Source organism: Electrophorus electricus, chromosome 15 (genome assembly GCF_013358815.1).
Source record: "Electrophorus electricus isolate fEleEle1 chromosome 15, fEleEle1.pri, whole genome shotgun sequence".
Lineage (NCBI taxonomy): Eukaryota > Metazoa > Chordata > Actinopteri > Gymnotiformes > Gymnotidae > Electrophorus > Electrophorus electricus.
In genome coordinates, this window is record NC_049549.1 from 7,298,229 (window position 1) to 7,442,407 (window position 144,179).

At 38.9% G+C, this 144,179-nt stretch overlaps 5 protein-coding genes and 3 non-coding genes across 12 annotated transcripts; 4 read left to right on the forward strand and 4 right to left on the reverse strand.

The window, feature by feature from the left end:
* Nucleotides 1–6,963: 6,963 nt before the first annotated feature.
* On the reverse strand, nt 6,964–59,103 carry LOC113585450 (mitogen-activated protein kinase kinase kinase kinase 5-like). 2 transcript variants are annotated; one of them, XM_027022950.2, is made up of 32 exons: nt 58,875–59,103; nt 49,958–50,015; nt 49,580–49,670; nt 48,859–48,923; nt 48,278–48,333; nt 48,012–48,059; nt 47,570–47,612; nt 47,247–47,319; nt 46,420–46,551; nt 45,482–45,544; nt 37,316–37,397; nt 37,079–37,195; nt 36,675–36,756; nt 36,486–36,544; nt 31,959–32,023; nt 31,612–31,656; nt 24,226–24,243; nt 23,989–24,034; nt 23,577–23,739; nt 22,960–23,039; nt 22,263–22,304; nt 21,967–22,045; nt 21,535–21,611; nt 21,093–21,153; nt 20,436–20,538; nt 19,969–20,027; nt 18,998–19,101; nt 16,145–16,322; nt 15,656–15,724; nt 15,327–15,419; nt 9,263–9,386; nt 6,964–8,199 (listed from the first exon to the last, which is right to left on the reverse strand). In XM_027022950.2, the coding sequence occupies exons 1-32, from the start codon at nt 58,971–58,973 to the stop codon at nt 8,103–8,105; spliced, it is 2,571 nt and encodes an 856-aa protein (XP_026878751.2). In that variant the 5' UTR covers nt 58,974–59,103; the 3' UTR covers nt 6,964–8,102. The 2 variants fall into 2 exon arrangements, with proteins under 2 accessions (XP_026878751.2, XP_026878750.2); XM_027022949.2 differs by having other exon boundaries at nt 22,960–23,057.
* An 18,947-nt stretch (nt 59,104–78,050) lies between these two features.
* otx5 (orthodenticle homolog 5) lies at nt 78,051–80,311 on the forward strand. 2 transcript variants are annotated; one of them, XM_027022947.2, is made up of 3 exons: nt 78,051–78,154; nt 79,395–79,572; nt 79,676–80,311. In XM_027022947.2, exons 1-3 carry the CDS (start codon nt 78,051–78,053, stop codon nt 80,309–80,311), a joined length of 918 nt encoding a protein of 305 aa, XP_026878748.2. The 2 variants fall into 2 exon arrangements, with proteins under 2 accessions (XP_026878748.2, XP_026878749.2); XM_027022948.2 differs by having other exon boundaries at nt 78,051–78,147; nt 79,421–79,572.
* A 15,034-nt stretch (nt 80,312–95,345) lies between these two features.
* psma6l (proteasome 20S subunit alpha 6, like) lies at nt 95,346–99,519 on the reverse strand. Its single transcript, XM_027022919.2, has 7 exons — nt 99,293–99,519; nt 98,619–98,713; nt 97,744–97,825; nt 97,349–97,504; nt 96,911–97,089; nt 96,080–96,174; nt 95,346–95,737 (listed from the first exon to the last, which is right to left on the reverse strand). The coding sequence occupies exons 1-7, from the start codon at nt 99,366–99,368 to the stop codon at nt 95,680–95,682; spliced, it is 741 nt and encodes a 246-aa protein (XP_026878720.1). The 5' UTR covers nt 99,369–99,519; the 3' UTR covers nt 95,346–95,679.
* A 4,518-nt stretch (nt 99,520–104,037) lies between these two features.
* On the forward strand, nt 104,038–117,628 carry zmp:0000000529 (WD repeat-containing protein 20). 2 transcript variants are annotated; one of them, XM_027022939.2, is made up of 4 exons: nt 104,038–104,427; nt 111,411–111,593; nt 113,812–115,161; nt 115,324–117,628. In XM_027022939.2, the coding sequence occupies exons 1-4, from the start codon at nt 104,047–104,049 to the stop codon at nt 115,381–115,383; spliced, it is 1,974 nt and encodes a 657-aa protein (XP_026878740.2). In that variant the 5' UTR covers nt 104,038–104,046; the 3' UTR covers nt 115,384–117,628. The 2 variants fall into 2 exon arrangements, with proteins under 2 accessions (XP_026878740.2, XP_026878739.2); XM_027022938.2 differs by having other exon boundaries at nt 104,047–104,155.
* A 293-nt stretch (nt 117,629–117,921) lies between these two features.
* Nucleotides 117,922–117,993, reverse strand: trnaw-cca. The gene has a single exon. It is a non-coding gene; the product is annotated as a tRNA-Trp (tRNA).
* A 67-nt stretch (nt 117,994–118,060) lies between these two features.
* trnaw-cca lies at nt 118,061–118,132 on the forward strand. Its single transcript has one exon. It is a non-coding gene; the product is annotated as a tRNA-Trp (tRNA).
* Nucleotides 118,133–118,413: 281 nt separating this feature from the next.
* Nucleotides 118,414–118,485, reverse strand: trnap-agg. The gene has a single exon. It is a non-coding gene; the product is annotated as a tRNA-Pro (tRNA).
* Nucleotides 118,486–119,859: 1,374 nt separating this feature from the next.
* Nucleotides 119,860–139,819, forward strand: efhd1 (EF-hand domain family, member D1). 2 transcript variants are annotated; one of them, XM_027022942.2, is made up of 5 exons: nt 120,182–120,270; nt 123,871–124,066; nt 124,728–124,875; nt 138,644–138,775; nt 139,031–139,819. In XM_027022942.2, the coding sequence occupies exons 2-5, from the start codon at nt 123,888–123,890 to the stop codon at nt 139,163–139,165; spliced, it is 594 nt and encodes a 197-aa protein (XP_026878743.2). In that variant the 5' UTR covers nt 120,182–120,270; nt 123,871–123,887; the 3' UTR covers nt 139,166–139,819. The 2 variants fall into 2 exon arrangements, with proteins under 2 accessions (XP_026878741.2, XP_026878743.2); XM_027022940.2 differs by lacking the exon at nt 123,871–124,066 and having other exon boundaries at nt 119,860–120,270.
* Nucleotides 139,820–144,179: the final 4,360 nt, after the last annotated feature.

The window sequence follows — 144,179 nt, forward strand, 5'->3', positions numbered from 1 at the left end:
AACAGTGAATAAGTCAATTAGAATGCTTTATCTTCATAGGCAGAGATAAAAGAACAGAGTTTCAAATACAGGCAATGTGCCCGTTGCAAACGGATTGTTCTCAGATGGATAAACTCTTTTCACTTGAAATGTATGTTTTCTTTTCATATTGTAAGTTATACAGTTTGCTTAAAAACAAATTGTCTTGCATTGAAACAGTGAATAAGTCAATTAGAATGCTTTATCTTCATAGGCAGTTATGAAACAACAGTTTCAAATACATGCAATGTGCCCTTTGGAAACAGATTGTTCCTCAGTTGGATAAACTGTTTTCACTTGAACTATGTCTTTTCTTATCATATTGTAAGTTATACAGTTGGCTTAAAAACAACTTGTCTTGCCATGAAACAGTGAATAGGTCAATTCGAATGCTTTTTCTTAATCGGCAGAGGTGAAAGAACAGAGTTTAAAATACATGCAATGTGGCCTTTGGAAACAGATTGTTCTTCAGTTGGATAAAGTCTTTTCACTTGAAATGTATGTTTTCTTTTCATATTGTAAGTTATAAAGTTTTGCTTAAAAACATTATTTACTGCACTGAAACAGTGTATAAGTCCTTTAGAATGCTTTGTAATGCTTTTTCATAATTGACAGAAGTGAAAGAACTGAGTTTCAAATACATGCAATGTGCCCGTTGCAAACAGATTGTTCTCAGATGGATAAACTGTTTGCACTTGAACTATGTCTTTTCTTATCATATTGTAAGTTATACAGTTGGCTTAAAAACAACTTGTCTGGCATTGAAACAGTGAATAAGTCAATTAGAATGCTTTATATTCATCGGCAAAGGTGAAAGAACAGAGTTTGAAATACATGCAATGTGCCATTTGGAAACAGATTGTTCCTCAGTTGGATAAACTCTTTTCACTTGAACTATGTCTTTTCTTATCATATTGTAAGTTATACAGTTTTGCTTAAAAACATTATTTACTGCACTGAAACAGTGTATAAGTCCTTTAGAATGGTTTGTAATGCTTTTTCATAATCTTCAGATGTGAAAGAACTGAGTTTCAAATACATGCAATGTGCCCTTTGCAAACAGATTGCTCTCAGATGGATAAACTGTTTTCACTTGAACTATGTCTTTACTTATCATATTGTAAGTATACCGTTGGCTTAAAAACAACTTGTCTTGCCATGAAAAGGTGAATGCGTCAATTAGAATGATTTATCTTCATCGGCAATGGTGAAAGAACTGAATTTCAAATAATGCAATGTGCCCTTTTCAAACAGATTGTTTTCAGATGGATAAACTGTTTTCACTTGAAATATGTCTTTCCTGTACATATGGTAAGTTATACAGTTTGGTTAAAAACATTATGTCTTGCACTGAAACAGTGTATAAGTCCTTTAGAATGCTTTTTAATGCTTTTTCCTAATCGGCAGAGGTGAAAGAACAAAGTTTCAAATACATGCAATGTGCCCTTTGCAAATTTATTAAAACAGATTGTTTTCAGATGAATAAACTATTTTGACTTGAAATGTATGTCTTTTCTTTACACATTTTAAGTTATACAGTTTGGTTAAAAACAGTATGTCTTGCCATGAAACGGTGTATAAGATCGTTCGAATGCTTAAAATCGCTTTTTCATAATGGCCAGTTTCATTTACATGCAATGTGCCCTTTGCACACATGATAAACAGATTATTTTCTCTTCCAGTCATCAATGTTACTTTAAATATGTCATAAAACTTGTTTTCCTATCATACATTACGTTTTGCTTACAAACACAATGTCTTACACTGAAACAGTGTTTAAATGTGATTACAATGCTTTTTCGCTGTGAGCAAAATTGAAAGAACAGAGTTGCAATTACTTGCAATGGTCAAATTACAAACATGTTAAAACAACTTGGAAAAACTTTTTTCACTTGAAACACGTGTTACAAGGTGTTCTCATTATGGTTTACATTTTGCTTAAAAACAGTATTTCTTGCACTGACCCAGTGTCTAATTCCTTTAGAATGCTTAGAAATGCTTTTTCATAATGGGCAGAGGTGAAAGAGCATAGTTTCAAATACATGCATTATGTCTCTACCTCATCATCCCGAAATGTTGTTACCAAACTTACCTGCTGGCTGACGTCAAATCCATGTGCCACCAGTGTAGCGGATACAGAAGTAGTGGGTGATCTTAGCAGGTGTGCTTTTGGTCCCGGGGTACTGCCGTTAGCCGAGCCATCTGGCTTAGGGGAGGAGAACTTCAGGGACAAGGAATAGGACCCTCTGCAACCCCTGCTCTGCCTCTGGATCGCTGCCTCCTTATCTGCGTTTTGAACCTCAAGCTGTAAAGCCTGCACCCTCAGTAGCTCTGTCTCATGCTCCTGTCTCTTGATTTCTAGTTCCACTTCCTTTAGTCTCAAAGCCAGCATCGTGTCACCAGCAGGAAACTGGATGACCTGAGGCTCTATGTGTGAGCGGACCAGAGAATCATCTCTGGATTTCACCATTGACATGTCCTTTGTCAGGTTCACTGCAGCACCAACAGGACCACCATGTTCTGGCAAAATGCCCCCTTTTACCAAACAGGCCTCTAAGACTTCCTTGATCTCCTGTTTTGTGGCTGAACGGGTCACCACAACATCAAAGAAATCTGCTAGTATCAACGGGTCTGCCTTTCTACACAGGTCAAACTGCTCCAGGGTAGGACAAAGAGTAAAGCCAGACAAATCAAAACTTGCCATCCTAACAAATGCTCCCAACACACTATGGAAAAACCCAAACTGCACACAACACACACAACCACCCCACCCACAAGAGAAAACCACCTCCCAGCACAGGAAAAAAATAAAAACAAAAACGGCAAAGAAAAAAAGAACAAAGGACGAGCCCCCTATTACATTACGACCCTGTCTAGGCTGAGAGATCGTAACATGGGGTTTAGAGTAGTACAACAGTAGAAATGAGTAATGGGATGAATAACCAGATAAAGTTGACAGAAAACTTATATCTACAAGTTTTTGGTGTTTAAAGTCAATAAACTGGTGCAATCGAGTCACGAGTGACCAAGGCCAACAAAAGCTAACAAAAAACACTAACAAAAAGAAACTTACAATGACTACACTGACTGCACTGTTAGAACAAAGATAAACCCACACCCAAACAAAATGGTAGCCACTCTCTACCACCATTGTGAAACTATATACAGGACAATATACATACAAGATACAAGAAACATATATTATCCAGAAATCAATCAAAGGGGCAAAAATATATATATAAATCAAGGGGCAAATCCAAAGTCATACACAAAGTCTAGCAAACAAACTCAAAATGTAGCAACAAGTCAAAACCACAAACTCTTCTCTAATGAGCTCTCAAGTCAAATCCTTTGTCTCTTCCTCTTCATTTTATTTTGTTCCTCTGCTCACTGGAAAACCTGGTGTGGATCAGAATGGGGACACCAGAGAGGAAGAGGCAAAACCTGGAACACAGAATGCAGATATACAGGCAGACATAACAATATCCTTTCCCCTGTCTCTCCTTTCCCTGTTGTGATACTGTTTCAGACTGTGTACTAACAAAAAAAAACTGAGTTGCAAGAAATTGTATTGCAAACACTGCAAACGTGTTAAAATGTGTTTTCACATGGAAACACTGTTTTCACTTGAAATATGTATTAGAAAGTGTTTTCCTTTCATGCTTTACATGTTACTCGAAAACTCTATATTTTACACTGAATTTTTTTTAGGCAATTGGAATGCTTAGAAATGATGTTTCTGAGTGTGTACTAGCAGTAGAATAGAGTTGCCAGCAACTGTAATGTACACATTGCAAACATGTTAAATTAAGATGTTTTCACTTGAAATAATTCTTTGATAATGTTCTCGTATCATTATGGTTGAAAACAGTATTTTTTTGTACTGAACAGTGTTTCACATGCTTAGAATGCTTGAAAATGCTGTTTCAGAGCGTGCAGAAGGAAAAGAACAGAGATGTATGCTATAAAATTGTACAAATTGCAAATGTGTTAAAACAGGTTCTTTTCACTCGAAAGTATTGTTTTTACTTGAAATATGGCTTAGAAAGTGTTCTCATCATTATGTATATTGTTGTTGAAAATGGTATGTTTTGCACTGAACAGTGTTTCAGCTGCTTAGAATGCCTGGAAACACCGTTTCAGCGCATGCAGAAGTAAAAGAACAAAGTTGCAAGCAACTGTATTGCACCCAGTGCAAAAGTGTTAAAACAACTTTTCACTTGGAAATACTGTTTTCAGTTAAAATATGCCTATGAAAGTGTTTTCTTAATATTCTGTATATGATGTTTGGAAACCTTATGTTGTGCACGGAAACATTATGTTGTGTTTTAGGTGATTATTGGAAAGCTGTTTCTGAGCATGTACTAGCAATAGAACAGATTTGCAAGCAACTGTATACTCAGTGCAAATGTGCTAAAACAACTTGTTTTCACTTGGAAACACTGTTTTCACTTCAAATATGTCTTAGAGGGTGTTTTCTTATCATTCTGTATATGTTGTTTGAAAACCATGTGTTGGGCATGAAAACTGTTTTAGGCGATTACAATGCTTGGAATGTTGTTTCTAAGCGTATACTATCAAAAAAACAGTTGTAAGCAACTATATTGTACACATTTCAAATGTGTTAAAACAACTTGAAAACTGTTTTCACTTGAAATATGTTTTAGAAAGTGTTATCTTATCATTATGTACATATTGCTAATAATTAGATAATTTGCACTAGAGAGTGTTTTCTGGATATTCTGTATATGTTGTTCAAAAACCCTATGTTGTGTTGTATTTTAGGTGCTTAGAATGCTCGGAAACACTGTTTCAGAGCGTGTAGAAGTTGTAGAAGCAAAAGAGCAGAGCTGCAAGTATCTGTATTGCACACATTGCAAACATGTTAAAACAACTTGTTTTCACTTAAAATACATTTTAGAAAGTATTTACTAAATGCTCTATACATGTTGGTTAAAAATGGTATGTTTTGCGCTCAAACTGTTTCTGCGGCTTAGAATGCTTGGAAACGCTCTTTCAGAGCATGCAGAAACAAAAGTACAGAGTTGCAAGTATCAGTGTTGTAAACATTGCTAACATGTTAAAACAGCTTCTTTTCACTTGTAAACGGCTTGTTTTCACTTGAAGCACATCTTAGAAAGTATCTCACCATTAAAACAGTATTTTAGGCACTTAGAATGCCTGGAAACACGGTTTCACTAAAGATCTTATTGGCTGATAAACCAGTGCTCAAGTTTGTTTATTTTTGTTATTCACATATGTTAATTCACTCTATAATTTGTTTATTCATACAGTTCTGAGCTAGCTACTCCACTGTGCTAGGGACTGATTTGGTCTGACCTTGTTTGTGAGCAATTAGGCAAAGAAAGTTCAAGTCTACTGGCTGTCAAAAACTAGTAGGAAGACCTCATTATCTTATTATTAAGTGGTGCTTTAAATGCCATTGAAGGGATATGAAAGTGGTGTAAAAATGTAGTTTTAGACCCCAGTGGTGTTTTTTACAAAATTTTAAATGGACATATAAACACCTTAAAATACAGAATTTTGTATATTCTTTGCGGCATATTTTACGGTATAGTGAACAATAACTGTAATGATCAGTCCCTCCCATGTTCCGTGTTCCGTGTTTTTTAGTTCCGTTCCTTAGTTTCGTTTTGTCCACCCCTCGTTTGATTGCTTGCACCTGTCCGTTGTTTCTACCTTTTGGTTCTTGTATTTAAACCCTGTCTTGATCCCTCTGCTTTTGCTGTTCATTTGAATGTGTTTGTATGGTTGTGTTGGTTTGTACTCCATGGATCCTAGCCTTCGTGTTTCTTAGTTCTGAGTTTTCCCTAGTCTTTGTTATAGACTGCTTCCCCTGTTTGCCTCTGTGTGTTTGTTTTGTTTATCAGGTATCATCCGACTCTCTGTATTGGTACTAGTACCCCGGACTATGACTTCGACTCTGATTCTGGATTTGCCCTGAATAAATCTCGCTCTTCTCCGCACATGCGTCCGCCTCCTTACCACGCACCATTACAATAACAACATATTTTGTGGCATAAAAATGTCAAAAACTCCGCTTTTTCCACTGTTTTACAAATAACATGCTTGAGGTGAATTTTGACTACTTGGGTTTTCCATAGTGCAAGCATGTGCACACCTATACATGCACATCTGCTCTCTTCACCAGCTAAATAACCAATTAAAAAAATTTATTCACTAATTGTTGATGCTTATTGTTTGTGACTTAGAGTAATTGGGTTAATAAATGTATCCTTTATTGTCACCAAGTTGTATATCTTGATATCAGATAATGGTTGTTGCCAATATCTTCAGAGATCAAATCATTAATGTTACTTTCTTTAATTAAAAATTAAGGATTGTGATTCTGATTTGATTTCAATGTGAGACTGATAAATTGACTGATATAATGAAATTGATGAATAATTGATGCAAAGTAAATCATACTTTGTAAATCAGATTAGTAGGTTAAACCCCTACACAGTCATAACAAGTGGACCTGTTGATACTGAATATCAGAGGTTATAATACAATTTAAAAACACGTAATATATGCTAATTAAATGTAATAAAAATCTGCTATCAAAATTGTTCCTCTTTCATTTGTTATCGCACCTGTGTTCAGGTAATTCCACAAGGAAAGACTGCTAAAGCCTGCATCCCAAGTGGACTCTCTGAAATTGTGCACTACTTCTGTTATGGCTTTGATGACAGGCAGAATTAGATAGCCCTCTGGCTCTCTGCACTCACTTAGGAATGCACAAGTTCAGAAAAGACAGGATTTGGATATGGCTTTTACTCATGTATAAATGAATGCCATGCACAAAATAGCAGTAGCAAGATAACAGACTGTTTTGGTTAGTTGGTTATACAAAGCATTTGCATATCATTGAAGCTATGTATAAAATATTCAATATTATTCAAGCTCGTGACACAACAAAGCTGTTAAGAAAGCGTATAAGTTTATTGTCATTACATCCAATAACCCAGATCTACATCTCAGGAAATTTGAGACTGGCATTGATTACCAGTACCCTGGTTTAACATAACATGGGATAGGTTTTAAAGTTTCCATTGTTCTGTCAGAGGTTTGCATGGGGTTTTTCACCATGGAGATTAGAGACATTAATGTAGAGCAGCTTATTCATTGTGGATAGGTGCAATTTTCAAATCAGAATCAACAATTAAGTTGTTCATGGGGAGATCTGCAGTGTTATGTCAGATTTGTACATGGGGTTGTACAAGGGGTGATGATCTGATCAGCTGATGGTATTTCTTTGGGAAGACTAGATACAAACAAGACCAAGCTGATAATTCTCAGGGATAGGCAATCCTATCCACAGATAGTCTGGTGTAGCTACATATACTTGTTCCAACCAAGCAGGAGCACCCATTGAATTCAGTCACTTTTAGTCACTTGTTGAAGACTAAGGCCAACTGAATAAACAAATATAAGCAAATGTCCTGCTGCTTTGTTGGAATAAAAACTTGCGCTTTGCAGATACAATTGCCTGTTCTTCTCTAGGGCTTCACAGTTCCGGTCTGTCAAGATTGCGAATGAAGGAGTAAAAAGGAGAAAAGCAAAATACACACATATTTCCCCTTTCTGTAACCATCATTTATCCATTAGGTACACAACGCCAATTTCCTATAAACGCTATTTGGATATGTAGAAGGCTGACTCAATAGTGCGGATACAGTGTGTATGATCTAATGAATGATCATAGAGTGCATGCTGGGAGGAAGGGGCCTTAGATTATTTTATATAATGTGTTTGCCATCTAGAATCTTCTCTCATGTGTGCACATGCTGACTTCTGCCTTACACTAAGCCATTCAGGAATACAGGATCTAACTCAGAACTGAAGCAGGCATTAAGGGTTAAATTTTTGGAATGTTAATCCATATTTAATTGACAAGGAGAGGGTCTTGTTTTGGTTGCTCACACACCAGTTAGGGTGCAGAAGGGGGTTTGTGCTTGTATTGCACACATAGCAATCAACTTGTGATGTCAGTGTTCACAGTTTTATATGCAAAGAATGGAGGGGCAGGACAGGAATTTGGCATTCATGCATCTGTGTGCTCATGGCATAGGTACAAGTTGCTCAGCAATCTCCAAAATATACAGATTGCAGAATCCTGATTGTTCTTCACACTGTCGTGTCTCCATGACAACCATCCTATCAAAACAAAAGTTTAAAAAAAAATTAATTATCTGTATGCTTACTTGTATGTAGATCTTGGTATTTCTGTATATTTTAAAGTTTTAACAACTGCAAGAACCATTTTTCAATTCCAAGTTCACTGTTTCAAAATTCTTCACAGTTAACATTTCCACTTTGTAGATACAATTGTTTTTTTTTAACTTACTTTGACACAATGCATTCAATGAACACAATTAAAAAATTATTACAATAATTTCATACTAAAGAAACAAAACTTAATTAAAAAGCATAGAAAATATAGTGCATTTAAAGGCAAACGTTGAAATGTTGATTGTTTAAAAATTACATAGTAGAGCTCTAATATATATATATATATATATATATATATATATATATACACACACACACACACACACACACACACACACTGATTGTATGGGATTATGTAGTATTTCACTAGTAATGTGCAAAAAGCAGTTTGCAAGGGTGGACAAAAGGTTATGATAATCATCTAAATGATCAGTTTCCTGTGGATGCAATATCTTTTCATTTAACCAGTGAGCTACAACTGCCCTTGTATACAAGATACCTGCACGTACGAATATAAATAATAACATAATGAATCTAAAAATTGCCAGATCTCAACCCAATTGAATACCTATGGAAGACTTTAGACACCAATTTAAAAAAATATATTTTTTAAGTTTATATAACAGGAAAGGCAATTACTACTTAAAAGATTCACATAATCCTTGCATATACTATGAGTTTCTTACATCAATATTCATTTTAGAAGAAATCTTGTATTTGGTGTTTTGAATAATTGTACTTTGAAACGTTTGCAATGTTTTTGTATCTTTGGCTCATGTGCTCACTGTTGTGCAAAGCTGTGTTTTTGTTCAGAAAAAAAGGAACTAGGTACTGCAAAAATGCTTGCTATCAGTTAGCAGTGTTTGTTATTAAAAACATTGTAATCTGTGTGTGTGTGTGTGTGTGTGTGTGTGTGTGTGTGTGTGTGTGTGTACACATAAAAAGTATGGTGTGGGAGTGTGTCTGTCAATGGTTTGTATGGGTGTACCTGTCTGACCCAACAAGGCGGAAGATTTTCTTATCAGTCTTCTCCTGTAGAATTTCTGAGAATATTTCTCCTCTCCTCTGCCAGCCATGTTTCCATATTGCCAACAATGTGTCCTCAAAATATACTACACACACAGAGTATTTATCACATGGGTTTTAATAAACAAAACAGTCAAAACTGCACTACATCATTTCTGTGATCCTTATGCCAGGATCAGAGAACACAAATTCACCTTGAAACAGTTTTGTCTTAGCTGATAAACTTTCAGCATTGGGCCCAGTTATGGGCATTAGGAATGGGGAATGGGTCTTGTAATGTGACACAATTTAAGAATAGCGATGTGGCATCTGGGACACCCCATTACACCTCTAGAAAAAGTCTAGCATTTCATAATTTTATTTTAATTTTATGCTGCCATTAATTTCAGCTGCTGCTGATGTATCTTCATTTATGTATCTTCATTCAGTGTATACAATTCCCAAAACCCAATCATTTCTACTTTGAGACCTTCTGTTTACTCACGTTGAACATGGTACCTAGCTACACATGTCAACATGTGTTATCTTAAAGGTGTCACAAAATAGAAAACCTGTATATACTTGACATAGATGAATAAGGAGAGTACATGATACTGATATACCCTGAACTTCAAACTCTGTTGTCAGCTCCTTCAAATGTAAATCCACACAAGCAAAACAGTTTCCAAACAGTGACCAACTCCAAAAATCCTAGACTATTACATAGCAGTCTTATCAAAGATGCATCTTTGTTAATTCCTTTGTCAGGCAAATTTTTAATTTATAGACAACACATCAATAAGACATAAACATTAACTCAGAAACTAGTTAGCTAGCTTTGACTGAAACATCCCCAATGCCTCCTCAGACATACACATTTATTGACACTTTTATGCAAATCAACTTACAACTTTGACTGAATACAAGTTGAGCAATTGAGGGACTTGCTCAAGGGCCCAACTATGGCAACGTGGCAGTAGTGGGGCTGAAACTAGCAACCTTCTGCTTACTAGTTGAGTACCTTTATCGCTGAGCTACCACTTCCAGGAATAAACAGTTGGATGCATAAATGCACCATGGTTTTAGAAATATACTTCTCAAAAAAATTAAGGGAACATTAATCATCACAGTGCACCTGTAACGGTACAGCCCCTCCCCCCGAACGTCTCCTCATGTGTGTGTGTGTGTTCATCAATGGGGCCACGCCCTCTCTGTGTCTCACACCAGCTCCTCATTGTGTCGTTATCATATATGTATAAAAGTCTATCATTTACGCGTTTGTGCTGTCGGTGTTTGATTCAATTAGTGGATGTGTTGAGAGGTGAACGTTATATGTACAATAAAAGGTATGTTTATGTTCCACGCGACTCGTCCCCTCATACTACTTGAACCTCCAGTGTTACAGAAACACCAACCGATGAAGGATGCCTGGGAAGCAAAAAAAGGAAGGGGAAGAAAGGAACAAATGCCCTTCCACAACCCACGCAGTGAGACCCTCCGTCATTCAGGCTCACTACATACTCCCACTACAGGGGAGGAGACCACGGGACGATTTTGGGGTTCGGCCCTGAGTATGGTCTAGGGTCAGACTCTGCGGAGTCCTACAGACCTCTGCCGGACTACAAGGATCAGAACTCGAAAGTGGACTCCACTGGGTCCTACGATTCCTACATGGACATCCATGAGGGTTAGGCAGATTATGGAGATTTGGGGAGTGCAGCAAAGTTATTCTGAGGTCGGACTTGGAATTCGACTATGTGGAGGATCCATCTATGGAGGTGGAGGAAGTCCTCTAGGGGGATCCTCACAATGTCAGTGACGTAGAGTCTGCAGACTCCAAGAGCGGCAAGCCTCCAGCACTTAAGATACCGCCCAAAGCTCCAACTAGGAGGTGCTGTTCGGGAGCGAGCAAACCATCCTATGAGGCACAAAGAGAGGGGACTGCATTCGAGGAGGAAACTTCTTCCACTAGGGCATACAGCCCCGGAACTCATGCGCCTGTACCTAAGCCTCGTAGAGGCAAGGGGGAGGCGACACCAGTGCACACCCCAGAGACAGGCAAAGCAACTGGTGCACCACCTGTAACGGGTGCACGGAAGTCACCAACCCCCAAATTGGCGAAGGGTGATCCTCCACAGGCAGGTAGGACCCAAGCCCAGCCGACAACTGGGGGACAGCCCAGGGTTCCTGTCAGCCTTTCCAGACTCTTTACCAGTCCTTTTGTGTAATTTTGTACCCGTCCCTGTCACTTTGTCCGTCCCCATCACATAGTCTGTCTCAGTTGTTTTGTCTCCCTTTGTATGTGTGCCTGTGCCTGTCAGTGTGTCTGTGTGTCCCTGGCCTCACCATTTTGCGCTGTTCTTGGGGCCACAGCCCGATAAGCTGGCGCGCCGTTGAGGAAGGGCTCTGTCATGGCCCCTCCCCCCAAATGTCTCCTCATGTGTGTGTGTGTTCCTCAATGTGGCCATGCCCTCCCTATGTCTCATACCTGCTCCTCATTGTGTCGTTATCATATATGTATAAAAGTCTGTCATTTATATGTTTTTTATGTCGTACAATATGGTGTATGTTTATGTTCCACGTGACTCATCCCCGCATCCTGCTTGAACCTCCTGCATTACAATACCAAGTCAGTTAAACTTCAGCCATTCCAATTTATCCTGTTAGGAAGCATAAGCGATTGTGAATCAATTTTGCCTGCTTTGGCACAAATGAAAGTGACAACAGGTGCACTGGAGTGGCAACAGTATGACAACCCCCAAAAAGGGAATGGTTATGCAGGTGGTAGTTGCAGACATTTACTCTCTCCTTATCCTTCCTGATTGATTCTTCTCTACAGTACTTTTTGATTATCTACTGTACTTGTCCTTGTCACTACTGGTTGCTACTGGTTGATGTAGTACCTGCAGCCCTTTCAGGATGCGCAGGAAGTCCAGCTCATCCAGGATGGCACATCAATATGTGCCATTATAAGAAGGTTTACTGTGTCTCCCAGCACAGTCTCAAGAACAGGGAGGATATACCAGTACACAGATCATTACACAAGGAGAGCAGGACAGGGCTATAGGATGGCAACAACCCAACAGCAGGATCTGCTCCTTTGTGTAAGGAGGAACAGGAGGAGCACTGCCAGATGTCCAGTGGGGGTTACTGGTGTGCATGTTTCTAAACAAACTGTCAGAAACAGACTCCATGAGGGTGCCTGACATCATCTAGTGGGACCTTTGCTCACAGCCCAGCACTGTGCAGCTCTATTTGCATTCACCAGAGAACACTGAAATTTCTCCTCACAGATAAGAGCAGATTCACACTGAGAATCTGGTACCTAGCTACACGTCAACATGTGTTATGTGTTATACTGGCTTCTGCCAAGTAGTGTCTCAGACTGCCCAGGAGATCACTGATGCCCTAAAACAGGTTGGGGAAGAGATCCCCTAGGATGCTATCCATGACTAATTAGAAGCATGACCAGAAGTTGTCAGAAGGACATACAGGCATGTGGGGGCCATACACATACATTATGAGTTGCTGTGATGAAATTCACACAAACTGGATCAGCCTGTGATTTCATTGTTTACTTCGATTTTTGGAGTAATTTTGAATTCAGTCCTCATTGAGTACTTCATTATTGTGTACATTAAAAACAAAATTTATATCAATAAAGATTTTTAACTTGAATCTTTTGTTCATCAAGAGCAGATGTGTGATGTAAGTAACCTCTTAATTGTTTGTGCAGTGTACTTTGTGTTGTCAAGATCAAAAGCAAGTACCTAGGTAGTATACTAATGTTAGCTATGAACAAGCTCCAACTAATTAGCTAGCAAGAAAATGTAATTAAATAGTCAGAAAGGGAAGGCTTTCAGCCTGGTTATATTGTAAGAAACTGAGATCATAAATTCCATTATTTACCTGGAAATTCATTTTATTTTCCAGTATCATTCAAAGAAATAGCCCATAATGTCATATAAACCTACAATATGAGATGTGTCTTTGTCAATCCCTTTGGCAGGTAATATTCTAATTTATATTTCATCAAGACATAACTCAGAAGCTAACTGGTTCAGTTGCTTAGAGATACCAAACATTGGCCTTTAATTAGCTAGCTAACTTGCTCCTTATAGTTAGCGTTCGCTTCTCTACCAATGAAGTGGAAATGACTGTCATTTGGCAAGACATCTAGTCAGTCTGTTAATCAGTTTTGTTTGAGAACTGATATCCTCTGATGCAGGTTTAAACATATTTGGCTGGATGCCTAAAGCCTCCATGGTTTACAGTTTTGACCTCTTGATTCCGTGTAAACTATCTTGGTGCCTTGCTGTAAACCAGCCAATTAGTGCAGAGCACTAATTGTGAGCCCACTAAAAAAAAGGTTGTAAAAAAAAATGTAAATAGCTTGTTTCAGGGCCAAATCATTGGGTTGTGAATAGGCATGTATAACCACATCTGGGCATTTTTGCCCTCACCAAAGTCAGCTACCTTCTACCTTAAATTACAAATTATTAGCCTGATGAAACTCTAATCTGGTCAGAAGGGGGCTCTATTCCATCCCTGGGCCACAAACCAGACCTAGGACACTTTGGTGACTCGAGGCTGAGCACCAAAGCCATAAATGGCCTAGCTATCAAGACCTGGCTTCTGACCCTCAACCCCCTCTCCTTAGGGGCCATAAACCGATGGATGGGAAGGTGAAAAGCTTACCAGCCTGGGTATATTGTAAGAAACTGAGATCATAAATTCCATTAGAATCAAATTCCTATCAGGGCAAGTCAGTTTTCTCATCCCCCAAATTCTCATAGTAACAACTTTCCTTTTAATCTACTAAGATGTAAGGTGATTTTAATATAATCTCCAAATTGTTGTTTGTTCCTGTTGTTTTATAAGTACAAGGTGATAATATCTCGCTAAGCAGCTAGAAATACTGAAATTCAGGTTGTCTTAGTTTACCATATTTTAATTTTGATGTCTTAATTTCTTTTGTTTCATTATCTCACCTGTGACACAGCCTCATCATTCCTAATTAGTTCCCCACTTCACTCTTCACAATGGCTTTCTCAACTCATCCTCCTATTAGTTATTCATTATGAAATTGTTTTGTTTAATATATAGGCCTTAATCTACAAGAAGATTACCCATTTGGTTACTCCCCTAGGTTGTGCAAACCTTCAATCTATTTACTATGTTTCTCTACTTTTTTATTAGCTTAGCTAGCAACCTGTGTCCACCATGAATTGTTTGTGTTCAATTTAGCTTGTTTACATTGTTAAGTTTGTGATTATAATAATTCTACTGAACTAGACACTCCTGGTCATTAATAGAATCTTAAATAATGATTATTGTGCATGTTTTTCTTATCTTTGCTTATTCAATAAATATACCTTGGTTAATATGTCTGTGAATCCAGAGTTATAATGTAATATTAGGTAGACAGTATAATAATCATGTATCGAATTTATTGACTTTCATGAGCTGAGACTGAATTCATTAATTAACATTCATTAACATTAATTAAATAACATTAATTTCCATATTAATCAGGGTGGTTCCCCAATTAAATTTATCAACTGTAACTGACAGTTCATTAAAAGTATTAAAATCACTACAATAGCCATCAGAGAACAACTTAAACATACTTAATAATGTATTCTATGGCACCTTTAAGTTCTCAGAACAGATAGTTCATACTGTCTGCTTTGTGACACCCAGGAATGGGTCCACTGTGTGTTCTTTCTTGTCTTTTTCTTATTCAAACAGAAATCTGCCCACATCAGACATAGGGCTTCTGTAGCCATGACTGACAATTTCTTGACCCTCCTCTTCTATGAACTTGCACAAAGACATTATAATTGGTCCCCATTTTATTGCAGTGTCACAAACAACTCACAGCAAGAAAGTATGCCACTATAATGGCCTAATCTGAAATATAGTGACCATCGTGAAAGACAAAAATTTTGTGCATTCTGATACCGGCATTGCAATGCTAAGCAGGATCCTTTATTAATAAGTGCAGGAACAGCTATAGCCATGTAGCCCTCACTGTAGTCTCTTACCTATCGTTTCTACTTGTAGAGAAAAGCTGATTTCTGCCTGTGACCTTCTTTGACTTCTGAGTGCCCCCTCTAGGTTCACCATATATACCGTATCTGTTGAAATAAGGTTCACAAATAATTTGTTATAATAGTCAGAGCAAAGTCAGTATGTATTAAATTATGACAATTGCACTGACCACACCAAAGCAAGCATTTAGCATGCTACTAAATTTTATTTATATTAGTTTCTTTTTACTAGTTTTGGCTGAGGTAATGGTCAAATCTTCCAAAAAAAAAAACTCAGAGTAACAGATATTTATCTTATAAAAACCTATAGAAAGTCCACTTACTCTCAATGAGAACAAGGAGTGTGTTACTATCCAACTGATTCACCTGAACTCTCTCTGTACTTCGGTTCTCTGATATGCAGACAAGCAGGCACACACATACAAGCAATAAACTACATGTTGTCCTGTGTAAGGCTGGCTGTGTGTGACAACTTTTATTTTATTTAATTTTGACACAGCTATTTATATTTACAGCTAATACACTAATCAAAACATGGTTTTGTATACTATATTCAATTTCTGCTAAAAGAGTCCCCATGAGCTTACATACAGTGGCTCATTGAGCATAATATAGCAGATATCATCTAGTCTATCAACAAGTGCAACATGTCTTCAAATAATTTTGGGGTTGACAGAAGAAAAATGTAAAAATCTCACCTAACAAAAAGAAAATCACAAACTTCTGCTGCACTGTTTATATTCTATATTTACTTGCAGATATAAAAGATACTGCTAATAATCATTATGAGGATTATTGTTGTTGTTACTTACCCAGTCCAGTACTGGTAAACCAGGAAGTATTGGAGTTTAGGTTGATGTTTTCTAGGAGAACAGGGTGCAAGGAGTTTGGACCCCGGCTAACTCCAATACACACTAATGGATACTCCTGTTCTGGCACTACTAGCATCTCAAACACACGCAGAGGACTTGGCAGTGGGAAGTCGAAGTTCTACAGGGGACACAACAAGGGAGAGCATGTCAGTGCAGCAGCAGTTTAGCATGCTAACAACTTAACCCTCATACTAAGTGAGCTTCACCATGATTTATTTATGTGCACTGTTTAAAATGAATAGCTATAAACAGCTACACAAAGTTCTGTATGGCAGCAGTATCAATCTCTAACTGACTTGATTAGACTTATGATTCTTTTAACAATTAATTCAGTTCATTAATGGCTCTTCACAGTATTTTCCCTCCTTACTCAAAATGTTAGCTATATTAGCAAGAAGTAGTGATTATCTTCATACTTCTGCTTCAGTTCAACATTTATCAACTGACCCTCCCACACTTCACACTGCATTGCTCTACTCGAGTAACAGAGATTGCATGCGCATACAAATGTTGTTTTTGGATGCAAGTGTGAGAAATGTTTCTATTTACATTTTATTCCATAAAATGTGACCAAATCAAAATGGCTCAGATTTCTTTTTGGGGTTGAAGTTACACCAAATACAAGAATTTGTAGTAGGCATTTTATTGCAAATTTTGGGTTGTATTGAAAATTGGGCTCAATACAGCTCCAAATTTGCCAGCCCACTAAATCTTAAAGCAACAGTTTTGCTGGTACTTACAGGAGGCAATGTGGATGATAAGTTGGTAAGTCTATTTTTAATTAAGTCTTTTTTTTTCATTTGACATTTTATTGAATAATGTAGCAAGCAACGAGAATATACCAAAATGGCACAGGCTAACATTTGCAAATTTTATGTAATTTAGCTCAGCTACAAATATATTTTTATATGATACATTTTATTTGATTACATTTTTGAAATTGGCAAGTTATTGACTTTGGTCACTAACAAACCTTTCAGACCTGGTTAAACAAATATAAGCTATCTAAGATTAGCTAATAGCATTAAACATCTAATAAATGCACAGATGATAAAAATCTAAATATGTTCTTAAAATATGAACTGTGGTGCCTTCTAATTTAACCACAGAATTTGAATAACCTCCATTTAAACACAAATAATTTAGAGGATTCTGCTGTTGACCCCTAACAGTCTTTTACCTCTTTAGGTTCAGAAAAGTAAAGCCACATTGAACCAATTCCCAGCCTATGCCATACTGACTAAGGTGGTTACGTTACACTAAGGCTGTCAGTCAGTCCATTGTGGTCCATGCCCACACAGTAGAATGGTAAAAGGCAACAGAGAAAAAACAAAACTAAAAATATTCCTTTTGATGTCATTTTAAGGAGAAAAGTTGGAAGGCAACTGGAATATATAACATTCTTTGCAGAAATATTTACATGTTTTAAAAACAACTGTGTGGGCCTTTAAATTAATTTGGGTTACTGACACACTGTGGGGCTAATACAGAACTTAATGTTTACATTTTGCAGTCCTAAATTTTAAAAACAATACAATGTGGAAAATGTTTGGGAGGATATGAAAGTATTTTGCAGTGTACTAGTGACCTTACACACCATCAGAAACAAGGCCAATGCTAAAAAGAAATAGATCAGCCATTATATTTTTTGAGGAGTATATAATTCTTCGGGGCTATTTGTTGACTGCATAACATAGTTAAAAATAACTGTGTAACCAAACAATGTGTACCTACATGGATGATTACATGGACAATTAAGAGTTTACAGATTTTATCATGATAATTGCTGGCCAATAGCTTTTATAGCTAATTGTTTTTAGTATTCATGTTTGGTGCCCTACTGATTCATCACACTTTTGAAGTTTCTATGTTCTGAATCATCCCTTAACAGGTATTGTTCAATGGGGCGGGTGGGGGGGGGGTGTCTCCGTACCCCTTTATCCAAGTAACTCTTTCTTCCTTGGTGGATTCTCAGTCCTTTTCACTGTCAATTTGTCTGACTACATATACAGACCTTCCAGGTTTGTCCCCATACTCATTGTCAAAGCCATTCCAAGGCCAAAAATTGTACCATTCACTAGTGAGTCTTCTTCCACCCCTAACTAACTTAGTCAATACAATTATACACACTACAATGTTTCTTATATGTGCCAAGATATTACAGATTACATAAAGGTCATATGAGGGTGGACAGAATAAAATATATAAGTCGCCAGGGCTACCTTTGTGGTAAGAGTGGTGTTAAGTGTGCACATCAGGTTAAAGTGGGCACAAAGAGTCACGTCAGTCATATCAGTCACATCTGACATTTTCAGCTGCATGAAGCCACAATTAAGGGCTAAACTGATTTGTTTATCTTGCTCATATTGCAATATTTATTTTTTATACCTTGGGAACATGGTTAAAGAAAAAATCATGTTACAATTAATTATGAGACTATAAATAATTTATAACTATTGTCTAGTCAATACAGCCATACTGCTGTCATTTGTGGCATCAGGAAGCATATAAATGGTCTTAGGTCAATAATATCATGCACCATCTAATGTAAAACTGAACCAAGGTATTCTGGTTTAACAGCAAAGCACTGTATATTTTATTATAATTATAATCTAATACATTAGACTTATATTTCAACACAGCCTGTTTAAGTGATTGGTTGACGCTAACATGACTAGTTGTGTGTCTTAAGACATTAGAAGCAATGACAACATTACATTACATTACAAACAAGCAAACTTGGGAAACCAAAGTAACAGCCAGTGGCTCCCTAAGTGCTTACAAGTCACTGACCTTTATGAGCATGAACTTGTGCATTGGCTCATACCACTGCAGGAGGAACACACTAGACTCCAATGCACCGCACAGAAACACACAGTCTCGCTGTGTATTATGGGCTAGGGTTAGAGGAGTGTCAAAGAAAGAAAGACTGCATTACAAGGCATTTCTCTTCATGTTTTTTAATTTTTTTCAATGTCTTTTTATGTGAATGATCTCTGAGGGAGTAGCCTAGATTTGAGTTTGATGGCTTTAGAGTAATGTGGATTTAGGACATTAGAGCAGATTTATTTAGTTATATGCCAGTTATAAAAGTAGTCAAAATGTTTCAAACAGGGATTACACTGCTGATGAAGGACCTCTGACTGACATGTCCTGTTTCTCTATAAGCCTTCTGTTCTTCACTGCAATTTTGATTACCTTTACATCTTTTACCACATTACACTGCAGTTACTCCCTTGAATTATCTTCATATATACATACATATACATACATACATACATACATACATACATACATACACACTCATATATAAATGTGTGTGTGTGTGTGTGTGTGTGTGTGTGTGTGTGTGTGTGTGTGTGTGTGTGTGTGTGTGTGTGTGTATATATATATTCAAAATTGTAGTAAAGTACAGAGTTTCCAGAGAAACAGAACATTTTGGACAGAGGTCCTTCATCAATTTTGCAAGTAAAGTGCTTCTGAATTTGCAGTAGGAGCCTGTTTACATATGAAAAAGTAGACGTTCAAATCATAACATTCATTCCATGGGGTTCTAACATTCGAAGAGTGTGGGTGAGTTCTTTTAATTATATAGAGTATTTGAAATATTTCTTTTTTGCAATTTCTATTGAACTAACCCCTTGCCCTCTTGCCACTCTTTTGTGCACCCCACAGTTTAAATACCTCTGATTGAGCATAATGTGGATTTGAATTCTCTCAGCAGTGAAAACAATTATCTTTCATTTTAGACTGGTTTGTCTTACCAACTGTGCAGGCTCTGCATCCCTTGGTGTCTGGAATCTTGGTTGTGATTGAAAGCTTTCTGTTGACAAAGACAGTTAAGTGAATTAAATATGTTTGTGTGGTTATGGTATGGTGGGTGGGTTAGTGGGAATGCAGTAGTGCGTGCATGACTGCGTGCATGTGTGTATGTACACACGTGCATGCATAAGTACAAAACACTGTGGGTAACTGTGCAAGTTTGCAAGACATAAAATGTTTTTTTTGTAGGTCAACTCAGTGCAAGTTGAATGCTAGAGTTCTACTGACAGTCCTGGAGACTGTGGTTTCTCCATTTGCAGCCTCAGCAGCGCAATGGCTATGATGCTAACCTAACTGCTTGTTCTGTTCTACTTGTGCGCTGGAGCCACTTTCAGTATACAAAGTAAGCTTTTTCAGAAAAAAAATGAAATCATGTGTATTAGAATGTGTGTGCGTTTGCAGTAGTCACCTGGGCAACAACCTGTGAGTTGGCAGAGCTACCATACGATGCTCTTTTCGTGCCTGTTCATACAGTTCCTTTAAAGAATGTGAATGCAGCTGGGAGGACTTGCCTGAAAAATACACAAACAATGTGATCAGTTAGTGTGCTTGTATTGCATTTACATAGGAATGATCCAGGCCTTTTATGCCTTGTACTTATGTGCGTCGGCTTACCAGGTAAACATATTTTGAACATAAAGTTCTTACCCAGCTACTTCAGTGTAGGAGTATTTTAATCAGTTTCTAGGTCTTTTTTTCTGAAACATTTTAGCATTTATTTTCTAAAAAAGACACAGGTCTAGTCAACCTGTCTTGGGCACTATTGCTCTGCCAGCCTGGCTCTACAACTACAGTTACCACTAGGGCTTGGCCATCTCATGCCTCAGTCCCTCTGGCTCTACCACAAGCATCTGTCACCCGTGCTTAGCCACCATGGCTCTGAGGCTGTTATCCATTTTAGTTAATCCTGTCAAGATAATTTTCACATTTACTCTTTCAGCAGTGAAAAGATCCCTCATTACCTCCACACACAGTTCTTTTAGAAATCCATATAATAGATGTTTTACTATTCTATTTTTGAAATTTTTATTGCAACACATCTATTTTTATAGTAGTTTTGCTGTACCTGATATAGACATTAAGACGTTATTGATGGTATGCACCCATATGCACTTCCCTGGAAAAAGCTTAAGTAAACAAAAAGAGAATCCACAGCAGTGAGAGAGAGAGAGAGAGAGAGAGAGAGAGAGAGAGAAAGAGAGAGAGAGAGAGAAAGAGAGAGAAGCAGAGAGTGTATGTGAGATAGAGAAATCTTAGATCATGAACTACTGAAGCTATGATCTTCACCTACTGAAACAATTTTTAAGATTAAAAAAAAAAAAAAAAAATATATATATATATATATATATATATATATATATATATATATATATATATATATATATATATATATATATATATATATTATGTAGATAAACATTTTCATGTTTCATATTATCACAAAACGTTGTGGGCCAAATTGGCAACTAAATCAGAAATAGTTACAGCAGCATGTCTGAGTCTCTCACCAACTCCATAGTAGGTTCAGAGCTGTTCAGATTCAATGTAAAAATCCCTTCATCAGAACCCACAATCAAGTGGTGGTCTGGAGACAAAAAGATAAAGAGAGATTGAAAAAAAAGGAAGATAAAAAGAAAGAGTTTTAGGAGAATGAGACAGAGACAGTAAGTCAAAGGTAGATACAGAGAGAGTGTGTTAGACTTTTTATTAATAATTTTTTTTAATTCATTCATTTTTTGTTTTGTTTTGTAATTGCTTCACTGTTAACACTTATTTCACCCATCTACAAAAATTAGAGTAAATAGAGCAGTAGAGCATGTTGCTAGTAACACGAAGGTCACGGATTCAGTTCCTAGACAATACATGCTATGGCACATTCATATATATATATTTAAGTTGCTCTAGATAAGAGCAAATGCTGTAAAAAATATATATTTTACCTTTGGTGTTGGGGTGATCCCACACTGTAGAACAGTTGACTTTTAAAGGACAGCCATGAAAGACCTTTTTAAATATGATCTGATGAGAAAGGGGGTAGGGCATCTGTTATTATTATCTGTTATTATCTATTATTATACTGTTATTATTAACTGGCATCTGTTATTATAAACAGAATTTGAGAATGTTTGCTATCCTATGTAGGGTTTATATTCACCTAATTTTATACAGTAAGATGAGGAAATATTCTAAAAATGTACATATACATCTTATAATTCAGGGAACTTATAGTTCATACCGGAGGCTTCCTCTGCATTGGACTGATACATTCGGGTGGGTCCTGTTGGGAAAAAAAGAGTTCAACCCTGAGCCAAACTTAACATTAAAGCAAATGGTCTTTTTTTGTCACAGATATGTCAATCCATCATGAATTGGTGAGAGCAGGGGATTGTGAATAGCCTCCAAAATAAGAGACTAGAAAACAGCCCCCAGAATTAGAGAATAGAGAACAGCCCACAGAATGGTTCGAGCATCTGGGCTGAAAGAACACAGCTTGGTTCCAACTATGTGCAGGAAAGCCATGTGGACACTAGAAATAAAGGCCTGCTTATAGCATCCCAAATGAGTTGCGCAATGTAAGACTGTCACAGATTCCAGTTAGGGGAAATATATTCTCAGTATGTGTATTACAGCCCACTACCATGCATTTTACAGTAATGTCTGAATTGGGATTTTTCTTCAGGACCAAGTATTCTACATCAAGAAAGAGGGTGTCTCTCACTTTATTGCACTGATTTAATTTGCAGGGAGATGATTGACATATTCCAAAAAATGGCTCCTTCTTCCCCTGATTTCATTGTGATAGGAGATAATAAATGTGTACCATGCAATGTGCAATATGCAAAAACATGTTGTGCAAAGAAATTATATATATTCTATAAAAACAAAAATTGACCCTGATGCTGATGATGTTGCATGTTTTTAGGAGTCAGTACCTTAGGAGGCTGGCAGCGCCTCCTGTCTTTCTTGGGTGGTAGAACAGGAGGCTGATCTGGTAAGGGGTCTGTCCCGAAGCCTGAAAATGTGGAAGGGTCTAACAGAATGCCCACACACATACACACAGCAGGTATCAGGGGTATTTTTAGGATCACTGTACTAGGTCTGTAAATGTCTAGGTCTGCTGTATTAGGTCTGTCTATATATAAATATGTGTGTGTGTGTGTGTGTGTGTGTGTGTGTGTGTGTGTGTGTGTGTGTGTGTGTGTGTGTGTGTGTGTGTGTTTGTGGCTGTAATTGCATCAGTGAACATGTCTCCATCCAAGTGGACTTTTTAATGAAAACTTCTTTAGAGCTTAAAAATCTTTATAAATATAAGCAATGTAAACAGAAATTGTTGGTAAAATTCTAGCTTAAAATATTACAAACAACTTATATCGATTAATGTTTTTAGATGCTAAAACAGTTTTTGTAAAAATCACTTAAATGGAAAAGTGCCCAATCTTAACACTGCTGTGTGTGTATGTTTTTGTCTGTCCATGTTTATGTGCATGTGTGTTTGGCTATGCTCATGTTGTGTACCTATGGGGGAGGATGTGCTGTGTGTATTATTCACCTGAATTGACATTGCGGATGGATCGTGGGCGTGGGATAGGGCGAGTACATGTATGTGTTCCACTGGAGGTTCTAAGAAGGGGAGAGGGAGCTTGGAGACTCTGTGCTTTGCATCGATCATCCTCTGCAGCCATACTTTCCTCTGAACTGCTGCGGATCTTCGGCTGGACACACACACACACAAAATGCTATTTGAAAGCGCAGTGGATTCTATATGATCTCTTTTTTTGGTGATGATGATGATGATGATGATGATACAGGTTATTTAAATGGAAATGGGAAAAAGATTTTGTCTGAAATTATTCATTATTCGCCCCTAGAAAAGGTTCTATTTTGGATTATTTAACCAGAAAATCTTTTTTTAAAGTATTTTTCTACCACATATATAGTATAGTTCTATCTAGTACACCCACCTTTGGAGGAAGAGGAGGAGGGACATCATCAGCAGGCAATGTACAACTATTAAAGACAGAGAGAATGAGAGAAACATTGAGTTGGAAGAAGAGAAATATGGAGAAAGAGAGGAATAGAAGAGGGATATTAAGGTTCTAATTAGTTTAATAATTATTTTTATGATTTTTGTGTGTTTGTATGTGTGTGTGCATGTGCCTACAGATGCAGAAAGGTTCTAACTCAGTTAGGGCACATACCTGGTGAACTGGGCAGGTCTGTGGAAGAAAAAAGAATCAGAGATTGTAATTCAACATGAAACTACCCATGAATATTTTGTTCCACCTTAATGGAAAACACTGGAGTTTCATGATGAAAATTTCCTTCTCCTCTTTGATGTCATTAATAGTTACATTTATATAGTGCCTTTCTCAAACCCAAGAATGCTTTACAGACAGAAATCAACTTTTTATAGTCAATTCACAAACACACACCAATGAGAAGCAACAATCAATTTGCACACAGTATACTCTCTGTCAGAAACTACAGCAATCTGGGGAACTGACTGGAAAGCTCCACCCAGATAGGGACTCGAACCTAATTACCCTAGTGTCATTTATGAAACGTCAAAAATCTGATGATGCTGGTGAAAAATAGTTTGAATTGATGTCATGGATCCAGCAGTTACCTGCCTTTCTGTAATTCTGCCCCAGCTTCAACCCTAACTAATCTGCATTTGGGAAAGGCCTCAACAGGTAACTCACCACATACATATGAGCAAGCTCCAGTTCATAGCATTAGAAATTGCATGAATTTTATTGTCAATGGGCTATATCCACCATTAATTTAATTTCCAGTAAAAGATGGTAGAGTGGTTTGGAAAGAATGGCATGAAATTTGCAATCAGCTATAGGGAATTGGAGAAACTGGTGAGAATTCTTTGCCTTGCCAACAAAAGAGGCTATGGCATCCAATTCATGAAAGCCACACATAGTAGTAGTGTGACCCAGTACACTTAGTAGTATGACCCAGTACTCATTGGCATCACCCAGTACTGATAGTATCATCACCCAGTAAATGCTAGCATCACCCTTTACTGATGTAGTATCCCCTGGTACTCATAGTAGTATCACCCAGTACTCCAAAAATGGCCAACAATGGACACTGGCTCAGCTGATTGTTAAAAATTGCAGAGAGAATAGAAAAAACTAAATCCCCAAGTCTCCCCTGTTCTTTACATGCTAAAAATATGAATATGGACTGGAGCCTCATCACAGCAAGAAATGGTGAATTATATACCAGAATAAATTTTAGAAAAGTTGGAATTGCTCATGTGGGCTCTATGGACCCTCTATGGAAGTTCAGTCTAGAGCAAGATGAAGAATTGACTCTAGCCAAATCTTCACTCCAGCAGTCCTCTTCTAGCACCATACCCCATTTTGTGTCCCACTTAGCCTTAGTTCTAGAGACATATATTTTGGTAAAAGATAAAATCTTATTGTAAAAAATTGAGATAACCCCTTTCTTAATATGCACTGTGAAAGGACTTTCACAAGGAATATCTAGGGTACACTTGTAGAAAAAAGGAGTTTTTGCACAATGATGAACAGTTTCTTTCTAGGAAGATAACACTTTGGACATTTTAAACCAAACTACAAAAAACACCATCATATAAATCCTTGAAATTTGTAAATCTTACAATCTAAGGTTGCAGGTTTGAATAAGCAATTATTACATATCAGACTCAAGGTGGACATGTCCATGAAATGAAACATTTTGTGAAGCATTCCAAATCTACAATTTAATAATTGTAAAATACTAAATAATCATACCTGTAAATTACCTGTAAACACTAATGTGGTCAGTTGAACAATAACTAATTTATCAGTGTCACAGTACCGCCCCCTCCTTGCTGGCATCTACTGGCAACTTGCAGCAAATGTGGACTTTTGTTTGTGTTATTCCTGTGTTATCTTGTCGCATGTCTTATGTTTGTCCACACCTTCCTCAGATAGTGTGTATTGGATATTACTAGCCACACCACCTGGGGGTTATTATGTTATTATGTTGCCTGTAATTAAGCCTTTAGTTTTTATGACCAATGTCGGTCATTATTGTTACATTGTGTTTTTTTGTTTGTTTGGATTAGTGCATGTTTATGTTATGTTTTGTTTTTGTGCTTCAGTTAGAGATTTGCATTTGTCTCTCTTTCTTTCTTTTATTAGTCATGTTCTATGACTGTGACAATCAGCATAATACAGTATTTTCTGTCAAGAAATACATGCCATTATCCCTTTACAAGACATTAAAATCTTATAGCTATCACCATAGTCAGGGCCAGTCTGGGTCTACACAGAGCTCTGCTGATGCCTGGTCAATCTCACAATATCTACAGAAGTGTATACTGTGGCTGAAGTTACCAGAAAATAAGGTGCATGCCAATATTGACTGTATATTTTAATAGATAATTGTTAAAAATAGTGACATTCTTCTTTAGCATTTATTCATGTCTTGTTTTAGAAACTGAGGCCATCATTCTCTCATGTGAATCTCTAAATTATTCACATTAATTTTTCATATTTAAGTGCTTCTACTCATCCTAACTTCTCACTCTCATCCACCTCATCCTCACTCACAAGCTGCCCTCCTGTGCCAGCTCATCACCACACACTACCAAAATATGCCAGTAGTGTACCTCCAAATCCATGGTCTGATACATGGCCTTAGGTACCCACAAAAATGCAATGCCAGCATCTTCCTTTGAGGATCTATGAAATAAATAGCTATACATTTTACTAAGAGGGGCATCTATGCTCATTTTGAGCTGTTCACATATGTCAAAGTACATCAAGTTTTGGAGAGTTCTATTCGGGACTGTGGAGAGAAATTGTGCATTAATTCAGAACCAGGTTTAACCACTGTGATGTCCAAACAATTGTTTCCCTGGGCTTGAATGGGGATTTGACTTTCCATGTTATTTCTTTCTATGGCTCATTTTGCTGAGAGCCCATATGAATATTGATCAGTGATTGCTGAATGATTCTGGTGATTGTATGCCTATTATAACATTATAATTTTGTTCTGTTTTCTCATCACTTTACTGGTGTCTTTCACATCTGCTGACAGTGAAAGTTCACTCTACCAGCCAGTCCTCAGCTTGTTTTGCCTGGTATGTTTTATTTTAAAATTATTTTATTTTCTAACAAGAATAAGGTAACTAATGAAATATCTTGTGCAGATTATATGTCCATCTGTGTGTCCATTTGTAAAACTGTATTAATTGTATTTTTAATTAAGATACATTTTGCTCAACAAAACATACTGCAAAAGAAATAAAAGTGGAGGGAGTGTTCAGATCTAGAAGTATTTTCTGCCATTTTACAGCCCCATCCCTGCCAACCCAGGCCTTTTTCTTCTTTTTCTTCCCTTTCCAAAAAAAGGATTTTGCAATTATCAGTCAAAATGTTCATGGATGGAACTACCCAAGATAGAAGATACTTATGGAGACTCCACCTAATTTTGTATTTCATAGGAAACAAACCCACGAAAAGCTGGCAGTGGATGATCAGCATCCACTGGACCTGTTGGCATCTCAGACACCAACTGATTCAATTTTCAAAGAACTTCTTAGAACCAAACACAAATTTACTGCGATTACTGAATACTGAACAGGCCATGCTTAGACTTTGAAAACACCACTTTGAATTTGGAAACAAACATGGAAATATTTAGCAAATCAGTTAAAACAGGAAACAGAGACGTCAATAATAACAGCAATCTCAGACACATCTGATAAGATAATTCATGACCCCTTAGTTATTATTGATGTTTTTAGAACCTTCTACTCCAATCTCTACACTTCTGATAAGAAAGCCTCATTGGAAGAAATTGAAGCATTCCTGAATAGTGTCTCCCTACCTAAACTATCTGCAACTGTATCAGAATCAATAGTTAGGCCTCTTTCCTTTTTTCCTTACTAAATTCCTATTTCTAATGCCTAATTATAAATCACCAGGACCTGATGGCTACCCAACAGAATACTATAAACAATTTTGGCCTCTTATTTCACCTCTCATTTTTAAAGGAAATCTCAGAAATTCTTCATAATGCATCTCAACATACGAACACTGCTCTTATTACAGTTAACTTAAAACCAAATAAAAATCCCATATTGCCCCATATTTCATCAACTGGATGAAAATATTATACAACTTACCCTCAACAAATAGATACATATCAAGACCCTTTTAAATACAAGGATGCACTTATCACTATTATTGTTTTGTCTTTTCAACCATTGGCTGAGTCCATTAGACAGTGTGACAAAATCACAGGTATACAGTAAAATTCATAACAGCATACAAATGGTTTATACAGATGATATTTTATTATATATATCTAGTTCGTCCCTGTCCCTACCATCAGTGTATGATCTGAAAAACAAATATAGCAAAATGTCTGGCATTCATATCTCCTCCAACAGATGTATACCATGTTCCTTTAATGCAGGAAATAACTGATAATTTAGAAAGATGGAATAAACTACCACTATCCTTAATTGGCCAAATATCAACAGTTAAAATGAATATCCTTCCTAAAATCAATTACTTATTAATTTTATTAGAAGCACCAAAAACCTTGAATCAAATTAACCTCACTCCAAAAGCCTAAACATCTTGGAGGACATGGAGCTCCAAATTTTTTATTAGTACTTCTTATCCAACCAATTGCTTTACAACAGACACTGGACAAGTAACTCAAACCAACCATGGTTAGACATTGAAGATAGCTTAATTAAACAATTGGACATTAATAGCATTCCATTAATTTACAAAAATGTAAATGCAACACAATAAGTAAATGCTTGGTGCTTGGTTGAATTCAAACAAAATTCTTAATTACAGCTATTCTCCCTCTGATCAGACATTTTCATTGAACAATGCTATGTTTTTAATAAATAACACACTTTATTTTTTTCTGCAGGGTAGCAGAGGTATAATCAGCCTGGCACCTGTCTGGTGGCTTGTTCAAGACCTTTGATAACATTACAACTATATATACAAATATATACAAGTCAAAGATGTTCTAAAGAAAATAGTCTTTAATAGAAAAAGCAGAGACCTTTGTAACCATACTTCCCACTACATAAAACTACTGCCTTAAACCTCAGAAAATGTTAAACTACACCATATGGGGTTTAGCCACAGTGATGCATGCCCACATTGCCCAGCTTTAACAGACAATGTTTTCTGGACATGTCCCCCTATCTAGCAGTTTTGGTCAGAGGTCATGCACAAGCTGTCAGAGATCTTGTCATCCCTTTCTGTCCCATTATTGTTCTACTCAATGATCTCTCTTCATTCTCAGCACCTAACCACATCAAATCCTTTATATTAATATCACTCAAAATTGCAAAAAAAGTTATACTACTGAATTGGAAGGACATAACCCAAATATCAATGAGTCATTGGCTTAACCTCCTTGCAGATCATTCCAATTTAGAAGGACTCACAGCAAACCTCAAAAAGAGTACAAACTCATTTTAAAAACCTGGTCCCCATATTTCCAATACACTGAGAGTTGACTCCTTTCCACAGGTTTTAAAATAAGGTGAAAAATATCTATAGAAATTAACAACCACTCATATCATAATCTTAGCATGCAAAAAATGGGGGTGGGGGGGGAGTTAAGTGTTTTTGTATGTCTGTCTTGTCTTATCCAATTTGTCTGTTGTCTGTATATTTTTCTTTCCTTTGACAAGCTGGGTGGGATGGGAGAGATGGACAGGTAGAAGGGTGCTGTAGAAGAGAGGGGTGAAGTGGAGGGAGGTTGGGCGGTTATGGAACCTCATCACCTTTATATATGTATACAAACAATGAACTGTGTGATATCACTAATGAAAAGGAAAAAATAAAATATGAAAGTCAATGTCCCCATAAACAAGGCAGGGGGAGGGGTGTGGCCAAGAATACTGGCCTGGTCATTTATTGAAAAAAGAGAGAAGATGTACCCTTCAAAATGCCTCGCTCCCTCAGATTGTGCAACATTTGACCAGACCACCCTTAAATAGTACTACTATCAGGGAATTCCTTATGTAGTCACTTAAAAACAATTATTAATGCTTGGCTATGATTCTTGGCTCTGTTGCAGTGGTTTACTATGCACAAATAATTTATGGGATTTTATCAGATTGACGAGAAGAAGAATCTTTGGTTTTGCTCTTAAAGAATGTTCTTGATATATTGATATCTGGGTGTCAGGCTTGGTAGGAAGAAGAGGAGTCATATGCAGATTGAGATTATGAAGTTAAAACCAATAATTTTATGAAGATTATGAAGAATAAAACCAATCAAGGGGCAGTCTAGAAGCAGAGTCAAACAGGCTTAGCCAAATATCAGGCAAACTCAACAGATTAGGGACCACTAAAATGGGTATACTGAATAAACCAAGTATAGGACAAAACTAGAGAAACAAGATAACCACAATACCAAATAGCTTGGAAACATAAGGCAGAGCAGGTAGAGACTTCACAACATACAACACAAACAAATGGGGTATAAATAAGGAGACACATTAGAAATAACATGACACAGGTGAAGTCAATACACTGGGGATCAGGAATACACAGGACGATTAAGGGGAATGTAGTCTTCAAGAAAATGATTTGGAAACTAATAGCAGTGAATACACTGAAGCTGGCATTTATTTGTCAACACTATGGATATCCAAAATAGGGAGACTAGCACAGATTTGCCACTCTTCAATGCAATGCCATCAAGTGCCATCTTAAATCCACAATTGACACTTAAGGTATCAAATGTAGATGATATCCTAGTAAATGTTAGTAACCTCTTCATGTTGTTCCTTTCCATGCCAAAAAGCAACACATCGTGTGCAAGGAACTTTTCTTGCTTGCACCAATTGAAAATGTTCCTGAGAAACACGTCGAATCAGGAAAGGCTGTCAAATATAGCAGTACTAAATATTGAGTCAGCAAGTGTAATTTAAGTGTAATTTAAAAAAACAGTCTGTGCCATTCCTGGTGGATGCCATCTTGCACTTCATTAAGATAGGGCATTGTTTATACTGTACTTTTATTTAGATAAAAATGGGTCATTAGACAGAGATGCAGTGATATAAACCCAAATGTACTATTGGCTGAGCTGGAGGCTTTTCTGTTTCTTAATTTGTGATTTTTGCTTCTTTTTTTTTTGCTCCTGCCAACAAAAGTGTCAAAGTTGGCCATTCAGAGCAGTGAGGGGGCACACTTTGCTTGAGGTTCCACTGATTCTTCTGCTTTGATGGAATACCTTATAAAATGGCTAAGCAATGCATGTTAAGAGGACGTAACAGAAGCCTTTTAGTAATAGCTAAATCAGAAAGTAAATCCATTAGAAAATTGTATTGGCATAACACTAATATATGGTTAATTGAGATTGCCTAAACAGACTAATGTGGCTACCATTACAGGAAAGTTAGTCAGTGGTAGTCGGACATTAGTTAGTAGTTGTGTGATCTCATGATAAATCTAACAGCAGTTAGCAGAAAAATAATAACTCCTAAAACTATAAGAGGTAGCATTTTTGGGTGAAGTAGCTTATTCTTTCAAGAGTTTATTTCAGTTTCAAAATAAATTCAATTCTTACATTTCCACATCATCGTAGTCATCATCTGAGTCCACGCTGTCTTCTCTGTCAAAAAAGAAGACATAAATATAGGCTATTACAATGTATAATTGGGAGTATGTGTGCTCACTTGAACAATATTTTGATAAGAACATGCATATAAGCCTCATATAAGCAATTTGTGCCTAACAGAAAAACATATAAAAGAACAACAGATTTTATACATGAAAAATTAGGGTTATATGTTTTGTCTGATCAAAGTAAAATGTGAAGAAAATTAATTCAGAATTTCCAGAATTTCTGGGGGGGGGGGTTAACATCCATGTCTTTTTTATAATTTCTTAGGACATTAGTGCAACAGCCCTTACCTGGCTGGTTTTTTGGGTGGAGTGTCTGGAGAGCCCACCCACTGACATTTAAATGAAGGCTGCAACTACATGGAGAAAATATAAATAAATATAATTATTTATACTACATAATGTTGTTCTTAATAAAATCACACAAACTGTCATCACAAACTTGAGCTTTGCCCTGCCCCTCTAGGTAATCTTAATCCTCACTATAATATAATTGAAACCAAAATTGTAATTGTAAGATTAAACATAAACCTTATTCAATTCATAATTTTCAAAAGTGTGTCTCTGTTAATTTTAATAATAAAACCACTGTTCTGTTAAAACACACACACACACAGTAAATTTAGACAACAAATTATTTCTCTGATGAAACTTTGAACTGGTAGAGAGGGCTTTCACTCCCCCACCCCACCCCCGAGCTATGGACAGGACCCAGGACCCCTCTGGCACCTTGATGCTTAGCAACAAAACCATAAATGGCCTAGCTGATAACTTACCATGCTGGCCTAGCTTTCTGGCCCTTCCCCCTCTACTTAGGTGTCATAAAACTCACAGATTGGAATGCTGGAAGCTTTTACCAGCCTGATTATATTTCAAGGAACTTTGACCATAAATTCAATCAGAGTAGGACAACCAGCTTTTCTTAACCCACAGAAATATGCTTACAAATAAATATGTTTCTCTTTCCCACAGATTCACCAAGTAACACTTGGTGATTGGTCATTTAATTTACCATGATGTCAAATAATAATCAACCAGTAATGTATGGTTATTTTAACATAATCTCCAAATTGTGATGTTTGCTCCTGTTATTTTATAAGTATCTGTTGTCGCATTATTGTGTTCATTACTTGTTTCTCATTAAATTGCATTACTCACCCAGATTACATCATCTGTATTTTGCTTACCTCATGTATATTATAAACAAATTTTACTCACTTGTAGTTTTGTTTACCAGAAATCCTATATGAACTAAACACCCATGGAACTTTATCAGAGACTAATCAAAGACTAATTTTTCATTTCCTAAACCAAGTCAATAACCTCTCACTAAGCAGATAGAAATACTTGAATCCATGTTATCTTAGTTCAAATTTTTATGTTTTTGTTTCTTTTGTTACTATCTTACTAATTTCTTATCATTATTGTATATTCATCTGAATTTATTCATCATGACTTATAATGGGTAGAAGCCCTGGGTCCACCCAGAAGCCCTGGGTGGACAAAACCATCCACAAGGCTCTGAACTCTCGCACTGCTGCCTACAACGCGCGGATCATCAGCAGGAACATGGACGAGTACAATTCTGCGGCATACGGAGTGCGCAGGGCGGTGAGGGAGGTGAAGTGGGAGGAAACTAGAGTTACAGTTCCAGCAGAGTGGCTCTAGATCCCTGTAGGAGGGACTACGGATGATCATGGACTACAGGATCCCACCCTCTGGACTGATGAGTGCGGATGAGTCTGGCAAACGAGCTAAACACGTTCTTCACTTGCTTCGAGGTTACATCTAGCAATGCTAATGCTAACAGCACTAGCACTAACAACACTAATGGTGCTATCGGCACAGCCAATGGCGCATGCGCAGAGCCCACCATAGAACAGTGCCCTCTCATCATCACGGAGAGTGACGTGAGGAGAGCGTTTAAAAGAGTACCAGACGGTATCTGCGGGAGAGTCCTCAAAGCCTGCTCAGAGCAGCTAGCCCCGGTATTCGCCAACATCTTCAATCTCTCCCTGACACTTGATATCATCCCATCCAGCTTCAAGCGATCCACCATTGTCCCCGTCCCAAAGAAACCTTGAGCCTCCGGCCTCAATGACTACTGCCCTGCTGCCCTCACATCAGTCATGATGAAGTGCTTTGAAACGCTAGTTAGAGACTTCATCACCTCTTCACTGCCAGCCTCTATGGACCTACTGCAGTTTGCATACCACCACAACTGCTCCACTGATGATGCAATTGCTCATCTGCTCCACACCACACTGACCCACCTGGACAAAGGGAGGGGTAATTATGTTAAAATGCTGTTTGTCAACTACAGTTCAGCATTTAACACTATCATCCCCTCCCTACTCACTACTAAGTTGGAGGATCTAGGACTGCATACATCCCTGTGCGACTGGATCTCCAGCTTCCTAACAGACAGACCACAATCAGTATGGGTGGTCAACTGTGTCTCATCCACCCTCACCCACAGCACTGGAGCTCCTAAGGGTTGAGTCCTAAGCCCCCTGCTCTACTCACTGTACACCTACAACTGCGCAACCACTTCCAGCTCCACCATCATTGTCAAGTTTGCTGACAATACCGTCGTCATGGGCCTGATCTTGGACAATGATGAGAGGGCCTACCTGGAGGAGAGTAACACCTGGAAAACTGGTGCCAGGGAAATAATCTCCTCCTAAACGTCAGCAAGATAAAGGAGCTGATTGTGGACTGCAGCAAGAAGCAGGAGCAGCACTACCAACCTGTGAGGATCAATGGACCCACGGTGGAGAGAGTAGAGAGTTTCAGGTACTTTGGAGTTCACATCTCGCAGGACCTGTCCTGGTCCCGCCACACCAACTCCCTGGCAAAGAAGGCTGGTCAGCGTCTTTACCACCTCAGAGGCCTAAGAGATTTCAGACTGCCCTCCAAGGTACTGTGGAACTTCTACACCTGCACTATTGAGATCATCCTCATGGGAAACATCACAGTCTGGTTTGGGAACAGCACCAAGAGGACAGACAAGCACTCCAGAGGGTGGTGGATTCAGCAGAGCGCATCACTCATATGGAACTTCCTGACCTGCAGACTATCCATTACAAGCAATGCCAAACCAAGGTCAGGAGGATTGCGAAGGACCCCACCCATCCAAATAATAGGCTCTTCTCTCTGTTGAGGTCAGGGAAGCACTTTCGCTCTCTGAAGACTAATACAGAGAGACTGAAGAGGAGCTTCATCCCACAGGCCATTCGGGCTCTCACAAAACCATTTCACTGCGAGTTATATCGTGTATGACTATGTACGTGACAAATAAACCAAACTTGAAACTTTTGAAAATTTATATTGAACACACTCATCTAGTTGAGACCGGAATTCCAATACACTGCCAGTTATGAAACAACTAATACCTCTGAAATTGGCTGCCCACAAAGTCCTATATGGCTCTCACTCAAGCGAGCTCAGAAGGTCCAATTCCTTGGTCTAAGAATCCTGGTCTCCTCATCATCATTAGATAATATCAGTGTCACTCGAACAACTTCAAGGAACAGTGAGCTTTCTTAAAGTCATTTCACAGAAAAGACGCTACTTTCACTATCATTTGGGCAGTTGGACTGACCTTAACTTCTAGCAAATTAACCTAGCATGCTGAAGTTAAATTGACTCTCCCTCGCTCTCTCCAAGCTATCTGGACAATCCACTGTAACATACACATGCATCTCCAAACGGTTTAATGGGGTCAACCGCCAGCGACATTTCTCTCATTACCAGTTGGTATCAATATTACCATGAGTATTTATTAATCAGATTAGATGAGTATAATTTTTACCCCTAACCTGTGACACAGCATTATCACTCCTAATTAGTTCCCCACTGTCACAATACGGCCCCTCCTCCGAAACGTCACCCTGTGTGTGTCTGTGTGTGTGTGTGTGTGTGTGTGTGTGTGTGTGTGTGTGTGTGTGTGTGTGTGTGTGTTCATCGGTATGGCCACACCCTCCGTGTTCCACACCTGCTCCTCGTTGTGTGTTGTGAGTCTGCATGTATAAAAGTAATCATTTACATGTTACTGTTGTCAGTGTTTGACCCAGAGAGCTAGGTCTAAATGTTATGTGTAAGAATAAATGTATGTTCCTGTTCAATGTGACTCCTTCCCGCATCCTGCTTTACCTACACGCGTTACCCCCACTTCACTGTTCACAACAGCATTCTCTCCTGAGCCTCCTATTAGACTGTAGGCATACTTTCATTACAAATTTATTGATTAATAAGTTTCCTTTGTTGGTCTTGATCAATAAGTAGATTACCCATTTGATTACTCCCATAGGTTGCTTAAAACAATCTACTTACTTTGGGTTTCTCTACACTTTTCTTTATTAGCTAAGCTAGCCACCTGTATCCATCACAAATTGTTCATGTTAAATTTAGCTTGTTTACATTGTTAGGCTTGTTATTATAGTGAGTGTAGTGAACCAGACACTCTTGGTCATTAATAGAATCTTAGTCAATGATTGTTGTGCATGTTTTTAATATCTCTGCTTATTCAATAAACATACCTTGGTTATTATATCTGTTAGCCAAGGGTGATGATATAATGTTTGGTAGGTGAGAAATAAGTAGGTTATTTGGTAGGTTGACACTGAATTATTAATCATTAATAAATTAATTAAAATGAATACATTTTCCCTCTTAATGAGGGTGGTGCACCAATTAACCTTATCAACTGTAATTGATAATATATTAAAAGAATATTAAAACCACCACCATACACTCACACACACACACACACACACACACACACACACACACACACACACACAGACACATACTTACTGTTGTCTCTGGTGACTCCTGCTTTTGGTTTATTGGTCTCTGTGTGTAGATTTGATCCACTGAAACAGAAAACATCATTCAGAATGACAGAGGGAGAGAGGTGAGAATAGGAGCATGATGGACCATTATACAGCAAAATAAAAAAAATACACAGAGAGAGAGAGAGAGGATTGTGAGGAATGCTCTTACAGCTGACGTCAGAGTTGGTTCTCTCTGCCTGGTTGTGGCGGTTGATAGAGTGAATTCTCCTGAGAGAATTTGGTGCTAACATCTGTGAGATAATACAAATACACAGAAGGCAGTCGATTCACAGGCATACACGGTTCCATTAGTATACTCAATAAGCTGAAATGGCTGAAATCTGATATCTGTTATGTGGTGCATAAGGGTGTCTTGAGAATGACTGTGTTCATGACTGGTTAATATCTAGTGTTCTTATATAATGTTCTTATAACAGTAATTTCTACTGTTAGGAATCTTCGTATTGCAAGAACATTTATCTCAGGATTTGGATTCCAAAACTCCAGTTCTTTTAGACATTAAGTAATATTCAGTTTGAACAGTGCAAACTGTTTGTGTGTGAGGAGAGGTACCTCAGTGTCTTCGTCATCTGGTTGTATACATTCTTTAAGTTTCTCAGGATGCCTCAATTTTTCCAGCAGTTCAAGAGTTAACTCTTGTCTCAAACATGGCTGAGTCACAAACAAGTGCTAAGAGAGAGAGAGAGGGAAAGAGAGAATTATAGCGTGCAAATCTTCCTTTTTACCCACACTGTCATAGCCCTACGGTGCTGATGGGGTGTGTGTGTGGGGGGGAGGGGGTGTACTCACTGTAAGCATCTTTTTAGCACTTGGCCTTTTTTTGGGGTTCCTGATAAGCATAGTCTTCACAAAGTTATGAAACACATGTGTCCTGATGAAACACAAAAGGTTTAACATACTATCCAGTGTTACTGAACCAAAACCCTAGCAAAATAACTCTAACCATAAATCGATCCTTAATGGTGTATTAGTCAATCCCCCCCCCCCCCCTTTTTTGTAACTAATTAAAATAAACTTAAATGTGCAGAATATAATTTTAAAAAGATATTATTTTAGCAATGGCATCAGCACATGTGTATTAGGTCCCTAAGAAAACCTGTTGGAAAATTGCATTATGGGATGGAATCATGTTTTGTGTTTATATTGATCTTCCATTAAGCCAGACCTACACTATTAGATTTCAGTGGTCTTATAAGCCTGTGACTTATCGGACTGTACAAGATGAAGGCAGTAAAACTTTGTCAGAATTCTATGTCAGACTGTGCAATATTGTGTTTTAAAAGTCAGACTGTATGATAAAGATTCTCAGATGATTGATAGGAAATGACTATGTTCAACATATGTCATCAATAAGCAGGCTAGTATTTGAGGCTGCGCCATAAGTTTCACATCTCCCAATGACGTACTCTCATTTGTGGCTTGTAGACAAGCATTGTAGGATGGTCACACTCTGCGGTCAATTTTCTGACACAGAGTTCTGACACTGCCAGAACTCAAAAGTCATCCATCTTTGAAGAGACATTAAAGCATTCAAAATCACCAATATTACCTCACAACCAAATATATTCATATAGGATTTGGCCTACGACAGCAAAACCATGCTGATTATTGCACAGTGTGTGTCGTATTTGGTCCTCACATAATGCTCATGTATACTGAGGAGGTTAAAACAGAGATTTAATGTAGCTGGTGCATTTATTCACATACCGTTAAATAAAAGACAACTTCTGCACATCAGTTCTAGCTAGCTTGAACTCCTACTACAGCTCTTCCTGTAAACCTATGTGCTCTGTGTAATGTTAGTCACATGACTGTATCTGGGCCAATAGATTTCCATTACACTGATATATACTACATCCCCTTTCCTAGAAGAAACATAACAAAACCAATGCCAAGCATAGTGTCTAAAACAAAAAAACACCAAAATCTAGTTGAACTGGTCCTTCAAGGAACCGAGTGCCTAGAGGAAGTGGAACCTGTCAACGATGATTAGCACACAAAAACAAAAGATTGAAAGAGCACTTCTAGAACAGTTCTGTCTCAAACACAATAAACTACATATAATTTGTTCTCTGTACAGTCCTTAACTGAGATCAGGGATCACCAGCACCAGTATATGACAAACTGAAACGTGGCCTTTACCATGAGCCCATCTCAAAATCTTTGAACATGGCAGGTGGATAAACCACTTTTGACACTTCTCGTGTGATTCTCTGGAGTGTCACTCAAAGTGGACATTGCTCCTGCAGAGTGGTTTTGTGGATCAGGTGGTTGTTCTTCACTGGACTGTGAGACATAACTGGAGTCATCACTGTCTTTTGTGAGTGTGACACTGGAGCTTTTAAGAGGCCTCAAATGTCTTTGATTATGTAAATATCTCTGGCCTGCCAGTGTCACCACATCATATGACTGTGGCTCCTGCATCTTGTGTTACTTTAGAGCTGAGGCCCATCACTTTGGAATTGCCATCACAGTCGTGGCATCTGGTTCTAACATACATAGCAGAAGCATGTGTTGATTGTAATATGCTGCCTACCTCTGTTGCAATTGCACTAGTCTGTCCATGAGTAATGTGGGCTTGTTTTGGTTTCATCAGTGCATTAGAAACTGCAGTATTGCATCTGAGAACTCTTCCCATCAATATTTCAGCTGATGAGAGACCCAGTCCAGTCACCAAATGTTCCTGCGAGCAAGTATGTCAAGGTGAGGATCCGTTTTTGTTTGTTCATCATGGACTTTACTGTATGGATCATTCTTTGTGCCATACCATTTAATCTGGGCTTGAACAAGTCCAGGTGATGCCCCCTTTGCAAACTGATGCATCTCAGCACTGGCAAACAGAACATTATCATTCATTTCTCTAGGGATGCCATGCATGGAAAACACAGTTTTCAGTTCTGCAATCAGTGTATATGCTGTTTTGTCAGAAGGCTGTTGACCTCTGCATATTTGGATAGGTAGTCCACCCTTAGTAGAAAGGACTTGCCTTGAAGCTAAAAAATATCAACATCCAACTTAAAGCAGAGCCATCTGGCAGCTTGTGTGATAGTAATGGCTCTCTTTATTTCTTGGTAGATGTTGCTGAAAAACAGTGCTCCACAATTTGTTCAATTTGAGCTGACATCCCATGGCAATATAGATGCCTATGTGCACTTTCTTTTATGTACTGTATACCTTGGTGTGTGACATGTAGGATCTGCAGTATCATTGGTCTTAGTGCTTTTGGAATGATAATGTGATCTCCTGTCCTTATGATATATTCACTGACCTTGATGGTGTTTCAGATTGGCCAATAATAAAGTAGCACTGGTTTGAACTGTTTTTGGTGCTTCAGCCAACCTTTGCAATGTGTTTCCAACAGCTTTCTGAATGTCATCCTCTCTTGTTGCTTCATGAAGCTGTTTATACATCTCTTCTCCGCTCCTCCATTGCATAGACTGCCCTTTCATTTGTACATATACACTTCTGTCTTCTTAATGGCACGAGATAAGCATGTTTTTTTTCCAGGAGTGTACTTGATCTGATTGTAACTGCAACAACATCCTCTGGAGCCTTACTGGCACCTTTTTAAGACCTAATGAAAGAGGTAAAGATGGGTTCTAATGGTCTGTAGTCTGACTGTACCACAACTGGAAAACCAAACACATATTGGTGCAACTTCCATCAAGCAAACACAACTGCAAGTAGTTCTTGTTCAATTTGTGCATAGTTGTATTTGGCCTCAAATATGCAACTGGTTGACCTTCTTGAAGAAAACAAGCATGAAGTCTATCCTTGAATGTGTCTGCCTGTAGCATTACTGATTTGGCAGGATCAAAGAATCTCAGCACAGTAGCCTCAGACAAAGACCTTTTAAGACTGTTCAGTGATGCTTCAAGCTCATGAGATCAAACAGATTCCATGTCTTCTCTGAACAGCTGCAACAAAGGTGCTGTGATTGCTGCTTTCTTTGATATGTAATGTGCAAGGAATTTAGTCATACCTACAGCCGTTATTTTTCGATCAGACAGAGCTGGCATATTTGTAATTGCTTTCACTTTATCTTTGTCTAGTTGCACACCTTGAAGTGTTATCACTTGACCCATGAATTTCACACTTTACTGCACCTTTACTGCATTGAATTTCACATTTATTTATTGTGCTGTTTTCATTTCCTTGTATAGAATCTCTGCATATTCCTTTTCATCAGAAGCAGAAATGATCATGTCATCTGATATTGTCTTGTTGTTCTTTTGTTGGAAGACTTCAGTGGCCAATTTGATCCCAAATGGTATGTGTTTGAATGTGTAGTGCCCCCAGGGGGTGTTGAAAGTGCAAAAATGTGATGATGGTGTGTCTAGATGGATCTGCCAGTGTCCATCCTTTTAATCTAATATAGAGAATATTCTCTTCCCTGCAAGCTTGCTATGAACATCTTCAGCAGCAGCAATAGAGTATTGTTAACTCTTGATTGCTCAGTTCAACTCATGAGGGTCAAGACAAAGTCATAGAGATCCATTCTTCTTTGTTGGCTGTGACAGGAGTGATCTACTTGCCCTAGATTAGTTAGTGCCCACCTCAATTTATCTCTTTTGGCAATCAATAACAACTGGAGTTACATCAGAGTCAATGTGAATATGATGCTCACCTGGAAATTCACCTTTGAAATATTTTATGGTATTGCTTCACAAGCTCCTCCTTTGTTGTAGGTGAGCTCAATCTAATGTCTTCAATGTTCTTTACAACAAGGTTTACATTTACAGCATTTAGCTGACAATTATGACTGAGTACAACTTGAGCAACGGAGGGTTAAGGGTCTTGCTCAGGGCCACAAGAGTGGCAACTTGGCAATGGTGGGGCTTGAAACAGCAACCCTCCAATTACAAGTCAAGTACTTTAACCAATGAGCTACCACTGCCCACAAAGTTTTAGCTTTTGGCATGCTGTTCCACCCAGTATTGGAGAAGCTGTCTGCCTGGTTATAAAGAACAGCAAACTTGTTTCAGTGTGATCAGTGGTGCACATCAAGTAGGCACACCTTGCTGAAGTAATTTTCATATGTTCTTAAGTGACTAGTTTTGTGTCCATGGTTGCCAGATGCAACCACGTCATGTAGCGTGCATGTAGCGTGCTCAGTGCATTTATCTGAATGCATTCAAGGCTGCCAAAATAATGAATCCACAACCTGTACACAACAAGTACAGTCTGTACTGCTTTTGCCATGCACAGGTTTGCAAAATTATTTTTGCCATATGCTCTGCATTTTATTCCATAAGCTGGGTGTTCTCTTGGTCCATGCACTTTCCCACATGTCTGACATGACTTTGTGTTATGCTTTTCCTTTTTCTGTTGGGCAGCATATCCTTTCATGCTTTTTTGATTTGATTTGATTTGTGCTTTGTGGGTGTGGTGGTGGTGTGTGGACTTTACTTTCTTTCTTCCAAGGAGCTATTACACTAATTTGCTCTCTGACAATCTCAACTGCTTTGGAGATGTTTTGAATTCTGTGGCTCTCTGAACATCTTCTCTTTGATATGTTTGTCTGTTACGCTAAACACAATTTTATGCCAAATTATGTCACTCTCAGCAGCCCCAAATGCACAATATTTACTCCTTCATCTCAGCTCTGTTACAAACTTGTCTATATGCTGAGCATCTGCATCGCATATTACCAAAACTGACATCTCTCAAAAATTATATTTTTATGTAGACTGAATGCTGCCAATATCTCTTTCACATCTTGCTTACCATGCTCTGCAATATGAATTTCAAGTGTGTTGTACACTTGAAGCACACCCAGTGCATGTAGTAGAATGACATCCTTGAACTTAACTCCCTTTTTGAGTTTGGCTGCAGTCATATACAACAGATACTTTTGTTCCCATCAGCTCCAATTTTCAGTCACATTTCCTGATAGCACCCAGGGTGGAGGAGTTCTAAGTTGCTCCAGGTTCACACTTTGTGAAGCTATCTCCAGTCAAACTGTGCAGAGTTAAACAGCCATGTCTAATAGGTACAAGCAGAGTTAGCACTTAGCTTTCCTTGCTGTGACCACACCTCGTTTTAGCATGCTGGTAGAAGCTTCTGAGACTGTCATGTTTGGCCATCATATAATGCTCATGTATCCTGAGGAGGAGAGCAATCTAATGCAGCTGGTGCATTTATTCACATGCAAATAAATTCAAGGACAACCACAGCACATCTGTTCTGCCTGGCATTCTGACTTCATGCTCTGCGTAGTACTAGTCAGATGTCTGTAACATAGCCAATAAACACCTATTTCACAGTATGAACATAGCTTTGGTTACTTATTAAGAAATTATTCAAGGCTCTATTGCTCCTACCATCATCTGTTTAACTAAGCAAGAACTAAAAAAATTAAAAACCATGACAGAATCTAATATGCTCCCTGCATCCCCAGGTGCTTGACCTACAGACAAAAAAAAAATGCTGTGCTGCCAAAAACTTCACAACACATAACATAATAAAACAAGAGTTAACATTGGAAGTGCTTTTCCAAAATGGAAAGAATTATTAGATTACATACGAAGTTTGATGCAGAATCAGCTACATTCCTCCAGGAAAGGAATGTAAATGTATAATACCTTTGTCATGGTTAGTCCCTCCCAGCTTCCATGTTCCATGTTTTCCCTGTCTTGTGTATTTTAGCTCCATGCCGTAGTTTCGTTTTCTCTGCCCCTCGTTTGATTGCTCAATGTGTCCCAAATGTTCCTGTTCATGTCCCCTGGTTCTGTTTCCTGTCCTGCCTCATCGTTCCTAGGTCCCCATTTTGGTCTCTGCTTCATGTGGTACTCCTGTTCCTACTCTGTTTTGCCTGATCGCTCTCCTGATTGCTCCTTGAAGCTGTCCTGTGCCCTGAAAGGCTGACACTGCCAAGTTACCAGTCTCCTCCAAGTCCGCAGACCTACCTCCTGATTCACAGGCCTCATGTTCTCTGCCCGTCCTGCCTTGGCCTATGTCTCCTGTTACCCGCGTGCCTCCATTGTTGCCTGCTCCTGTTGCACCATTGTTTCTGCCTTCTCCATTTTGCCTTCTCCTGGTTTTGCTTTTGCTTCTGTTGTGTTGTCTGTCCCTGTGCCCATTTCTGTGCTTGTTCCAGTTCCTGTGTCTCCCTTTGTTTCTGTCCCTTTGCCCATCTGTATATCCGTTCCGGTGCCCGTGTCCATTTTTGTTCCTGTCCCTTTGTGCCTGGCCTGGTCTGTTTTGCGTTTTTGTAATCCTCTTCCTCCCTCCTAGCACTTTTCTTGTCCTCAGTTAGTTTCTGTTGGTTCTGCTCCCGCTTCTGCGCCCGCTCCTGTTCCTGTCGCCTTCTTCTGTTCTTTCTGCTCCTGGTTCTTGTCCTGTTCTGTCTGCTCATGTTGCCCCGGTTTCTGTGTCCGCTTCTATTGTGTCTTCTGTTCCAGTGCTTGTTTCTCATCATGACCCATGTTCGACTCCTGTTTCTGCTCCTGTGTCTTGTCTGTTTCCTGTCCCTGCTCTGCGTCTTGCCCGTACTGTTCCTGTTCGTGTCTTGTCCAATTCCTGTTTGTTTTGGTCTTAACGGTTCCTGTTTGTGCACGCCCCGGTGTTGCACGCATTGGGGGGGGTACACAGTTAGTCCCTCCCAGCTTCCATGTTCCATGTTTTCCCTGTCTTTTAGTTCCATGCCATATTTTTGTTTTTTCCGCCCCTTGTTTGATTGCTCACACCTGTCCCTCGTTTCTATAAACATAGCCTGGATGTTTATTCTAGCCTTCATTTAATCAAGCCTCGATGTGTTTCGTTCTAGCCACGGTTTGTGTTTAGTTGTTTGTGTACCCTAGCCCTTGGTCTTGTCATGTATGCTTCGTGTTGGTAAACTGACCCTGGACTACCCTAACGACTATGACTCTGGATTTGCCCATAATAAATTTCTCTATTACCGAGCAGAGGTTGAGTCAAATGCAATACGGTGGATGCAGTTTATTAGAGAACAAGGGTAGTCCATATATATAATTCATTATTCTACCCAAGGTAATAATCCACAAAAGCAGTAAATGGTGTAAACCAAAACAGATAGGAGACAGGCAAAGAGGGTAATCCAAAGGCACATGCGAAGATCCAGTAAACCAGAATAAATATGCACAATAACATACAGCTCAGAAACATACCACAATATGACAAGACTTTGCAAAGACTGATAAACACAGGGTTTAAAAACAGACAAACAAGGTGATAGCAATAACAGGTAATGAAACTAAGTAGGGGGTGGAACCAAAAGAAACCAAAACAAGGAAGCATGAGGAAACAAAACCAGGAAGTACATAATCATAGTAGCATTGCCATGGAAACTGTGACATTGAGTGTGAACCTGACACATATCAGGGTAAAATCCTAACACTATCACACCCCCAGACACGGCAGATTGATGCCCACTCTGGCCAAATGCTACTGCTATAGCAAGAAACATTTGTAGAGTACTTAGGTAACATGATTAGTCTATCTGAAGATAAAATGTATGTAATGATATGTCATCATAATTTGCCAAGTAGAATAAATCAGTTATTTGCTGGGGTAGAATAGCATTTTAGCCCTCTCCAGATGCTTATCATTTATATAGGCAAGCACTCCCACTCTACCTTAGCTACCTTGTGGTTCACCTTTGCTAACAACTTATTAAATAAGTATTATTAATAAACAGCCTACCTCATCACTTGAAAATGAAGTCATAATTTTGATATTGCTAGAAAACTGTAATTGAATTGAATTGAATTACTGGACACTGTGGCTCTTTGAGTAAAAAAATAATTCCAGTGTTGTGTTAAACTTCTTAACCACTAGTGGTGGTATTTCTTGAATCTTGACTAATGAACCTTTAAGCAATTAAGGGAACAGAAACATCGTTCCATACTTTTTCTATAACAGGGAAATTAAAAACAGCTGAAAGCTCACTAAACACTAATTATTACAATGAAAGCAAAAAAAAACATCTCCTACCACTTGGATTTGTCTTTGAGTTTGGGTGGCTGGTATCCACTTTTAGACATGAGAAATAACACCCTGAAAATGCATCACAGCAAAATAAACATCTACATCACATCTATATATATATATATATATATATATATATATATATATATATATATATATATATATATATATATATATATATGTATATATATGTATATATATGTATGTAAAGGTAAAACAATATATACAATATATACTAAACATATACTAAACATTCAATGATTTCAAATCATTTCAAATGATCTGCCCCTTCATCTGTAAATTTTTATTTAAGGGGCTGTTCCAGCTCAGTTGTGACTTAATCTGTACATACTGCAACTGTATTAGAACAGAACACAACAAAATAAATTGTATTTGAAACTAATAAATGCAGAAATGCACGACATATTTCATGATTTGTTTGTTTGCTTGTTTTTTAACATTCATAAATTTATCTATAAACCAAACATTTTCCAGTTGGAAGAATTTGTAGTTATCTGTTACCAATGTGCTATTTTATTGAAAGTTGAAAGAATGGAAACACTTTACAGGAATATCCCTTCAACAGAAGGATGAAATACAAAAACAACAGAGTTTGGCTGGGCTAAGTGGCAGGTTGATCAAAGCATCATCAATCAGACATGTTGTCTGGATGTAAATGCTTGTGCGGAACAATGTGGAACAAAGGTTCCTCTGTGTGTGTGTGTGTGTGTGTGTGTGTGTGTGTGTGTGTGTGTGTGTGTGCAGAAATGTACTTACACATACATGTGATGACACTGAGTGGGAGTGTGAGGAAAGACTGTCAGAGTGCATGTGTCTGTGTGTTTGTGTCTTTGTGTGTGTGTGTGTGTGTGTGTGTGTGTGTGTGTGTGTGTGTGTGTGTGTGTGTGTGTGTGTGTGTATGACTCACACATTCATGCCATTACCTCAGTGGATGAACATCAAACAGTGGTGGTTGCAATTCAGCTAGCTCAACAGCCGTGATGCCAACAGACCAAATGTCACACAACTCGTTGTAACCCCCTTTGATTTCCACTGCTGCCACTTCTGGTGCCATCCTGTGGATTAAAGCAGGTACTAGGGCTGTCATGATCTCAGATTTTCACCACAAGATTACAAGCATATGAAAATGCTTTCATACAAGCATATGAAATTTCATGATAATGATATTTTCATGTAGGGACGTGGAGAGTCTATCTATGCAACCATAACTGTATGAATGTATATGAAAAGAACAATTACACTAATTAATGGATAGTGAAAAGGCAACCAGATGAATGGATAAACAAAAGATCCCTAAAGCCTAACATCTGCCTTAGTTACTGATTCTGGATTATTTATGATATTATCATATGTATAGTATTAACAGGATGTCAGTTTTTTCTTTATTGAATATTACAGTTATCATTAATACCAGTATTTTGTATCTTCCCTAGCAGATGCCGTGTCATATAAACAAAGTTTCTTACTGTTTTGTTGGACTTAAGCTATGCAGTGAATGTTGAGTGTTTTTTAGACAAATGCAGAATTCATCTTTCCATGTTCAGTGTCACATCTGTATAGGTTCATGCATTACATTTTGTAAATGTAAATAGATTACAAACTGATCTTCCATGAAGTTTTTACCTCATTGGGATTCATCTTTTAAATATTATTAAAATAAGAAGCCACGTATCCAGAAGACTAACACTAAGAGATTAGTGATAAAATTTCTAATATCTCCCAGTACTTTGTCCTTCTCAGTTAATCTTACCAATATGGTGTCCCTATGAAGGACATCCGACGTGCAAATGTGGCAGTTATCTGAGCTGAGATTCCAAAATCCGCTAAAATATTAGGAGTCGAGAAAGAGAAGGGGACATAAGTTTAAAAACATGTTTGTTTAGAAAACACAATATTTCTGGATCATTCCTTGTATCTCAGGCATCAAAGGAAAATTCCAGATTAAATCTAATTTCAGATACATTCTTGCCAAGCAGTCTGAATCTGAACACAGCTCTTGTTGCCCTTTAACATGTAATGTCTGTGGCAGACCACACTAAGGCTAATACAACCCAACCAGCCCACCATTCTCACCTAATTTCACTTCACCCTGGTCATTCAGGAGGATATTTGCACCCTGAAACAGACATGGTCACTTTAAAACCCCAAAATATTATGACTTTTATTATTTGCCAAATGGTACATTACCACGGGATTATCAGTGAAAAAAATAATAATTTAACTGGAATCTCCTGAAAGATATTTGTGTGGCACAGTTCATGGTCACAGACAGTAAACATATGTGATTTATTTTCTATGATTTATTTTTATAACAGAAAAACCTTATCAAAGTAAACTTCCACCCTAAAATCTGTTTGACTGCAAGCACTCCAAGAAAATTTAGTAATAATAAAATAAAATAAGATAAGCACATATATAAAGTTTAGATTTTAGTATTGTACAGTATTCTATAAAAATAAAATAACAAAAATTAAAAATTCATAATGCATATTGAAATTGCAGTGTTAACATTTACCTTTATGTCTCTGTGTATCTTCTTTTGACCATGTAGGTAATCTAAACCCTGTTAAAAAGTTAAATCAGTTGACCTCAGACCAGTTTTTGCCAGTCAAATCCTATTGAATATAGTTATATGGACAAGGGGAACTAATCTTAAATGAGCTGGCTTGCTGAAATATCTCATCATTGATCTCATCTGATAGGTCTATAGCTCTGAGACAGCTCACCCTAAGGTATTTGTTTGAAATTTGGCTGGGTTTGAAGAAGTATGTTTGAGATTACCTGTAGCATCTCACGACACACGTACGCTATCTGCTGCTCTGAGAGAGGACCAGTTACTGATAGAGGGACAGAGAAAGAGCGATTGGCCTATAACATTGCTTCTGACCTAAATACAACTCTAATATTTAATTTACACAATCATTAGGTTAAACTGAAAAATATTTCCTATAGTTTTCAGAAAAATCCCATTTTATGGATTTGCTTTTTCAGTCTTAATACTTGTTTTGATCTGTGTTTGAAAGCACATTGAAATATGGAGAGGATTATCTACATTATTGAAATATTCACTGTTCATATGCCTGAAAAATAGAATAATTGTTTGGGTTAAAGGTTTTATCTCTATTAATTTTGACAATGTTGCAGTTACATGTTTAAATTTTGCACTATTAATTATTGTTAAAATGATTATTTCAAACATTATAAATAGTTCAGTAATTGCCTTTTAAGTTGTTAGACATAGCCTGTAGGCTTAGACTTAAGTGCAGATACAGGTATTAGAGAGAGAGAGAGAGAGAGAGAGAGAGAGAGAGAGAGAGAAACAACAATCACCAAAGATTGTACTAAGCCATGATTGTACTCACCATGGTAGATATCCTGTAGGGAGCCTCCCCCACAATACTCCATACAGATCCACAGTTTATTTGCCCTACCGTGTACACAAAAGGCATATCAGTTTACTCCCAGTCTAAGGATTTGTATAAAGCATCCTGCAACACTGAACACACCAAAGAACAGCAATGCCACTTATTATAGTTACTATTACAGCATTAATATACAATTCTGACTGAATACAGCTTGAACAATTGAGGGTTAATTGCCTTGCTCAGGAGTGGCAACAAGGGAAACTTGGCAATAATGGGGCTTGAACTGGCAACCTTCCAATTAGTAGCTGACTACCAAATCCCATCATGGTAATAGTTATGTGTGGTCATCAGTCCTTGGCTTAGCAAAATCTTGAAGGTCCTAGAACAATTGGATTTAGAAAGACTGTTCTAGAAGGGCTATTGCTCTAGTTACCTTGCTCTAAAATGCCAGGTTCATCACCTACTTATAAACCCTTTTTAAGATGACTGTGGTGATTTTGAGCAGAAAAGTCTATTTGAGCAGATACTAAACTGCATGCAGTTCTCCACCACTGGAGAGGGAAATTCTGGATAGTAGAATATACTGAGTTCAAATGCAATCCACAGTTTTGACCTCATGTCCTTGGGTGAAGCACTGAACTCTAGGGTTCTCTAGGGGTACAACCCAAACCCTGACCACTCCCCTCCATCCAAGTATGCTTAGATATACTTCTCTGACCTGATGTAGCTGCTATAGTAGGCCACGATGTTGCTGTGCTTACAGCTTTTCACCATCATGATTTCCTGCTGAATCACTGAGAAATCATCCTCTGAGAGGAGAGAAAAGAACAAGAAAAAGCAGGTAAGAGGACACTTATTAGTATGAGGACTGATAAACACCAGTCGTATACTACAACAAGTGCAAAAGCCATTAGCTTTATGCTATCTTTAAGTTGCCATTTTGGATTTGGCCATGGTTTTGTTATGTAATTTACTGGCAGTCTTGAGCCATTACTAGAGCATTTCATATTGAAATGACTGGTGGCTGAGTATTTTTACTGTTAGTTATGTTAAAGCACACTGACAGAGAAAGACATTTAGACAAACAACTGCTTACCAGGTTCCATTTTGATAAGCTTTATGGCAGCCAAATCCCCAGTTTGCTTATTCCGGGCCTGCATACAAAGCAAAGACAAATTTTTTGTTTTCAGTTAAAGAAGTAGTTCAATATATTTTTGCATGTGCCTGAATTTTACTTGCCATGAGACTGATTAGTGGATAAACATGAATCTAACTTGGAGTTTTGTTCCTCAGTTTCCAAGTACTGAAGAAAATAGAAATTTATCAGGGCAAACCACAGTCTACATTTTGGTCTAATTTATTCTCATTGTCCCACAAATGCTGTATGACCACATTTCAAAACCCAGGCAAAAGCTTAGAATGTCACACAAGTCACGCAAATATTAGATAAGAGTATAACAGACATTAATTTAAACTTAACCAAATTATTTTGTGGTGATATTTTGTGTTCCTTATATCTGCCAATTAATAATAAACTGTTACTTTAAAATTCTAGGGAGACCACAAATTGAAAAAAAAACAACAACAAAAAAATATTTTTTCATCAAAGTATACTCATAAGCTCTGGAGCATATGGACACTGACTACCTTAAGCTACAGTGTTTGTCACCTAAGAACTACTCTTCACAAAGATGTAAGTGTGACTACATCTGTAGTTTGATTGCATCTGGGTCTTTTTGCATTAAAAAAGAGGCCTCTTTCAGTTGGTTTGGTCTTGTGGTCTGCATTCACACCTGATGCAGTAAGGACAGTTTAGACAGAAAAGGGGATGCTTAGAACAGAGATGGACAGACCTTTCAGTCATTTACAGAATGGGTTTACCAAGTGGTGTTTTAATATAGCAAATGTTTGTCACTTCTGCATTTTCTGCTAGACGCACACACTCACACACATATACGCGTGCGCGCACACACACGCACACACACACACACACACACACACACACACAGGCATTGTGTCTGTCCTTTATATACACACCCACCCAAGAACAAGTTAAAAATAGGCCATTGATTTTGAGAGTGGAAAATTTAGTAGATGGATTACTGTACCTTATGTGGAGGAGAGGATAGAGGGTCGGAGACATTTGGGGGTTAACCATGATTTAAAATAAATACAAAGATGAGAATGGTTACAAATTATCAGACACACACACACACACACACTTCAATCGCAACACACAATCCGAGCTTTAGAAAGGTCAAACAGGCAAGCAACCAGCAACCACAGTTACACACATTTTGCGTCAGTGTCCGTGGAAACACAGACTGTGGCCATAAGTAATGAAGCACCTCCAAAAAACAACTAAAAATGTTCAGCTTTGCATACCCCAAACTCCACCTCAACAAAACAGAGTTTATTGATTCAGGGTCACAGTGGTGCCTAATGCCCTACTGGCCCATAATGAAGCTCATGCTCCTCTGGAGTGCTGTTGCATCAGGAGCCAGATTAATTAAAAGTAATTTAAATTTAGGGACTAGTTGATTTTTTTTAACGAAAAATTAATTTTTAGTGTATTACCCAAACATGGAATAGCTGTCATTGCTTCCTCTATGGGGTCAAAATAGCCCAATGTTTTGCTACTTCTGCATTTTAACCTACACACTAGAGTACAAAGGAATCTACACACAGTTTCACTTATAGAGAGTATAATAGTGTTGTCAAAATAATAACACTTAAATGTCTAGTATTGTGTGGAAGAGTTTAGCAGTTACAAACATTCCTGCATCATTTGAATAGCATAGAATAATAATTAAGCTGTTGAATTTAGTGGTCAAGATGGGGTATAACACTTCACTGCTAGATCAGCAAGGGGTTTAAATATCAAATGTGAGCAATGCAGAATTTAGCAGGAAGCCAATGTGCGTTTACTAAAGCTGAAGATATATGTTCGTAATTTCTTGTTAGGGTTGTCTAGAAGTTATGGACGCATGTTCTGCTTTTTATTATATAGGGTTCAAATTCCTGCATTTTGAACCAGTCTCTTAAATGATGATATGAACTTTCAGAGATGTTGTTAATATGGGACTTGAAGAACCAGCATCAAGACTTACACCAAGGTCCTTAACTGTAGCTGTAGCTTTTGGTTTCACAAAAAAAAAAAAAAATTAATGAAGGTCTAGGATAAACATAGATACATTGTTTTTAGCAGATGTAGTACCTAACATTTATACTGTTTTATCTGATTTTGGATGAAAGAAATTTCTTGTTATCCAGATTTTATGTATACATTTCTTGTTATGCGGATTTTGTTTTAACGTAGTCTGCCATTCTTGTGTAAAGGTGTTTGCAATTATGTTTACTTGTGACCATGTTTTAATATTGCTGATATCATGGTAATAATGTCAAATCCCCCAACAGTGACAAAAGAGAAACATCCACACTCTGAAGCAGCAGAAGGTCACTGACCACAGTTTGTGACTCCACAAAGAATCTAGAACAGAAAGAATCTACTCATGAAAAGCAGTACAATGGCTCTTATTATGTAATGTGGTTTATTAAGAGATATTAAAAATAAGTAACTGCTAAATTAGTTATTTTGATTAAAAATTTTTCATTTTTTAAATTGCATCATAGCTATGTAAGCCTGAATGTGCAACCAAAAAATACTGTTTTTTATAATCAAGGAAACAAAAAGCAGACAATGTACAAAGCAAACCTACATACTGATACAAGATACTGATTTGTGTTTTGGAGTTGGATTTTTGTGTTAATATGATTTTAACATCTGTAAGAAGAATGGGGCTATGAGTCATCATTTCCTGTTTTTTGTCCTTTTCAAAAATATTGTGTTAATTTTATTTTATTAGATGAATGTTATTTATTTATTTATTTGATTAGAATCTCAATTTTACTTTTCAAAATATTTTATGTTTTACTATTAACTGTGTCTGGGTACTTTTCAAAACACACACACACACACACACACACACACACACACACACACACACACACACACACACACACACACAGGGAAATATGGTGTAGATAATGATCCAAGAGTCTCACTTCTGTATTTCCCCTTTACAAAGAACACCTGCTTGACAAATGAGCATGCTTCTGCACTTCTTGAGACACACACACACACACATACATACACAAATGGGTATTAACCTTTTCAGCCATACTCAGACTCTTACACAACTCTACATTCATAAAGACATAAAGAGGACTCATCCATTACCAAACAATACAGATGTATCAGTTATTTGGTCATACTCTAAGGTGAATTTTTACTCATCCTTCATTCAGTCCTGAGCACTGTGGACTCAAAGGTTCTTTCCAATCCAGCCAAGATCATAGAATATCTGATCCATGGACAAATAACTACAAAAATTATAAAATATATTGTTCTTGCTGTGATCATGCCACAGCTACAACTGAGGTTTGATTTTGTTTTGAATATTTGGTACATTCTTGCCCTTGTTATAGGAACAGCACTGTACTTTAATCATTAAATAATCAGATTTAACTGATCTTTTACTGTAGGGCACATGTATGCCATATGCTCTTGCATGCTGCAAATATATAGTTTTTTTCATATTAAAGATTCATACATAAGTGAAAATGAGAACAATGGTCATAATGAGGCTTCATAAATTTGCCACAAATAAGTCCAATCATCTGTTAGTATCATGTTTTTAATGATTGCTGTTGATCTTGTTGTTATTAGTTCATTTTCAATACTTATTATTGGTTATGGTGAGTACTGTTAATTTCACTTTAAAAGCCTTCTTGATTATTCAGACTAATTTTGTTTGTTTGTTTGGCATCATTCATACATGTTACACATGCATCACCAATCTATAAAGAAATCATTCTCCAAATCATGGTCTTGATCTCATCTCAGCTTACCGGTTGGTCTTGGACCTTGACTTGGGCTTCATTGGTCAAGATCTGGATTTAGATTCACCTAAGGTGACCCTAACTCAATTTATCAGTCATCAGTAATAGAGAAATAAAGTGAAACCTATCCAGAAAGCTATCTCTGCAGCCACTTCTAGCTGGATACGATTTACATTTAGTTCAGCTTTTTTCAAAATGCAGAAACCAATATCTTTATTTATACTGTCCAGGCAAATAAATAGGCAATTAAAGAATAAGCAAAACTAAATTATGAACTTGGGAGGCCATCCCCACCCATTAATCATTATAATGTGATGTAATGATAATGCCACTGGTGGTTAAGGTACTTGACTTGTTGTTAGAAGGTTGCTGGTTCAAGCCCCGCCACTGTTGGGCCCCTGAGCAAGGCCCTCAATTTGTACTCATGTCATAATTGTAAGTTGCTTTGGATAAAAGCATCAGCTAAATATGGCTGGATTAAGAAAGAGCTGAATTAGTGTCCTGAAATTTTGCTTATTCCCATGCTACCCAATAACAACCTTAGAATATTAGACTAGTACAGATTAAAATTTAAATGGTATTGGCTAGCCTAAAGGGGTTGAATAATTCAGAGACTTTACTGACAGTTAACTTTATTGTGTACACCTGCTATATAGCTGAACCTAAGGGATAGCCATAATGTTTCAATCAATAGTACACTGTAATCCACCACTCCTAATATCACCAATGTATACAGTAGTATCTTACTATACCAGAGTCTTGTACTCTGTGTAAGTTGTCAACCTTTTGAATTCGATTCCTGCGATTTGAAAATGAGAGCGCAATGACATAACCAACATATATGGACTCCAAGAAACACTTTTGCAATATGAGTTCTTATTTATCAATTTGTTATGATCTTACAACAAGATGAACATGTAGAAATTTTCTTTAAGTTAGTCTGTAATTAAAACATTTAAAATGTTTTGAGCAGATCCCCTGGAAAGCTCCCCAGTGGCTTTCTCTGTTGTTTACTCAGAACAGGAGCTAGTGGGTGGGGCTGAGAGGTCACAGTTTACCATGTGAGAGGAGAACAGATGTGTTTGTCAGCCTACAGGCGTCTCTTTATGCTACACCTACACACATACAAACACAATCTAAGTACTTATTAATATTATGTTGCCATGGGTATGTATTTTTTTAAAGCACTGTTTCTTGCAGAGGATCCCCAAGGCTTAATTCTGGGCCCCAAGGCTCTGTGCTTTCACTAGCCAGTATAAAATTATTCATTCATTTTCTTTTGACAGTATGAAAATAATATAAGGCTATATTTGTTTTACCACCTGATGTCAGACCAGATAGCTCTGTCTGACTGCATAAAATCCATTTAGCCATAGGTGTTATGGTAAGACAGAGGGTTTTGTAAATGGAATTGAACCACAGAGAAAAGACATTGATTTTTTACTCATTGTCTCTGAAGGTTTGTCAAGATTTGAAAATTGTCAAGAATCTAGGTGTCAGTTACTAAGGAATGTAAAATGACATACTATCACTTAATATCTCTAAGGTTTGGGACATTATTTCCACAGTCAAGCCTAAGAAACCTATTCATACTTTAGCATCAATGAGACTGCATTACTGTAATGCTTACTTATGAAACATTAATAAATCACTCTGGCTGTGTAACGAGAAAAAACCCTGACTGCTCAGAACCTGTAAAGCCAGTAGTACTGGAAAATCTGCTTTCTGTCACAAAGGCACTGTCTACTGAATTTTCCAAATTGTAGAATTAGCAGTAAATACAAACACAAATGTTCTATAACATACTGGAAAAACAACAAAGTCACTTAAAGGCCCATAAAACATATTATAAAGTGCAAAAAGTATTGTAAAATGTTCAATAAAATTCACCAAAATATAAAAACATTGCTCAAAAACCAATCAAACTGGTTCATTAGACCTACCTCACAGTGGTCTGGTTATAGTCTTAATATGTCTGCTAGCACAATTAAAATTGGTCTGCTGTAACAGTTTGACATATTGTGATTCATGCCTGACTCCTCTGAAGTATACTATATCATTTCTTCACCTTGACGGAAGTTTTATGCTTCACTCCCATAGTTAATAGCTCATGTTTACTTTCTTACTTTCAGACTTTCTGAATTACATTGTGTCAAGTGTCTGTGAATGAATACTAAAGTTAGCTAGTTTCTAACTTTTGCTTAGTTACTATTTAGCTAACATTAGTTAGCTGAAGTTAACTTTTGACTTTATATTAATGTTAGCTAGCTAGTTGAGTTAGCCGATGGCCTGCCTTTCATTTCCAGTGTTGGATTGGCATTTCATTATTAGTATAAAATGTTATATTATCTCATGTTAGCTATCACTGGTGCTCAGTCCTAAGCAGTGAGATAATGTAGAATTTGTTATACAGATACGAATCCTACATTACAGAGTTTTCTACAATATAGAGTTTTCATTTGAATAGTTTTCTAGGCTGGAGTTATCCTTTTGCCTTTTTGATATTAGCTTTTTAATAGGCACCCCCTTTGTTTTCATTCAGGAATTCAGGGGTTCTACCAAGGTGGGTAGTCCATTAAAATCCATATGTGCAGAAGGTTAAATTTGTATCACTTTTTTATACTAAAAGTGTAAGTTGAAACTTGTAAGAATTAGGACATAGAGATGATAAAGCAGCCTATATTAATAGGCTTTTTAAATTATATTAATACTGAGTAGGATAGTATGGGTGAGTATGGTTAGTAATGGATAGTACTGTTTTATATTTATGTGCTGTTGTATTAAGGAAGCAGAGGGAAGTCAGAATGACTTCAGGACAGTCAGTAGGCAGGTCCAACTAGCAAAGAGGTGAGTTAGAAAGGATATTGCACTTAAAGATCCTATCAGACATCAAATTCCAGATATTTAGACAAATAATAATTTCAAAGACAGATGCACATTGATAATACTCTACCCTACTGTTGCTGATGGAATAACAGGTGTTTATGGTTTTGATCAGAATATAAATGAAAGAATGGTGTTAGAAACAAATGACAGACTTCATGAATAATGAAAAACTGCATAGACTTTACTTTGAGGTTTCTTATAGTTACTGTCAGTTTAGCTTGTTCTATTGGAATGTGATTAAAATTAACTCATCATTCTGTACAAGGTGCAACACTGCCATGCCTTGATTTGTGTGACACTACATTAAAATGGAGTTTGGCTCGAATCTCTTACACCAAAATAATTACTACAGTATAATGAACCACAAGTACAAACATACGATTTATGTTTAAGTTTTATAGCAAAACTATATCCTTACTGAAAAGGATGAGGTGGGATATAATCTTTCTGAATGTTGAGAGTAAAACCTTATGTAACCTTATGCAACATAAGGACCACCCACTTTACATCAGAAGAGAAGAGATTCTGGCAAAATAATTTAGCCATTTACTGCACTATGGAATGATACACACTGTATGCCCAAAAGAGGAAGACTAACCTAAGTAGAAAGAAAATGCAAATTTAGGTTCCCTGAGGCTTTATTTAGCAGAGAAGTTAGAATATGTCTGCTTCAGATTGAAATTCTAATTCAGTGGAAGATTGTGTGTTTATATATATATATATATATATATATATATATATATATATATATATATATATATATATATATATATATATATAATATATATATATATGTTGTGTGTGTCCATCTTGTTATTTTTGTTAATGTTTCTTTGCCAGCTTAATGATCAAATTAGGTTGTGTGGGAGGCTAACACCTGCCATTTTAGCATTTATTCCAGCTGTATATCTCTTTCTCTCTCACTGTAGAGATGAAAAAGTAAAAGGTTCTATAGCCCCTCGTTTGCATAATACACCCTGCTTTAAAATAAAGATGCCCCCCAAAAAACGCTTAAAACAACGTGAGATCGCCAAACATGGCACAAATTCTAATTAATATTATTAAACTGATGATGTCTCTCCTTAGAGGTGTTTCCCTGTGTAGAATCCCCACAATTTTATCTGTGCTCACAAAAATAAAGCAGCTCATATGAGGAAGGAGGAAATGAAAAGTAAAACAGTAAACCATAAAGATGAATGATGCAGAGCCAAACATGACAAGCAGCACCAAATGCTGCTTCCAATGAGGTCAGAATGCAGAGAGACTGCTTCTTTTCCTTTCTTCCTTTCATTGTCATTTTTCTGCCTTTAGGTCAACCCATACTTTCACACATGTATAATAAAGAACTCAAGTGACCAAAAACCACATTTTTTGTTGTTAAGAAAATGAAGAACGTAAAAAACAGTAGTAATGTAAGAGGCCCTTTGGCATTTGAAGTGTGTTTAAACTGTCACTGCAACAGTATTATGCTGTTTTTAATCACTTAACATGGTTGACTGGTGAGATTTGGGTGCTGCTTTCCTGTCTCTTGGCCAGTGCCTTTCACTTGCACATTTCCGCACCTGCAGTGTCTGTTACACATTAATGCCACCAGATGAGCCTCTCTCTCTCTCTCTCTCTCTCTCTCTCTCTCTCTCTCTCTCTCTCTCTCTCTCTCTCTCTCTCTCTCTCTCTCTAACACATATACACAGTGAATACACATATTTATCCAAAACCTTTCTCTAAATATCTTTCTTGCACATATATTGCACACAAAGATGTGCCTCTTGAAAGAGCAGCAGGTAAGTGATAACACTCCCAGTAGCTTTGGAAAATGTATCCTGTTGGCCACTGTGGCTGGTCACACAAATCAGAAAGATCAATCTTATCAACATTTCAAGTACTCCCCATTAAACCCTATTAACACAACTCCTAACAAATCTCTGGCTCAACTCCCAAAGTTACATCAGGATTTTGGTTCTTAAAATGCAAGTCCTAATGCAGGTTCAATTTAGAAGTAATCTACTATAAATACTGACATGCAAACACTACAGATTTAGAAAAGCCTTAGAAACATTTTTCAGTGCACACATTCTTAAACGTAAATATATGAAGTACATTATTTCTTTCCATATGTCTTTCTTTAATTTTTTCTTTTCTCTTGCTTATTTTCTCTGAATTGGTAAGATGAGAAAAATTGAAGGTTAGTATGAAATAAAGGCAATAGACTAGCAGTAACCTCTGACCTTAAACACATCTCCATATGTCCCTCCTCCCACACGCAGAAGGATCTCAAAATCTTCCTGTGGGTTCCTGGTGGAGATGTCCAATCCTGCCCTGTCCATTATGCCAGGGACTTGTCAAGCATGCACAACTGTACAAGCACAGACATGCACTCTCCCTCATGTGTGTGTGTGTGTTTCTGTGTTCACTCCTTCAGCCTCACAACAGAACGTTCACAGATCTACTCACAGGTCTGAGCTGGTTATTCACCTTCTTCCTGCTAACCCACAGGAACCTCCCTCTTTTTTTAACTCTCTCTCTCCTGCACACACACACACACACACACACACACACACACAAACACTCATATTCACACACACACCCCCTGCCCATCTCATGAGCTGTGTGCCTCATTTAAATTGAGCGTGGTTTTATTTCCTGTTTGGTGTGCATGTGTGTGCATTCATTCTCTCATTCTCTTTTAGATACATCATGGGTTAAATATGAAATGTAGGTGTGAAGTGTGAATATATCTTCAAACTTAAGTATTAACTATTTAACACAAGCATATCTGTGTGTGTGAAAGAAAGACAGGCAGGGTTGTCAGTGTAAAAGAAAGAGTGCTCTTGTGCTCTGCTCTGCAAAGCTGCACTGCTTTTGTAGCTCTGTATGGGTCCACTTCCTGTAAAGCGGTAAGCGCTTTCACGATTCAGCAGAGTGAAACCAGAAAAACTTCATGCTGAAGCTTCCATGTGAACTCACACTCAATATCAGAATACTTCAATTTATTGAATGATTGATTGATTGATTGATTGATTGTTACCTTTTAAGCAGGAGAGAAAATGTCACTTAGATTAAGATTAAAGTTTCAAGTTTCAAGTTTCAAGTTTGGTTTATTTGTCACATACATAGTCATACACAGTATAACTCATAGTGAAATGATTGAGAGTGCTCTGTCCAAACTGAGGAAAAAGAAAACAGGGGTGCATAGAGGAATATATATTCTATATATGTACAAAAATATATTAACATACATATAATGAATTTTCACATAGACACAAAACACGTAACATAAAACACATGATAAAACCCCTGCTCATTTAAAATAGTGAAATCTAAAGTTCTATTTTTACTCTATGCAAAGCTGCTGATTTTAACAAAGTTCAGTGGTGCAAGATCCTGAAGTTTTGAATCGTCCTGTAAGAAATTCCAATAATAGAGCAGCTTGTTTTCCTAACTCTATACATATCACATGGATGTTAAGAAAATACACATTTTAAGAGCACAGTCCATATTTCCTCATTCTTTTTTGACAAGTGAAATCACTTAGATAAAAAAAAGATGGCAATGTATACGTTTCAAAATGAAAATATACCAGTGGGTGAGACTGCATACTTTCCAGTCATTAAACAGTTCTGTCCAGAACATCACAATGTACAGTACCATGTTTACAAGTCTTGTGTTTATTTACTGAATTGATGATAAAAACTTTTTTGGGCAATGCAATTAATTTATCATCTTATGGAACTCTGTGGCTCCACCTTATGGTCAATAGAGAGAATCACTTACCCTTTTTCATTTACTGTTTTTAAGTATCTTTCACTATATAAATCTACAATTAAAAACAAAAGATCAAAGTGTGTGGGCATACTGTTTCCAGCTACTGAAGAGTTGTTACAAATGACACAGTAATGAGTGCACTGTAGTAGTAAAAGTACTGCACAATTTGACGTATCAGCAAATTCCTATTAAGCAGGGAAACAGTACACTGTACAGTGTTGTGCCTATCCTGGACCGGGCTTTAACTCCCATGATGTAATCATAGTCCATGTCCACAAATTTATTATGCTGTTATAATAAAGTATAAACAGCAGGGGGCAACCTTTCATGTGGTGTAACAAAATGTGCAGGCAAGCATAAAACAGACATTTAAAAAAAGAGAAATAATGTTTATATTGCAGCAGTACAGCTTTGGTATCAGTAGTGGTCAGTGAATATTTTGTTCTTAAGCATGCTATGCCATACCCAGCATTAACACATAGGGGGCATCCCCACTATGGTTTTTACATTTACCTGACACTTTTATCCAAAGCAACTTAGAATTACAACTTGAACAACTGAGGGCTAAGGACCTTGCTCAAGGGCCCAACAGTGGCAACTTGGCAGTGGTGGGGCTTAAACCAGCAACCTTACAATTATAAGTCAAGTACCTTAACCACTGAGCCATTATGCATTAGTTTTCCTTCCTTGTGTGATAAATATAACGATCTATTGTCATATTACAATAAATGTAGATGTATAAAATCCTCAACCCAAAGATATTTCAGTATGTTCACTATGTATGTATTCAATATTCTCTTTTGTTCTGTTGTTTTTTATTATGAATAAAGAACTACTGAATAAAAAACACACATCTCAGGAAAAATATATTGTATTACAATACTGCACTTTTGCAGCCTAAACATTAATTGTTAAAATTAAAGTGTTTTAGCTGCCACATGAACATTTATTTTTGTAGGTTGTATAGAGTATTTGAAGTAGGGGGAAAAGTATGGCATTTTGATTATCACAATTTGAGTTATCGCAAATATGAAGTTTTTGTTGTTGGTGACACAGGTGACATGCAACAACATATCAATATGTGCATGCATGCCATTTTGGAGGACAGATGTGTTCACTTTAAAGTCAGATATGGGTGACTTTCAGTTATGAATGTGAACTGTAAAAGATTACAACAAATTGGAATTGAACAAGGAGGTGTGTAATGTGAACATAGAGAGAGAGAGATCTCTCCTACAGATGAGACAAAAACATCAAAGACATGCTCCAAAATGTGTTGTTTGGAAACTCTGAGTACATTACAATTTTAGATAGATAGATAGATAGATAGATAGATAGATAGATAGATAGATAGATAGATAGATAGATAGATAGATAGATAGATAGATAGATAGATAGATAGATAGATAGATAGATAGATAGATAGAGGGGAAAAATAAGAGACCACTACAATTTTTTCTTAAATCAGCATCGCCACATGTACAGCAGCCAATCCATTCAAGTGTTTGTTGAATTCCTTCACAGACACACCTCATTCTACTTAGGTGAATAGGTGATCACCTTAACAAAATCCTATTTTAAAGACCAACAGTATAAAAACCACTGCTGCTGTCATCACTATTCTCTTGTTATAGAACCAGCTGGATGGAAAAAGCAGTGATAGGACTACCCAAAGAGTAAGTGTAGTCAAAATACAGCTACAGACCATTAAGAGGTTCTTAATGAGGAAAAGAAGGGTTCAATTGTAGCTTTACTAGCAGAGGGATACAATGAGCCAGGTTGCTTCTATCTTGAAAATTTCAAAAACTACGGTTCATAAGAACAAGGTCAAGCTGCAAACACATGGGACAACAACAGCTACAGACTGGCGGAGGTCGAAAATGACTCTCTACTGATCACGATGATCGCCACCTCATTCGTATATCACTTAACAACCGTAAGTTGACATCATGACCTACAAAAAGAATGGCATACAGCAGCTGGGGTGAATTGCACAGCGAGGATGGTTAGAAACAGGCTTCTGGAGGCAGGGCTGAAGTCATGCAACGCTAGAAAAAAGCCCTTCATCAATGAGAAGCAAAGAAGAGACAGACTGAAGTTTGTGAAAGACCATAAGGACTGGACCGTAGAGGACTGGAGTAAGGTCATCTTCTCTGATGAGTGCAATTTTCAGCTTTGTCCAACACCTGGTCATGTACTGGTTAGATGGAGACCTGGAAAGGCCTACAAGCCAGAGTGTCTTGCACTCACTGTGAAATTTCATGCAGGATCAGTGATGATCTGGGGGTGTTTCAGCAAGGCTGGAATCAGGTAGATTTGTCTTTGTGAAGCACACATGAATCAAGCCACTTACAAAACTGCTGCAAGAAAATTTGCTTCCTTCTGCTCTGACAATGTTCTCCCAACTCTGATAATTGTTTTTTTTTCAACAGGACAATGCTCCATGTCGTACAGCCAGGTCCAAGAGTGGATGAGGGACCACCAGATCAAGACCCTATCATGGCCAGCCCAATCTCCAGACCTGAACCCCATTGAAAACTTCTGGAATGTGAATTTCTGTACCAGGAGTGGTGTAAAGTTACCCAACAGCAATGTGAAAGACTGGTGGAAAACATGCCAAGACGCATGAAAGTTGTGATTAAAAATCAGGGTTATTCCACCAAATATTGATTTCTTGACTCATCCTAAGTTGAAATATTAGTAATGTGTTGTTCATAAATTACTAAATTATAAATTTATAGTAATGTGTTGTTTTATTTGTATTATTTGTGGTCAGAAATTTCTGTAACTGTTTCGTTATTTTAACCAATATAATATTTTTATCTGGAATTTGGAAGAAATGTTGCCAGTAGTTTATAGAATAAAACAAAACTGCTCAGCCTGGTCAAACACATACCCATCAATTGTCAAACTAGAGAAACTGATAATTTTGTAGTGGTCTTCTTTTTTTCTGGAGCTGTGTATATATATGCTGCAAAAATCACCAAAATTGTGATAGTGGTAGGCTGAATTCTTGTATCTACTGAGAAAAGGTTTTACTAGCCCTGATTATAAACATCTCCTATAGGTTGTCACGGCATGGTCCCTCCCCCTGAATGTCTCCTCGTTTGTGTGTTCGTCAGTGTGGCCACGCCCTCCCTGTGTCTCACACCTGCTTATCATCATGTCAATAGTATACGTGTATAAATGTCTATTGTTTATGTGTCTGTGTTGTCGGTGTTTGAACCAAATAGCCTGTGTGCTAAATGTTCTTTGTTAAGTGTTTGAATAAACGTATGTTTCTGTTACCTACAACTTGTCCCTGCCTCCTGCCTTCAAAGAACCACTGACCGACCAAGGATGCCTGTGAAAGGGAAAAAAACGAAGGGTAAGAAGGGAAGTAAATGTCCTCCCACAACCTCGCAGGGAAGTCCTCCTTATTCTTGGGCACAATCCTGACTCCCACAGCAGGGGAGTGTGGTCCGGGTGGGGACTCGGTGGAGTCGTACAGACCCATATCGGGCTCTGTAGGATCCTACTACCCTGCGGAGAGACCCTTCATCATTCTGGTCTCACTCCATACTCCCACAACAGGGGAGGAGACCACTGGACGATTTTGGGGTGGCCCTGAATATGGTCCAGGGTCGGACTCTGCGGAGTTCTGCAGAGACCAGCCTGACTACGAGAATCGGCACATGGAAGTGGACTCCACTGGGTCCTATGATCCCTACATGGAATATTATGAGCCCTATGCTAATTGTGGAGAGTAAGGGGAATACAGTGACATCAGTCTGCGGTCGGATTTGGGGTCCGATTATGTGGAGGACCACCAATGGAGGTGGAGGAGGTCCTCTATGGGGATTCTCTCGTGGACAGTGACAATCAGTCTGTCGTCTCCGGGAACGACGAGCCTCCAGCACCTACGATACTTCCCATGGCTCTGCCCAGGAGGTTTTGCCTAGGTGCAAGCAAGCAAGCCCACGTGAAATACCTAGAGGCGACCTCATTCGAGGAGGAAACTCCCTTCACTAGGGCACACAGCCCCAGAACTCGTGCGCCGTACCGAAGTCTCATAAAGGTAGGAAGGAGGCAACAGCAGTGCCCACTCCAGAGATGAACAAGGTGGCTGGTGCGCCTCCTGAAGGGGGACAGCAAAGGTTGCCGCCCCCCAAATCTGCAAGGGGCAATTCTCCACAGGCGGGTTGCACTGTGGCTCAGCTGACAACTGGGGCTATACACACACACTAATGATACACAACGAGGAGTAGGTGTGAAACACAAAGAGGGCGTGGCCATACAGACGAACATACACGCACTCGTGGAGATGTTTTGGAAGGAGGGGCCGTACCATGACAAGTATGAATAGGAACATGAATACAACCAGATACAGAAACAACAACACAAACAATGACCAACAACAACAAGTACAGGGGTTTAAATACCTAAGTGATATGCTTAAAAGGGTGCAGGTGTAACAAGTAACAATGCTGACAAAAGGGGCGTGGTTACAAATAAGGGGCAACCACAGTGAGAACAGTCAACAAAAACACAACATGAGTACATGGCAGGCCATAGCACATGATTTGTGGGAAGGGGAATGTACCATTACAGCACCTCTTCCCCGAAGGCGCAGCTCCTGAAGCACGCACCATAGAAACAGTGAACCCCAGGCCGCAGCCTTGGCAGAACCCAGCAGAGAAGGGCACCATGCACCAAGAAGCCCACAAGCCACAAACTGCCCAGGGGGAGCCCGTCATGGACCGCAGCCCTAGAAGCAGTCCTCCTCCTGGGCTTTAGGTGGACCTGCCACATTGGTTTTAGCTCTAAAATCTGTTCTGCTAAATATCCTGGTAAAACATTTGATTTGTAGATTTTAGTCTTTAGTAAATTATTATGGTCCCTATTGTAAATCTGTTTTACAAGATGGTCCTGATTTGAGATTTAAAGAACACTGTTTTTGTTCTTAGTTCCACTCTTGAATGTCTCCAGGTGTTCCTCGTTGTCTTGTCTTTACCTTGTGTATTTAAAACCCTGTGTTTGCTAGTCTTGTTTGCTGATCATTGTTGTATTCTGATCTCCCTGTAGCTCTTTGTAGCACTGAATAACATGATTATAAAATGATCATAGAGGCTCTGTATCTTTACAAAATGATCTCTCCACAGAGCAGGACCTCTGTAGTGGTCTGTAGAAGTCTGCAAAGGATTCTGGGTAAAACTCTGCAGACCTCTATGTAAGGCACATCATCTCTCCACCAGGTACATAATGGTACAGAAAAGTAACACTATTTTGCAGATATAAGATGAAGTCTTTTTTTTTAAGAAAAGTCTTCTCTTGGACTTTAATGGTACCATGCTCCAACTGGTATAGGTATTGAATATCAGTTTGCATATATTGAATAATGTATGGTTTGGATACAATGGTGGATATTTAAAATTAAAAAAAAGGTGGGGAGATTATGTAATCACTCCTGAAAATGCTATTAAAATTTGGGTTTTTGTGTGATTGTCAGACTGTCACGGAACGCTCGTTTCCCGCGAAGCATGTGGTTTGGCCAGCCACGTGCAGTAGGAGGGTCATGCCACACCTGCACACACCTGTATTGTGTTAGTCTTTGTGTATTTAAACTCTTGTCGTTGTGTGCAGTGAACGTTAAATGTTTTTCTTGCCGTTGTTAAATGTAATCGTGTTTGTTCAGTGGTAACCGTGTTGCGTTCATTGTTTGTAACACATGTGAGTGCCATCGTCTTTATGTTTCAATTAAATCCATGTCGAAGAGAGTCTGTGCGTCCTGCCCCTCGCCCTGCAGCACTCGGGCCACCACACGTTACAGAATAATCAACCGCCATAGGACGCATGCTTCTGCGGCAAAAAACGGACTTCCTCGCGGGAGGTGCATCAACACCCCCTGCACCGCTGCCTGGATCCCAGGATATTGGGGAGAGGACCGCGACCTTTGTCTGTGTCTTCTCCGGAGGCGGAGGGGACCACCCCCAGGATTTTCTTGGCAGGGGCCTAAGGCTGTGGAGCCTGGGCCAAGGAGGACCGAGGGACACCACAATGACCAGAAAGAGGGCGGTCATGTGGAGCCAGCAGGATCTCTTTATTTTTCAATGAAATGTTCGTCCATGTCGAAGAGAGTCTGTGTGTCCTGCCCCTGGCCCTGCGGCACTCGGGCCACCACATGTTACACAGACATTCACCAGAGGATGCCTCAATAATGCTTACTAATATTGACCTGCAATAAAGAACAGGACCAAGTAATTTTCAAGTCTGCATTTTTATTTTTGAATTAAATAGAAATTATATTGCCAGCATTAAGAGGAATTTATGAATCATACTGTGTTATCTGGTATCCTTGCTCTGGACAATTGTAAAGACGAACTCAGCACCGTATCTTGCCCAAGGTCAAAAACATATTTATGCATTTTCAATAACATTTATATGTGACAGTGTGATGCTCAACCAGTTTGAATAAAACACAAAAGGCTGCCTCACTGCCTCATTTGGAGGAATGGTTAGTTAACAGAACTGAATAATTTTCAATGGAAAATGATCTCAACCAGTCTTTATCGAAATCTCCTACAGGAGAATCCAAAGTACTAGGTTATTATCTTAATACCCGTGAAAGATAAATATTTTCATACATTTAAACAAACCTGTAAAAATAAAAATTAAAATTAAAATAAAAAAAAAAAAACAGTAGTGACATTGTTAAGTCAGCTGATAACGTTGGAATGTTGATTTGGAGAAAATACCAGTAACTCAACAAACTGGAAAAAAATTAAAAGATCAAGTTAAGTCAAGTCAAATTTATTTATATAGCACTTTTTACAACAGTTGTCACAAAGCAGCTTTGCAAATATCAGAGTCCAAGCCCCCAGTGAGCAAGCAAAGGGGTGAAAGAAGCAAGGAAAAAGCATGTGAAAGAAACCTTGAGCAGAACCAAGACTCAAAGGGTGGGGGGCCCATCCTCCTCTGGCTGATCAACCAAGTGCATTATATTAACAAAGGGATAATCCAGACCTGTTGTCAGAAAACATGTGTAGGTCATTATCCAGAGAGAATGCAGACAAAACATATGAGGCAAGAAAAGGAGTGAAATGAAGAACAGTCCAAAACTTACAAAACCAGAAATGTTATCATTGAAATATCTACATTTTATAAAAACTGGTTCCCCATCCTACTAATTCAGAGGCACTTTGCTTGCACAGCTGTTAAAGGACCTCACAGAAGTGTCTGAAATGTCCTGTTTTTTTTGTTGTTGTTGTTGTTTTTAAACTCTGTGTACTTCACTACCATTTTGAATTCCTTTCTTGCATATTAGTACTGCAATAAAACTTTGATTTGGTACCTGGAAGCCTCTGTGAAGTGGTGAACCCTGTAACCTATTTTAACACTCACCACCATGCTGCTGCATCATCACACAGAAACATTTTACATTAATACACATTTTGTGTGTGTGTGTGTGTGTGTGTGTCTGTGAGAGAGAGAGAGAGAGAGAGAGAGAGAGAGAGAGAGAGAGAGAGACAGACAGAGAGAGAGAGAGCGAGCGCGCGAGCGAGCACAAGCGCATGCAATATCTTGAACTGTGAGAAGTCCTGCAAGGTCCTTGTGTTTTTATAGCACATGATGCTTTTGTGGTGTGGGTATAACAGTAGCCTATTATGTGGTCGTCAGTTGGGAAAGAGCTTGTCCAGCAGTGTGTTTTAGACACATTCCTTAGGATTACACTGCCAGTTAGGCATCAGAGGACCATTGTGTGGTCTTCTGCATCACAAGCACACAAAGAGTAGGGGGGTGTGTGGGTTTGCTGGTTTGTTTGGGTTTTTTTTTTACATGATTTACCCTCATCACCCCCGTTATTAGAAACATTTATTTATTAGAATTTATAAGTGTAATAGTTGCTGTTTGTTATGCTGTGCACAGAATTACTAATGGCTAGATTGAGTAGCAAATCACTTTCAATGAGATGTAATGCTGACACATGACGTGTTTGATGCACTGATATCTGTACAATTTTTACCAACCAGCCATTACCATGGCATGGTTAAGAATGCTTCACCACCATGTTTGTGCTTGTGACTCTGTGGTTGTTTTTGTATGTATATGTGCTGATTTGAATGAGTGTGTGTGTGCGCCCATACGTGCAATTCCAGATTGTGCATCTGTGTGGCACGTGGCTAAGGTTGGTGGAGGATTAATGCAGCTCAGCTTAGGCAGTTGCCCCACTTCCTTGATTACTCCTGTGCCCTCTCTCTGTCTGATACCATATGGACACAAGTATACACACACAAACACACAGACACACACACAGGCATGCACCCTACCCCCTACCCGTCAATGGCTACATTAATCCAACCTCACAACCCCCAACCAAAGTTACAGCATGAAATTTGTCTCTCTCCCCCCCCCCCCCCCCCCACACACACACAAGTCCCAAGCGGAAACCAAAGCTGATGTTCATTAATGTGTACAATCATTTGTTCTACTGTATGGCATTTGTGTGGGGCGCTATGCATATGTACATTTGGCACAAGCATAATCAGCATTGACCATGAGCTGATTAATCATGTTTTATGAATAGAAAATATACAGTAGGCTGGCAGTAATCAAACACACTTCTTTATCTTACATTACATTCACTTATTATACTTAATCATTACTTTTCACTGTATGCATTTTTCTTGTTATATTGAATATTAAAATAAAAGGATTTTATATGATTGTAAAAATACCAAAAGGTCCAAAGCATTTTTCCTCTTATAATAATCTATCATAAGTAAACTGTACTTTTAATTTTAACTAGGGTTAGGGTAAGGGTTAGAAACATTGTCTTTTTTTTCTTTTCATGCCATCAGGGCACAGTATATCTAAATTATTGCAAGTCCAAACTCAACCTAACAAAGTTTAAGGTATGTTAAAGAAAGATTTTGCAGTGATAACTTTATTTAAGCATCAGTGTACAGCAAAATTTACACACTTTCTTTCAGACTCATCTTGAGAATTTGAGCCTCATGAAAGAACATTTTTGTATTCATATTAGATTCAACAAATGGTAGTAAATACACCAAATGGGTAAATGGCCAGTCTAAATAGTGCTGTTTGTACAAGAGCATTCATGGAAATTTAATATTAGCATATTTGAGGCATATATATTAGACATTGCATCATGTTTGGATTTTATTTGGCCACATGAAAACCCAGGACCCATTATGATCAGATTATAACCCATCAACCCACATTTGGAGATGGTCAGAAGCTTTCGAAAGGGAGAAGCAGAACATGCAGACTTGATGACTGAGGTGAGAAAATATGGGTGGAAGAAAAAAGGCATACACTATATCTTTGCTTGTGAAATTTGGTTTTAAATGCTATATTGTTTGGGTAGCTGTGAATTAATTAGCAGAAGTAGCTGGAAGGATTAGTTATTGGCTGTGGATTAGGATATCTTAGGTAAGACCATCCATAAAGATGGTTTTTCAGTGTCTCAGGTACATATAGAATTGAGCAGATGAGTAGATCATCATGTCATTGTCATGTCTAGAATGATAAATCAAGATGGATTTAGGGAGTGATTACCTTTGAGTTCTGAGTTTAAAATGGAATAATAAGTGATCCTTGAGTGACTTGTGATGTGAGGCGAGGCAGGATACCAAGATGAGCCAGGATGTGATAGATGTTTATTAACACACAAGACGAAAGATAATCACTGGACATGAGCAACAAGAAACATAGCAGGTGCCTATGGTTAGCTGAAGCACAGCAGACATGGGTCAAACACCAACAAAGACCAATGACTAAACAGGACTTTATATATACACAGTAACAATGTAAAACAAGGAACATGTGTGATACACGGAAGGGGTGTGGCCATGCATACGAACACACACATGCAGGGAGGCATCTAGAAGGAGGGGGCCATGCCATGACAAACCCCCCCCCCCCCCAAATTGCGTGACTCCCAGTGCTCCAGCCTATCGGGTTACAGCCAACAGACCAAGCGGTGAGGCTGGAGGACGGAGTGAACCGACAAGGACCAGCATGAGCAGGACAGAGGGAAGGAAGACAGGGACTAAAACGATGACAGACAGACAGGCACACTAACAGGAAGGGGAACAGACATAAAGGGAGAAAATAAGAGGACATAAAAGGACTAGCATGGTAACAGTAATGGGAACATGGACGGTGATAGGCACAGGTACATAAGAAAGCACAATTTTGAGGGGAAAAGAGTCTGGGGAGGTTGAGAGGAGCCCCAGCCAGTCCCAGCCTTCAACTGAGACGAAGTCTGACATGTCCAGGGGGAACCGCTGGACGACTCCATTTTTTTCATCGACGTGCATGAGTAGGCACACAGGCTCTAAGGCTGCGTGCCTTAGGTGAGGGAGCGTCCTCTGAGTGTACCTCTTTGAAAGTAACATAGGGCAGCTTGCTGGCTCTAGAGTGGCTGGCCTTGGGTAGAGCTTTAGGTGCTGAAGGCTCATCACTTTCCGCTGCCCCGATCTATGAATCCAAGGGAGGATCCTCTTGGTGGGTGTCCTCCACCTCCATTGGTGGATCCCCCAAGTGGTCGAATTCTGTTCCTGACCTGAGGCTGATGACATCATATTCCTCACTCCTGTCGTAACCCTCATAACGCTCCTGGTAGTCCCTGGGGGGATAGTAGAACCAGGCAGAGTCTGACCTTGGATGCTGGTATTCATGATTGTACCAGTCCCAGTAGTCCAGTGACGGTAGGTAGGACTCTGCAGAATCCAACCCTGGACCACAGCCCCCCAAAATCCTCCAGAGATACTCTCCCCTGATGTGATGGCAGAGAGTGTGCCCTACAGAATGGAGGATTTTCATTTATGGGTTGGTTTGGAGCAGCAATGCTGCTTCTTCCCCCTTTTTTTTCTTTGTCTTGGCTCCTGGACTCCTTCGGGGGTCAGTGTTTGTGTATATATAAAGTCCTGTTCATTCATTGGTCTTTGTCATCCATGAGCCACTGGAACATGAAAGCAGCTCCATGCAGTCTGAAGGGGATCACTGTGAATTGGTATAGTACACTTGGCACTTGGAAAACCTCTTTTTGCTGATTAGCACAATAGAACTTGCCAGTAGCCTTTGTACATGTCCAGCATTGTTATAATATTTTGCCTTGCCTTTTGCCATATATGAGTTTGTCCACTCTTACACTCCTAAAGGTAGTGGGAAATAACCATGCTAAGACCCTGTGGGACCAGATACAGGCAGACAGGATAGTAATGGTTAATCAACCAGACATAGTAGTGGTGGACAAACAGTAGAAGATGGCCATAGTGATAGGTGTGGCAATCCTGAGTGATAGCAACATTAAGAAAAAGAACATGAGAAGCTTCAGAAATACCAAGGGTTGAAGGAAGATATAGAAAAGATGTGGGGGGTGAGCGCAACTGCGGTTCCCATGATAATTGCAGCATTAGGGGATGTAACCCCCAAACTGGTAAAATGGCTCCAACAGATACCAGGAACAGCATCCAAGACCTCGGCCCAGAAGAGAGCAGTCCTGGGAAAAGCTAAGATACTATGCAGGACTCAAGCTTGAATGAAAAAGACCGGAGAGCCTGGAGAGTCAGTGGGGAATGAATATATATATATATATGAATTTGCTAAATTTGAGTTGATTAGCCTTACGATTCTAGAACTGTTAGTATGTTTCTTTGTTAGTTGGTTTAGATCAGAGGTTGTTTATTTTGGGGCTGGGGTTCTGTTCATGTTTGTCAGTTAGTATGTGTAGAATTGTATATTCATTTTGTAGGGTATGTAGATGCCTTGTTTCTTTAGTGTGGGTTTTCTTTTTTTGCACAGGGCCACTTCTGAAGCCTTACAAGTTTTACATATACATGTAATACTTACTATACATGGATACATTTCTCACCTTATTATCTCTGTCAATTTAATTTATTTCTCCATTAATTATCATTTCACACTGTTACAGCTCTAGATGGGGTTACATCACCCAATGGCTAGTGTCTAAAATAAGATCATCGCCTGCCAAACCATCTTCATTTTATAGCCATCTATTACTTTTTTGCATGCCACATAGACAAAATTAAGTTATGATCAAAGAAATTAACCTCTTATGTATGTGTAGAATCAAGTAATCATTGATGTATAATAAAGAACATATAATTGCAGTTTGTGTACAAACTAGCTAATGATCTCAAAATTAACTAGCTACCTAGTTATCCAAGTTTGACACTGATATTTTTCTGATTAACATCAGATTAGTTGGAATTTATTTAAGCCATTTTAAAAATGACTGTTACAGATGCTGCTTAGACAGCAGCACATTAACAGGCAGCAACAAATAAGTAATTAAGTGTCCTGTTTAAATGACCAACTGTAGACCTTTTTGCCACATCCCTTTTAAAAGTTCCCTTGGCAACAAATGTCTGCATGGCATGTCATCATCCCTGTGAGAAATAATGTAATGATGTATTTGTAATGGCCCGAGTGCCACAGGGCAAGGAGCAGGATGTACAGACTCCCTTGACGGAGACAAACATTTGCTAAATAACACGGGCGACAAAGGCACTCACATAACATAAACATGAATACACATACGAATAACATTAACGATGTGAACATTAATAAAGGCAACGTGAGCAATGTGAACACTAACATGATCAATAACCAAAAACAGTGCACACACCAAGAGGGGTTTAAATGCATATAGACAAACAACACTAAACCATGTGCAGGTGTGTGCTAGTAAGGATGGAGTGGCTACAAACAAGACAAATACAATGACTTCCCACTGCACACAGCGGACCGAACCACGTGAATAGTTAGCAAAGGAGCAGTCCATGACTGAACCCCCATCCATCCCAGGACTGCGTACCCCATGCTGCCATGTATACATACACACAAACACATATTTCAAACAGCAAAGCGTGGTGCCCACCCAACATAAAGCAGGCTTTATGTTAGACCTCCCAGTATGAGGAAGAATGGCAGAGTCCATGCCTGTCTCATACTCATGTCTCATACTCATGGATGACTGGCATTTGCGGCCATTCTGGAGAAGGAAGGGAACATCCCCTGGAATTTCTTGTGTGGGGGGCCTTGGACTACCAAGCTAGGACCACTGAGAGCCGAGTGGCTCCAGGGGGACCGCAGTGTAGTTGGTTTGGTGGAGCTGGCGAGGTGTCTGGTTGGCGAGGATATAGCTCGTGTTATCCCTTTTCCAAGCAAAGGCCAGGAATACTGGACAGGTCTGCCCAAAGCCCAGGAGGTGGACTACCTCTGGGGCTCTCCTTGGGTGGTTGGCAACAGGAAGAATGTAGTAGCATGTCTGGATCCGGGGCGAACATGCCCCTCTGTATGTCCAGTAGGGCCAAGGACATGCCCCAGGAGTTTTCTGTGGGTGCTGTGTCTAAGTGCCTTATGTATGTGTCTACAGGTGCGTCTATTTGTTGTATACTCATGCCTTTTGTGTGTGTCTACAGGCGCATGGACACATTGTATGGAGCATAACCATGATAAGCTGCATGCTATGTCTTCGTTGTGTTGTGTCGTGTCAGAATAAATGTATGTTTCAATTTTTTGTGACTCGTCCCGGCATCCTGCTTTAACTTCTCAATGTTACAGTAGTAAAATTGGATATATTAATAATGCGAAACTGGCCCTTTAGTGGCCTTGCCTTTCACTTTTTTACTTTTCACCTTTACCTTTCACCTTTTACTATGGCATCAGCTTTCTAGTTCTTTATTAGCAGTGTGGATGTAACCTGTGAAGATACAGTGTGGAATGCTTTTAGAGTTGTTTGTGAATGCCAAGCCAATATCAGTGAAGTTAGTATGTCTAAAGGAATCCATAGACTTGACCCTCAAGAACTTTCTCATACCACCTAGCAAATGAAATAGGGGAGTTTCTCTTATAAAGAGCAAGGTAGCCTTTTCCTCACCTTGTTCTGAGCTGACCCCTGTGTTCGTCATTTAAGACTTTTTACTGGACCCCATTCAGGATTAATTAATGACTTTGCAGATTTCCTCTCTAACATTTGACTTAGAAAGAGAGATTATTGTTGGTGATTTCAACATTCACTCTGATAGTGCCCAAGACCCTTTGAGATCAGCCTTTATATTCTATACTAGAATCAATTGGTTTTATTCACTGTATAAGAGAACCCACACGCTCTCGTGGACAAAGTGTACAAAGTGCATCTAAAAGTTTATGATTTGGCTTTTTCATTTCTCTTTCTCTCTCTCCACATGATTGATTTCTGCTCTGTCTGTCCTATCCATTGCTATTAATCTGAGTACAAATCTTCTCTTTATCTCAAGGTAAGAAACTTATTGTTTATAAAAAGCATATCATTAAAAAAAAGCATATGATAAATTGGCTGAAATGTGTGTGTGTGTGTGTGTGTGTGTGTGTGTGTGTGTGTGTGTGTGTGTGTGTGTGTGTGTGTGTGCGCACGCGCATGCATTTGCTGTTCTGTATGCCAGTAAGACTGTGTAATTAAAACTGACCAAGCCATCTGTAGCACTATGACAGTACATAATGCCAGAATTGTAGCTCACTATATGACGCATTCTTGATCTTGATCCACCATTTCACTGCGTGTTATACTGTGTATGACTATGTATGTGACGAATAAACCGAACTTGAACTTGAACTTGAACTTGTTGCCTTTTTCCTTCCAGGTCTTATTATATATCATATATCTGCAATATAACCTCAAGATGGACTCTGATGAGATGCTGATAATCTTTATGGTTTGACTGTCTATTGTGAGTGACCAAAACCAACAGATGTCCAGTTTTCATTCTCTTTGAAACTCAAAATCCAGTACAAATGTGAAAAGACTGCAAGGTAAAAGTAATTATGAACTCAAATATAGCTATGCAAGTTTGTTGTACTCTGTCTGTCTCTCTGTGTGTGTGTGTGTGTGTGTGTGTGTGTGTGTGTGTGTGTGTGTGTGTGTGTGTGTGTCGGGGCGCGGGGCTGTCTGCTCAGATTATAAACAATAAGCCTCTTTCGTGGCTGTGTCCTTAATTTCGATCTCTACTGGGTCCTACTGCCACGTTTTTTACTTTTTTTTTATTTCCCAAAGGACAATCACACAAATAAAAAAACACGGACAGATGGATAAATACAGACATACGTGCATACATACATAATGCTAGTAATAATATTTATAAAACATATAGATACACATACAGAATTTGTGTCATTGTATGCATTAATTCAAAATCTGCGAATCCTTCAAATTTAAATACTATGTTGTATTGAATATCCATGTTAAACACCAAGACTTGCGGGTCTACATAAGCATTTACAAGCTACAGAAAGGGAAGTTTGTAGGCCAACAATAGTCGTTTTTGCTTTAAATCGTGGGCCCTGCTTAAAAAGACCAAGATTGTACGATAATGGATCTCTTACACAAGTAAAGGATTTAAGACTAATTCTGTTATAACCAACAATTATCTTTATAACAAAATAATACTATATATATATATATATATATATATATATATATATATATATATATATATATATATATATATAGTACATACGTATCAGGCGTAACAAACAAAATCGGCGTATGCTGAGGAACAAAAATACGTATTTGCATAGTTCTACTGATTTTCCATTGACTATATAGCTAAATAGTATATATGGCTTAAGACAAATACCAAAAACTTAATAATAGATTTCTAACAAATTACCAAAATTAAAATGGGAAAAATAATTTATTTATGTACAATTAGAATGTTTAGACTGCAATATTGTAATATAAATTAGTTTACTGCAGCATTAAACAGTATGTGTGAGCTCACCTGATACCACACAATTAACGTCTCTAAGTACGCAACAGAGTTTTAAGTTTTCGAGCTAACAAATCTCCTCTGCCTTCCGGCGATTAGACTAGTGTATTCCAATTTCTTTCAAATCCATCGACAAAAATGTTACTTCTAACTTTCTACTATTCAAAGACAATGTCGAACCACAGCCTACCTGTAAATTGCAGTTGGGTCGACAGACTCCACCGAAAGACGATTCAAAGATTTGAGTTTTAAAATGTTCATCTACACTGAGGTATATTCTCCCTATCTTTATATCTCCTCTTTGATTTTAGAGATTCAGATAAACCTCTTGTACAGTTTAGGCTGTAGTGCCTCTACTGAATTTAAACTATAAGAAATCCGATTAAATTAAGGGCAGAGAGACGGCCTTGGACGCGCTGAAACTGTCTGGAGGTTAGGGTATAGGAAGCAATCAGGTAAACTCAAAATACAATGCATTTAACATTTTGGACATTATGTCCTTTTAGTGGACTTTTTAACGAAGCCTTGAAATAACATTTGCATGTTATAATTAAATGTTATTTCAAAAGTCCATTCCACCAGAGTAAAACACAAGTCCACGCAGAGCGGTCTGAATATGATTTATAGAGGTTTTGTTGGTTTTCATAATAGTTCCTTTTATTTTCGTTTTTGTTTTTTTTAAGTTTGCATGAAAAAGTATGGTAAACTTATGATTGTAGTAAGTGTAAATAAATCGTTTATAATAGTTTTTAACTATCAAGCCGAATTAACTTTTCATAGCTAACAGACGCGCTAACTGATCTCGTGGACAAGAACATAAACTGATACTAATTTATACTATTAAAAGTAAAGTTTTGTAAGCAGAAATGCCATTTGTTTTCGAAACGTAACAAGTTTGTTAAGGAATAATAATAATAATAATAATAATAATAATAATAATAATAATAATAATAATGTTGTTGTTGTTGTTGTTGTTGTTGTTGTTATTAGGAAAGTTGTGGTCGAAAGAAGCAGGGGACAGACCTAAAGCTTAGACAGAACAACGCGGCTTTTCATAGTTCATTTCAAGCTGAAAAGATAAACTTATATTTTACTGCGAATACGTCTGTTTCCCATCTATAGAAGTTTTAGAGAAACGGGACTATTAATAGACGAATTGTCCATGCTGGTGATTGATTCTAGAAACATTTAAATAATGGCAAATTATTCAAGGCCAATAGGCCCATGAAATTCTTGGGGGGGGGGGGGGGGGGGGGGGGGGGGGGGTGAGTCTGTACACTGTACAGAATTCGTCTCTAATTAGCCGATCTTTTCGCTGGTGCGCTCAGTCTTCAGCACTATCTCCAACTCATTAACATTTCACAACTGCGCGGGTCTTTACTCTGAAAGGACAGCCGCAGCAAGACCAAATCAGTCGCGCGTAGTGCGTGGCACTTGTTTTAAAGGAGCACTGAACGGCCTGGACAATATACGGTATGCACAGTTTCTCGGTAGGGACGTTTAGGATAAAACAAAATAAATGTGCACTGTGGACAGTGTAGTTAAGAATACTAGACTTGATGTGCGTCAAACGAACTGAAAAGAAAATCGAGTCAAAAGTTGTTCCAGAGCACAAGCGTCGAATCTGTTTGAAAAGGGATTTTGAAAACTGTCGAACTACCAGGAACCACCAAAAATCGATAGTTAAAATAAAGTGAAGAAAGGAACAGAGAAGCATAGAAAGACAGAAGCCACTTTGTTTGTGTGATTTTTTAGAGAGAGAGAGAGAGAGAGAGAGAGAGAGAGAGAGAGAGAGAGAGAGAGAGAGAGAGAGAGAGAGAGAGAGAGAGAGAGAGAGAGAGAGCGCTTAAAGGCCGCGTACGGATGATGTCTTACATTAAGCAGCCTCATTTCGCCGTGAACGGGTTAACGCTCTCTGGCTCGAGTATGGACCTCCTCCACTCAGCCGTCGGATATCAAAGTAAGTGGTTTTACATTTTGATTTTATAGGTTTATTAAAACAAACGATTCCCTGTGTTATAGAATTTAGACGCATTTAACTGACAAAAATAGAGAAACAGTGAGACAGAGGCGACAGGAACCATATTTATGTATGCTTCACATGCATATAATGAATGTAGCTATTGAGAAATAATAGTGTATGCAAATCTAAAAATTACAACCTCCCGTAATAATCGGAAAAGCCATCAGTTAGAAGTACAACGTAGAAGAGCATCAATGAAAAGCCTGTCTACTACGCTGCAGGAGATAATGCGACAAGGTGTCATTTTAAGGGGAAATTATTTTTCCCGTTTGTAAAATTTGTGAATTGTGGGTGTAGCTTCAGTATAATAAGTTGCAATAATAGGTTAACTGGAACAAAAATACTTTAACATAACAAAAGTAAGCCAAAACAATTGAGATACTCTTGATGGCAGAAATGTAGACGCTCAACCAACAATAAATGCCATTGCGACTACTAAACTCTATGAGCCATAATAATAATTTAACAAAACAAAAAAAAATCAAATGATGCGCTTATCTTTTCACTAAATAATTTAGGTGCTGTTTTACACTTTTACTCAGTACAACAAAAATCGTGTCAAAGTTGGTTTCCGGACATTCCCACTATTCCCACTAAGCGTATATCCAAATTCTGCTGAATAACGGTTTGAAGTTTAATTACACTGTGTACCACAGGTTGCCTTTACACCCGACAAAACCTAAACATCTTCACTAGTGTTAGACAAACTGTGTATATTAGTCTCAATAATAGTAAGATTTGTTGGATAAGGATTATTTGCCGTGCTCTATTTATCCAATCAAAGCATGTTTACCACAGCGTACACTCGTTTTTCAAGATGGTACAGCCACCTTATAATTCGTTTTGTGTATATCCTAGTAAACGCGCAAAGGTTTAGAATAACTTTAACTTGCACCGTGTTTTTTTTTTTTCTCATACTGGGCGATGACCTAATAAAATAAATGGCATTCTACAAACTTGTTATTTAAAAGCAGAAATTTGTTGTTTTGCCTTTGAGGGGAAAAAATGAAACCATCTAAACAGATAATTGGGCTATAATTGTAAATTCCTGATTGTTACTGTTTCAGCGAAGCGGCCGAAAGTATAAACCAAAACAGTTGTTTATAGAATATAGATATTTTGACTTAATTAAATATCGAATTCAAGAACACTGTACAAAATAATATTGAAGCATCTCTCAGCAGGTCTAATGTCTACACCTCATTTCCAGACACTCCCAGAAAACAGCGCCGTGAGAGAACAACTTTCACTCGCGCACAGCTTGACATCCTGGAAGCGCTGTTTGCTAAAACGCGATATCCTGATATTTTCATGCGCGAGGAGGTCGCGCTAAAAATCAGTCTCCCAGAGTCAAGAGTTCAGGTAAGGTTTTGGTACGGTAACATAATATTTTTTAAAAAATCGAAATCAAACGACTGAAATCTACGAATGGATAAAACTTTGTCTGACCTGTTGTCTACTATAGGTGTGGTTTAAAAACCGTCGCGCTAAGTGCCGTCAACAGCAGCAACAGAGTAGCGGGCAATTAAAGCCCCGCCTGTCGAAAAAGAAAGGCTCTCCCGCCAGAGAGATCGCTTCCGAACCCAGCTCCAACACCAACATGCCTTATAGTCCAGCTCCACCTGTTCGAGGGACGGCAGTTACTCCAATTTCCAGCAGTGCCAGCGCTACCGTCTCTATTTGGAGTCCAGCCTCTATCTCATCTCTGCCGGACCCCCTGTCTGTCTCGACCACCTCATGCATGCAACGAACCACTGCCTACCCAATGACATACACGCAGGCGCCAGCCTACACCCAGGGCTATGCGAGCTGCTCCTCATACTTAACTGGACTAGACTGCAGCTCATACCTTTCTCCCATGCATCCGCAGCTGTCCGCCAATGGGGGTGCTCTCAGCCCAATCGCTGCTTCACCCCTGGGAGGATCTTTTAGCCAATCGCCGGCATCTTTGTCCTCCCAGGGCTATACCGCGGCGTCACTTGGCTTTGGGGCCGTCGACTATTTGGATTACAAGGACCAAACATCCTGGAAACTCAGCTTTAACGCCTCAGATTGCCTGGACTACAAAGATCAGAATTCATGGAAATTCCAAGTCTTGTAGTAAAACGGGGCGACTGAGGAGGGAATTATTTGACACCATGTATTTAATGTCTGATTTTCTTTTCTTTTTTTCTGAGCATGAACGATGGATTATTGCACTGGATATTATTTTAAAGAAGACTAAAAAATATAAAATATATTATAAATGTACAACATGTAAATCTAAAAATATAACCACTAAATCAATTTGGTGTCAGACAAGCAAAGCTATAATTAATATAAATATTGTGATCAGTACATTTTAGATGAAGTTCGAGTATTGTATTATGAATAGTCTAGTGAAAATTTCATGAAAATAACTGCTTCTTATTCTTTTCATTTTTCTTGAAACTGCTTAACATCTTAGTCTTGTTTCGTTGTCATCTTACAAAAATGTAGCCTGTGTTATATTGTTAATTTAGTTTAGTGCTATGAACATCTAGTAATGACAATCAATGTGAAGACTGAGCGGAGACCAAGCAATAGGGTATCTGTTGGTTATATTCTAAGAGGAAAAGGTGAAAACCTGCCTGGCCCATGAGGATTTTGAAATTCTGGCCTATATAATATGTGAGAGGTAACAGCCAATGCCTTCAGCCACATTATTCAGCAAAAGAGACCTATGGGTCAACCATATCAGTTTGTTTTGAGTGCTTTTTTTGTCTGTTTGTTTTTGAATTTTTGGTTTTGTATTTTTATATAGGCCTACGCCAGATTTGACACACTATAGTCTGTAGTACATGGAAAATGTTCTCTTTGTTTTTACTAGTACTTATTTCAGAATCTGCTGTGGCCAAATAAAATGATTCTGAGATCAAATCCAAAATGCAGAGGCCTTTGGGGGACCTTTGTGCTGAGGATATGAGAGGAGAAGAATAAATCAGTGTGAAGATGTACAGAAAAGCAAAGAAATATTGAGATGAATTCAACAGAAGAATGTAGAGGGTGGCCTTTTCCAGAGCAAATAACCCAAAGCATTCTAGATTCTTGTGAGTTTTGTTTACATATAGTACCATTAAGATATACTGAATTACTTAACAAGACACTGGTGCTGGAAACTGATATGCTATAAAAAGCGATTTAATAAATTCGGAAAGGGAATCATCAGAGTTTCATGCAAGTTAATCCTGCCATTTGCACTGACAGAAAAGCAGATGCTGGGCAACAGTACAAGTGTTTCGGTTAAACCAGGTAGCGCGGGGAGACAACTGCCTAGGGCTTATTAGTAGAACACATTTGATACACAAACAAATTTATTCATTCAAAGGCTTCATGGTAGCCATTTACCTGAAACCCAGTCAACTAGACCAAATTTGTTATTTTAACTGCTAACAAAAGGAAGTTAATCAACTCTTTGGACGAGAGCTATAATAAATTAAAAGTTTCTTCAATAACCAAAATATAAATCATATAACAAAGGCTCATAGGCCTGCTGTTTTAAATTATTGTGTTTTCTGGTCCATTTGTAGACTGTAGTATTTCTCTAAGCCTAGTTCATTGAAGTAAAATTGTGGTAATTTACTTTGCATTATTAGTAACATTATCATTACCATCATCTATAGTAACTACCAATATTGATATGGATATACAATCTGTGGGTAGTGGTTTTTTCTCGCAAAAATAAAAAATGAGTTAAAATGATACAGGTAGTCACAAATTATTCAGAATTTCATGATTTCTAGAAAACAGAAAACATTTTATTCTTTTATTTTACTGGTTTTTGGGTGGGAGGATTTCAGTCTCAGGGTTTTAGACTGCAGATAGCTTGCTAACCTGTATTTTTCTGCCCACCCATCATTTCCTTACATGCTACTGATTGCTCCTACAAGGACCTGTCTTTTAAACCTTGTTTGCAGATACTAAAAGCAAAAATAAATGGAAAAAATGGCCTGGAAATTGATTGTAGGCCTCAATTTTAGCAGCATTTAGCATTGATTAAACTTAGAACTCAAGGTCACCTGCTGCCTTAAAAATGTAAATAAACCTAACTTGATGGCAACCTTCATTTCAACTCAAAAAGCTATTTAACTAATAATCATTAGTGGTTTCAACTTGAAACAATGTGTTAAAACAACTCCCTACTTCACATTTCAGAGAACGTATTTTATTTTGTCAAATAAACATACACTGCCTGGCCAAAAAAAAGGTCACACTCATATTTCGTTGGCCCGCCTTTAGCTTTGATTATGGCACGCATTTGCTATGGCATCGTTTCCACAAGCTTCTGCAATGTCACAACATTTATTTCTGTCCAGAGTTGCATTAATTTTTCGCCCAAGATCTTGTATTGATGGGAGATTTGCAACACTGCGCAAAGCCTTCTCCAGCACATCCCAAAGATTCTCAATGGGGTTCAGGTCTGGTCTCTGTGGTGGCCAATTCATGTGTGAAAATTATGTCTCATGCTCCCTGAACCACTCTTTCACAATTTGAGCCCAATGAATCCTGGTATTGTCATCTTGGAATATGCCTGTGAAGAAAACATCCATTGATGGAATAATCTGGTCGTTCAGTATATTCAGGTAGTCAGCTGACCTCATTCTTTGGGCACATAACATTGCTGAACCTAGACCTGACCAACTGCAGCAACCCCAGATCATAGCCCTAATGTCTTGTGGCCAAAGTGTGCATAATATTTTTGAAGTTACCAGAATCATGTATCACCTTTTTAAAGTATTTTGCCTCAAACCTTATGGTCCAAATTTCTCGTGGGGGACCAAATGTTTTGATCAGCATAGGGTAATGTTTCAAATAATGATGTTTAGGGTGCAATTTAATACAAGGAAGCACTTCTAAAAGCAGCTATCAGTGGTCAGAAATTTTGGCATGGAGGTAGCACAGGGTTTCTGTTGTGATTGAAGGGCTGCATAACAACTCAATGACTTCTCAAGGATTATATGCCAAGCCTTTCCACATTCTGGAATGTTAGCTAGCTACAGTGGAAGAAATTTCAGAAGTGCTCAGTTCTCATGTCCATTGCACCTATGGTTCCAAGTTGGTTTGTATTGTCCATTCATTGTGTCACAGCATGGAAAGGGAAGTGTTATTCTACAATTAAGGTAATTCAATGTAAAATACTTTTTAGAAATCAGATCCAAGAGGCATAGGCAGAGTTCCACAGGTACAATTCTTTCATGAAAACCAGGTAGAAATCCTGTAGCATGGAAGTGAGCCAGCCTGTTTAAAGGACAGTCCTTCACTCCATCAACACAAGTCACATCACCTTGATTAAGCACATAAACAGCTTCAAAATTCTGGTGTTCTCAAAGTAAAAACCCAACTTCTATTATACTGCTGAATATTGGCACAATATTCACCTTCTCTCTCAAGGAACTCAAGATACCTAATCAGGGGCTCAAAAAATATAATGCAATTGCAGTGCTATGAAATAACTCAGAGGCAAGGGTAAAAAAAAAAAAAAAGGTTTATTCTAAGACTCAGCCAGACAGCATCTCTCACACACACACAAACACCTGTAAGGGAGAGAGTGAGACTGCGTTCATGATCCATTATCGCCAAAGTAAACGAAAGCATCGTGATAACGTACCGTGTACAGGAGAGCAGAATAAACTAGACGAATAAGAACTGGGAAGACAAAAATCAATTTAGCATAGTACAGGAACATTTTCTTTGGCAGACAGGACTTACCATTGTGGCCATACCATACTCCTTCCATTATGCGTCTGTAAGGGAGAAGGCGACTCCCCGCCCCCTTTCTCAGCCCATCTTTAGACTGTTCATCCAAAGCAGTGAGAAAAAGGAACAACTCGCTACTAAGAGTTGTTTTGTCCTGCTGCACCTATTTTCCCAGCACCAGCATCCAGAACCTGGGTTGGTCAGATAGTGGGCAAGGTCGGGGTCAGAGAGACAAGAGGAAGCACCTGTAACATCTTAACTTACTGCACAAACTGTTCAGGTGGTTGATTAACTCAAAATTTTCCATTTCAAGCCATATTCTTTTATATGTACAGTTTTGCACAACACAGCTAGATAAATTGATGATAATGTTGATCGACTTATGGGTAAATTGGCAAGCAACTAATATATAGCACAAACTTTGTGCTTCTTTTTTGAAGTACCTAATGGCTTACAAAGTTCAAAATCTTCAATACATAGTCCAAGAGCTATGCCTACTTCCTCTGAGAGAATTTTGTTTCCCTTTAAAGTATTCTCCATCTTTAACCGAATAGTAATGACCATCTTGACCATCTTAATGGCCATCTTGCTGACTAGATGCATCTTGTTGAGTGTCTTATTTACAGGGCCTTGAAAAAGTATTCATACCCCTTGAACTTTTCCACATTTTTTCATGTTACACCTACAAACTTAAATGTATTTTATGTGATAAATGAACACAAAGTAGCAAGTAATTGTGAAGTGAAAAGAAAATGATACATGGTTTTCAGATTTTAATAAATAAAAATCTGGAAAGTGTGGCATGCATTTGTATTCAGCCCCCTGTACTCTGATACCTCTAAATAACATCCAGTGTGACCAATTGCCTTCAAAGCTCACCAATTTAGCAAATAGAGTCCACCTGTGTGTAATTTATTCTCAGTATAACTACAGCTGTTTTGTGAAGACCTCAGAGGTTTGTTAGAGAACATTAGAGATCAAACAGCATCATGAAAACCAAGGAACACACCAGACAGGTCAGGGATAAAGTTGTGGAAAAATGTAAAGCAGGGTTAGACTATAAAAAATATTCCAAGTTATGAACATCTCACGAAGCACTGTTCAATCCATCATCCGAAGATTGAAGGAGTATGGCACAACTTCAAACCTAATAAGACATGGCTGTCCACCTAAACTGACAGCCCAGGCAAGGAGAGCACTACTTAGAGAAGCAGCCAAGAGGCCCATGGTCATTCTGGAGGAGCTGCAGAGATCCACAGCTCATGTGGGACAATCTGTCCACAGGACAACTATTAGCCGTGTACTCCAGACAATCTGGCCTTTATGGAAGAGTGGCAAGAAGAAAGGCAATTTTAAAAGCAAACCATAAGAAGCCTCATTTGCAGTTTGCCACAAGCCATGTAGCGGACACAGCAAACATGTGGATTAAGATGATCTGGTCAGATGAAACCAAAGTTGAACTTTTGGCCTAAATGCAAAATGCTATGTGTGGCAGAAAATTAACACTGAACATCACCCTAAATACACCATCCCCACCTTTAAACATGGTGATGGCAGCATCATGCTGTGGGGATGCTTTTCTTCAGCAGGGACAGGAAAGCTGGTCAGAATTGATGGGAAGATGGATGGAGCTAAATACAGGGCAATCCTGGAGGAAAACCTGTTAGAGGCTGCAAAAGACTTGAGATAGGAGCAGAGATTCACCTTCCAGCAGTACAACGACCCTAAACATACAGCCAGAGCTACAATGGAATGGTTTAGATCAAAGGACATTCATGTGTTAGAATAGCCCAGTCAAAGTCCAGACCTAAATTCCATTGAAAATCTGTGGCAAGACTTGAAAATTACTGTTCACAGATGCTCTCTATGCAATCTGACTGAGCTTAAGCCATTTTGCAAAGAAGAATGGGCAATGTTTTTAGCCTGTAGATGTGCAAAGCTGGTAGAGACATACCTCAAAAGACTTGCAGTGAAAGGTGATCCCACAAAGTATTGAGTCAGGGGGGCTGAATACAAATGCATGCTACACTTTCCATATTTTTATTTATTCAAAAATTTGAAAACCATGTATCATCTTCTTTTTACTTCACAATTGCTTGTTACCTTGTGTTCGTTTATCACATAAAATCCCAATAAGATACATTTAAGATACATTTATTGTAAGTGTAACATAAAAAAATGTGGAAAAGTTCAAGGGGTATGAATACTTTTTCAAGGCCCTGTATCTAATTTCTATACAACAGTTTTCTGAGCACATCTAAAATAGGGACATAAACAAAAGCATGATTTTTTTCTTGTGCATTTAACTCAACTGGTTCAATAACAGTAAAATACTTTCTATAAAATTATCGTCTTTTGCGCTCTGTGCCAAGAGGGCTCTGCCTTGCGAGGAATTTGAAGAGGTTAAAAGTTTGTAATTGTTCAGTCAATGCTGCTAGAGAGGGATCAGCTTTGCAATTGTTGTCTTTCAAATCTTTGTCTATGACAGTCTTAATATTCTGATGGGCAAATTCTCTGATATCAAATAATTAATCAATTACATCCTGTATTCCAGAATTTGATACTTGCAAAAGTGCTTACATGTGAAGAAACAAAGTTCCCAAGTGATTGATGCTTGATGGCCTTTCCATTTTCAGGTAGACTCAGTCTTTTCTAAGGAGGAAAATTATGATTGTGTATTTTATGAGCAGTAAATGTGGACAGCACACTAAACTGGGAGAGCAACCTGCAAAGGGACATTTACCAACCTCTGTTTCTCCAGTGATTCTTCAGATGAGTAAAGTATTTGTTAATGTTACTTGGCTTTGAGAAATTACACAAATCACAGGATAATTTGGCTAGAGTTTAATAAGCTTCTTTTGCATGTTCTTTCAGATGATTGTTAAGTTCTGCTTGGGTTTGAAATGATTTCAAACAGTCTTTATGAATACCGATGAGGCCTGAACACCTTCGATAATGCCCAAGACGCCCTTTGTAGTGCTATAGTGTCCTTCCTTAACCATTAGTGGAGAAGGCACAAAACTTAAAATTCCACTTCATGAAAGGGACATGCCTGAAGAAATCTATCAAGGAAAAAAAATTAAGACATTTTAAGTGTCTTACCACTGAAAACTCTATTCAAGTTATTATCCTTATCTACAAAGGGTAATAACATCAAATTACATTTTAAAAATCAGGTGTTGGATTATAAAAATTAGTGGACAATTATATGTCAGAAAATAAATACTAATAAATACTAATACTAACAAAATGCTATATAAGCCAAAGTCTGACCTTCCAAATTGAGAGAATTTATTAAATTGTTTTTGTTCAATGGGACAGTGAACTGATTCTATTCTGGTCTTGGTGAAATACATTTGTGAAGGGAAGTTCAGTTCGGTTCATCGAAACAGATTTCCTAAACGGTCAGTTTATGAGTCAGTGCCTCCATGTAAACGCAGCACCGCACCATTTAAGGTGGAACAGAAAACTGAAATAAGTAGACATATATTAAAGATTCTCAATCTCATAACATCAATAATTAATCAGTTTTCCTTTCCCATCATTTTTTTACATCTAAAACGCATCGGATGATTGTCAAATCTAGACTAAAATATGCTATTTTTTTCAGTGGAAAAACTCCTCAGAGTGAACCGTCTATCTGTAGCCATATTTCGGGTGTGTGTAACCTGCTGATTACAGAGCAGAAAAGCGGAGCTATCTGACAGCATCTCTATCTCCATGTACCCTGCATTTACCTCCTAAAATAGAAATAAAACCAAATCAGACCCTCACAATGTGCATCCTAAGGCACAGAATAACACAGGATTAATTAAGCACTGTTGAGTGTTCACCACTGTAACGTCGTACGCACTTATAATTTATATAACTAGCTAACGTTTCTTACTCGGGATTGACGGGGTATCCTCACTTCCGTTGGACGAAGAACTGCATGCTAACACCAATGCTAATGGCTGGGACAATTAGCTAGCTATCGCTCCATGCCATAACGACGGTCCATCTCCAGTTCCGTACACTGTAAATATAGTGAGCACGTTTAACTTTTTTGGTGCTGCTTACTGGCTACCTACCCTCCTCACTACTTTCTATGCTGTTTTGTACTCTTTGTATTGCTATGTCTTTGTCTCTTAGCGCTAATGATCTTTGTAGAACTGTAAAGCGACCTTGCATGAGAAAGGCGCTATATAAATGATACTTATAATCTAAATACGAACACAACTATAATATCCGATTAGGACCCCAGTGGTGTAAGTTATTATTAAACTAAGTTACTAAAGCCATCATTCAAAGATTTGAGAAATTAGCAAGGGAAAATTGCGGTAATTCTATTTAATATGCTGAATTTTTCTTTTTACCACGCAAGATAGCGCAACGTCATTAGATTTTATCAGCACAAATTCAAAAGCACTATTAAAAATAATTTCAGCTCGTCGGCTTCGTGTTTTTCAGCGGAGATTCAACTTACTTTCTTGAACTTTCCGCAATACGCTCAGCCTGGAATATTATTGCTTATCCACTGTATAAGGATGATTAGGTGTAAGTTTTATACTAATTATTCTGTCTAGCTCAAAAATGAATATTTGCTCAGCATCGCCCCTGCTACTCCCTTTTAATTTTTTTCAATGTGTAACTTACAGCCATGAGTTAAATGAACATTGACAACCCAGACAAAACTCACAAATAGTCAAGACAATGGATTACTGTAAATTTGATCTTGGAAAACCTATACTCTTCAGATCATTATTCAAAACTTGTAATGACATGTGAAGTTCAAGAGAAAAAAATAATAAGCTCATATAGCTTAATGGGGCTATGTTTTACAGTGTATTTAAAAGCAATAACTAAATCAGTTTTCTACCATTTCACAAACATATCCAAACACAAATGTTGGCAAATCATGTTGGGCCAACAATGTTTTGGCCAGTTGGCCTGACGCTGGTTGTCAACCATAAAATGAATATCTGACAAAATAACACACTCTGAGAAAAAAAATGGAAGTGGCCAATCTGCCATGCTGGTATGCCCAAAGTCAATATATTTTTACATTGTTACATTGTTGGCCATGCAAACGACCCCCCCCCCCCCCCCACCCCCCCACACCCACACACACACACACACACACACCTACAGGGAGACGTCTAGGAGGAGGGGGCCATGCTGTGACACTTGTGTTGCCTAAAACCTTTGCACAGTACTATATGCATTTATCATTTCTTATTTTACATTATAATTACAATATCTGAACGGTTACGAAAAATGTTCAGGTGTATTAGTCTTCTGTCTTCTGGTTGTTGTCCCTTCAGCTCTTCTAATGCTGAAGTTGATTTGCCCAAAGCACCCAGCCACACTTTAGTACTAGTGATAGCAGCAAAAGGATGAAAGCACAATTTTGTATCTTCATCTGACAAGTGAAAGAAGTGGAAGAATGGGAAGAAGAATGTTAACAAAAGCAAGAAAAGATGAAGCGGTGGTATAAAAAGTGGGTTGTTACTGCAGAGACAGGAGAGGTTCACACAGCAGAGTGCTCTTAATGCAGTCATGCCGCTGTGGTTTTATGAAAGGCTATCTAGCAGCGCAGCTAGTTTAGCTATGTGAGATGAAATCACTGCAGTCATGGTGAATTGTGCTGGAGCACAATTTTTCTTGTCATGTTTATTGGCAGAGATGTTGAATTTTATATTTTTGGATTTACCTATCTATGGGGAAGAAATAAATTGCTCTGTGTTCTGAAATCTACCATTTTCAAAACCGTTTCTGCTTTCAAACAAATGTTGAGGCCCACTGAGTGTGCCATCTACAATTTTGTTAAAAATCACTTATTGCTTTATCAAATTAAGGTTTATTGCTCTTTAATAAAGCAGAAGTATTTCTTATCCAATTACTCAAATAATCAACTGTCGATCAATCATTTGATTACTAAAATAATCTATAGCATAAGGCCTAATTTTGTTCACCATCATTATTTTTATTAAAAGTAAATAATAGTACATTTTTATCACAAGTAATGTGCATTAAACATGCATCAAACCCATAGTAGAAGAATAAGAAAATAAGTTTTAAAAGTAGAGTTGCTTAAAGGATTCAAACCAACACAGGGGTATAAGAAATGCATAACCTAAATACTATATTTTAAAAATAATACAGTAACATCAATATTAAAAGATCAATACCACTCAACATTCAGGTGGACCTTTTAGAATATAGACCAGATATCTTTATCAATCTCGATGTGGTGTGATGTTTCTGGCTTTGGAGAAGGAATCATTATCAAAATGTCCTCAGAGAGGTACCACAGCCACTCCTGTGCTTAAAGAGAGACAGGGAGAGAGAGAAAGAGAAAGGGAGGGGTAAAGGAGACAAGAAGAGGGAGCAGATGACCTCAGGTGACCAGCTCGCGGTCAAGCCGCCATGTCATGGCTAATAGGCAGAGACCTTGTGTTGGGTGCCTGAAGACAGAAAGGCTCCAGTATCTAACACTAGAAATGAGGGACAGGTGTGGAAAATCAAATGAGGGGAGAAGAAAACGAAACCATGAAATGGAAACAAAAAACACAAGACAGGGAAAACACGGAACACGGAACCCAGGAGGAACTACTCATGACACCTAAAAATGAAGTGATCAGGATAAATAATGTGAATTAATAAGAGACAGGTAAGGAACAGAATAATGAAACAATAGCCTTTTAATAGCCTCAAATAATAGGAGCAAACATCACAATTTGAAGATTATATCAAAATAGCCATACATTACTGTTTAAATTCCTCATCATATATTTCAGCCACATGATGTATAGAATATTTTATCATTTTAGATCTGCAAACAAAATTGGTCATAATGCTTTCTGAAAATGTGTGAAAGTGCAGATGCTAGAGAGTGGTTCCCTTTTATCCATTCATTATTTCTCTCCTGCTGCACTTTACTTTATCTCTTGGTTTCTTTTCTTTATAGCTCTCCCACTTCGTGTTCCTTCATCATTCCTCCTTCCCTCTTGCCATAATTTTCCTCACTTTCATAAAACTGTCACTTTGTCATTGCTCTAATCCAGCATTGGCCTCAATCCTCTGATGTAATGGATTGTGTGATATGTGCAGTGGGCACTAATCTATATGGCTGTGTTAGTGGTTCCACCAAGCGTGGTGCTTCATCAGGCATTCGGATGAAGGGGTGAAAACACAGAACAATTCAGTTTGTTCCATTAAGCATTTTTAAAATTCTATCCCATTTCTTCTAGACCTTAAGCACAAATCCAAACTCCAAAATGCTTTTCTTACTGGCAAAAGCAAACTACTGTCTCAATCATGTTATCTTTCCCTTAAATACACTCATAAATCATACAGTTAGTCACATTAGTCATTAGACAATTAAACTGCAATTAATTAAAAACACTTTTGACTCTGGCGGCACAGAGGGAGCAAGAGGCTAGGTTAAAACAAAGGAGACTTTAGTCTCCGTGATTCAAACAATACAAACTAACAGGCTGCAACGCAGCAGTAAAAAGGAAATAGAAATAGTTAGGACACAGGCTTGCACTATGAGGAAGCACAGTAGGTAGTGTGGTCACCTGATAATGTGCAGAACCGATGTAAGAAACCTGTGGGCTTAATTAAGGACAGGGAAAATAAGGAACAGGTAAGTAGCATTAATAGGCAGGTGACTGGGACCAGGGCAGGTGCTGTGAATGGGTATGTGAAGAAGTGTCCCTCTTTCTGTATGGCCAGCCTACCGGTCTACACACTTATTAAAGATGCTGATGAACAATTGCACAAGATAAAGTAGAAACATGCATTTTTGATTAAATTCATATAAAAAGTTCCATAAGAAGAATCTTTTGCAAAGAAACTGTTGGCTCATATTTGATCTTGTACACTTTATTTCTCTGTGTCCACTGTATTTCTGTGATTCCCTGAAAAGCAAACATGAAAATAAATTTTATTCAAATGATCGGTTATATTTTTCCCCATACCTAAATTTCATGAGTTTTATGTCACAAGGCCAGTCATGAATCAGTTAAGCAAAGGCACATAAGTCTTTCAAAATATGTAAGATGTGAGTTCGAGTCGCTGACTTGAGTCACCATCACTGGTTCACATGAAAGAGGGTAGAGTAAGAAGAAGCTCATTATCATTTATCATTATTTGTTTTGGTTCTGTTCTGTAGTTTCATTTTCTCCACCTCTCATTTGGTTCTCCACACCTGTTCCTCATTTCTAGTCTTAAGGTAATGTATTTAAACCCTGTCTTGTTCCCTGTGTCTTGGCTGTTCATTGTAAGTCTAGATGTTTTTTGAAAGCCCTTAGCTAAGTTTGTACTCTGTGCCTTTGTGTTTATCTTGGCCTCTGAGTTTATCCTAGCCTCTGTTATAGCCTGCTTCCCCTGTTTGCCTTCGTGTATTTTTGTTTGTCTTTGTTATCATGTATCCACATACTCTCTGTATTGGCTCAATGACTATGACTCTAGATTTGCCCCTAATAAATCTCGGTCTTCTCCGCACATGCTTCCACCTCCTTACCGCACACTGTTACAGGTGCTTGCGAATTTATATGACAGTGAAAGATTTTTGTAAAAACTTAGTTAATAACAGTATATGCTTGACTGTAGGTGGGACCTTTCACATACTGTGACAGCCCAAAAATGTCATCATCTATATAGATTACCTATATAAATATTGAAATAATCAGATAAGACAAAATATTAAAATTCAGTGGAGATTGCTGACAGCAGTTATATAAAACAAAATTTGCAGAATAGTTCAGAGACCTAGATACATTTATGAATAAATTTTGTGTACATTTCAGTACAATACAAACATCTTCAAATTAGGTGAAATCACCAAATGTTATCTGAAATGCACTGAAAAGCAGTATCTTAAAAAAACAAAGGCTACTTCAATTGTTTTATTGCTCTCTCTAGAGGCATTAAGGTGCCAATTCAATGAGAACACTTGTAGTGTTAATATAGTATAAGAGATTAATTTAAAACAAACTATTAGGAGCAAAAGAAAGTAAAAGAAAAAAATTATGTTGATAGCAAAATAAGGGATAGCTTTAGATTGATAGAAGTAGCACCCAGTCAAGTATATGGTTGACATACAAAAAATAAGAGATTAGCTAAATTTGCCATGCAATTTTTTGGTATCCTGTTAAATTTATTATCAGTGAAGACTGGTAAGATGAAGACATTAGAGGCATACCAGTTCCCATGCTGTTCTGAGGACATTGTTTTATTGCTATTGTAGCATTTAAATATTAATTAAAGTGTCTGGCACATGCCCTTGTTCAGAACGACATACAGAAGTGCTTTGTAATCTTTATAAAATACATATGCTCCTCATGTGAGAATAGATAGTTCAATGTTAAGAATACTATCAGGCTAAAGCTCTGGTTAGAGTGGAAAAGTTCTTTAATGCATATTTAATTGCTTTGTGAAACAGTAAAGAGGGAAATTTTTAGTCTTCAAATGAAGAGAGGAAAATACAAACTTTGAGCACAATGACATCAATACATTAAGTAAAGTGATGGTATTCAAGGTAAAATGAAAATAGCATAATCCATATTAACTAAAGTCACTGCATAATCTTAAATTATTCAGTTACCACTAACATATCCTTAGTCTTGAAAACTAGTGTCAAACAAGCCACTGAGCTTTGTCGTAATTTTGAACAACCTTCCTTTGTCAAAATTCAAAATGGATTATGGTAATGCATTTGTTATGGCAGAGGGTCTAATCTAGGACTAGGTTATGTAATTTTATAGGCTGTTTCATTAAAAAGAAAATAAGCATTCAAATGCTGTTCATATGTATGAAACATTAAATAGGCTATGCCAAAATTTCTCTGTATACAGACACGTTTGTGATTTTGCTATATAGTAATACATGTGTGCATTAATTAATTTCTGTTGTGGGTAAAGGGAATGTTGTGATTGGCGCATATGCATGATCAAAACGTTTGAATCAGTTTATCAGGGGGACATTTGTAATGAATCATTTTATACGTCTCATCACTGATAAAACTCACCAATCCGAAAGCACTAATTGCATTTTAACACTGAATCTCTGTCTGAAACACTTGATTGCACAATTCCATACGTCACTTTTCTGAATGTAGAAGCTTCATCCATTTGCTGCTTTTTATTATTTTGCTTGGATATAAACTCCCAGACGGCAAGGAACAGTGCTTTTGGGATTTCACCATGCAGGAGCACCTGCAAACAAGGAGCTGTTCTCATATGAGAAGATCTTTGTGGCATTGGACATCTATAGATGGTCTTTTTCGTGCAAAATGTACTCTATTGTATTACGCGAGCATTTTCGGTACTTGAGAAAAATGGATTTAAAAGGTTTTCTGGATGGTAATCATATTTAGTATATGTGCTTCAATATTTGCTCAGAAAATACACCAAACTTGAAAAGTCGAAGCAGTCATGTTACAAAATGGCCCAATCACGCAGCTCCACACATGGCACCTGGAGCAGATAGCTTCCACAACTGCTGCGGACTGCACCGGAGCTCACTAGAAGCAAACCTCAGACCACTGATTTCAGAAGGACCAGTGCTTTGGACTGATCCCGAGCTTGAAAACAGCTTCATACTTGACCAAAAGTATCGAATTCACAGACCAAGCGAACCTGGAAAAAGCTCTAGTGTGAAAATGACCTAAAATTACTATAGGCTGAGAAACTTTCTAATGTGTTGCATTTTCTACAAACCTGGGTGATTGTGTCAGTTTAAATATGAATAATAATTTACAGTTATATTAGTTTAAAAGCTTATCCACCACTTATCACCATCACCGAACATCAGGCCATACAGGAAACTGAAGCCTAGGAAAGCAGAATTGTGTTGAATGGATTTCCCCTATAAGTGTTGATCTCTTGAATCAGTTCCTCACTCAGTGTGTTGTGCTTTGTGTTAAACCCTGTGTTATCATATCACTTTCTAAAAAACTAAATTCTTCACTGAATGGCTACAGACCAGATGCTTTAACCTCTGTAAGTCATGAAATTATTTAAGGGACATGTATATTATAGCACTTCAGAATCATGACTGACAGCTTCCAGGACTCTCTGCAGGTCACATACAGAGGTTATTAATCTGTAGATGATGCCAGCAGTTGTCTTTACACTACATCCTGCAAAACTTGGTATGCTGTTTGTAGTTTGAGTCAGTTCAGATTTGTGTCAGTTCGGTGTTCCCCCTCCTTCTACTACTGGATCAACAACTTACTGTACAACAGGAATCAAGATGGAAATTTACCATCTGCCTTACCACTAAAGGGCTGATTAGTGCTCTACTCTCTTTACATGTAGTTATTATAGTGACTCTATTACTTAAGTATGATATTAATGAAAAATATGAAATATTACATCATCCTGTGGTCACACCAAGAACTGCACACACAGAGTAATTATAAAAAGGGAATATAGAATGTGAATAGAAGCAGTTTATTATTTTAGTTTTATTTGAGTGATACTTTGTAAGGCAAACAGAGTCTGCATTAAAAAGGGCCGCATCTGCACAATCAAACACATAGTTAGTGACATCAAGTTTTCCTTAACGGGTAACAGACATTTAACCTAAGTCACTTAATAAAACTACAACGTGGTGTGTTTTGTTTTTTAGAAAATTATTACTGAAAACAAGCTATATAGAAAGAGGACAGCTGGCTAAAGCGAGGTGAGCGTTGCTCAGTCTGACTCCACCCTCTTGTGGGTGTGGTTTAAAATTTCTGGGGGCAGATGCAACTAGCACACCTGTCTACTCCCTTTCTGCTATCGCTGTCAGGTGAGTCTCAATCTCTTCCTCACTTAGAGTTCTGAGAAAAAAAAGGGAGAGAGAGAATTAGAAAGAGAATTAGAAGGAGTAAAGTTACTTTGCATGTCAACAAGTTTTTAAACAAATTTTTAAACCATATAATTTTTACAGATTCTTGGAGAACACACAGACAACTTAAAGTAATAACCAAATAGAATCAAGGGAGTAATAAAAACAGCCATTCATTGACCCATATCAGCCATGTCAATATGTCTGCATTCCCCAAAACCTTTACAACATATGGACTATGGGTGAATGGTAGCCTCATCCTGAATATTGAAAGGTATTTACAGGTTTTGGAAATGCAACCACACACACATACATCTGATAGCATGCTCCATACCTGAATTTGGGGTTTTCTTTGCTAACTATGCCCACCTCTATTTCACTGGACTTGAAGTCCATTGATAAGACAGATGACAGGCAGGAAATGGCCAACTATAGGACAGAAGGAAAACACAAATGTGCAATAGGAGTGAGTTTTCATACATAGCAGCCATTACCACTTAACTAAACCCTATGAAGTATACCTGACTCCAGGCATCATCCCTGACTCCAGGTATCATGAGTATCCAAATAACACTTGGATAAGATTGTAAACAACTGAGAAGGCTTGACGGACTGAGCAGAAGAAACTAAATTAACAGTATCTGAAGTCTATTTTTCCCCCTAATATAGTGCATTGTGACCAGCTGCTTAGGCAGAGGTTCCCAACTTTTTACAACACTTGGAACACGTGACCAACCACATAAGCTTCCATGGCCCAACACAGGGTTTAACCGACCAGATTGCTACTTAGACACTATACATTCCTATTGAAAAAAAGAATAACATTTTGCAATGACTTGCAACGGAACAATAAAACCACATTTTACAGAGTTAAAATGGCAGTCATACCAGCCAATTTAACATGTTCTTCCTATCTGATGCTTTGTTTCAGTAAAACAATTAAAGCACACAACAAAAAATATTACTTCATTTTCATTAATGATCTTAAATAAACAAACTTAAAAAACATCCTACCTACAGTATCACAGACTGAAAACAACAGTGCTCAGCAATATTTTTCATGATTAAAATACAGCTAGGTTAGACGTGGTGAACTCAGAACCTTGTCCTGATTGTATTTGTGAATCTTTTTTACTCAGTACACAAGCATGTGGTGTTGTCCCACCTCCACAGTCCGATTGTAAGTGAGCTCTGGACATTTCTTCAGCTTTTTCTCCAGGTAACTATTCGCCTCTGTTTGTTTGGGACCCACACCTGTGGCCCGGAAACCACAAAAATACCCAGCAGGGTCACATTTGTACAACATAGGCCCCCGCTGTGGGTCCATGGCGATCAGGATCATACCTAAAGAAAAAACAGACCAAGGAAGGCTTTGTGATTCTTTATGCACCATAAAATTGTATTAAAGTAATAGTCATCAGCAGTAATTTCACATTACAGCACATTCAAGCATGTCCTGATAAAAAGGATGTGCCGTGTATGCCTTTGTTGGGATTGGGGTAATAACAGTATTTGAAAAGAATACAATAATAAAGCAAAGGTTAAGCAGTAAGTTTAAGTCATAAACAGCAAACGATAGACAGTGAACAGGAAGTAGACTCACAGCAGCCAAGAGGCCTCATCTCAGCATTCTGGGTGTAAATCTGCGAGATGTCCGCAATGCGCCGACACAACATATCCACTGTGATTTCATAGCCAAACTTGTACTTCCACTCAGCAGCTTCCACACGAGCACGGTGCACCTGAGAGCGGCTGTCAGCTACAAAGCACAACATAAAGGTGTGTGTGTGAGAGTTTGTGTGTTTGTGTGTGTGTTTGAGTGGATCTTTAACAAAATTAATACCATTATGTGAAGACAATTATCTGTTTGAGAAAGATAGAGAAAAGCAGAGCTGTATGTATGTGTTTCTATATGTATGTGTGTGACAAAGATAGTATGGGAGAACATTTATAATTGTGTCAGTTTGTTTGTTCAGCACTGTAAGATAAGACACTCACCATAATGTCCAGTCATTACACACCCGATGCATTGTGTGAGACGGAACATGTTTGTAATAGTAGAAGGATCTAGAAGTTTGTCCTGCATGTGAGGAAGAAGAAAGAAAAAGTAATAGATCTCACGGATACTCAAATACAAATTAGAAAGTGCAAGCACACCAACACCACCAAATCTCTCCACTGTAGCTCCAGAGGATCTCACTTTCTTTCTTCCTTATAATTACACACACACACACACACACACACACACACACACACACACACACACACATACCCAATCACTCAAAAATAACATATCAGCTTATTAGTGTAACACAACAGTATCTCACATTCTATTTGGCTTTGCACTGTGTGTGTGTACTGGACTATACTGACAATAATGACTGAGCTACTCTGCTTGCCAGTGTAATTTAAGAATATGACTCTCTGATAGATATGAGACAGCCTTATGCAAACTGTGCACTAACTCCTGTATACACTTGGTTGATCATGAATCTTGAGTAAGAAAAATCCATATGAAAATGTAAATACACCCAAGACACTTTAATTTAAATGTAAATCTGATCGCTTAAAGCAGCATTTCTCAAAGTAGCCCTTGGGGTCCACCTGACTTTAGAATGTCTTTTTATAAAGTTTTTATAAAGTTCCAAAGTTATGGTTGCATAACATAGATATAGTTCAAAAGTCTTCGTTTCACATCTTCACTTCTTACATCTCTACCTCTCCTAGGATATTTATAAAATCACCTGCATCAAGGCAAAACCAAAAGAGCTAAAGGCATTGACTGTTAACTCTCCCACTTGCCAAATAAGAATGTTTGTTTTTGTGTTATCTGGATAACTGAGAAACTGTGCTGTGTAGCCTGGATGACGTACCGGAACTTTCTTCTGTGTGACAACCACGGCACAGTCATTTCCTCTGAGGCCCACTGAGGTCAGGCCACTCTGTGCAATGGCCTTAAAGGCATACTCTGAATTTAACATTGTAAATACAAAAGAAAAGAAAGAAAGGAATAGAAAGAAAGACAGAAACTAAGAAAGAAGCATGGTGTGAAAGACACAGGTGGTGTCTCAGCAGAATATGAGCATCACATTTTTGTCCATGAGTAAAACATATGCTACATATGGATCAGACACAACATCCTTTATTTCCTGTGTAAACTAAATTTGTCTAAGATAACGTATGCATGTACGTCATGTCAAAAAAATGGGTGTAACGTGTTAATCTTTGTGTAGACTAAATATGATTGATGTAAATGATTTTGAAGTCAAACAAGTCGAAGTCACGGACTCACGTCATTGCGGAAAATAAGTCGAGGCCTACCTTACCTATGTATTCTTAGTGACCTGTACATACATATATCAGCATATACATTATAAAAATGCACAGCTGCTCTTTCATTTGTCCGTTGAAAAATGTCGAAGACGAGACCGATGTGCACAGACTTAGCTAGCATAGGAAGTCCTGTAAAACATCTAGGAGCACCAGACGTCTTAATTCGCATTAGTCTATAGTTAAGGAAGCCAGATAGGATGCCTGAATAGCTTACCAACTTGATAGAGGCGGCCTTCTGGCGAGAATATAGTGATGTGTCGATCAAACCCTGCGTTTGAACCCCGAGACATCGTGAATAACTAGTAAACTATATTTTGTCCTACAGCAAATGATCACATTTAGCGAACGTTTGCTATAGTCGTGTAAATAGACGACAGTGAATAAGCTTATGGCTTATCGTTTTTTACTTTCTCTTTCTGTTGAGCGACTCTTTCTACGTCAGCGTACTCTTTATCCGTCATAAGGAAGGCCGGACCAAGTAGTCTACGACCTGCTCTTAATTTAAAAATGATAACTTTTATCGTGGACATTTAAATACTTAAACATTAAATTACATGATTTTTATGGAACGATTTTAAACCACGATAACATAAAAGAGACATTTATTCTAAAATACTTTTGGAAGAGCATCGAAGTGCGGAGCTATGAGCTTCCATCAGTCTCATTCAATCTCACCTGTCCTATCCCCTCCCTCTCGATAAGAACTCGTGTGGGGCTTTACATTATGGAAAGCCAAAATAGTCAAAATTCGTCTCAAAGTAAATGCATTTTATTTGTAAAACGGCGCAAAAATCAACCATTATATGTCAGTTTAAAACTCCGTAATAAAAACTCGCCACTTTAAGTGCTCTAAAACACAGCTTTTGCATCCCTCCAACAGCATTTAAAAGTGCCGCTTTATAGTAAGATAATTCGCCCAATTGCTCACGAACAAGGTCAGATCAGCCTATTACAGATCTTATCACCTGATAAACCAGTGCTCAAGTTTGTTTGTTTTTTGGGATACACATATGTGTTAATTTGTTTGATAATTCATTTATTCATGCAGTTCTTAGCTAGTTAGAGGTTTAGTGGACCTAGCAGTAGTGACCATGGTTAGGTGCCTACCACAGCTGGAAGTTGGCGAGGAGAAACTTCATCTTGCGTTGTTGATGGACACTTAATGACTGCACTCGACTACTATCAACAGACAATCTTGGACGTCTTTACAGACCCACTCCAGATCAGGCAATTCTCAACTTACTGATTTTAAAACCACATTTCTTTGTGAACCTTTAGATAAATGTTTATAGAGATAAATTGTGAAGGGGTGGGGGAGACAGCAATCTTTCAATTATCAAAGTTAAGTAAAGCAAACAGACTTATCATGGTAATAAAATTGTTTATTTTATTTAAATCATCTTAAATTTCATGAGCTTACCCATGTATCATTCAGTTCAAATTTACTTGTATAGTACTTTTCATTACAGGTGTTATCACAAACCAGCTGTACAGACATCAGAGTCCAATTACAAGGCAACATTAGTAAAGAAAAACTTTCAGATCATGAGGAAACCTTGAGAGCAACCAAGACTCAGAAGTGAAAGGGTTGCCCAGGATTTTGTTTGTCTGGCTCCCCCTCTCTCATCCCAAGCTCCAGCACCAGAGTCCTGGCACCCTACTCATGTCCTGCACCAGAGGGGGCTCCTCCTGTGCTCTGCTCACCAGAGGGAGCTATCCCTGAAGGCGCTGCCTCCGCAATGTTCTAAGGGCATTCCTCTCACTATACCCTGCCAACCCAAGGACATCACCTCCAATATGCCTTGCCAAACTGAGGGCTTTGCTCCTGCTGTGCCCTGAGATGCCCTACTCGCAGGAGGCCCTACCTCTGCCACACTCAGGATGACAACAACTCTGCCATGTCCTATGCTCAGGACAAAGCTGCCACCACTAACCTGTCCAGCTGACCATATGGTCTCCAGATGCCACACAGGGCCCTGGTTCTGTTCTTCTCACTGCAGGATTCTTCCTCTTCCTTCTCTTGTCTCATCTGATTCTCTCCAGGTCCTGTCACTCACTTTAGAATGTGTGATGCAAAGGATTGGCAAGCTTCAACAGCAGTAGTATGTCTTGGTTGAGCAGTGCTGGTGTGCCCTCAAGATTTACTATCGTTACCTGATTAGGTATTCAAAATAAGTGCATATAGATCCTAGGTGTAATCCAATTCTAGAGGACTGTTTTCTTAGCCGAGGTAAAACCCACAAAGAACATTTTACTTTGCACTAACTTCCAACTAAGATCATTTAAGAGACATAAATATGGATTGCAATTATAATTAATCTTGATTAAATCAGGTGAAAGGTTTGTGAGCAGCACACAAAACTATCTGGGCATCACAGCTGAAAGGTCATGTGATCCTCCTACTCAATAAATTTTTAGAGCATCCATTTAGAAGACCATTACAGTAATCTAGTGTTGATTAAATAAAAGTGTGGGCCAATTTTCATTGCATGTAATGAGGAAAGGCAGTTTTAGTAAGATTAAGTATGCAAGTGTGAGAGTCAAATAGATCAGAGCACAGGTGAACCTCTGGATACTGCAATACAAGGTGAAAAACTACTATCTGCTTGACATCTCAGAACCTAATTCTCTGCCTATCATGCTCTGCGCTGATCAGTGTGGATCTCATTAAAAGGCTTACATCTTTGTAATGACAGCCACCACATCCTGCCACCTATTTCCTCCTTTCAACCTTGGGGGCTCACCCCAATTAGGTGCCTCTCTGCATCTCCTTCATCAGGCATTCTGGGTTGTGCAAAGGTCTTTATCCCCAATGTTTAGGTCTCAGATAAAGCCATTTCTGTCTCTCCAAAACTGCACTGCAAATTGCTGTCTCTACTTTGCTGATATGCTTGATCAGAGAGGGCATCGTTCAAAGGATTGATGCTTTGCCAAGTGTGTCAGTCTCTGAGCTCAATAAAACATAGACAGCTGTCCACTGCAGCACATGGATGATGTGCTTTCACTTCTGAAAGGGTGAAAGGGGCCACAATATTCTCAATGATCATCCTCAGAGCACATATCAAGTTCTGCTGCATCTGGACAGCCAGGACCTGATGCTGTTGTAATGCACAAAGAGTTGTTGGGATTCTGCTGGGTCCTGTATGGGACTCAGCACCATTACCTTTCAGAAAACGTTGGTTATAATCCTGCAGGGCTTACAGAATGTATTACATTGACAATATATGTGAACACTCTGATAAGTATAACTGCAAGCTGTACTGCACCATCTAAAGAATTCCAGTCTGCAGCTGAACAAGTTGAAATGCTTCTTCAACCAATCTACTTGGCATTTCCTGGGTTACTGTCAGAGCGCTTGGCATCCAGCCATATAAATAACAAGCCAAATAAATAACCAAATAGTAACATACATGAGCATAACTTTTCATTGAAAAGTGCTGAGGACAAGAAGACCAAGTATTGCGTACAATTTAGTCTACAACTCAAATTCAGGTTCCCTTTAAGAAATCAAATCTTCAGGCAAGCCTATTCATTAAAAAGAAATCATTGCTAGGACTGAAAGGTAAAGGTTCACGAAAGGTTTTATAGCCACATTTGCCAAGCCTCATGGGTTTGAAGGAGTATGAGTACTATGATTTAAATATATATTTGTAGTACAATTGTTTTTCATTTTGATTAAAAATTTGTTTTGTTTCATGAAATGTTTGTGCCATATTTATTAACTCAGTATTTTGTGACAAAATATAAGCATGCGTGTTTTATGTAACATAATGCATTTTGTTTTTTTAACTAAAACAAGTTATAGTGAATGTTATACAACATGTTATATAAAACATTTTAGAGTACATTTTCAAAAAGGTGTGGGGACAAAATCAGCCATTTCAGAAATAGGTGGGAACATGTCCCCAATATCACCAGCAAAGATTATGCCTATAATGACATGGACATTGTCAACAACCAATAGATGAGATCTCTCCAGCACCAAACAGGGAGCAGCAAAGAGGATACAGGGTACAAGGTTCTTGTCTTTTTTCTATTTTTAACTGTTTTTAGTACAAATCACTACACACAAATGGAGAGCTATGACAAAAAGCTGCTTCTGTTCCATTGTTTAACAGTTTCTCTAAAAAAATGTAATGTCTTTATAAGTGATAGGTTGTCCGAATTTATTCTCTTAAAAGTATTTTGAAGGTTGGTTTCAAACTTTTCTAGTATGTGGTTAGCATTAGTCAAGTAAAATTATCTACAGACGAATAGTTACTCTTTTTCACAAAGTTAATACAAAAAATATACATAGTGGTGTAACAACTGCTTTCTGTACAAGAATGACAAAAGGGAAAACAAAGACAAGCTGTTCTGCTGTCATCTTGGAAAACGTAAAAAGATATCTAAATTAAATGACCTTAAAAATAACGCTCTAGAACGAATCATGTTATTTGGGGGGATATTATGGAAAATATATCGAGAACAATCTACTTCACTTTACGGTTTTGTCACTCTGTATTTCTATCAAACGTTTAATCAAGAATATGCAGGGTTCTGTAATTACTGGACTAAAAGTGCGGGCTGGCTCAGCGTTGCGAATATGCAGTATTGCACGAGACCGCAAATCTGGCTATAGAGATTGCATAAAAGTGTTAGTTTATCTTGAATATAGACGCGGACAAACGCCTCCCCGAATTTGCCGTTGTGTAATGAGTTTTCTGTTCTTTGGGGTTGTCACACGCACGCTTGTCTATGACATCATACTGCGTTCTGAATGAAGCTAGAACCGCGGGATAATGAAAATCGGATTCTTCTCTTTTTAAGAACTTAAATTCTGCGTATCTATCGATTTGGATAGATGCGTTCGGTTTTTTTCCAGTGTTCCCACCAACCCTTTTACGCACCAGTTTTCGTTATAGTTTTTTGACTATTGTTTCCAGGTCAGGGATTCGGTGTTTCCTGTGCGGCTTGTTTGTACTAAAGATGGCCGGTGATGGAGGCGCTCTGAAGGATATCAATGAGATTAAATGCCAATTCCGGACTAGAGAGGGTTTTTACAAGCTACTTACGCTTTCGGATTCACAGCAAAGAGGTGGGTTATCCCGGGGTCCTTCAGCGAGTTCCACAGTGGGCCCCGGGGCTGGACCGGGTTCGATACCGGGCGGTGGTGTTGGGCTGGTGCAGGGGCCCGGGGCAACCTCCTCCTCCAGTGCCGCAGCCAACTCCTCTCCGGCAGGTTTCCTGCCCCCGGTTCGGGTCTCCATGGTGAAGCTTCAGCCGGAAGACCCGAGTGAGGAATCCGAACGAGTCTGTTTCAACATCGGCAGGGAACTTTACTTCTATACGTACACAAACATCAAAAAGGTGGGAGAGCACCAGGAAATCTAATATTGCTGAACTGGCATGCATATATGCTAGCTAGGTAGCTAGTTACCTATTTGGTTTGCTTCACAAGCTTATTGTTGCTAACCTGAGGTTTGCCCTGCTAGCGACCCACTTGGCTAGCTCTAGCAAACTAGTATGTCTATTTTACCAATACGTTATCCACTTTGTTAGAAGGCTAGCTAGCTAATGCATATTGGTTGCTTTATATGTAGTTTGTGTGTCCTTGGATAAATAAACCGATGTGCCATAACCTAACTGTTATTAAATCTAGCTACATTTAAATTCAAGTGATTTTAGCTAGTTACATAAGAAGTTATTGGCTGTAGCTAGTCGTGTTCAACAGACTGTTTGGAAGAGATATCTTCCAAATGCGGACGATCGATAAGACAATAAAATGTTAGCAAACAGTTAGCTACCACAATAACGGCAGTATCATCTGTCGGCTCCAGCTAGTAGAGTAGGAGTAGGTGTGTGCCATGTGTTACAGTTAAACCCGTAAACCCCAGATAGTGGTTTCGTTAGCTAGCTAGGTAGTTGGCTTTTAATCCAGAAAGGATCAGTTTATGAAGAACTTGCTTCATGGGGAAAAAAGGTTCGGAGGGCCACCATGAGGCCTTCCATGTTTCCAACCGTCACGATTTGTTGTCCGTTTCGATTCTGACAACGCACGCATTGGTAAAAATGCATTGTGATTAGTTATTATATATATATATATATATATATATATATATATATATATATATATATATATATATATATATATATATATATTTATTTATTGTACAATAGTCAATGTCTGTTTAACCTACATATGGTTGGCTAGCATGAGGATTTACAGAGTCTTTAAGGACAGGAATCATGGGGTAGCTGAAAGTGTAAGAAACCTGTTTGCACTGACAGGAAGTGCACAGAAAATGCAGGGATAAAGGAATCTTGTGATCCTACCAATTGGCCCTTTTAGCATATATTACTTTGAGGCTTAAATAGATCACACATTATCAGTTCATCAAATTGTTTGCCTGTGTATCATTTGTAAACCTGTCCTGCAGGGTAGGCCTTTTAATATTACAACAGATTTTCCTCTGATGCATTTACATTGTTCTGGCATGGCTAATGGTATGTGTTCACTGCATGTATGAACGATTTCTCTCTCCACATCTTTGATACTCATGATGTCAATCATGAGGTCTTGGTTTTCAAATTAATTCTTTTTTAGTCATGTAGGCTATGCTCATTAACTTGGTTCTGAAATACACTTTTGGGTTAAATATTTCAGTGAAGTATGGTAGACTTGTAGTTAAAACATTCCTCATTTGTATTAAAGGCAACCGTTGACGCATTCCTGCTTAAATATGATATTTTTGAAATGTGCTGATCTGCAAATACTGAGCTTAAACACATGCTGATGGCATGCTGGATCTAAGTATGTCAGAAATGTTCTGGCATGCAGCATTTCTTTTAATTTTGAATTTAAGTGTTTGAATTTAAGTTTTGGAACTATGTAGTCACATCCTGGTGTTGCACGGACAATGGGCCTTTTTTCTGACTGGTCAAATCACATGCTGCTGCATGTGATTTTGGGTAAATTTGAAACTATCTCAATATTTGTCATTTTGCTGTCAGTTATGTTTGCACTGTTCACCATCCCACAATCCCTTGTGGACACGTATAGTACGTACGTTTGCCAGGGAGGGAGGGATGGATGGAAAATTTCTATTTGCATAATTGTAAGGACATTCTCAACCAACAAAGTTTCTTTCTGCTTAAGCTTTATGGCATAATGGGTAAAAATAGTATTATTTCCTGTTTATTTGTAGAATTTGTCAGTTCACTGTTTCTATACACTGATAAAAAGTGGACACTGCTTATATTACTCTTTCTGTATTGATGCATAATAAATGGAATCAACATTTCATGTATGCACTTGTTTTTACAATATTATTTTTATTAAAATTAGTGAAGGTCAACATTAAGGTAACAAGTGACATACATTCAGGTAACATTAAGGTAACATACAAGCCTATTTCAAAAATAAACAATGGTAACAAGCAGTACAGTAATGACAAAAAGCTCTATTCCAAGACACACAATGCTCTCTCTCTATCTTGAGAGAAAGCATGCTAGATGTCTTCATAGTGAACATAAAAAAGTCTCTTGCTATTTGCACAGTAAAAATGTGGTCAGTCGTTTCAATGTCATTCTTATGGAATAGCAGTATCAATCTTGCTTGAGGGGTGTATATATAAAGAAACGTCTGGACAACTTCTGCTATGGTGGCTCACAGGAAATGTAATAAAATATAAAAGTAATTCAGTAACTGATTCTTTAGGAAAGGATTTGCAAGTTTCGAGATGTGCAATTGGTATGCTTCAGAGCAAAACCTAGTTCTTTTTAGTTTATTATGCATATTGTGGTCCATGAAATTAGCTACTTCAACTAATTGTGAAATGAGAAACAAATTAAATCTTATCATATGTAGTAATGCAACTGTGATTCATTTTTTAGTGATTGGTCTCAGGATCAGAGCTTTCTTCATCATCAGTAAGATGTTGTCACATGTTGTCTACATATCTCCTTTCAAGCTTTTATAAATGAGTTTCTTTCTCCTCCTCCATCAACTTTGCTATTGATCTATTTACTGCCGTCAACAGCCATTCTAAATTTGATTATGTAATCGAAATGTTAAGAAACCCAGACCTTCAACTGTGAAAGATGAATATTCAATTGGGGGGATGACTGTATGATGGACAGGAGTCACACATCACTTAAATTTGATTGAAAATGGAATGTAGATTAAGCTCAAAAGAGCAAATAATTCAACAACCATATGTTGACCATGGTGGAGCCACAGAGAGAGTGACTTGTACTCTGCAATTTTGATCAGCGACAACGAGGTTGTGGAACGTCATAATAAAGTTGTATATAAGGTACAGTTAGCCTACCATTCCCCCACTAGCAACCTAAGGGCACATTGTCCATTAGCATTTTTTATGCTAGTTAGCATTTTGGGTGTTCTAGCATCAAGATTGTCCTTAGCCTACTTTTCTGATTTAAAAAAATAAAACAAAAAAACAATTATAGCACTTTAATGTAAATCTTCCTTCAGAGTAAAGCATCTTTGTTGCCAAATTTCTTGAATTTGTGTGCCTTATCTGGTTAGTGCACCTGTATACTCAATTAAATCACTTGATGACATCGAATATTCTTAAAATACAATACTATTATCAACATAAAATTTATTAGGACTAATATAAGTACCCGCTTACCGATTTTCTTTTTTTCTTCCCCCCCCCCACTTGTTCTTCAGATGTCTACATGCAACCGTTGACCAGAAATCCCATACTGAATACACTGTGCGGTTTTTTGGGGGTTTTTTATTGGTAAATTTTCACAGCTATTGTGCCTGTCCTTTTTAAATAGCCTTTTAGAACCTGCTTCCAGTATAAAATAATTTCATATTGTCAAACAAAATTCAATTACCATCAAAGCAACTGCGTGACATGTTTTAAAAAGTACATAGAATGTTAGTAAAGTTCTTTATTTGTGTTCCTTTCCTTAGTAACCTAATGCAAAAAAATGCACAAGCCTTTGGTTACTTCCCAAAAGTTTTCCAGGCGCAAGTGGTGTGATTTTAGCAACAGTTTCAACAAATAGAGGACACTTAGACAAAAGCATGCGTTCCTCACTTGCCTCATTTGGTCAACCACTCAGTCAACTATAGCCATGCGCACAGTAAAACATTGCATTCTAAGCCAGATGGTGCTGTGCCTGCGTGTGACACTGTTTGGCAAAACTGATGCAGCCATAGATATTGTTTTTAGTCAATAAGTTGATCGCCAATGCTTTTGGACATTATGGAAAGGAAGAGGCTTATTGTAGCTGGAGTTTATGTGGAGTCGTTTGGGGGCATTATGAGCTGGAAGCTGAGAGAATTCTAGCGTGGACTGCGATGTTTGTATTGCTAATCACTGGATGTTTACATTCAATGCTGGAAAAATCTTGAACACTTGATGTATAGTGACTAATGACTTTGTGTGCATTTGGAGAGGATTTTGGGCTCTTTGAAGATGTCTAGCACAACTAATGGAAAGTACTGTGTAGCTCCTAAATAATTTCATGTATATGCTCAAAAATTTTCACTTTATTGGACAGTACCCTGGTTAATCAGGAGATACGGAGTCTGACTGAAAATGAATCTTCAGCATCCAAATGCACATTATAAAACCCCAAAATAGGTGTTTTTTGTTTTTGACATTTTCTTCTGTATTAGTTGAGCTCAGATGGAACCTATATGATGGAAAAAATAAGCCTGGATGTAAATGCATGTCTTCTTCCAAGTGTCTACTTCAATTTGAATCCTGAACAATCATTGTGTAATGTGTACAATTTCAGATTTAAAAATTAGTTTAAAACTGGTGGTGCTCATAGGGGCTAAATTTAGTTCCAATTATTCAAATCTATGTTTATCTTTTAGAAGGAATAACTGAATGGCATTTTTGGCCCATTTTGTCATTGCTACATCAAAATATAAGCACTCTTCATCTTTCTGGTATATATCTTGTCCAGTTTTGATTAATGGTTTACAAGTTCTATATTTTCATCCTCTTCTCTGACCCTGAAAGAGCTTATTTGTTTTAATTAGTTCAGTTTCTTTTATATTATGGAACAGTCTTACAATGTCTTGAAAATTTGTTAGTATTATATTTGACAAATTCCCATGTATAAGTATTTGGAGAGTGCTTCATAATTATCATTAATCTCATTTCATCGTTAGTCTTATTAATGTTAGTCCATTTTAGGCTTGTGGTGGCAATAGGGTGGACAGCGAAGCTCAGGTTTCTAATCTGTGGTCTATCTCACGATCCCTCTTCCCATCACTCATTAACAAGACCCTAAGGTACTTAAAATTTTCCTTTTGGAGGAATGGTTCTCACTCACTTATCATTTTCATGTCACATTCACATACAAAACACTGAAGTGCATGGTGAAGGCCTCTATATGAGGAAGCCAGAAGAGCATCCTTGTCCATAAAAAGGGATGCAACCTCATAGGACCCACCAGAAACCCTCTTGTTGTAGACTGTTTTGTTATTGTGTTCATGAATATCACCTGTTTTCAGAAAATTGAAAAGAAAATAAAACCAGTTCACTTAACAGAATCACTTTGGCTATGTTCACATTTCCAATCTATAGTTGGTCAGGCTAGGAGAGATAGCACTTGTCTTCTGTGACTTTCTGCAAGGAAACCAAGGAAACTGATGATGGATGATCCATCCAGGACGGACGTTTCAACCGTTCATCAAGATTACAAAAATTAAGAAAGTAATCGTTAACTCAGATCTCAAAATAGGAATAATATAAAACTGTGATGTAAGGACGTTTTTAAATGCAACACAGTACTTGATGGACGACAGGTTCAAACATGTGCATACTCTGTTCACCATCTTGTCAGAAATCCAATTGTAGAAGACATTGCTTATGCTAGCAGTACTTTGCCTAAAGGGCAGCCATGCAGCACATGATGATGGTAAGAGAAAAATTGGAGAGTTGCTGATTCTCTAACAAAAGAGAGGCTATAGCAATGTACCACTGTTTAGCAATGAGTGCAAAGTGTACCTCTTGGCTCAGACAGCCTTAACAGATTAAAATAATTGTAAGATAATCACAAAAGGCTCTGACTGCACCAAATCCATTCAATGTTTTATGACTTATCTTCTAGCATCAGTAAAGAATATCAAGAATCTATACCATTCATCATCCAGTAGGAATTTGTTAGAAGAATTTATTGCAGAACACAAAGGGCATATGATGGTTAATGAATCAGCTGTAGTCTAATGGGGGGCTGATGGTGAGGAGGGGGTGTGCAATTTGGATTATTTTAGTTATTTATTGCCAGCTATATGGCAAAGACTATGATGCTTGGACCAGCTTCAGTTCATTTTCTTGTGTTAATTACATATATCTTTGACTGTTCAAACATGTATGGCATTTAGTTGACACATTTATCCAAAGCAACTTACAATTATGGCTGAGTACAATTTGAGCAATTGAGGGTTAAGGGCCTTGCTCAGGGACACAACAATGGCAACTTGAAGGCAGTGGGGCTTGAACTAGCAACCTTCTGATTACTAGTCAAGTACCTACAGTGTTAGGGCAGTGGTACTGCGCTACGACCGCCATATTCATGGCTGAATACAGTATTATGTTGACAGTGTAATGAAAACTGCTGTTCTTGGTCATTCTTGCAGTGCTGCAAAGTAATTTACATTGCTTTAATACAAAATCTTTTTAGATAATGCTGAGACCTTATATAAAGACCGCCACAAAAAAAGCAATTTGTTCAGAGCACTCAGGCTTTTCCTCCATTTACTTCTATTTTGTGAGCTGAGCACATGGTTTTATGTTCACAACCCACTACAATGTTTACATCATGGATTGCTGTTTGCCCCTGAAGAAAGGTTATCTGGTGGCAGCAAATTTTGCAGCCATCAAGACAAAAAAAAAAAAAAAAATCATCCAATGCCGTACACAAACAATATTATTCATTATGACATATGGTACACGTGCAACTCGGTGCAACTGTTAGGTATGTCTGGGAAGTTTGAAAGTTGGCTGCATGTTATTCTATTAATGTTTTAATAAAGTATTAAAAATATTACCAGGTAAAAGTATGTCATCTCTCATTCTGCTGTCTATTGTGCTGCAAGGAGAAGAATTCAGAATTCATATTGAACTGTTGTCCTTCCAAAAATCTAAATCCAAGTGGGAAGAAACTTGGTTAGGTGCTAATAGAAAAGCAGGTTTCTTGCAAGATGCTTCGCCCATGCCCCTCAACAGCAAAAGGGATGGATGGGTGAAGCATCAAAAGGCATAGCCATGACAGAAAAGTGTAAATACACTGGTAGATTGTTTTATGGTGTCTGACCTCTCTCTCTGTCTCTCTTTCTGTGTGTGTCCCTGTAGGCCGTGGATCTTAGTAAGCCTATAGATAAGCGTATATACAAGGGGACACAGCCCACCTGTCATGACTTCAATCAGTACTCCGCCACTGCAGACAGTGTGGCTCTCATCGTGGGCTTTTCTGCAGGCCAGGTGCAGTACCTGGACCCTATCAAGAAAGAGACCAGCAAGCTCTTCAATGAAGAGGTGTGTTTGTAAACCGAAAGTGCATAGCAAAAAAAAGTTCAAATTAAAATTTGTGAATTTTAGTTAGTGACTTTTATGTTGTACAATCTTTTACAAGATTCCTTCTTCATATTAAGATGGACATGATGGCTATGTATAGATACTGTGGAAACCATGATGGAAACCATGATGTCACTTAAAAGCCAGCAGCAAAATAAATATAAATGAAATGCAATACAAATGATGAACAAAAACAATACAAACAACAAATATGAGAAATAGTTAGAACAGTAAGTAGCACACCTCATTGTGACAATTGGAGGTTTGTGAATTGGCAATTAGAAGTTCACATCAGGGCCCTGAAGAGACCCTTAAAGGAGCAGGTGCTCAAACTTAAAAAGGAGCACATGGATAAACATTTTAAAATAACTACACTGTGATCTGCTGATGAAATTGTTGCTCTCTTTAATCTATCTTGCCAGGGATGCACTGCTTTTCGGCCTTACAAAGTTCATTAGTTGTTTTGTTGTTTTTTTGAGGTATTTTTGTTCTAACTACAAATGTAATTATGAATAGGCCTATCTAACAACATTGAATAGTGAATGACATCGTGTGTGTGTGTCTGCGCGTGCACGTTTGTGTGAGATTATTCTTATTTCTTAAAAAGACCTGTATTGAAGGTGTGATGAGTGTTTCCTGCTTGATCAAGATTTCCTGATTCAGCTCTCAGCCAAAGTAAATTTACTTTCCTCTCCATGATCTAACCTTCACACTGACTTGTTAAGGTTTTAAAGAAGTAATAAACTGAAAAATGTTTAAAATAAAGAAAGTGAATGGGGATGAGTTATCAGGATTACTCTGTCTAATAATGAATAATCACTAATAATGAATAATCACTAATGAATCAATATCTGCATGTCTGCTTTTCTAGATTATTCTTATAAATCTGGATCCTTGATACAAGTAGATACTTGCTGTATAAATTGAATAGCATGTAATAGCTTTCAGAATAATCAAATTCACTTTTATAGCCAAAGTTGTTTTGTTTTTGTTTTTGTTTTTTTTTTAGTCCGATAGACTTTCTTTGTACAGATCAGATATGCTGAGCTTTTCAGAGCCCCAAACTGGCTCTTGCACCTAATAGTTATCTTGACCATGAGGTCATCAGTACACTCTTCTGCCTTTTATTATGACTTTCTCTTTATTAGCTTGGCTTCATATAGCACTATTATATATTTCCTGTACATTCCTGTACGTGTCTTGAATGATTGTAGTAGCTCTTGATAAGAGTGCTGATGAAATTAGGAACAAAAATGGTACAAAACAAAGCATCTCAGAGGGGCAGATGTGTCAAAAGTTGGCTTTAGGTCCTGAGTTCCACAACAGATAAGCATTTTTCCCCCATCATCATGGGCTTGCTGGTTCAAGTACCAGTGATGCCACAGCCAGGGAGTCCAAGGGAGCAAAATTGTTGCTGCACTCTGGGTAGGAGGCATGGTGTTACTATGCGCCCTGTGAATCACAGCTACACTACTAACACATTGAGAATGTGTGCTCATGTTTGGTGATGAGGGCAGTTAGTGCTTTCCTCCAAGACGGTTCAGCTGCTCTGTGTTGCAGCATGGACAACTACATTGAACATATGTTGGTGGTAGTTGTATTACAGCAAATGGCTTAACAAATAAAATTAGGAGAAAAAAGGCATAAACCTACCTTAGAATGTTGCAGCACATTTGTAATGAACCTTTGGATTTGCTGGCTTGCCTGGAAGGCATTGGACAACCGTTCTTCTCTGCAGAAAGATAAATTGATCTATTCAGACATTTACTAGAGCACTCATTCTTGGACCTCAAATTCCTCTACACTTCACATTTTAGCAAATTTTTAAAGTTAAATTTGTGAATTGTCATTTATTTGGTGTTGGGTGTGTGTAGTTTAAATTAAAATGTGAAGTGCAGGTCAACTTGCAGCCCAAGATTAAAAAACACTGCACTAGTCTAATTTGGGTTTGCAGGTAAGAAAGTAATTTAGAAAATCTACTTCATAAAGTGAAGGTCTGCTGGCTTCAAACTGAAGGATTTATCACATGCAGTCTTCATTCTCTTAGTTGGGTTTATTGTTGTACCATAAGTGGAAAAACTAATATTGGGAACTAAAATGGGAAATCAGTAATAATGGCCATCTAGATATTCTGAAAAGTCTATAACATACCTGGTATTATCTCTCCTTTGCTTTCCAGAGATTAATAGACAAAACTAAAGTGACATGTCTGAAATGGTTGCCCAAATCTGAGAATCTGTTCCTGGCCTCTCATGCCAGCGGCCACCTCTACCTCTACAATGTAGAGCACCCCTGTGGTACCACTGCTCCACAATACTCGCTGCTCCGACAGGGGGAGGGTTTTACTGTCTACGCATGCAAGACCAAGACACCTCGCAACCCCTTACTGCGCTGGGCAGTAGGTGAGGGAGGCCTAAATGAGTTTTCATTCTCTCCGGACGGTGTACATGTGGCCTGCGTGGGCCAGGATGGCTGTCTCCGTGTCTTCCACTTTGACTCAATGGAACTGCAAGGCATCATGAAGAGTTACTTTGGCGGTCTGCTCTGCGTGTCGTGGAGCCCAGACGGGAAGTACCTGGCTACAGGTGGTGAAGATGACCTGGTCACTGTGTGGTCATTTACGGAGAGCCGCGTGGTTGCTCGGGGTCACGGCCACAAGTCATGGGTCAATGTAGTGGCCTTTGACCCCTTTACCACCAGCATAGAAGAAGAAGAGCCAATGGAACTAAGTGGCAGTGAAGAGGACCTTCACCAGGGAGCACTGAACTTCAGTCGTGTGCGCACGAGCAGTACTCTGTCCCGTCTCTCTCGTCACAGTTCCAAAGGTGGAGCACCTTCTGTGTCATACCGGTTTGGATCAGTCGGACAGGACACACAGTTCTGCTTGTGGGACCTTACTGATGATATTCTGTATCCACGCTTGCCGCTGTCCCGTGCCCTTACCAACACTTTCAGTCCCAATGCGCCACCTTCTGTCAGTGGTGGAATGAACAGCACAAGTGGAAGTGGAGGGGTTGAAGGTCACCATCATCCTTCCAATCAGCCAGTGACGCTGCCCCTACCTTTGCCTCGCTCACTGTCCCGGTCCAACTCCCTCCCCCACCCTGCTGTTGCCAATGCTACCAAAAGCCAGGGAGTGACAGAGAGTGGAGGGACAGTAGGATCCAACAGTGCAGGAGGAAGTACGCCATTCAGCATTGGACGCTTCGCAACACTGTCTCTGCAGGAGCGAAAATCAGACAAATCGGGCACAGGAGGAGAAAAAGAGCACAAACGTTACCACAGCCTTGGAAATATCAGCAAGAGCAATGACAAGATCAATGTAGCGCCACGTAGCAACCGCCTAGATGCCTCCAAGGTGCTAGGAACAACGCTGTGCCCACGCATGAATGAGGTGCCGTTGCTGGAGCCACTGGTGTGTAAGAAGATCGCCCATGAGAGACTCACAGTTCTGGTCTTCATGGATGATTGCATCATCACGGCATGTCAAGAGGGACTCATCTGTACATGGGCAAGGCCAGGCAAAGTGGTGAGTCCTTGAAATATGGTAAAGATAGTGAGGAAGAAATTAATTCAGCCAGATGATATTACATTCTTTAGCTACTTCAGTGTACATTTTTGTGTTTTCATGGTCTTGTAAAATTGAAAACTAATTCATCATAAATGTCTCTTTTTTACCTTGATGATGTAGCATCCTTCACAACCATTATCAACACAAAATGGAAACTCACCGAGTGGGACAGTGGTATAGCCAGCAACAGAACTATAAGCTTGATCACCTGTACCCACGCTTCTTGCTTCCTGTTTTTCAGAGACTTGGCTTCCTATCCTATACCAGGAGGTAGTGTGCTGCAGTGGTATCACTGTTACACTGAGAATGTTACTCCTCACCTTCAGCTCATCCAGACTTATAACTTAGTCATAATTACCATCCTGGAGAACACAAAAACACAGCTTATCTAAAGACATGTAACACAAATATGCAGACAGGCTCATTCTACTCAATTATACACATCTTTACTTCTGTCTCTATGCCATCTATCCTTCTGTAAATCACTTTCCTTTGATGAACTGCAGAACAACATGGAGACTGAAACATTCCTTCCACTATAGTCTTTCCTCCACCTCACTTATTGCAAAGGATGAGAAGAAGTAGAAGGGGAAAAAAACTACAGAAACTTCGATGCCACGGCCATTGTACCTTATTTATTTATCATTGAAACTGTAGTAATTTATATTGTACATATTCAGAATATAATGGCAGAGGACTAAACGTATTGGAATAATGTACTTACTTAATATATGAAGATCCTATATTGTACATAATGACAGTTGCAAAGAATGCTTGTGAGAAAAAAAGGGGGAGGGTCCTGAAGTTTTTGTTTCTTAATACTAGCACCTCCTACACCAACAAGACCAATGAGTACTATATATTTGCATTCTGTGCTCTGACATTTAGAACTGAGATTTAGCCAAAGTCCATTTTTCCAGACAACTAAGCTCTCTGGGTTGCTGATTCATAGGAAATGTCCTGAAGAGCTGTTTTCAACAAGGCCAATACCCATTTATAAATTAGTTAAAATGCCATCAGATACAGTCCAGTAAATGGGTAAGAAAAAAAAGGGACCTCTTTACAGTTCTCAGCTATTAATTAACCCCCAGTCGTTGAAAACTAGTGCACAAAAATAAAATTAAAATTATTTATTATTCAATGACTTCTGAGTTAATCATGAACATTTACTATGTTGAACCCAAAGTAAAACTAATCAAAGAAGGATACTTACTGTAGTTAAGTAGTTAATTTAACTATTGTAGCATCTACGTTGTACGTATTACCTGCTATGCCTCTTGCAAGATTTTGCACATTTTAACCATTTGAATTCAGCAAGTTAGAGGGGTCCAAATGGACATTCCAAAAGGTGGAATCAGCGAGTTAGATGGCTTACCTAACTCTTCTTAATCTATTTTTTTCAGTTTGTTGCAAAATATCTAATTATACAACTGTGTGTAGACTAGATGTCATGTACCTTCAGTTGCTATATGGCTATAACAAATCCCACATATCTTAAGATGTATGAATAGTTAGCTTGGCCAGCCGGTTTGACTCTGTGATCCTCCTGTGTGAAGTACACCCCCTAGAGGCATACTTTCAGCCCATTTTTTCCTAATAAATGGTCTTTCTTTAAGAAACATCAAGCTACTAAAGTTATTGGATATCAGTTCTCTCATTTTATTCTTCGTATCCATTAAACTACATGCTGTTTTTTCACTGGTGATCACAATATTTTCCCCTGAATTATTATATGTGACTGTTAATTGTGTTTGTGTTTTTAGGAGTTTTTAAGTTTTAACACAAGAATCTTTCCCCTGCTTTTTCATTCATATGACTATAGCCTTGCAGGCCATGACAGAGCTGTCTTTATTGGGGGAATAACATGGGGAAATGCAGTGGACCAATTAATTTGGTGTATGTCGTATCCTTGTTGTGTGTTTTTAGCATATAAGCAGATAAAAAATTACTAGGCATAATCATCCATTTTATTTCAGAAATGTGTGGGGCTTTTGTCTCATCAGTGTATGTATGTCCTAACAGTTGAGTGCAAAAAAGTAAATAACCTGGTTACAAAAAAAGATCATCTTGTGCTTATCAAGTTATATACACTGAAGGCTCCTTCCTGCATGGCTGAAATGCAGTCTGGCCTTGTTAAGTATTGTAAGAATAACAATGGACATTTAGGCACACCGTTGGAGAATGGGGGCCCATTCTGTAATAATGCTTTTCTTTTTTAAAGTGGTTTACAGAACTTCCTTGGCATGTGTTGTTGTTTCAGAATGTGTGTTCATTTAACATACAGTAATGCCTAAGTGGCAAACATCACTATATCAAGTTTGTATATGGATATCTGTAATTAAATATCAAATGCCATAAATCTCTTTTATAGACTGTTTTACTATAGAGGCTAATTGTTACCTAATAAATTGATGCCTTCATGAAATTTGCAGTGAGGAATATTTTCATGTGTGAAATACACAGCACTTTACGTGGATGTTTGCAGAATTGGAAAAAAAAAAAAAAAAAAAAAAAAGGTCTAGCTACTTCTCTAGCGTCCCACATAGAAAACTAATAGAAAGGGGCCCAGATAAAATAAAATAAAAATCAGACCGTCACTGTGATATAAGGTGAACCAGGTGAACAGAGGATGGTTCCAAAGATGCAAACAACGAAGTAGGTGATAAAAGGTGGGTCTTCAGCTTTCGGGAAACTAAGTTCTGTATGCCTTAAAAAGGTTGACCCCGACGTGATTTGAACACGCAACCTTCTGATCTGGAGTCAGACGCGCTACCGTTGCGCCACGAGGTCTGTAAAGCCATATAGAGTAAATATACTTTTAATAGGGCGGAGGCTTGCACTAAGTCTAAACTTCAATGACTTCGTGGCGCAATGGTAGTGCGTCTGACTCCAAATCAAAAGATTGCGTGTTCAAATCACGTCGGGGTTAACCTTGTTGGGTACGTGGCTTGTATGGTGGCTCTCACGATTATTTTATTTATGTACGTACAGCAAACACGGCTGTATCAGCACTGCAATGGGATTTCCTTTTTTTTTTTTTTTTTTTTTTTTTGCTCTGATCTGGTCGTCGGAAATGGCCAAACCTTTATAGTTTTGTGTGGTAACATGTACCGACCGATAACAATATTGTGAAGTACATTGTTATGATCACTTTAAATAAATGTGCCTTTTTTATTGTATTTAAATAGAATCAATGAGTGAGAAAAATACGGGCTCGTCCGGGATTTGAACCCGGGACCTCTCGCACCCTAAGCGAGAATCATACCCCTAGACCAACGAGCCACAACGATGTTTTTTGTAGTCTTTGTATATGTGGTCTCACATTAATGTTTTTTTTTGGGGGGGGGGTTTGACGGGGGGGTTTAATATTTGGCTCTCCAGTGTACTGATTAAAAATCACAAATTGGAAACCCCTTGCATTTTTGCAGAAAGGTCAACTTCTGATTGTGTTCAACAATCAGGTGTTTGTGCCTCCAGTAGCAAGAAGAAAACGCAACATATGACATATACTTTTTCATTTGTGAGACGTAGTTTCATATTTACATGAACATCATTTTTCCAAAGACATTTGTCATTGTTTCTTGTATTCTAACAGTTTGCTAGTGAACATTTCTGCTTACAGAATGTGAGGCACGTGACTAAACGGATGGCTAATTTAGCAGCAGGATTTGTTACGGCGTGATCACCAACGTCACAGCGAAGACAGACGGAAGGTTGTAGATTAAGAACTGTAGAAATTGTCATAGACAATGACTATAACTATTTCTTAACAATTGCCTCTAGTCAGTACATTTTGACATTTTCCCCTAAGCAGTTAGCTTGGCAACCACGCCAATGGCGTCGATAGGCCGTTGAATAGGTTTGCGCATGACATTTGTGAGTTGGGGTTAGTGAGGAAAGGCACGTGACATAGCATGACGTATAGAATGTGGCCGAGTAATTACATTGCATTATTTAAAGGGTGAGAGGTATTAGGGCTATTAGATAATGCATAGGCTTGTTGCATATAGTACTGCAGCTTTAGGAAGAAACTTGGCAATGGAGGAGAACGCACGGAGATCAAAGAAGCGAGGGGGAGGTGAAAAGAGTATGTGTGTGTAAGGGTGTTGTAAAACAGGTGATCAAAAGGCTGCCGTCTCAGTTAAACAGATGGGGTGGGAAACACAAAGAATGCTTGTGAGGAGGTGTTTGGGGTGCAGTCTTCCATATATACATACATACATACATACATATATATATATATATATATATGTATGTATGTATGTATGTATGTATGTATGTATGTATGTTTGTTCGCCGGCAAAGGCAGAGCTACTTCCTGATTTAGGTGCACCCGGCGTGGTGTAGTGCCTCTCCGGAGATCTCTGCAATAAAGGCGCAATTAATTGTGTACCCGAGTGTGTTGGAGGATTGTGTTTCTTCTCCCCACATACACGAACACCTAGAGTAGGGTTGAAATTCCGCACATTGCACGGACACACAACAGCCATCACAGCTTCTTATAGTTATACCAGTATGTGCCGTGAATACAGTGGATAATTTTATTAAACTTCGAAAAAAGCTATTCAGATGATTTTTAATTGAATGAGTAAGATCATCTACATATAACAGATTTAAGATTCCGTATGCAGTCCCGCCCCTTTCTACACTCTTCGAGGCCCTGGAACCTTGAATTGTCAGAAACAGTGAAGCAGAGCTGAAAGGGTAACAGGCAGGGGCAGAGCTTACAAGTAATCGAGAGAACATCAACCAGACGACCGCGATGGCGTCAGAAGAACTTGCGCTGAAACTGCAACGTAGACTGGACGTGGAACAACTCTCAATATCCCAAACCAAAACGGCTGCAGCAGATGTCCCCGCGAACACAGTGGATGTAGAGTCACAGCGGGAGAGGACGGCTGTTGTTAATGGTAACGCAACAGCCGAACTCACGGCAAAACTGAACCGTAGGCTGGACATTTACAATGGCACTGTGAAGCCAAAACAAAAAAAGGTTTTCAACCCATATACCGAGTTTAAAGAGTTCACCCGCAAGCAGATGAAAGATATGGAGGAAATGTTTAAAAGGTAAATAGTCGTAACTTGCTACTCTTATCTTTACTTTATTAAATTTTATTTCCTACGCCCGTGTTGTTGTATGGGAATCTTGTGATATTTTATACATTTTGGGGGTTTTTTTCTGTCTGGGTGTTTGAGGTTTAAGATATGAATGCGCGCCCGAAAAAGTGTTAGAGTAGATTTTATTTTCTAAGCACTGTTCGACGTACCTTATTATGCCCAATCATACACAGGCTGTTATTGCATTCTATCAAAAAGAGCTGTTAATAATATGTTCTGCTGCTCATTCGAGACCCTCTTTTGCAATACACTCTCTGCTCGCCTCAAAACGGACCCACTGAAAAATTTTAATATTCGCTCAACATTTCTGGATTGCTAACTCTGTATTTCTCTTTCTTTCTGTGAGCACACCCATTGTACAGCCTTTCCTCATTACAACAGCACAATGGTCTATTTGCCAGGCACTGGACCCCACTGGCACCTCCTCTTTGTGCGTCTGTACACACAGCTAATCTAAGGATGAAACAGAGACCCATATATAAGATATACAGCCATGTATTTGCATGTTGAAGCTGGCTGTTCCTTTCTAGCAGTTACCTGTTGGAAGAATTGTTAATAGATTGAGACTCATTAACGAATGCATTATGATTATAGGAGATTTCATGAGCTTTAGTTCGTGGGTGTTTTAAGTATATTTTCCTTGTCCCTTGAAATGAGATGTGCCAAAAGTATTATTTTTGTTTGTCATTATTATATGTTCGTAATTATTATATGTTCTTTACCTTCTGTGGGTTCATGTACATCTTACTACTCAGCTTCTACTAGTTTGGGAAGAAGTGAACATTTCAGCAGCTGCATAAAAGGGAGGCATGAGCCACCACTTCGTTTTATTTCCCAGTGCAGTATTGTCCCCATTATGGTCTCTCTGTAACATTTAGCTGAATTACTGCTCATCTTTATATAAAGTTCTGACCTGATTTATTTAATACAAGTGAGGAAAAATCATGCCGTAGATAAAATGAAAATGGGTCATGAAACCCATAGGTGCAACATGTGCATGGGTTTCAGTACACTCAGAAAAAACTTGCACACAAGCTAATATAATACTTAACACTTTCTGGTCCAGGTCTGCATTTATATTTACATGCGCTAACATACAAACTCTTAAAAAGTACTCAAAATAACCCCTGCAATTAATGAAAAACAGCATTTCATGTCTCAGTGTTCAGAACAGTTTTCTCTTTCTTGCTAGCAATCACAACACATACACATGCATATGCACACACAGATGAACTCTGTGTTAAATTTTGCTTCCAGCTGGCCCTCTTATGTTTCCATGGATGTGTTTGTTCTCACACAGCATCTTTTGCTAACTCCTGCTCCCAATAATTTATAGATATGTGCCCCTTGACTACATTGCTGTTGACCTATGCTGATTTGTAATGGAGAGTTTGTGCAGGTGCTTTGGCATTCTACTGATCCTGAGTCTGTGAGCTGATGCTCTGCAGGCCTTGGATCAGTGTGGTGGTGCTGTATTTAGTGAACTGAAGGAGATTGCTGGAGCTCACTATGCCAGGCCTTGGCATCTATAAATACCACAGCAGGAAACCAGAGAGCACAAAAGTAGAAAACACAGGGGCCCAATATACTCATTAGAGCTGGGTGATGTGAGGAAAAATCATATCACAGTATTTTTCACTATCTAGACAATATCACAATATAACCAAAAAAGTAATAAAACAGATTACCTTTATTATTAACAGAATATTTATTACTTTTTATATAGACTTTAAAATGAATAAATCTTAATTATCTTGGAAATCTTAACTATTAAGGCAATTTTTTTGTTTAATGTTTTAATTACGATAAAGTTTCTAATTTTAATTAAAATGTTTCCTTGAATACAAAATGTTTTTTTGTTTTTTGTTTTTTTCAATGCATAAAGTATTAGGGTGAGTTGCCCAGACATGTGTCCATAACCAATTCACATGTATAAATTTCAGAGTGGCTACTTGATTTAGCCATTAGCATCACACAAAATCTAAATGATCTGTGTAAGGCTATTATGAACCATGAACATCTTCAATGCAACATGATGATATTTATTATAACTGCTCATAGAGATGTATGATATATCAGCTGGCAGTATATTTTTTGCATATAATGACAATTTTGAATTTAGCATTATTAAGTAGATGCTGGAATTTTGACTGACAATTACAACCTATATTTTTCATCTATCCATCAGATTAAGCTTTCTGTTGATTGGGATGTCACTCAAGTTCTTATGCGTGCGAAGGCAGACGAGTGAATACTTTTGGCAATATAGTGTGTTACCTTATACCTACATCAGTTCAAGGCATAAAATGGCACTTTACATTTGAGAAACCTGCCTGCACCATTATTACAAATAGTTAAATAAAAGGCTCAAAACTATGTGCATTTTTTATTTAAACAAATGATGGCAAGGGAGCTTTTCTGTGTGTTTGCCAGTTGCAGCTGTTCGTGTTTGTGTTTATTTTGTCTTTTGTAAAAAAAAATTTGTAATTGTAACATTTTTAATAACAGTATACTGCCCAACCCTAATATACACATCAAGGGCAAAGACGCATACATGTTTACCGTATCATAAACATTTGTGTTTTAGATTCTGCGAAAGCTAAAAAGGTGCCTGTGTGTTTGTGCACATTAAATGCATTTTTGTTCTTCAGTAGTTGTTTTTTTTCATCAGCAGTTTTCCAGTTGTCAGTGGGTCTTTGTGAGTGGGATAAAGGCAGAAACACAAAACAACTTTTCTCTGATTTGATCTAGTTGATGTGGTTTTAACTCACCTGTGCTACATAACTGGTTGACTGACTCATGGGTTTGTTAGTTGTTGTTCTTGAACAATGTGGTACCTTTGGTAAGAAGAGATTAAAACTTCCTGATAAGAGCTTTGTATGTATACTTGGGGGGGGCGCTTTTATACAATAAAAATAGAATCTTCTGCTCCTTTTTCCTATTATTTCAATTTCTTGCTCTCTCGGTAGCTGTTGTATGGGAAGTTATGTGGATAAACTGTTGGATTCACTCTTATTCATATTATTCACTCTTTTTTACATGCTCTGGCGTTTTTGGTGTGGTAGGAAACTCTTAATAACAGTATAACACCAGGTCAGTTAAACTTAAGGGATATCAGTTCCAGTTAGGGAGCATAAGCGATTGTGAATCAATTTCACCTGCTTTAGTGCAAATGAAAGTGACAACAGGTGCACTTGCACTGGAGAGGCAACAGCACGAAAGGCCTAAAAAGTGAATGCAGGTGGGGACAAGATCCAGTTACTCTCTCCTTATCCTTCCTGACTGATTCTTCTCTACAGTACTGTAGTTTTGCATTTTTTAAGTGTCCTTGTTGCTACTGGTAGCATGAGGCTGAACCTGCAGCCCATTCAGGATGCAGAGGAAGTCCAGTTCCTCCAGGATGGCACATCTAAATGTGGTGTCAAAAGAAGGTTAGCTGTGTCTCAAGCACAGTCTCAAGAGCATGGAGGAGATACCGGGACAAAGATCATTGTACAGCTGAACAAAAGAATAGGCAGGTCCGCCACTGACACCCCATTTTCTTCACAGATGAGACCAGATTCACAATGAGCACATGTGATGGACATCAAAGAGTCTGGCGGTGCCATGGTGAAGGTTATGCTGCTTGCAACATCATCAAGCATGACCGGTTTGGCAGTGAGTCAGCGATGGCCTGGGGAGGCGTATCCTTGGAGGGTCGCACAATAATCCACACGATGGCCAACAGTACTCTGACTGCTGTTAGGTACCAGGATGAACAACTCGGAGCTATTGTCAGACCTTATGCTGTTGCAGTGAGCCCTGGGTTGCTCTTGGTGCAGGACAATGCCTGTCTTTATGTGGCCAGAGTATGTAGGCAGTTCCTGGATGATGAAGGCATTGATGCCATTGGCTGGCCCTCACATTCCTGAGACCTGAATCCAAGTGAGAACCTCTGGGACACTGATGCCAAGTAGCACTACAGACTGTCCAGGAGCTTATTGATGCCCTGGTTCAGGTGTAGGAGGACATCCCCCAGGACTCCATCTGCTGTGTCATCAGGAACATGCCCTGACATTGGGAATGCATAAAGGCTCATGGGGGCCATCCACACTACTGAGTCTACATTACGGGTTGTTGTGATCAAATACACATGAATTGGATCAGCCTATGATTTTCCTTTTTTTTTTTCCCTTTAATTTTTAGTGAGATTTTGAATCCAGGCCTGAATGGGTTGATGATTTTGGTTTCCACTGATTGTTACATCATTGTTTAATTAATTGAGAACTCGAGTCTTTCATTCATTGAGATGTGATTTGTGATTTAAGTGTCTCTTTCATTTTTTAAGCATTTAATTTATACTGAATGCAGCTGTCTGCTTTCCTGTGATTCTGTGTTTGTGTTTGTGGGGGGGCATGGGTTCATAGGTTTGACTCAGGTAAGGATGGCTTCATTGATCTGATGGAGCTGAAGATGATGATGCAGAAGCTTGGAGCTCCTCAGACTCATCTGGGCCTGAAAACCATGATCCGAGAGGTGGACAAGGACTATGATGGCAAGCTAAGTTACAGAGAGGTGTGTACACACTTTTGTGCTAAAACGCACACATGAACAGGTAATGAGTACCTGGTTTCTAGTGTTTGAGGCATTCACACAAACTCTTGACCCAAGGTCACACCATGTTAAAACAGCACTTGGAAAATAAACCACTCACTAGTTTATATTTCTACATGGCAAAGAATTTACTAGTAGGTGTAGTAGACTAATAAAAAACCAGCAGACCCAACCGTTGTGACATGCATGCTGGTGATTCTGTGTAATTGAATCATTAACTAAAGGGTGTGTTCAAAATAATAGCAGTGTGAAGTTCAATTAGAGAGGTCATTCATTCTGTGAAAAAACAGGTGTCAAACAGATGGCTCTTATTAAAGGATGAAAGTAGCAGATGTTGTGCATACTGATTATAGTGCATTTCTTGCTTTTAAAAAATAAAAATGGAAAATGGATCGTTCCAGAGATTGTTCAGAAGAACAGTGGAAGAAATTCATATATAATGAGTCAAATATGTAGAGATTGATTTTAACACATACTGTCTTAGTTTGTGAATTGTGTTTTAAATGTGCCAGCAAGTAGAAAGCTCTTTCCAGAACTTGAAATTGCACCCTGAAGCTGTCTGCAGGTGTTTGTCCTTGATACAGAACAAAAGTGATACAGTTAATGAAGCTTGGTGCTAGTAGATAAGACTAAACCCGTTACATACAGGCTTTTTTGTATCTTTTAAGGGGCACATCATGTACATCGGGCAGAGCGCATTCTCATCACTTTCCAGATGCTTACACCTTTTCTCTTCTTTGAATTTGTAAGGACGACTCTGACTCTTTTATTAGAGATTTCCACAACAGTGCTTTGATTAAAAAGTTGATTGGAGAGGGGAAACATATAAAGAAGTGCAGAAAATGATAGGCTGCTGTGGGGGAAAATTGAGAGCACATGAAACACAGACAGCCTTATGCATTGAGTAGTAAAAAGTTTATTGAGTTCTGTCCCCTGTATAACAGAGAAAGAGAACTGACTCGCAGTACAAGTCCCCCTCCCCTTATACACAGAGAAGAAAAGAAAGAAAAAAGAAAAAACAGCTCCTACAAGGTATCTGAACTTTATGTTTTGGTTAGCCTGAGCGCAGGTGGTGTCTTCTATCTCTATGGTTAGAACAGTCTTCTTCTATCTCTATGGGTAGAACAGCATGTGAGCCGCTGATGCCCTTGGCTCGCACGCCTATCTACGGACTGTTATGCTGTGACTATAGAAACACAAAGCAAAGTAAAGCGAAGCAAAGTAAATTTGCACATTTCCCCCTTTGATTCTATATCACAGACTATCACACATTTCTTCAGAGAAAAGCACTACGTTGTCCTTGAGTGGGCCACCAACACCGCCCGTCTCGGGGGGCGGAACATCCTCACAGACGTGGGGTCAGTCAGCGGCAAGGTCGCTGAGAGCCAGCATGGTGAACACACTAGAGAGATGTCTAACACACAGGGACAAAAGAGGAGGCAAACACAGAAGAAGAAGAATGGGTAGCAGAATGGGCAACGCTACAGCCGCTAGGTTCGCTGCCCAACTGCCCAACCAGGCCGTCAGCCAGTCCCAGAATCCACCTGGAACTGCAGATGGTGGAGTGATGGCATATCACCTATGATTCATATAATCAGTAATATTAGCGCTAAGATCTGGAATGTAAAAACAGCAAGAAGTGTTGATAATTTTGCATACTCTACCTTCCTTCATGGTTAAGAGATCTAATACCATTCTTTGTTGTAGCACTGCTGCCCTTATCGCTTCTTGTTCTAGCCTTAAGGCACCTATAGCTGCTGAGATGTCATTAACTACTTGCAGTAACTGATACGCTAAGCCATTGATGTTTTGCAGGGATGCTACTGTGCCACCGCCCAGGAAAAGGGACCAACCAATGGTTTCACCCGGAGTGGTCCATGGGTCCCTCAGAATTCTACCACGATAGGCTGTGTTGGTTATGTCTCTCTTCGCCCTGCGCTGCTCGGCATGGGGAAGTGCATACACCTGCGTCCTTGGGCGCACTACAGCTGGATAACAACAACCAGTCCAATTATGTGATAATTCACCGTAGGCTACCAAACCACAGACCCACATCACATTCCGATATCCCTGTGGGGTTGTCATGGAGCAGTTCCACAGGGAGCTGCTGTTGGAGTTACTGCAAGTGCCATTGCTGTGCACCTGCACATAGTCGACGCACCTAGACCAGCCTACAGGAACCTGCTGCTTCATCTGACATGCACATATCTCACCCTTTCCAGCTGCCACATGCAGCATCATTTTTGGTGGTGCAGCGTCAGTGGGGCTGGAACAGTGTGAGGTCTGGTTAATCACCTGGCACATAGAGATTCAAATTCAAAGGAATTACAGTCCATGGGACTCTGGTGTGCTGGCATACCAGACAATCTTGCTCAATATGCTGGGCATGTACGATGGCTGACATACATGCTGTATTATGTTGGCATTTAGCTGCTAAGCATTCTGCCTCAGTGGTGTTGGGGCCCTGGAACAGTAACAATGCTCCCAACAAGTTGTGAGACGCATCGTCCATATCAATATGCAGTCTATGTGTTAGCTGAATGTGATCTACTCTACATGGCAGTGCTACAAGTGTCAGTGGTGCATAAATGTCAGTACCCACCCTTTCTACACAGCACAGATAGCTGCCGTTGGGGTTAGTCATGTTCCAGTTTCCTCATAATGTTATCTGAATGGCATTGCCATCTCCAGGTGTGTTGGCAATGGCGAGACTGACTGATTGCTTAACTTCGCTTTCAGTTCTGATGTCCCATACATATTTTCTATTTGCAGAATAATCATAAGAATCTGACGGAACCCTGATAACGTGACACTGCTTTGTTGTGTCCTCTCTCAGGTGACCTGTAATTGTCTGCTGCACTGGCTTATTAAAGGCTTGATACCAAGGAATTTGTTCCTTGTTAGTGGTACTAAAATAGCCGTTACTTAGCCTGGTCCAATAACCGGAGGACAAGGTGTCCCAGGTTATACGTTTGGATGTACTCAAGTGGATACTATGCCAGACCCCAAGTATCACAAGCTCCGACACACCCATCTTATAGGTTTCTTGACGGTTCCGAGTGTCGAAAGGTTAGGCCTTGCCTTCAACACCCTACTCAACACAGTTCCGACCTAGTCTGTTGGGGTGCTGCTGCTTGGAGTTGGGGCTGGTGTCGGAGCCTTCTTACAGTGTGTATGGTGCACCCAGGTTCCTCGTCCTTCTATTTTGACAGCAGTGTGGGTTGTTAGCAGGACTTGGTGTGGTCCCGTCCACCGTGCTTGGTTCCATTGCTTTCGTCTGAGATCTTTCACCAATACCCAGTTGCCTGGAGCGATGTCATGCAGGTGCTTGTCTGCAGGGCTCGGCAAGACAGCTTGCACCTGTTTAGATACAATGGACAGGGCACGGTGCAATGACATACAGTACTGTACCATGGAATCAGTTAGGAGTACGCTATCTGTCAGTGGAGGCCCTACACCTGTGTTGGGTGGTCTGCCGAAAACCGTCTCAAAGGCACTGAGTATCGTGCGTTTTTGGGGTCTGGTCCGCACCTGCCATAGGACCAATGGTAAACACTGGACCCAGTTAAGTCCTGTCTGTTGACACATTTTTGCCAATCCCGCTTTCAGAGTACCGTAAGCCCGCTCCACCACCCCTGCCCTAGCGGGGTGGTAACTGCAATGTTTTTCATGTCAATACCTAGATGTTTGGTTAGTTCTATAAGGCCTTGATGTACAAACAGTGTGCCGTTGTCACTTGAGATGCGCTTTGGTAGGCCCCACCTAGGAATGATTTCCCTTAGGAACATCTTAGCTACCATTTGTGCGTCTTGCTTGGTCGTGGGAAATGCTTTTACCTACTTGCTGAACATACAGACACACACACACACACACACACACACACACACACACACACCGGCATGTACTTCTTACCCTCTGCCTGGGTTAATTCAACAAAGTCAACCTGCCAGTGTCGAAATGGTTCGGTTGCTGGCAGTTGTCCCGCCACTGGGGTCTGTGTGGTGGTTCCCTTGGGGGAGTACTGCCCACAAACAAGAGAGCTGGAACAAAAATTTTGGGTAAGTGTTGTGATTCCTGGTGCAAACCAATACTTTGATATGCTGTCTACGATTCCCCCTTTGCTCATGTGGCTACGCCCATGAGCAATTCTAATCAGGCCCTGCATATAAGATTTAGGTAGGCAAGGTTTGCCCTTGGGTGTGTGTGTCCAAACGCCATCACGCACTGTGCAGTCTAATTGCCTCCACTTGGTGCGTTCAGTGGCAGTGGCCCCCGACTGAAGTTCTCATAATGTGGCTTACGGGGTAGCAGCTGTTCCCTGCACTGCTTGCACAGCAGTTTTAGTTGCGGTTGCCTTTGCTACCTTGTCTACGAAATTATTCCCCTTGCTAATTTGATCTTCTGTGGTTCTGTGAGCTGCACATTTCACAACTGCGATTGTTTTAGGCAGCAAAATGGCTTCTAGCAGTGTGTTTACAAGATGGTGATGTTTAATATATTTACCTGAGCTTGTTAGGAATCGACTCTGCTTCCATATGGCTCCAAAATCATGAACAACCCCCCAGGCATATCTGGAATCAGTGTAAATATTAACACTTTTGTCTGCAGCTAGTTTGCATGCTTCCATTAGTGCTACTAGTTATGCAGCTTGCGCTGAACAGGAAGACGGTAACACTTCTGTTTTGAGTGTTTCATGATCTGTTACTACAGCGTACGCTGCCCTATTGACCCCGGTGTTGTCCCTGCTTGCTGACCCATCCACATAGAGGCATAGGTCTGGGTTACTTATGGCTTCTTCAAAAAGATCAACCCATGGCGTACATACCTCAGCTAAGACTGCTGTGCAGTCATGTGGGTCTCCATCCTCCTCCGTAGGAAGGAGTGTAGCTGGGTTCAGTGTTGTACACCTTTTAAGAGTTATGTTAGGCATGTCTAAGAGGGTGGTGTGGTATCGTAGCCATCGCTGGACTGATAAGTGTGACACTCTCTGGTCCTGCATTATCCGGTGTACTGCGTGTGGGACTAAAAGAGTAAGAGGGGAGTATGCCACTATATCTCTTGAGGCTAGTATGGCCTTCTCGGCAGCTGCTATTGCTTTGAGGCAAGCTGGTAGTCCTTGTGCCACCATGTCTAATTTTGCCTAGAAGTACGCTACTGGTCTTTGATGTGTTCCGTGTTTCTGGCATAGAACCGACGTCATATAACCACCTTTCTTATCTACCGTCTGAGTAAAAGGTTTGTTGGGATCAGGTAAACCTTGGGCAGGCAGGCTTTGTAGTGCTTGTTTCAATTCTACAAACGCCTTTTCCGCCTCTGGGGTGCAGGCCAACTGCACCGCATTCCCAGCTTTGGTGGGAATAATGGCCCGTAGTGGTCCCTCCAGTTCTGCATAGGACGGAATAAACATGCAACAGTAGGAACACATGCCTAAAAAAGTTAACACCTGTTTCTTTGTGGTCAGTTTAGGTAGCGAAAATTATAGCTTGTGCTCGGTTATGAGACAGCCTGTGTGTATTCCTCTTAATGATATGCCCCAAGAAAGTTACTTTCTCTTTACAGTTCTGTAATTTTACTCTACTAGCTTTATGCCCTTCTGCAGCTAAATGTTTCAACAGGCATAAAGTGGCTTGCTTGCACAACTCCTCTGTTGGCACCGCTAATAATTAAATCATCCATGTATTGCAGCAGAGTTCTGCCTGCAGGAAGGGTAAGACCTTCTAAGCTTTGTCTTAATGCTGCATTATAAATGGTTGGCGATTCACAATAGCCCTGACAGAGGTGAGTAAACGTGTAGGGTTTTCCTTCAAAGGAAAAAGCAAGCCAATACTGGCTATCTGGATGTACCGGTACACTAAAAAAGCATTCGCCAGGTCCACAACGGTGAACCATCGACTGTCATGTGGTATTTGTGACAATATAGTGTGCAGATTTGGCACTTCAGGCGCCCTTGCTTGTACTGTTGCATTTACTGCTTGTAAGTCTTGTACAAATCTCCACTCATCACGCCCTGGTTTCCTCACAGGAAATATGGGGGTACAAACAGGCGAGGATGGGCATGGTATTATTATACCGGCATCTCAAAGGGATTGGAATACTGGCCTAATATCTTCTATAGCCTCCTTTTCAACAGGTATTGGGGTTGTTTCGGTCTGTATGCGCCCTTTGGCGTAATCTGCACTGACTCACAACTTTTGATTAATCCCACATCGTTTTTCCCTTTAGCCCATAAGATATCTGGTACCTCGCTCAAATAATTATTATGCTCGGATTCCGATGCTACAAAGTTAGTCAAGGGTATACTCTGATGAGGTGAGGTAAGCTCTACAGTTCTGTTAGCAGTGATTACATACGGCAGAGTCATTCAGAATGCATCTACTCCTGCATTATAGTGAATAGTGGGTTGTTCAGTGGGTTCCCATCTGTGGAGATGACTCAGTCATCTTATCCATGGTCCCACCTCCCACCATTGTCTAAAAGGATTATTTCTGCCTAGTGAGACATGGGGGATGGAGTACTCAACATCATACCGTTTCTGTTCATCGGACAGTTCAGCTTGCGCAGCTACAAAATCATCATCCCAATACAAATATATAGTTCTAATGGTCTCTAGGTTTTAATGACGGAAAAGAGCTTCTGCGTACTGCTTATCTGGACCATCGGAAACATATGCAGTCACATGCAAACATTCCGCATCCATATAAGTTAATTTACCCATAGTTGCCCTTCTGGCAGTTTCAATCATGTGTTCAGTTATTTTCCCTGACCCACCTTGCAACCCCCACTTGTAGATATATCCCGGCTCCCCTTCTCCCAGCTGCACCATCTGTTCACTGGCTTTGCCTTTCACGAAGGTAACACTGAGTCCCTTTGGGGAGCTTACTAAAGTATAACTCAATTTGCACATCAAATCTCGAGCCAGCAGGTTGATTGGGCACACAGAAGAAATAAGGAGCCCATGTCGAACCTCTCATTCCCCCACCTGACATTGGAGAGGCGCAGACATTCTTTCATGCACCACCTTTCCACTCGCACCCATTATAGACACCGTCCTATTAGTAATCGGTACATCATTCCCTTGGCTTGAATTACTGAGTGCGTTGCACCGCTATCTACTAAAAACTTCATTTGTTTGCCGTTAACGGTTAAAGTTACTTGAGGTAATGCTAGGGGTCCCTTACTTAATTGCTGAGAATACATAGAATAAAAATCTGGCAATTCCCTTTTCTAATGGGGTTAGTGGTCCCTCACAGCCGTTCCGCCTCTCTTCCGCCCATCAGTCCACCTCTTCCAGATCGCTTCTCGCGGTTTGGCCATCTGGGTTTGGACAATCTCTGGAAAAATGTCCTTCTTTTCCACAGTTGTAACATCGATTTCTCCATGACATGTCTCTCCCTCCTGGAGCATCTTGCTCCCTTCCTCGTCCTCTCCCCCTGGGAGCCACTTGTTGCATCATGGTGAACATAGCTTGATCCATGTTGTCTGCTCTGTTCTTTGAATTTGAGCTTCATGATGTCTGGCATAGTGTTCAGCCAGTCTGCTGAGTCCAAACGAGGTGTCAGCATCCATTTCCTGGTTAACCGCTCTGAGGGTGATGCCTTCGTTCTATGGCGTGGGCTTCATCTAAGAGACCAGTGTGTGGTCCTGCTTGAGGTAGTCCATAGGCGGGTGGACGTTCCGCTGCCACTGGATCAGGCACCATGGCTGCTGGTTGCGGTGGAGCAGAGTCGAGATCAAGATCAGCTCTGGAGGAAGTGGAGTTAGATTCATTCCCCCTCCCAGTCCCCTTAGTTTGTTTTGTTTTGTTTTGTTTTGGGGTTTTTTCCCCATTATTCACATTTTAAGACTTGCTATAATATTCCCATGGTTTCTATCCCATACCTTATGATGACCAGAATCCCCTGGTCGTTTTTCCATATGTCTAAGTATATTATTAAGCAGTTTCACACTCAAGCTCCCATTCTGAGGGAACCCATAACAATCTACCCATATGGGCAACCACTTTAGGGCACTCTCCCCATAATCCCTTCGCATGTCATTATGTAAGGGCTGGTTCCACTCGGATGGGTCATATTGCATTAATTTAGTATTTTAGGATCCCATTTTATTACTCTCTCAATGCATGCGCTGCTGTAATTTAGTCCCGTTAACGTATCATATGCTCCGTTCGCTCATGGACTGATTCTCCTCCCAGTTCCGGACGTATTATGTCTCCTAGACATCCCTAATCTCATGTTTGAGCAATAGGTGCCTCACTCTCAGCAGGCTACTGTTTCACTTTACTTTGCACCGTCGTAACAAAGCTATTCCAAGTACATCTGAAATATTCTTATGCTAGAGGAGAACTCCCAAACGGCCGCACAGAGGGAATATAAAGGTCTGTGTAATTGCACAATCACTGCTCTCTCCCACTCATGGTTCTTTTTGAAGATAAGGCAGGCACCGCAAGATGAGGGAAAACACCTTCACTCTGGCGGTACTTTTCCCCGACTGGGTGTTTCCTCCCAGCTCAGCTTTGCCAAGGAGTGTCCTCAGTGAAGTGTTGATTTTCCCTCCTCAGCGGTGGAGCTGCTCATCCTGCCGACTACGCCAAATTGTGGTGGAAAAATGAGAGCACATCAAACACATACAGCCTTAGGCATTGAGTAGTAAAAAGTTTGAGTTCTGTCCCCTGTATAACAGAGAAAGAGAACTGACTCGCAGTACAAATCCGTCTCCCCTTATACACGGAGAAGAAAAGAAAAAAAAAAAGAAAAAACAGCTCCTACAAGGTATCTGAACTTTGTTTCGGTTAGCCTGAATGCCAATGGCGTCTTCTCTCTCTACAGTCTTCTTCTATCTTTATGGGTAGAACAGCATGTGAGCCGCTGATGTCCTTGGCTCTCACGCCTAGCTACGGACTTTTATGCTGTGACTATAGAAACACAAAGCAAAGTAAAGCGAAACAAAGTAAATTCCCACAACACTGCTCAGCTAAAATTATCTCAAATGCTTTAAAATGGCAACCAAAACCAGAAAGACGTGGAAAAAAACAGAAAACTACCATTCAAATGGATTGAAGAATAGTCAAAATGGCAAAGAATCCAGGGAGATCAAGAAAGGTCTCGAGTTACCTGTGAGTACTGTAACAATTAGAAGATGCCTATGTGAAGCCAAGCTATTGGCAAGAAGCCCCCACAAAGTCCCATTGTCGCAAAAACGACATGCTGAAGAGGTTACAATTTGCATAGAACACATAGACTGGCCTAAAGAGAAATGGCACAACATTTTGTGGACTGATGAAAGCAAGATTGTTCTTTTTGGGTCTAGGGGCCGCAGACAGTTTGTCAGACAACCTCCAAACACTGAATTCAAGCCACAGTACACTGTGAAGCATGGTGGCACAAGTATCATAATATGGGGATATGTCCCATACTATGGGGTCAGGCCTATTTATTGCATACCAGGGATCATGGATCAGTTTGAATACATCTAAATACTTGAAGAGGTCATGTTGCCACATGCTGAAGAGGAAATGCTCATGAAATGGGTGTTTCGACAAGACAGTGATGCCAAACACACCAGTAAGCATGCAACATTCAGATTAACAAGATTAACATTATGGAGTGGCCAGCCCAATCTCCGGACCTTAATCCAATAGAAAACTTGTCAGGTGACACCAAAAATGTGGTTTCTGAGGCAAAAACAAGAAATGCAGAGGAATTGTGGAATGTAGTCCAATCGCCCTGGGCTGGAGTACCTGTTCACAGGTGCCAGAAGTTGGTTGGCTCCATGCAACACAGCTGTGAAGCAGTTCTCTGAAATGGTGGTTATACAACTAAAATATTAGTTTATTCATTCTCAGGAAAGCTAAATATTCAAGCATTTTTTTTTAGTTTATACAGTAAATGTTTGAGTTTGTAAATAAAAGTGCAAACACTGTTATTTTGTAAACAGCCTAACATTCCCTTTCTTCCTTTTCTGTAAAGTAATAACAAATTTGATTAATTTTAATTCATGTTTTGATTTGGAATAGAATGTGCAGTGTTCTTAATGTATTTGTATGAAAATAAAAGCTATTATAATTTTGAGCTTTACTCACCTTTTTTAAAAATACTATTTTGAATACAACTGTGTATCAAAGTGTCATTGGTGTAACGGTCTCTGATGTTACAGCTTTTGCTTGTAACACTTTATGAAAAAAATATGTTTTGTCATCACATGATAAGCTTATTTGTTTACATTTTGGCAGGCATGGCAAGGTTAAGTGCAGCATAAAAGCAAGTGTTTCTAAAGGCAGCGTTACGTAGGTCAGCATATATCCAGAAAAAACATCAGAAATATTTAGATGTTACAAGTGGGGAAAAGTAAGGGAATAAATGCGCTCTCAAAGAGGGAATAGGGGTATCAGCATTGTAAATAGAGGGGAAAATCAACCTTGGCACAGACGATTGCACAAACGTATTGAAGAAAAATGGAAAAGTTACTGCGACGTTTGTGGCACGGAATAAGCGAGAGGCGGGTTTGCAGCAAAGTGCTTTTTATTATCCATCGGCGTCTGGCAACACTAACACTTAAACAATGTCTCTCTGAGGGGGCACAGTTATTAGACGAGACTGGCATCTTGGGTCCTCTAATGTGCAGCCCCATCTCTTGGGATCTGTGGGTTTAAATAAGCAGATACTGATTACGAACAGGTGATTTCCATGAGTACTCCAGTCATTGTGACAGGTAAGGGGTGTGATCCGTAGGAAGAGTGGGCATGTCCCTCCTGCTAGCCAGCCGACCAACCATAACAGAACCCCCCCGGAGACCCTGCCAGCCTCCTGGCGTGTGGCCTACCTGGCTGCCGAGGGGACGGGCTTTTAAGGATGTTTCCAATGAAAGGAGGTGGTGAGGTCGGGGTCCAGCAGCGCTCCTCAGGTCCATATCCTTCCCAGTCCATGAGGTACTGGACCTGCCAACTCCTACGTCTGGAATCAAGGAGAGCCCTTACTGTGTATGCAGGACTTCCCTCAATCTCCAATGGGGGAGGAGGAGCACTAGAGGAGATATCTCCTTCCACAAGGGGACCCTCTACTACCGGGCCGATACATGGAACGCCCTAGACATGTAACGGGCAAGCCGACGCGGTAGGTGACTTCGTAAATCCACTCAGAGATGGTGTATGGGCCTTGGTACTTTGCGACTAGTTTCTGCATGGAGCCTGCGTGGCTGTCCTTTGTTGATACCCACACCCTTTGTCTCGGTTCATAGCGGGGGTATCGCCACGCCTCCTATCCGCTTTCTGCTTGTATGCAGCTATGGCTCTGCGCAGTTTCTGGTGGGCCTCCTTCCACACCTGCTTGCTGCACCGACACCAGACCTCTACCACTGGCTGGTCGGATGTGGGGGAATTCCATGGATACAGCAGGGCTGGAACCCTAGAACACACTCAAAGGTTGTTAAACCTGTCGCTGCATGCTTTAGTGAATTCTGGGCATATTCTGCCCAGGGGAGGTAGGTGCACCAAGTCTCAGGGTGCCTCTGACAGTACAGCCTGAGAAACTTGCCTAGCTCCCGGTTCACCCTTTTTCTACCTGCCCGTTGGCCTGGGGGTGGTACCCAGATGTCAGGCTAACTGTGATATTCATCTTACCCAGCAGTTTCTTCCACACTGTGGAGGTGAATTGTGGACCTCAGTCTGAGACGATGTCCTCCGGTAGCCCAAATTGCCAAAAGATGTGGTGGAAGAGCTGGTCCGCCGTCTCCCAGGCAGTAGGTAGACCCTTGAGGGGGAGGGACCTTACCATCTTGGAAAATCAGTCCACTATGACCAAGATCACCGAGTTGCCCTCAGACACAGGAAAGTCAGTGATTAAATTCAATAGCCAGGTGAGACCAGGCTTTTATAGATGTGGGCAGTGGCAGCAGCTTACCTGCAGGTGGTGAGGGATCTTTCTGTGAGCACAATCGGCGCAAGATGCAACATACCTCCCTATGTCTTTGTGCATGGCCGGCCACCAATATCGAGTAGCTGCGCTGTGCAGGTTGCTCCTGGATGGCCTGTCCCCACAGAGGTATGAGCCCACATGATAAGACCTTGATGGAGGCGGAGTGGGACAAAGGCAGTTTAGTGGGCAGTGCAGATGCGGATTTGCTGTCTCTATCTGTCGGTCCAGGTCCCAGCTCAGCTGCCAAGAAGCAGGTGGGTGAAAGTACTGGCTCCATGCTGGTAGACTGGGCTTCTGCATGGTGTTGCCGAGAGACAGCGTCCACCTTCACATACCTCTCTCCTGGCCTATATGTGACATGGAAGTTAAACCTGGTGAAAAAAAGCGACCACCAGGCTTGCCTGGAATTGAGCCTCCTCGCGTTTTGGAGGTACTCCCAAGTTTTTGTGGTTAGTGATGACCAAAAAGGGGTGTCGTGCTCTCTCTAACCAGTGCCTGCACTCCTCAAAAGCTTTTTTTTTTTTTTATTGGTGTAATGTGTAAAAATTGGCCACTCTGCTGACATCTGTTTCCATAGTTTCCCTGTTGTGTCTGTTTTCCTTTGCTTCCTGGTTTTTACATTTCTTGGTTTTGTTTTCTTCACCCCTTGTCTGTTCCTTAATTCCGGTCCTTGTTTTTGTTCACCTGTGTCTGGTTAGTGCTTGATTGTCTTGGATATTTAAGCCCTGTGTTTGGTTTCCCATGTTGTCGGTTATTTTGGTAAGTTTGATTTGTTCAGTCATGTTCATATTGTTCTTGCTATCACTGTCATTGCCCTTGCGTTTCCATTTGCCTAGTTGTATTACCTTGCCTCAGTGTTTTCTCTGTGTCTCTGTTTAGCAGCTTCCCTTGTTGTTTTTACCCTTGCCCATTAAATAGCCTCCTGCATTTGCGTTCTGCCTCTCGCCTTGTCCCTTCAAAAACGTAGCATAATGTAAATGTTTTAAGAAGCAAATATTGTTTTTGTCCAACTGTAATACTTTTAAGCATCTCAGTAAAATATTTTAATTGTATACTCAATTATTGGTCATTGTATGGTAAAAAACAGAATGGCATAAACAGAAACATGCCTCACAGCTAAACTTTAACTTTTAGTAGTTAGAGCATATTAATTTATAAACCTGTTTTTACACTGAAATATGTTAACCTTTTTATTTGAGTATTTTTAATTATCAAAATTCACACATACAGCAGTTGTAACACCAGTGACCAAAAACGTGCACAAATAATTTTGATGCATTTTTGACATTTGTGTGATTTAAGATTGCTGACATGTTAATACTTATTAGACAAAAACTTTTGAGGCAAAATTTTCTAAAACAGAAAGTGACTATTTTCGGAGAATGACCTGTCTACACACAACCAATAAGGAGCATCTTGGAATTATTCACAACTCACCCTATAAACAATTTAAATAGGAACATGTCAAAAAAAATTAATTATGTGGTATTCAGGAAGAACGTTTTGTGGATGTGGGGCCGCAGAGAAAAGAAAGAGCATTTGATTTCTCATTTTGTTAAAAAAATAAATAAATAATTGTTGCATATGTATGACAAGTATAATGGTATAATTTTCCAACATCTTGGGTTTATGGCCAGAAAATCTCTATAGTATAATCTGTCATGGAATTTGGAGGATTTCAATGAAAGCGTTTCTTATAGTGTGACAACAGACCTACAAGTTATGACTGCACAGTGCAAAGGCAATTTAAGTTTTTCTTTAATACAACAGTAATAATCCATACTCACAATCTCTTTCTCATTCTCATATATATCTCCCAGTTTTTGCTCATTTTCCGGAGGGCAGCAGCAGGTGAGCTGCAGGAGAGCGGTCTGATGGCTCTGGCTCGCCTTTCTGAGATTAATGTATCAGATGAGGGGGTGCAGAGTGCTTGTGATTTCTTTGAAGCCAAGGTGAGTGTTGGAGATGGGGTGTTTGGCATGCTTGGCGCACATATATTAGGATAAGGAGTAGTTCAAATTACCAAAATAAAACCTTGCAATGAACCTTTCTCACCATATGGAACTTTCAACTTTGCCCTTATAATCAGTCTTTTTAAGTGGTGTGGAACCAGGTCCAGTGAGAGAGAGTCGTATTGTAGAGACAGCCTGCTAGTTTAGGTCCTCCTCTGATTAATCTTTTTGTGTGTGTGTGTGTGTGTGTTGCAGGCTCAGGTGCTCTCTGTGCGCAGTAAATTTGAGGCAGAGCTTTGTGAGGAGCAAGAGGAAAAGAGGAGGGTGGAAGAAGAGAGGAAACAGCGGCACGTTGCATTTAAGGAGCTGCAGTCTGCATTCTGCTCCTAAACACACAAGCACACATACGCTTCGAAGCAAACCCATCACACTATAATTCTGTGACACAAAAATTTGGCCATAAACATAAATACACCACAAGGCTAAACAAAAGATGCTTTCAAGAAGTAGAGTCTCTAATCCTGCATGCATGCGCACACATATACACAGCATAAAGGATAGAAAAAAGTGTACATGTTCTGATATAAGGGGACACAGATAAAATGGGCGACTATATCACACTACATAGACTATATGCTGAACCTTGTATCTTGTACTCATGAAAGCTGAAGCACAAATGTCCACTGAAAAATGTCACTGTAACTAGCTAAAACCACCCACAGATATAGCTTTATCTATGTTTACCATTTACATTATGTTTAAAAATAATAGTAATAATAAACAAGTATACAATCAAAAAGAATTTAAATATGTTATATTGTACATTTAAGGAATATGTAAAGTTGGATTTGTGGGTACTTATAACCAATAATATGATAGAATCATTGTAATATCGTAGGTTTAAAGTCTTGCTTTAGTTTGTTTATAAGATTTAAATCACAAATGTCATTTAATACTATTTGAATTTGTGGGTTCCATTTTGACTTTTCATGTTTAAATATTAGACCAGCAATGTTTTAGAATTTTATTTAATGAAATCAATTATTAAATCAGTGTATTTTAAGTAAAAAGAGAAATAATCATTTATTGTTTCTGCTACAACATTTACATTTATGGTATTTAACAGACACTCTTAGAGTGACTTACAAAAGTGCTTTGTATCCTTAGCATAAATTGGTTAGAGTCAAAAAATATTCTTAACCGAGACACTGCAAGAACCAAGTGTCAGTGCTAGGTTGGTCAGACGTTTCTGTTACTTGCCTTCTGCCCAGCAGATTACCTGAACAGACATCTACTTATTATCCTCCTGATAGCGAGTAAACTGGAACTGAAATTCCATTAATCAGAATTGTTTTAATGTGTTACTAGGTCACGTACATGTCAAAGCAATACGTTGTTTTTAATTGCATTAACAGATGCGTCTAGCCAGAGAAAGCCTATGATCTAAATTCTAGTCAGTTAGGATGTTTGCAAAAGTGTGAAGAAAAGAAGAAAAATGACTTCAGTTCTCAGTAATCAGCACATCCTTTCCTTTTGAAGAGTGGGAAAGATGAATTTCATCCCTTCAAGTACAACAGGTTACATTACGATATGTTATAGACTGCAACACAATTGGAGAGCAATTACTAAACAACACAGGTCAAGTGCAAATATAAAATCTTCTTACGAGTGTCTGATTCAGTTCAATTGGTATTTTTTCAAAGAGATGAGTCTTCATTCTGCATTTGAAGACAGCAAGGGACTCCGCTGTTTGGTCAGCTAGTGGAAGCTCATTCCACCATCTGGGTGCTAGGACTAAAACTTTTGGTGCTTGGCTTCTATGATTCTTGAAGGATGGTGAGTCAAGCAAGGTCGTACTTAAAGCTTGAAGGGCTTGAGGTTCGGATTGGGTTTTTACCTTTACCTGCTACTACTAGTGGGTATTTGGGTTTAGCAACTTATCCAGATCATTAAATAACTAACTTGAGTTTGTGGAAATCTGTTTTTCTGTTCAAATAACCGAGCTCAAAATAAGTGTAGGTCAGTTGCTAAGGCAACAAAGGCTGTAAAGCTAGTCAGCTCTGTAGCAAATTTTGTGGACATACACCAGAGGATGCCTACCATAGACTGCATATATAAATGGATAGTATGTCTCTGACTCCCATTGTGGATTTTTGATGCCACCAAGCTAGCCAAAATGGGAGCTGCCATCTTGTATGTGCTTGCGCGATAAAACAAAATTGGAGCCAGGGTATGCATAGTAGAGACTGTAGGTGGGACAGTATCCCCACCCGAACCCTGGCCACATTTATTGCATGCCCCCTCTCTTTTAATGCTGTCAGCAATCACGACATAACAACCAGGATATGCTCTCTTGAATATCAGCTAGCATACATAGCTTCCATGTTCACTCCTTCAAGATTAGATATGTAATTATCACCTATAATTGTTCTACTGCAGCCGGCCACTAGACAATAATGTTTTCTGGGTTTGTTTATGTATGAGCCAGGGAGAGACTCCAAAATTAATGGGGGTGAATAGAGAAGACCTTGACATTCCAACTTACAAGGTGAGTGACAACTCCTTCTGGTTTAGATGTTCACCATACTATCCATTTGTATGTTTTTAAAAGTAACGGAGAGACCAAATGTCTAATGCTAGTCTGACCATGACAGATCACACAATGTTCACAAAAAAACAATAATATTAAACAAAAATGTTAAGAAAAATAGTAATAAAAATATAAACATTGCCTTTGCTAGCCTAAAAGAACTTGGTCAACTGCAGGCTATACTAAATCAGAAACTCCCAATATTATCAACAGTGATTCACTGTGCAGGTGTCCAAATAATTGAAATCAAGCTAACTATGCTTAATAATTTGGCACTCATTTACTTATCTGCAATAATAGCAATTATGCCAACAAGTGAATTACCTCACTGAGATAACATTATTTTGAGTGATGATAAAAAGAATTAAAGTGTGTACCATGGTGTGGTGGTCTTACATCATCTTGCTATATGTATGACATTCAAAGGTCCATTGAATTACAAGTTACCAAATCACAGATATGGCCATGCTTCAGTCTTTCAGACTCCATTCAGTCAGCCTCAACAGGGCACTGTGTCCTTATTCCATAAAAACATCTGGGCCTCCTTTGGGAAGCTGAATGTGAATGTCTCCTTTTTAAAATTTATTCATAGCTGAGCTGAATACAGCAGCTGAAAACATATTCTTCTCAAATAGAGAACTATTTATCTTTTTGTAAGCTGAACGTTTCCTCAACAAAGTAGTGCCAAGGTATAGATGCAATCTTAGAGCACTCCCTTTATAAGTTACTCCAGGCTCTCTAGCCTGCCTGAGTACTCCTTCTTTTTATAATGGCGAAAGAACACAACAAAAGGTCTGGGCAGCCAGTCCAGTTTTTGGTCTTGGGCCAATGTGCTCACTCCAGCTCTGGATGTTTAACAAACACCCATGAACTCCATCAGCATATTTGAAATGAATTGTGTCAGGTCTTTACTGTTTTCTAGAATGTTTACCATACAAAGGTTTGGCTTATGTGTTCTATTTCCTATGTTGGCTATGTGGTCTAGCCATGTAGTGTTTTGTTTTTGCAGTTGAGCAATACTAGCCTCATCTTGGGCTTGTTTTTCACCGCAAGGACCTTTGTAGAAGCAAGATACTCATTACATGAGTTAACTGTATCCTGCAAGGAATCCATGGCATTTTAAATGCAGTAAATGTAACACTCTAATAAACATTAGGCAACTGCTTTGTTAGAAGGATGCATATTGTATATATAGTGGTACTTGAAATAGGTTTTAGAGGTTTCTATATTTCTGCATAACTTTGACTTAAAACTTCATCAGATTGTCACACAAGTCATAAAAGTAGATAAAGAGAACCAAATCAATCAAATGAGAAAAGGATTAGACTCTGCCATTATTTATTGAGGAAAGTGATCCAATATTACATGTGTGAGTGGCAAAAATATGTGAACCTTTAGGAATTGCAGATCATTTGAAGATGAATGTCATTCCGTTGATGGACAACACCTGACCATCTGGTATGAGTGGGCACCCTGTTTTATTCAAAGAACAGGGATCTAGCAAAGTCTGAACTTCAAAGTAGATTTTTGAAGACTCCAGAAGAGTTGTTGATGCTCATCGGGTTGGAAAAGACTACAAAACAATCTCTAAAGAGTTTGGCCTCCACCAATCCAGTCAGATTGTGTACAACTGGAGAAAATTCAAGACCGCTGTTACGACCCTATCTAAGACTGGGAGGCCGTAACATAAGGTTTGAGTATAACAGCAGTAAAATGAATAATGGTATGCAAACCAGACAACAAGGTTGACTGCAAAGGTCAAATGTATTTACAAGTTTTGGTGATCAAATACAAGAAACTGGTGCAACAGCATCAGGAGTGGCCCAGGCCAGCACAAACAAAACCACACTAGAAAGACAACTGCCTAAGATAACAAATGGAAACATACAATGACTACACTGAGATAAACAGAGAGACCCACACCCAAACAAAATGGCTGCCACTCCCTATCACCAGTGTGTATGTACAAGACAATATATACAAGATACATATTATCCAACAACCAAACCAAGGGGAACTCCAAAGTCATACACACAAATCCAAGCAATCACAAGATCAAAATGCATCAACAACAGTCACTTCTCCAACCAGCCCTAAGCAGAACCCTTCTTCTCTTCCTGTTTTATATAGTCCTCTACTCACTGGAAAACCTGGTATGGATCAGAATAGGGAATACTGGAGAGTCAGAGGCAAAACCTGGAACACAGGGAAAACAGACTCCCAGGAGGACATAATACCATTATTACCCTCCCCAAGAGTGGCAGACTATGATGCTTATAAATGTGTATGATGTTTGTAAATTTGATGTGTCCTCCTCTAGATGTTATGTATGATTTGTTAGGAGTTCTGCCTCTACTAATGAAATTGGTTATTTATGAAACTCATTAAAAAAAAGCACATAACCATACAAGATTATTGATGATCTAAAAAATATAGCTGTTGGAAAAAAATGACTGACAGATTAAACAGTGCAAAACTGGCAAATAAGACACTGAAAAACTACTTCTGAATTCTGGAATTGCTTGATGAGCCTGTCAAAATTGGTGCCTATTCTGATTGCTACCTTTCCTAATGGTACATTGTGATCCACCTGACAGTCCATACTAGCATGTCTTCTTACTGTGCACTGAAATTGCAGGTGATGTTATGGCTGCCAGAGAGAGAAAAGAGGAGCTTGCTGTTCTGGGATTACAGGTACAATACTTTCTCACTGATGACAAATGTTTTTCAGAATGTTTTAACACTTTATTCCAGTCTTATGAAAATGTATGAAAATATTTGTGCTTTGTGGTGTATGACATTTGAAAGCAAACA

Bases quoted from the DNA above. Each gene is read 5' to 3' on its own strand.
- psma6l (XM_027022919.2), bottom strand. From the start codon at position 99,368: ATGTCTCGGGGTTCAAACGCAGGGTTTGATCGACACATCACTATATTC. The intron at 97,505-97,743 runs GTGAGTGTCTTA...TGTGCTTTGTAG, and splicing joins TGTAATGACTGGACATTATG to CTGACAGCCGCTCTCAGGTG. The intron at 96,175-96,910 runs GTGGGACAACAC...TCTGTCCTATAG, and splicing joins CTTACAATCGGACTGTGGAG to TTGGCCATTTCCTGCCTGTC.
- LOC113585450 (XM_027022949.2), bottom strand. From the start codon at position 58,973: ATGGACAGGGCAGGATTGGACATCTCCACCAGGAACCCACAGGAAGAT. The intron at 48,924-49,579 runs GTCAGAGAAGTA...TGTACACGGTAG, and splicing joins TACTATAGCAGCTACATCAG to GGCAAATAAACTGTGGATCT. The intron at 37,398-45,481 runs GTAGGAGATGTT...GTGTTTCATCAG, and splicing joins CTCAAAGACAAATCCAAGTG to GACACATGTGTTTCATAACT.
- efhd1 (XM_027022940.2), top strand. From the start codon at position 119,966: ATGGCGTCAGAAGAACTTGCGCTGAAACTGCAACGTAGACTGGACGTG. The intron at 120,271-124,727 runs GTAAATAGTCGT...ATGGGTTCATAG, and splicing joins ATGGAGGAAATGTTTAAAAG to GTTTGACTCAGGTAAGGATG. The intron at 124,876-138,643 runs GTGTGTACACAC...TATATCTCCCAG, and splicing joins GCAAGCTAAGTTACAGAGAG to TTTTTGCTCATTTTCCGGAG.
- otx5 (XM_027022947.2), top strand. From the start codon at position 78,051: ATGATGTCTTACATTAAGCAGCCTCATTTCGCCGTGAACGGGTTAACG. The intron at 78,155-79,394 runs GTTTTACATTTT...ATCTCTCAGCAG, and splicing joins GTCGGATATCAAAGTAAGTG to GTCTAATGTCTACACCTCAT. The intron at 79,573-79,675 runs GTAAGGTTTTGG...TGTCTACTATAG, and splicing joins TCCCAGAGTCAAGAGTTCAG to GTGTGGTTTAAAAACCGTCG.
- zmp:0000000529 (XM_027022939.2), top strand. From the start codon at position 104,047: ATGGCCGGTGATGGAGGCGCTCTGAAGGATATCAATGAGATTAAATGC. The intron at 104,428-111,410 runs GTGGGAGAGCAC...GTGTCCCTGTAG, and splicing joins CGTACACAAACATCAAAAAG to GCCGTGGATCTTAGTAAGCC. The intron at 115,162-115,323 runs GTGAGTCCTTGA...TTGATGATGTAG, and splicing joins GGGCAAGGCCAGGCAAAGTG to CATCCTTCACAACCATTATC.